We start from the raw sequence: 121,499 nt of genomic DNA on the forward strand, positions 1-121,499 counted from the left end.
GTTTGCATGATCTTTTTGAGCACACACAATAAGGCACGATGCCTGCACTCACCTATAAAGTCGTGAATGAGGTCCTTGATGAGGTGCCCAACAATGGCGTACGCCACCGCCACCACCACTAGGGCTGCCATGAGGAGGTAGAGGACAGCCTTGGGCAGAGGGATGGCATCACGAGGAGGGGGTTTGTACTCCTTGTACAGCTGGTCATTGTCAGAGTAAGAGTACTGAAACAAGTGGTCTAGGCCAGCCGTGAAGTTGCTGGAATTCATGGGCTGGCTGTTAGCCAGGTAGCTGTCCTGTTCAGGGTCCTGCAGGACGCTCACCATTGAGCTGGTGGTGGCCTCCACTTGCTGCACCAAGTTCAGGGTCTTGTTCACGCTGGGGAGGATCTGGGAGAGGAAAGTGCTCCAATCTTTGATGGCACTGATGTTGCAAATGAGCATAGTTGCAATGAGGACAGAGATCTCCAAGCCCAAGAGATGTAAAATGGAGAGAAATAGGCAAAAATTGCTGTGCTTACACCAAACCATATACTTATGGCAGGGAAACTCTCACTGGGGTGGGTTTCTTGGTATCAGATTCTTACATGATCTGGTTGGGATGCATCCGTGGTGCCGCTGTCCTCACTGCTGGACATGCATGCAGCAAACCCCTACGGGCACGGAGTCCCTTGGGAAAAAGTAGATGCTGGGATGAATTGGAGCAACATCATTTCCATTCCTCCGCCTCCTCTCCCTGGTGCCACTTGCTGATGGAAAACAGAGAGCCACGATCCTGCCGGTATTTTCAGTCATCAGGAAAAGAAAGACCAATTGCCCTTCCCCAGCTCCTTACACAGGTGTCCGTCCTTGGCGAGAGAGGAGCCCCCCAGTGTCTCTCCGGCGCCGGGTGCTGCAGCGCTGGGTGTGCGGTGATGAGCTGTGATCGTCCCCAAAGTGTTTACAGAGGAGAAATGGATCTTCCCCAGTGCCAAAGTTCAGCTGCTCCCGGTGCGCTCGGGAGGTGCACAGCTCCCGGCCCCAGCAGCAGCAACAGCAATTTCTGCCCACATTTCCCGATCGATGCCTTTAAAAACAAAATCCCGGGGGAAAAAAAAAAAAAAAAAAAAAAAGAAAGAAATAAAAAATTAAAGCCAAGAACCCAGAGCCCTGTGCTGTCCGGAAGGCACCAAGCGTCGGCTTTTACCTTGGAGACTTCTGCGAGGGAGCGGCTACGCGATGCCCCGCCTGGCTTAATGCCGTGCTCCCTGCGGAGCTCCCTGATAGATCTGCGTGGGTGCCGCCGTCCCGCACGGCCCCGTGCTTCGCTGGAGTTAATCCCCAACGCTGCGCTCGTCTCGGGCTCCCGGCTGGAGGAGAAGACGCGGCGACGAGCAGCCCGAGGGCGCGCGTGGGTGCGGGTGCACGCGTGGGTGCGGAGCCGGCGGCAGCTGGGGGTGCCCCGGTGCCCCCCGGGCCGGGGCCGAGCCCCGCCACCCGCCCGCAGCCGGGGCTGAGAGCTGCCGGGAGGAGGGATCACATCACGGGCGCTGCCGGGAGGAGGGCAGCCGATCCCATCCCCATCCCTATCCCCATCCCCATCCCCATCCCCATCCTTATCCCCATCCCCATCCCTATCCCCATCCCTATCCCCATCCCCATCCCTATCCCCATCCCTATCCCCATCCTTATCCCCATCCCCATTCCTATCCCCATCCTTATCCCCATCCCCATCTCCGGCTGCAGTGCTCCCCCGCCGAGCCCCAGCCCAGGCAAGTTTTGGATGCCCGGCTTGAAGGAATTGAGCGCTCCCCACACTGTGAAAGCTGGTAAGAGCCACCTTGATGCTGGTTTTAAACCGGTTCAGAGTGCATCACCTTTATCCACTCTGGCAGTGGGATTTTGCTTGGGATGCTGTCTCCTTTGGGATATATTTAAAGGAGGAAGAAGGAACCTTAGAGAGGGGGAAATTGTCTTGCTATATTTGGAGGGGAAAATAAATCACAGCTCCATTTCTCACATCTACTTTTCTCTCTGTTTCTGCAGTTCCCCCATGTAAGAAATATCTCTTAAGAGGGCAAAGAAATCACCATGTTCGACTGAATGCAGACTAACAGATCTTCTGAGGAATTATTGCAATAGACTCACATTTTCTCTTGTGCCAGCAGCCAGCAGCAGCCCTGCCAGCTGCCTTTAGGATGGGAGGATAGTAAACAAATTGAAACATCTCACCCTTACAGTGGAATCCCCAGGGCTCACATAGGTGGTGGATGGACTGTCCAGCACCAGTAGCAAAGGAAATGTGGAGGAAAATGGTTTTCTGCCCCGTTCTTGCAGCATACATGGAGCACACCGCAGTGACTTGTCTGTTCATGAGGGAAAATGTGACAAGACTTATTTATTTTTAACAGATCTCTTCAATGCTAGGCAAGTTTTGAGCTCTTGCAGCGGCACTGTGGTGCAGCCTGGCTTTTCCCCATTCAGACACACAATATTCAGTGGGGTCCCCATGGGGAGAGAGTGACCCCAGGGTATTTCCATTGGTCTTGAGGGACTGCAGCTGCTCTGAAGCTGTGTGTTCACCAGTTGCCATGGCACCACCAGCGTCAACCCAAGGGAAAGGGAGAGCATCCTGCTGGGCTGAACCATCCCTGTGCTGCCTTCTGCCTGAGGCTGTGGGTGCCACTGTCCCGTGCCCAGGAGGGGATGGAGCAGAGTGATCTGGGGCAAAGTATTTGCATGGGGGTGTGTGCATAGAGAAGGCAGAGGGATGCTTAAGATCCTACACTTGTAAAGCTGGGTTGGAGTCCCAGATAGTTAAGGCAGGTGCTCTGCCCTGTGCTACATGGGGCAAAAAAACCCATGACACAATAAGCCATCAGTTTTTGGACATCCAGCCTTGGAGACAGCTGCAGTGGGACAGGGACCAGCCCCTGAAGCTTCCCAGATGTCATGGAACAGTTCTCCAAGGTCTGCTGCAGGCACTGAAGCCATTATTGGGATCAAAGTAACATCCACACCCTCTTCCTCTTGTATTTCCTTGCAGGAAGTGAAGTTGGCCTCTTTCATTTACACTAAGGCCCACACTGGCTCAAAGTGATAGAATAGATGCTTAACTGTTCATTTTACACCCTCTGCCAATCTCATCTGAAGGGGAGGCTTTATTTCCATCATTATCATTTCCATCCCATTACAGAGGGAGGGAGCAGAGAGAAATATAAAAGTGGAGGCTTTAATAACCTGATATTTCAAACTCCCTGTTACTAAAAAAAAAATGTTTGCTTTTGTGGTGATGGTGGGAAGATTAAAAGGATTGCTGTGGGTTCCACTTAGGGAACATTACTAATGATATCAATAAATCAGCTTAAATAAAAATCACAATCTCTACAATTCCACCCAAGTGCCATTTGGCAGAGGGGTTGATTATGGGAGCAAAATGAATTTCAGAATTAGCTGCTTGTCCTAATGCAATTGGAGAAATTGAATTTAGGGATACACACATACACGATGACACACGCATCTCATGCAGAAGAGAGGTGTTTTGGCCCCTGAGAACAAGAACAAATAACGTTTAAGAGGGTCAAGAAAAATGTTATGCCCTGTGATGGATGTTCAGTGTTTGTTTCAGCTATTTCCATGGTATTTTTACTTTATGGCTTACTCTCAATGTAACTACAGTCATAGAATGGTGTTTTATTTGCATGCAGGTAGAATCACACTAAAGCATCAATGATGTTGCTGTGTCCATGTAGAGTTTTATTACATCTCTCTTGTGCTGGCTGCCAACGGCGAATCATGGAACTATTAAGGTTGGAAAAGACCACTGAGATCATCCTCTTCAGCCATCAACTCACCATCACCATGCCCACTCACAGAATCATTAAGGTCAGAAAAGACCTCTAAGATCATCCAGTCTAACTGCCAACACATCACCACCATGCCCTGATCCTCACCAAAGCTGCCACCTGCTTGAAGCAAGCAAACAAACACGGAGCAATAGCAGATTTAACAAGATGAATCAGAACGAGCTATCTTTATCTAGATACAAAAATACCTTTTAGTTTATTATTGTGTTTTTTTTTAATGCTGTGTTTTTCATGCTGCCAAAGCTGAAGCCATCCAGATTTGAATAATAAATGCCAAAATGAACATACCATTGCAGTGCCTGGGAAAGGGCTTCCCTATCTGCTGTCTCTGATAAACAAAGTAAGGTTTTAACTGCATGTGGCACTGTATCATGGCCAGCTTGGCTTATTCTACAGCACTTCCCCACCTTAGAACATGCCACTGGATTTGGAGGCTGAGGACAAGCACAGAAATACCTGGTGTGAAAAGAGTCGCAAAGGAAAGAGAAACATTCACCAAGTGAACAGACCTGAGGTGATGGTGGAGGTGAAGGTGGGAGGAGTGAGATATGTGTTCTTTTCGCAGACCAAGAAAGCACTGCTTGGCCACAGCACAGATAAAAATAGCTGGAAATTATTTGCAGGGCCTATTTATGGGTAAATCTGATACCCAGAGGCAGCAGAACAGACAGGCTCCATCACAGTAGGTGAAAGAGCAATGGGTTTTCCATGAACTCTCCCACTCTGCTCACAGCTTCACCATTCCTTAGAAAGTCTTTGCTCCTGTGTTCTCCTCCAAGAGCAAAACCTGCTTCTGTGCTGGCACCTTCTAACACACGTTCCAAGTGTGGAGGAAGATCTCAGTGGGGTGAACTGCAGCTGAGATGCCAGACAGGTTGCAAACACCCTCCATGACTTGTGATCAATCTGCTGCTGCATCTGAGAGGTGATGCAGTGCTCTCTTCTGCATTGCAGATGGTGCCCTTTCCCCATCGCTTTCCATAACCCTGACCTGCTGCTTCCCAGTGCAGTACCTTGTAGGTGCCAGGCATGCTCACATTACAAGAGCTGATGGTGGAGGGAGGGGGCTGTAGCTTTACCCTATGCTCATCTTCTAGTGGGCACCACACGACATAAAATCATAGAATGTATTGAGTTGAAAGGGACTCATAACTGAGTTCAACTTGTGCTCCAAGGCAATGAGTACAAATAGATCATGGTGAGAGCATCCACTGGCAATAGCTAGGTGGACCTGGAACCCAAGGAAGATGTGAACACAGCTCTTCTGGAGGAAAGGTTGGGATGGGATGGCAATACCCCATTTCTTCATGCAGGCCAGGCAGCTGCAGCAGCCCCAGACTGAGTGACAGCAGCGTGACAGAGCTTCAGACTGGACTGAGCTCTGCAGTCTCAGCAGGGACGTTGCCTGGAGCACCCCGTGGTGCTTCACCTCTATCAGCAATGTTTCTCTTGTCAGCAGCAGACAGCTGTGATTGGCAGTGGTAGCAAAACGCCTGATGACTTTAGGATAGAACAAACTCAGGAGCAGACCCAGCAGAAGACAAAAATGTGTACTTAACAAGCATTGAAACAGCTTTCAGCCCATCTGCAGCCAGAGGTGGGATTGCACCCCTTCTGCCTTATTTTGTGACTACAGTGCTGTGTGTTGTATTTTCCAGTCTGCCTGACTGATACCACCAAATGAATGTTTCCCTACAGGAGCTGAAACCCCAGAAGAGAGCTAAATTAGGAGTAAAACTGAAATTCATCATGAACAAGGCACTGTTTTGTTTAGTAGGCTGTTAACCATACAGAGACATAGAATCATAGAATCACAGAACAACCCAAGTTGGAAGGGACCCATAGAGATTACTGAGTCCAACTACTGGCAACTCCTGACACCCCTTGTGCTCCTGCTTGCTATTGCTGGAGGGCATTCATCATCCTCTAATGTTGTTAATAGCTCACCAAGATACCTTGGCCATGAGGTACCATACATAGATCTATATAGGTCTACAGGTCTGTAGCTCCCATCCTACACAGTACCTGCAGTCTCTGTTACCTGTATGGGGTGCAGACAGCTATCACCTCCCAACGCCAGCAAAGATGAACTCTTCTCTCAAACACACTCTGCTTCCCTGCATGTCTCATTCTGCTCCCAGCTCTGTTCTCCTGCCCCAGGGCATGCTGCAGACTGACTCTGTGGCCTCAGAATTGTTTTGCTGTCGTGTTCTGCCTGCACCAGCCTCCAGGCAGGGAGCAGCACGCAGCCCTTCATACACAGCTCTTCTGATTTATCACTCTGTCAAAAGCCCCAGGGCTCCCTGTCACTCTATGGGTTAACAGTTGCCACCTAGGGAAGACCTTGCAATTTTAGGCTTGCTTGAACAGGTGTCCAACAAGCACCCAAAATGTAAGTAGCTTTGACTGTACTTCTGTGTGGCTCATTCCAAGGTCAAAGGGAAGAACAATACAGGTGAGCCACTGTAAAACATGCAAAGCCTTCTGCAAACATCCACTCAGGGCTCTGCAGCATAAGAACACTTTTATTTTCCCATTAATAGACAGAAACCAGAACAGCATCCCCTTGCTACAGATGGGGAAACTGAGGCATGTGGCAACTGAGCAGCAGGTTCCAACCTTATACAAAACAGGGACTGGTTCCTCCTTGGCTTCATTGGGCTTTAATTTGGTCTCATAAATGCAGGTGAACTGCTCAGATCATCTATTTTCTAAGCAAAACCTTCTCTACCAAAAGAGAGAAGCAGCACTAGATGGAAGGAAGTGTGGATTCCAAGGGGAGGGGGAAGGGGAAAATAGAGAGATCTCATGTCTGAGACCCCAGCATTAATTCGTATGTTGATGAATGCCATAAATTAGACTGCAATCAGCCTGCATTCTCCAGGGACCTATTCCCTGTAACGAGGCAGAGCCGAGGCTGTTCGAAATCCAGAGGAATTCTGGAGACTCCGAGCATGGTTCCTTCCTTCCCTACCCTCAATAAATAAATAACGTTTGAAAAGAGGAAGACATTAGCTGTGAATGGATTTTAATTGAAGCAATGGCAAATTCGTTTCATAATCTTTAATTAGTAGGGGTAGTTGCTGGTAATGTAATTTACAAGAAATGCGCTCTTTCAGTTCCAAGTCCCCGGAAGGTCCAGGAAATGGGATTTAGAAGGATGCTTTTTCACCACAGGGCACATCCTCTCTTTGGGAAGAGAATCACACAAGTCATGAGGGATCCTGAGAAATTCTGGGAGCAGACTGAGCCACTGGACTGGAGACACCCAAAGGTCCCCTCCAGCCAACGTGCCTGTGGGGCTCTGGACCTAATTGGAACTGGAAACCTAAGCTATGAGTGGAGATAAAGGGTAGATATGGGTGTAGAAACCCAGAGTCAAATCACAGCTCTTCTCTGCTCATCTTCGCTGTACATGCTCCACTTCTTGTCTGCTTACACTAGGATAAAAGCAAGCTCCTTTCATCTCAGTTCCTAGCAAATCTAGAGTTATCCCAGCAAAGGGAATGTGAGCTGGTTCTGCTCCTGAAGTCTACTGACACATTGCTAAAAAAAAACCACAACATTTGCTAGGAGAGGAGGAAGAAAAAGGTGATTCTGTCTTTTCACGGTGAAAACTGTGGAATGTCATGTGGACATGGTTAGTGGGCATGGTGGTGATGCCCACATGGGTTGATGGTTGAACTGGATGATCTGAGTGGCCTTTTCCAACCTTAATGATTCTATAGCTCTGTTTTGATTTGTTGTGACCTTTGAGCATCCCTCAGGGATGGGGTGCTATGGGGATGGATAGGTTCAGCCTTCCTCACTTCCAGAAATAAGGAGAACAAACTAAAAACAGAGCTGAAAAGAGAAGCCTTTCTGGACACAGCAGGGAGCTCCTGTTTTATTTCCCCTTCATTAAGTACTGTGCTTTCCTCTAATGAAGGGGCCATCCAAAGCAATAATGAGACTCTTCTTGTATCTCACTGTTTCAGATGCCACTTCCCCTTTATGTGCAGAGAGAAATCCAGGCTTTGTCGGCTCTGAGGGTGGGTACCTCACTGCCACCTCACTGTTTCTCTATCAAAATAAAAGGGAAATTATTTCCCCAACAAGAATCATAAAGCATCTGCACAGGAGGCTTCTTTCTTCATCCTTTCACCCCCTGCATCAGTGATGCATTAATTTCCTTCCCACTGAGCTCTGCCACGCGCTGCCTCACCGAAGAGGGTGTTTCAGGAGGCAAATGTGGCAGGCATCCCATCAGCTCCAGATGTCTGCCACTGGGATCTTGTTGATTTTGCTCAGGATGTTGCTGGGAGGGTGGTGGAGGTGGCAGCAGCTCCAGAGCGGCTGCACAGACACAGCGGATGGCCTGTAAGCATCTCCTCATCCATCATCAACATGAAGTTCAATTACAGCCTATTGGGGTTTTCTCGATTTGCCAGTTAATTAATAAAATCTGCATCACAGATGAGTTCTATTTACATAAGAGCTGAAGGAGGCAAGCCTTCATCTTATTTAATAGCAGTGAATATTCAGATGCTAGATTAACTCATTGCTCTTGGTGCCAACTTATTATTTACTTGGTTGTGTTTTACAGATACTCTGAATTTTCACTTTTTTATTGTGAAGCAGTAATGGGAACGTTGCTTTCCTGAGTTCTGGCTGTTTTATTAAAACAACTTCCAATGAGCTGCAAAATCATTTCTGTATCATTTCTGACTCCCTGGCTAGAACAAACAGTGCCTAAAGGGGCAATGACAGAGATCTACCATAGTATATCATATCTGAGAGGGAAGTATCACTGTCTTTCCTCATAACTAGATGTTTCTGAAAGCAAACAAGCAGTAGCCTTGACATAGACACAAGTAAGTTGCTTTTTCCATGAAGTGCAATTGAATTGCCCAGACTATTGCCACAGGATATTGTGGTGTCTGGTGTGAGTTCAGGGAGGGATTAGACAGGACTGTGGTGGCTGTAAAACTTCAAGAGATGAATGCATCTTCTGGTGGAAGCCCTGTCCTTGGAGACATTCAAGAACAGTCTGCACAGGGCTCTGAGCACCTGATGGAGCTGTGGGTGTCCCTGTTCATTGCAGGGGAGTTGAACCAGATGACCCTTAAGTGACCCTTCCAACTCAAATGATCCTATGATCCTATGATTCTAATGAAGCTCCAAACCATACACCACCAAAGCTGAGAAGTTTGTGTCAAGACCACTTCATGTCTCCCTGTTTCTGTTGCTTTTTATGTACCTGTTGTATCCACAGAACTGGGTGGGCCATTGATCTAATCTCATAAAGCCATTCCTGTGGCAGTTTGACTGACAATTTGGAGAGGAGGCAACACGGGTCCCTTTGCTTTCAGATCTAGTGAGAACCAAATAGACATGTATGTGAAGGTCTGAAAGGGAGAGCTCTGCTGGGACATAAGGAATTCCTGAGCGGCGCTGGATTTTGTAACACTTTAAGGTCAAGATGCCACAAGCCAATCTGCCATCTGGAGTAATCTAGCATGGGAGAGAGCTTCCCTTAGGATACTGTTCACATCTGACCTTTGTCTGCTGGTACCTCAGCATTGTCCTTGCCTGATGAGCATCTTGGAGGACTGAAGAATTAAGAGGCTGTGGAAGTGCCAAAAGAAATTAGGGAATGTGATTGGGAAGGAAACCTGGGAAATGAACCTTGCTTTTTAATCAACGTACCATGCAAAGCTGGGCTAATCAGCATTAATCAAGTAGAGTACTGCTGTTAGATGGAGGCCCTGATTTAGAACATGGTGCTCTAATAATGGCCCAGCAAATGCAGGGGAGTTTTTCCAGCTAGAATTCCCTTGCCCAAGACAGTGATTGATCTGCCAAAGATGCATCGATCCGCTTTCCCAACTGCACAGCAGCTCGGCTCCACCGTTGTTTCTCCTGTTTCTGCAACAGAAATGCTGGGTGAGCTCCTCTGAAAGAGAGTCCCATGGCAGCAGCCACAAGCCAAGCAATAAAAACAACATCCAGCAGGAGCCAGGCATTTTTGTTTTCATCATGCAGCCAGCCCGTGGGCGTGCATGGCTCTGCCCTAGCAGCAGCTGTCATCCTGCAGGCAGATCTGCACAGGCTGCTTGAGCAGGAATTCCCTTGGAGAGCAGCCATTGCTCCACAGAAATGCCCAGCACGTGATGCTGGGAGGATGCTGAAACCAAGGTCCTGTGAGATGCCTCCAGCACTACAGTAGAGGACAAGAGCATTAGCTTAGATCCTCAGAGGCAGTGTTATGTGACCACTTTCCAGCACCAGGACTGCTTTATTTCCATAGCTTGATGAGCTCGAGGGGCTGTTGTGTTGGATATCTTCCTTCATAGAGGGAGGCTCAAGAAGACTTGCATTGGAACATGGGTTAGATAAAAGGAATGGATGGAGAAGCTGAGGCACAAACCAAAGGAGCTGCCTGGGGTCAGTAGCAAAGGTAGGAGCTCTTTTTCTCTTGGAGATTCCAGGTCTCTCTCCATGCCCAGCATCACACTCTGCTTTCCAGACAAGGCTGATTTATTTTTTGGAGCCCTTGCTTCATTTGAGTAACCAAATCCTCTCCCTGCCTTTACCATCCCCGATGTTTGAAGTGTCAGACATAAAAGCAAAGGCAAGTCAATCAGATGTGTGGAGGGTTATTGGAGATAATTGGCAGGCTGGGCTGGAGAGTGTTATGAAAGTGATGCCACCAGCTTCCTTCTGATCTTTTCTTCCCCCTGAGCAGAAGTGGGCTGTGAAACGGCATTTGAGGATGGCATGGAAATTCTCATGTTACTTTCCAGAAACCATTCCAGAAAGGCTCTCTGAAGGCCTTTTGCCTTTCTTTAGGCCTTGGTTTGGTGGGCAATATTGGTGGTAAGTGACTACTTGGACTGGATCTTAGAGGCCTTTCCCAATCTTACTGATTTTATGATTCTATGATAATTTCTCTTCCAGATTTTGTGTGGAATTGTGCTTGTTATGGCAGCCCTGGAAACCCCTTCCTTGCTGTGCTCTTGTCATCATTGAGCAGCCAGTTCTGGTGTTTCATTCTGCCATGCTGCTTCTGAGCTCTCCAGCTTCTTTCCTGAGTGAACGTCTATCTGCTGTTCACTCAGGGAGCTGACTATGCTCCTTGCAATAACTCAGGTGTTGAAGCATCATTTGTTGAAATGGTCTTAGGCCACGTTTTGTACTTTGCTACAGCAATAAAAACAGTGCTGAGGAGTTTTCTTCCACACACTTCTCATTCCAGCCACAACCAAGCTGCCCAGGTAGGGCAATCACAGACCGTGCTGGAGTAGGCACCTGGATCAGCAGCTCAAATGAAGAAGGGATGTTCACCATCTCTATGATATAGTCCCATTAATCTCCTAAGAAGTTAATGTGGATTGCACGTAATGCCTGGAGATGAAATTTGGGCTGCAGTTTTCAAGGCATTAACAAAATCCCGGTGAAAGCTAATAGCAAAATCCAGTGAGAGATCCAGGACTCATCTGATAGTTTCAAACCTTTGATGTTATGCTGACTTAGGGAGTGTCCTTGAGTGTGACCTTGGATCCCCACCAGCTTTGGACATGACTGAGCCAGCAAGGACAGCCAGGCATTTCTCTGTTGGTGTCAGAAGTGGAGCAGATTCATTGAAGCTGAAACTTTCAGAGGGCAAAAAGAGAACAGCCTCGACAAATGGCTCAGATAAAAGAAAAACAGCCCTGAAATTCTTGAAAGGTCCCACTTTAACAATCAAGATTGCAATTTGAAACACCCTTGTTCCACCATTTAGGCTGATTATTAACAGCATGTTCAGAGACTACTGAAACAAAACATTTTAATTGACCCCAACCAGCTGGTTTTGTTTTAATTTTGTTTCATTTTTCAATTCACAGCAGCCTGAGATTTTACCTTTCATCTTCAGCTGGAACAGGAGGGGAAAGAAGAAATCTCCAGAAGCTTTGTGAAGTCATACCCAGAAGAAAGGCTTGTCTCTGTGCCACTGAGCTCCCTAAGCCTCTCTCTCCTCCAGATAAATAAGAATTGCAGCTCTCAGCTGGATGTCCTCCTGCAAGGAAGCACACATTGCTGTTAGCTGGGGAGGATGAGGTATGGGCACGTGTCCTGGTTGACTGCTGTTGTCACAAGGCTAGGGACACATCCCAGAGCAGAAGGTGGGTTGGTCAGGGCAACACTGAAAGGTCCCTAATCTGGATTCCTATGTTGCTTATTGCGCTCAGAACACACATGTTCAGACTCTCTGCGGTGCTCATGTGTGGGGATTGCTGAACACAGGAGCTGCCAGCAGCACTCCCTGTGAAGAAGCAGCAGACAACCTTTGGCTGGTCTCGCCCCAGTGTGTGCAGAGCAGCTCTCCAAGCAAACACGACAGCTGTAAATAAGCAGCTCATTTGAATGCTGAGCCTTCCTCGAAGAAGAAAAAGCGCTGGAGTGTGTTAAGGGGCAGCTATTTGTTTTCCTCAGCTCCCATTGAGCTTTCCAATTAGCTAGAGAATGCATGCATGATGGCAGGAGCTTCTGTTGAAGCAATCATACACGCTCCCTGCTGTTGCATACCTACCTGCTATGGGATGAGAAGAGAAGCAGCTCTCTGCAGAGTGGGGAGTTTCCTCCAAACCTTTGGGATTCCTCTGTGTGGAGGCACCTCATGGCCGTGCTTTCAGGCCCTTGACATTCCCAGTGGGGCCTCAGTCCCCAGAAGTTTCCAAACCTGATGATAGGTGCTAACAGCACCTTGAGTATCTCCACACTTAGAGAAGAAATGTGGCCAAGCCCAGAGGACAGAGATGAAGTGCTTAGCACAAGCTTGACATCATTTAAGCTGTGAGATTATTTGGGATGAAGGATGATGGATGGCAAAGGTGAGCATCAAAGCAGGAGTGAGGAGGGGCAAGAGGATGCGTGCTGGACAAGGAGTCCCACCAGTTCCTTGTGTTGCTGGGGGCTCCTTGCTCCTGCTCTCTGAAGCAGCAAGCAGGTCAGCATCCCCACTGTGCGTGACTCAGGGTATTTTTTATCCCCACTCCTTAATCCCAGCTATTAGGACCTCTGCCTGACACAGATGATTATTGCCAGGGAGCGCAGTCATTTGGAAAGGAACAAAATATTTTCATCAAGCAAAGAAATTCTCCGGAGAGAACAACAAGCGGTGAAACAAACTGGGTGGGTTGAAATGAGGAGCAAGGAACTGTTGGGCACAGAGGGTGTGCAGGAGCTTTGCTGCTGTGCTTCACGCCTGGATACCTGGCTCATGTAGAAACCCTCCTGCTCATGGCATTGCTCCTGCAGCCTGCGTGATGCTGGTGCAAAGCTCTGAGGATGGGAAAAACTGTGCCATATTTTAAGATGTTTTTAAATGATGGGCACAAGACGCAGTGTTGTTAGCAGCATGGTCAGGAAAGCCATCTTTTTCACTTGAAAATTGATCGTGTTTGATCTGAGCTCTGGTGCGAGACAGTAACCGTGGCCCTCTGCAGTGTTGTTATTAAAAGGATCATCAAGTCAGAAGCTCACTTTCATGTCATTTCTAGTACATTTTCGCACAGGCAGCAGGCTGGAAATCCATCCTGAACCCATCCAGAGCAGCTGGAGCTAATCTGCTTTGAATGGCTCCTGAGGGTGTGCCAGCCCCAGGGTTCAAAGGGGACCTAGAATCATAGAGATTCTATAATCATTTCAGTTGGAAGGGACCATTAAAGATCATCCAGTCCAACTCCCCTGCAATGAACAAGGACACCTACAGCCCCAGCAGGAGCTCAGAGCCTTTTAAGGTACTGGCCATATCCAGATGTTGCTTTGTGTTTACGATGAAGGATGAAAGCCATCCCTCCTTGAAGATCTGGGCTGGTCTTTGTGACTTTGGACTGAGGAAATCTTATGGGATGCTATAAATAAGGAAGAAATTCAAGTGTGACTATGCAGAAGCAGATGGCACCAGGTTACGGGAGGGACACTGAGTGTAGGGATGTGCACCCAGGCTGTGTGATGTTCTGCCAGCTCTGGGGACCATCAGTCATGTTGTGAGTGGATGAATGGGGTCATAATACAAAGAATGAGGCAAGTGGAGGCCTGAGGAGTGGGAGGCAAAGTGGGGGGATCAGCAGGTGAGAGATACTGGTCATCTCTCCCACCACCTATTAGTAGTATGGAAAAGGAACATGAAAAGGGGTGTTTATTTGGCTCCAATGAGCCTGTTTATAGCCTCAGAAGTAATCTTTTCCCTTTCATCCTGCTGCTCACCCAGCATGTCTCTGCAGAGCTGCATTAGCAGGAAAACTCTAGGTCTGCAGGATACACCACAGTAATTTTTCTTTACTTGCTGATTTTCCTTTGAAACAGTTTTGGTTGGTTTGTTGTTTTGTTTTTTTTTTTCTCCTTTATTTCTCTGTAGTTCAAATTTCTCCCCCCAGATGCTGAGGTCTGCAGCATTGCCTTAATGCTGGTCAATGGGTGGGCAGGTGGGGGTAGGACCAAGATGATCTCCATCAGGTTGGTTGTCCCTTCCAACCCCTATGATTCTCTGATGCTGTGACTTCATAGTACTGCACTTTCAAGAGCCATCTATATTTTTTCCTGAGTGTCTCAGAGGACAAGAGATTAAGCTCAGAAGAGAATTCCCCCATAGTACTCATGTTGCTAATTAGTTTTCTAAACACATAACAAGGTGGCACAGCTGTAGTATGAATCCTGTTGACCTTTCAGGTTGTAAAGCATACTTACCAAATGCCAAGCTGCCTGAAAAGCACACAGAGTGTGGTATTCTTGGATCTTCTTTGTTATGTGGGTTTTTTGAGGGATGGAGGTGAAGGGGACATCTCACCAGAGTATATAGACAGTCACAAATATAGAGAGGTCTGATAGAGCATCTGTCCCACAGTAAAATCAAGCTTGGAAAGATCATTAGGCAAGACCAGGGCCCTAAGCCTGTGTGATTCCAAGAGATTTGCAGAAACCATGGCTATGGGCCAGCAATGCTCTGCAGCAGGATGGAGCAGCAGTGAAGAGGCCAGCAGGCCAGCCAAGTCCACAAAGCCCCAATGCGGCTTAGTGATGCGATCCCAAAATAGCTTGTCCAGCAAGAGAAACTCTAATTCAGCCTGTGTGTTTATTTAGGGAGACAGTCATTTCCTCCAGTCCAGCTTCCCCGCTCCTTTACCCTGCTAATCACCTGCCAAGTGGCTGGAGGTGACAGACCAAAGGAGGGAGCACAAAGCAATGAGAAATCATTTCTGTGGGTGATTTTTAATATCCGAGAGACAGTGGCAGACAGCAGAATGATGGAAGTGTGGATGCTGGCAGCTCATCTGCCAAGAGCTGCCTGTCCACTGGCAAACAGATGGGCCTTTCAGCATACGTTCAGCAGGGGAGAAACCTGCAGAATTACATGAAAGGGGAGAAATGTGCCAAAGAGTGAAGGCTCAGGGAGGGCAGCATCCCTACAGCAAGCTTTTGCTCCTAGGGAATTCACCTGTCTCCTTTAGCTCTTCTGCACAACATCCTCCCTCCCCTACAGGCATCCAGGGAGAGACATCCAGGTTTCAGCTGAGTGTATTTTGGACATGGATTTTCTATTTCATTACCCCACCTAACACCTCTGAGAAGAAATGGTCAGAAAGTTAATTCTTCCCTCCTTTCCATTGCTAGACAGCAATAAAGTGCTAACAGAAAGGGACGTGGAAGCTCCTCTTGCTAATTTAGATTTACTTTTACTGGTCCCTCTAATGGACTCTGGCTGCTTCTTGAGGACCTGCTTTCTAGTCCTAATTGCTTTCCCTGTGAAACAAATCCCCCTTGTGCATGAAGAAGCTTTAATGGCCCTGAGCAGCTTCAGGTGGGACCCCATCCACCCAGACTCCTTCTGCACATTGGTCTGGGGGTTCTATTTAAGGTCTGGCCCTGGTGCTCCAGCTGGACTTCTATTTTTCTCTTTTTGGAATGATTTTCTTTCTAATTTTGTTTCTGACCTGTTCCCTTGATGCTACTTGGACTTATGTTGTGAGTAGCTTGCCCCTGATCCTGCTGGGGCTCCCTGGGTGTATGCTGGGCCTGATTGATCACCTTGCCTCTGCTGGAACTGTCAATGGACCTGCTATTCCTCCTCTACTCAACTTGTCCAGCTCAGCTCTTGCTGTTCCTTGATACATAACCTGTTTGTTTTCAGTTGAATTGTGATGTGCAAATACATAGGTGTAAGTGCTAGCTTGAGCGTTTACTGAAGGAATCAAATGCCCTTTCACTTCCCCTATTTGGATTCTTCCTATCCCATTGCCTGAATCTAAGCCCCTCTACTGGGCCCTGCCTATAGCAGGGGGTTAGAACTGGATGGGCTTTAAGGTCCCTTCCAACCAAGTTATTCTATGACATGATTGCAACCTGTTTTCTGACTTAGGGATCAATTTGCTGTGGATTTGCTTATGACCCCTGGAATGGCAGGAGGAAGCTCCTGCCTGACTCCAGAAGGATTTGTTTTACTACTGTCAGTTTCTCTTTACATATCTCTGAGTCCTGCTGCCTATAATAGGAACTGGCCAAGGGGAAGATGTCCTGATCCAGCAGCAGAGCACACGTTCCTCCCCAAAGTCCTTGCCTTTCTTTTGTGTCTATTTCTGTCCTGCAGTGTCCTTTGATCTCTACTTCTAGAGGATGCTGCAGCTCCTTTGCTCTCCCTTTCTTCTTGATGTTAAGTAGCTCAAGTGAGGAGGGGGTGGGGAGGAAGGGTGAACAGAAAGGTTAAACCAGTGACCCTCAAATAGGGAGGAACTCACTCCCTATCCATACTGGGGTGTGCATTGTTTTGACAGTTGGATTCAGGTTATGTCTCTTCCTCCTATTAGATGTTGTGTTGTGGATGATTCTGCACAGCTTCACTCTGGTGCCTGTCTCATAAGGTCCTTCTTAGCTCCTAGCTGCAGCGTGACAGCAGAGGCTGAGCACTGAGTCACCATGTCCTGGCCCTTTCTGCTGATGTTTGCCTCTAATATGGGAAGAGGGATTCCATCCAAAGCACTGCTCCTGTACACAAACCTAGCTCTAGGCAGGCTCAGGAGGCTATAAGAGCGCTATAAGGCAGGCTCTCTGCATCTCTATTTGCAGCCAGTTGAGTTTGCTGCTGACAGGCTCTCTGGTCTGAGCCTCCTCTCTGATTTTCCTTTTGGTCCCCCCTGCTGGGGGTGCTTCCCAGTGCCTCCCCAGCTCACTCTATAATCAGATCAACTCCCCGCAGAGATCTGCAGAGGGACACTCATTCTCGATGTCTAACTGATTGGGTTTGTTTCAACACAGGCTGATTGTGAAGAGTTTTTGTCAGGACTGTGTGGTGGCTCTGCCTTTGGAAATGGAGATGCCCTGCTATTTCAGCAGTTAATCATAGCCTAGTGCTGATGAGCTCTGGCTGGGCTTTGCACAGAGGTTTCTCTTTGGAGGTTTTTTCAGGTGATGGATTCCTCTTCTGTTTGAAGTAGACTGCAAGAGGAAACCAGCAGCTAAGTATCTGTGGTCAGGCTCTTCCTCTGGGACAATGTACCCTTGGGGTGACATACTGTTGTCTTGGTTTGCATTTTTAAATGATTCGGGTTTGGATTGGAATGGATTACTTTCATGATCCTGGCTCTGGCTTCCTCAGGGCCCCCACCAGTTTGTCACTGGTTTCTTTCATCTAGCTGCATCCCAAATCTGGTCCTCCTTAGCTCCAGGAAGATGGACTTACTATTGTTGGAAGTGTTCAAGAACAGTGGAGATATGGCACTGAGGGACACAGTTAGCGGGCATGGTGGGGGGTTGTTTGGTCTAATGATCTTGGAGGTCTTTTCCAAACGTAATGATTCCATGAATCTACTAGGTGGCCAAACCTCACTTTAGATGCATGTGTCTCTTTGCAATACTTATTTAGTGGACTTTCTCACCCTCCAGAAGACAGAAAAGCTTCAAGTACTGCAGAAATTCAGTTTTCTAAAGAGCAGAATGTGTTCGTCACAACACTGTACTCTGCACTCAGACTCCAGCCAGATGTATTCCCCTGTTGGGCTTTTCTATTGTTTAAGCCAATAGAGCCCAGGCCTTCTCCCAGCGAGCTCAATCTCTTATCTGTTGTTTCTATAGCAACCTCTTAGCCTAAAAGAGGCTGAAATCCCTTTGTAAACACAGCTTGAGGATATGCCCACAAACCCAAGTGGGAAGGAGGACAGCAGGTGCCCTAATGCTCAGAGGGGCACCCAGTGGACAGCCAGGAGTCCTCCTGCACTACTTGGGCTTTGCAGGATGATTTGAGAGGCTGATTTCTGCCAGCCCAGCTGGTGTTTTAATAGAGATTCTGCTGCTCTGCAGAGCCAGAAGACTTGTGCCTGCAGGTGGCTGTGGCTTCAGGTCACCACTGCTTCAGTCTTCTTACTTCCCTGGCATTCTGTTGGCAGCCTTGCATCCAAAGAAGCCTTGATCCAGCATCCCTGGATAACAATGAAGGCATTCCCTTGAGTGTAATGACATGGATCATGTACGAACAAGTCCGCATCTGCTTTCTCTGCAAGACTGTGAATGATAGGATGGCCTTAAAGCCCATCCTGTACCAAACCCCTGCCATGGGCTGTGTGCCCCTGCAGGTCAGGCTGCACAGGTCTCCATCCAAACTGATCATGGGAACCTCCAGGGACAGGGCACCCACAGTGAAGTATGACAGTGAACTCTGATATGGCCACATATTTATTGTGGTCCATAAATACTTGGAGCTCTCTCAGTTAAATCCAGCATGGGCTAGAATTGTTCTGAATGCAGCTTAGTGACAACACAACCATTCCATAGGGATCCTGATAACCTTTTTCTGGATGACACTGAGTCACTAGTGCACGCTGGATGCATTTAATATTTATTATTCTTTGTTTTGATGATGGTAGTGCATGCTGGCCATATGGACAGCTGCTCATAGACAAGTCTGCTTTCAGGAACATAGAAATCTCACCTCTTTGGCCATGTATACCCAGTGCCAACTGATGTTTATAGGCTCCTCAGAGGATTTTGGGGATCTAACTACACAGTTATTTTTCTGTACTTACCTGTGGATGCTGACACAAACTCAGAGGAAATCTCACTGTGAAGAACATACAAAAGTTGTGCTGAAATTATTTCCTGTGTGATCCAGGAAACTGTCACCTTCAGCCTCTTCTTGGTTCAGTAGGTCCTGATAAACTTGCAGACAGTGTTCTTTCAGGTGTGTGTGCTTTCTGAGGATGTAGGAGTTCTTTTAGTTAGTGGTTAGGTAGTGTGCTACTGATCCCCTTGGTGGGGCTGGTTGGCTTAGGAGAGCACAGCCCCTGGTGTAGGAACATTAAACAATTGGCAGGAAATTATGCTGATTACTCATGTATTAATTGGAAGAAAGAAAAGCTCTGGAGGAGGCTCAGACTGCTAATTTCCCTCCTGACACAGGCATGGAATGGTCTCCAAGCAAAATCAACTCCCTGGGGAGCTTTTCTTTGGCATAGCTGTGACTACTGCGATAACAAACCCAGGGAACTCATCCTGTCACCAGTTAGGCAGGGTGATGTGACAGTGTCTTGCATGCCTATGTTTCACCTTCTGTCCCAAGGTGATGCCTGGGTTGTTCAGAGCTGCTTTCATGGCTCCTGGGGTCAGCCCTGGGAAAACACCTCCTCCCCCAAAGCTCTCAGACCCCTTCCTCTGGGCTGGAAGCCCACCAAGAGCCATTTCTTCTGCAGGTGGAGAGCTTGTCCTGGTGTTAGGCTGAAGCATTTCATTTCCAAGGCAGAGCTGACTATGGGGAGCTTTGCTTCCTGGTGAGATCTCTGCCAGCTGTGAGATGTGGAAGGGAAGCAAGGTGGAGGAGATGCAGTGGTTGCTGGGAGATGGGGAACAGCAATAGCTGAGTTCCCCCCCCTGTTTCTTCTCACAAGCTGTCTGTACTTGTGAAAAATGGACTCTGAATCCAATGCACAGGAGGTGGAGGTGTGAAAATCCCAACCTTGGTGATGCTGGAAGTGTGACTGCTGTGGTGACTTCATTTATTTTGCTGCTTTGCTTTAAGGATTTGATGCTGTCCAGTGCAAACACTGGCCAGAAGTTAAGTCCAGTTCTGAGCCTTTTTGGTGTAGATTGATTTTTGAGATCCTACTTCTTTTCTTGATGCCTGTCTGAGCAGTCTGGTGCTGGGCCATGCCCCACCCTGGGGGTGATGTGAGTGTTTGGATTCTTACCAGAAGGAAATGTCAATCTGTGCACACCACTGTTTTGCCACAGCAAACAGCAGTTTGATATGGGCCAGGGATTAAATTGCTGAACAGGGTGAAATCATCGCTTCCTGCTGCCAGCAAGGGGAAAAAAGGCTAATTCATGGCAGTAATAACAAATGACAAATTCCCTGCTGTCCCACTGTGCTGGCAAGTGACATCCCTGGTGAAGGAGATGGATGGCCCTGACCTTCCCAGAGCAGAGCTACCCTGCTTCCCTGAGCAGCCCATGAGAACACCAGCACTTCTTGGAGGGGGGGAACTAACAGAATAGTACACAAGGATGGAATTAAAGACTTCCAGTGCTAGTGCCCAGTCAGGTCTTTCTGGGAATGGTGGTGTTAGCAATGAGGCTGAGTTGTGTGTGAGGCTTGAGGAAATGCCTTGAAAACAGTTGAGTACAGGGTTCCTGGGCAGGAGATGTGGGTTAGGGTCATTCCCTTGTTGGGGCTCTGTCCTATTCCACTGTTCCAGAAGCACACAAACAGTGTTCTGGCACCTTCCACCTTCAGAGACATTTGGGTTGAAAGCAGCTGACCAGTTCCCAAGCAGAGTGTGAAATGAATGACACACAGGCAGTTACATGTGGTGTGCTGTTGTTTCTCTAGAAAACCTGGTTGATAATAGTAATAAACCCAGCAGCTTTATGGCCCTGGTGATGTATCAGCATGCTGTCACACTCTGATGGCAAAACACTTCAATCCAAGCAAGCAGAAAGTGATGGGCCTGCAGAGAGACATATGTTCCTGCTCTATTATTTTTATTGTTGTTAATGGCAGGGTTTTTGAAAACCCTTCATTTCCTGATCACACCTGTAAGTGACAAGAGCCAGTCCCATAAGATGCGAGGGCAGGGAGGATCGTACAATGACAGAATGGAATGGGTTGAAAAGGACCTTAAAGCCCATCCGTTTCCAACCCTTGCTGTGGTTGGTTCACTCCATCTCCAGCCAAGACCCAGCTCAGAAATCCTCAGACACTGCCACATCTGAGCCCTTTGGAGAGATCAGGAGCAGCCTGTAGCTTCTGTGCACAGACCTGTGGCATGACAGCTGCTGTTTGTAAGCATTAGAGGAAAGTGTCATCCTGTAATGGCAGCAGAGTGTACCTGGGCTAATGATGAATTGCAAATTACTGGTGTGTTTTGTAACAGGGCAGCTTCTCCCTCTTCTCTCTGTTCCATCTCTTCTGGAGAGCAAAATGAACTGTACTAAGGGCTCAAGCAGATGAGCCCGTCTGCTCGGGGACCTCTGTAAATGGCACCCCTATAATCCTGGGAGAAGGGGAGTGGAGATGCATGTGGATCTGCTCTTCATTTCCCTAACCAAAAAGAGAAGCAAAGTGAGGAGGGCTGGAGACAGAGTTCAGGAGAGAGCTTTGTGCGTGGGTGGAAGCGCTGACAAGCAGGAAACCTCCTGTCTAATAGAAAATGCAACGTGATGGATGTGTGCAGTGCAGGAGAGAGATGGAGCTTCAATGCCTGGCAGTCCAATGAGGGGGAGACGATGAGGACTAGAGGACTCTCATCTTTGCAGTTCTTGTATGCATGTGAAAACAGGGCATGACTGGGGGCCTAGAGCCAGGCTGGTGCTGGAGTGAGCTAAGCTGGCTACTGTAGGTAAGGGAGATGGCCCAGTATCCCCCAGCAGTGCTTCCCTCCCACCATGGTAACCTTAGGAAGCTCCCTCTGCGATGTGCTGGTGTCAGTGTTCCTGTCCTGTTGCAGTTCATCCCGATCTGTACTCAGCCCTGGGCCAGACCTGAGTCAAGCACTCAGCACGGTGTGTGTGACCTCTCCAGTCTTTCACCAGTCCAAGTCCAGCATTTGGCTCCAGGTTCCCCCTGGTCAGCATGAAAATAGGGCATCCTTTGTTCTGTAAAATGCTTAGAGCACCATTGGGAAGTGCTGAAGGAAGAAAGAAACTAGCTCTGCCTGAATGGAGGGAGGGTAAAAGGGAGCAAACTGAAAAGATCCATCCCTGCAAATCCATGGGCTAGGCTGGTTTCGGTGATCAAAGATGACATCAGAGCAGTGCTGGGAGAGGAGCAGTTTTAAATAAGTGGGTTTCATTTTAATTGTGTCTCTCTAAAGCCAGTGTGGCTGCTGTGGGAGGAAGCCTTGATGCCAGAGCCTGACTGATAGGATGATGAAGGAAGAAAAGGACAGCCATGCCCCAAGAGCAAGTAAGGAGGCTGATGTAGAGCTGTCCCATCCATGGGCGTGCAGGCTGGAGGTGGCATTCTTTGGGGGGGGAGGGGGAAAAGGCAAAGTGGGAACCATGGGGACCAGACACTGAGGTGTCCACATCTAAGTGTGGGGTTTGTAGGGGATGTTTGGTGTCAAATTGTCTGTAAGTGATGGATATGAGGGGAGACAGGAGTGATGAGACTTCCTTGTGCTGCCTTCCTTGCATCCCTTAGGCTGGGACCCACCACCCTGCACAGGACTTGGGTGCACCAGGCTGGAGGAAGGAGGGATGCTGCATCCCCCTGGTACATTGGCCCATAGATGGGATGCTGGTGGAGATGTCTGCTCAGGCAGGAGGTGGCTGTGTCCTGATGCCAGGGACAGTTGCATAAGCCATACACCCTCCTCCAGCTCCCGCATAGGCATTCATGCTGCACAGCCCCTATTATTGGGCTTGCAAATGACACTAATTTCCCTTCCCAAACCCTCCCTATAATTTAGCAGCAATGTCCTGTACTCAGATATTATTAGCTGTCTTACGTGAATGGTTGCCCTCTTTCTGTTAGTATGGGGAGATAATGAATTTGATAGGGACAGCAGCCCCGGACCAAACGCCTCTGTCTTTATTTTTTAATTGACTGGGCTGGCTGGAGTGGGAATGGCATTACACAGGCTCTATTTCCTCCTCAGCTGTCACCATCAGCTCAGAGGGGTTCCCCAGCTCCCTGCATTGCAGGAGCAGGGTGTTGCAGGGAGCAGGCTGTAAAGGCAGCTGACAAAGGGCTGTTTGAGATCTAGGTAGCCGTGATGTTTGCGGACCTGTCATTCCTCAGGGCTCAGAGCCACCCAGATCTTTTGTTACACCCCATTCCTTTAAGGTTATGTTGTTCTGAGCTGAATATAAGGTGACCTTGGACTTGAAGAATACTGCACACCCCAACCAGTATGTGTTTTGTCAAGAGCAGAAAGAAAAATGAATGGTGTGCAAATACATGGACCTGCCCCAGACTTTGTTCTGTGAGCAGCCCAGCCCATACCATTCTGTCTTCCTCTATGAGTCTTATCACCCAACAAAGGCACCATTTCCAGCCCAGCACAGGATGTCATACGGGAGATTCCTGCTTGCTCCAAAACCATTCAGCAAGGCTTGGCTTCCAGTTCCTTGGGCTCCCTGCCATAGTTCAAATATATCCCAGTAACCATGTGCAGATGGTGTCCCTGCTTTCTAGCTGACACTTGTGCTTGCCACAATGGGCACAAAGGTGGAATTGTGAGTGTTCCTCTCCAATGGGGAGTGGTCACTGGGATGCTTCTCGAATCCATGATAATGAAGAAAACCTCCAGCCAGCAGGTGAGAGAACCATAGAATAATTAAGGTTGGAAAAGACCTCCAAGATCATTCAGTCCAACTATCAACACATCACCACCACATCCCTCAGTGCTGCATCTATGGTTCTTTGTGTGGGCAAGTGCAGGACTGAGCTGAGGGGCTCAGGAGTGAGAGCAAAGCTGCAAGGTTCTGGATGAGACCCCTTGGTAAGAGCTGGAGAATGCTGCTGGAAACATGGTGCCATGTATCCCAGGCACCAGAGGGAGAATGTTTTCTTTCTCCCACGTAGTCACCAGGAGTCTCTTACTGGTGCTCAACAAAGGACTGATGCTCCCATTTTGTTTATTTTCTGTGCTTGCTTTTACTCTTGGCATCAGTCTGTACAGAAAGACTGAGGAGATCGTCTTGTGTTGACCCTTCCCTCCCTGATTACCAGCCTTCCCCTGAGCAGGTGCTCAGCTCCCCAGCAGGGATCACAGATGTTGGCTTTTTCTCAGCTCAGTTTCTGCAGAAGTGTAGAAATCCTGCTGGTAATTAAAGCTGAAACCTTGGCTTTGCTACAAGCCACCTTCGCTGGCTACCCAGGAACATAATCTGAAGCTTAGCAAAGGCTGCATTAATATAAAAGCTGAAGGGCCATGGGGCTGGGCTCAGTGAGAAAGGGGGGGACCTCCAGTTAGACTGAATTAGAGCAGCTCATGCTGCTGTCTCTTCTAGCTTTGATTCACTTCTACTGGGAATTCACCCAGCTGGGCCCCACTCCTCTCTCTATCACCCTGGGCTGCTCTACCAGCTGGCTTCAAAGTGCCAGAGTTTGGCAGAGAGCTCTTTGAAACACCCTGCGTTCACTGAGATTGCAGAAATAAAAGGAGGGGAAGAAAGAAAGCTAAGAGAAGAAAAACTGTGGGTTTTTGGGAATGCCTGGTGGGCACGACCCATGCCAGCTCTGTGCTGGATTGCAGCACATGTGCTGGAGGCTTTGGGATGATGTGCCCACCTGCTCTTGGAAGCGTTCAGGCTGGGAGAGGGCATGGAGAGGGAAGCCCTGGTGACTCCAGGGCTGGAGAGGCCATCCAAGCTGGAGGCTTTGTTTATCCCATTTATGCTCTGCTAAGGCCAGTCATTTGAGACCAGCTAGAGTATCTCTTCCAGCATAAATGCAAACAATAGCATCTGCCTGTGATCTGAAACCATCAGAAACTGGAGACCCTGCTGCTCTGCTGGGCAGCTTGCTCACATTTGTGTTTCTCTGACTTTCAATGCAGCCCTGACAGCTCTTTCTCTGCTGGACTCAGGGAAGGTAGAGACTGACAACTGTGCCTGCGGCAGGGTGTTAGAACTAGACATCTTTGATGTCTCTTCCAACAAAAGCCATTCTCTGATTCAAGGTATCTGCATGGGACATGCAGGTCCCCTCACTTTGCTTATCGGGGTGACTATTTGGGTACAGGAGCTGGATGAAGATGAGGAACAGCAAGCAGGTGACTGTGATGCCTGGGGGAACCTCCCTGCGCTATCAAAGCTGTTGATCTCTATATTGTCTGTCTAGAAGGATGTGGTAGTGGTGACAGCTCATCAGTCCTGGCCAAGATCCTTGGATTAGCACCAGTTCCCCCATCTCTTGGTGTATTAAGAAACCTTCAAAACAAACAAATGAGCTATTGGAGGAGTTGAGCTCACGTTAGTGATTATCACTGCTCTGATCAGTGACACTCTGTAATTGCATTGTCTTTTCTGGAGATGATGAGCTGCTCTTTATCGCTACTGAGATAAACGTCCTGCGAACAGGACACTGTCACTGCAGAAGGTGGAAGTGGCCACTGGGCAAACAAAGTTGGCAGGTGAGGTGTTGTTACAGATCCTATTTGAGAGAACAAAGCTCCCAGTATGGGGTGGCCTGTGGGCAGAGACAAGCAGAAACGTGCCACATTCAACCCATGTTTTTCCCTTTATTTTTTCCCTTCTGGTAAGAAAAATCTCTCTGACATCCTCCTAATCTCACATCAAATGTATCTTGATTGAGCATAACAAGGAGAAAATGCAAAGTGAATAGCCTGGGGCTGATAGAAAATTTCTGTCTTGCTCTTTCTCAGCAACGTGGTTCTCCTACCCTGCCCAGCACTGAGCTATACACTTAGGTAAGAGATGGTGTCAGCTCTGCTCTGCCCACAGTGCATATGGACAGCCCTGCGGTCTCTACTCTCTGCCGGTCAGGAGGAGATGACTGCTCTCCCAGTTTGCAGCCAGAGCGTTGCAGGCGCTGGAGGCCAATTACCTGACACGTCGAGCAATTTGGGAGTGATTTCACGCTTCCTGGGTGTACCAAAGCTGTGCTCGGAGAGCCCATCCTTTCAGAGCACAAATGCTAAACATCAAACAGGACTTAAGTTTTCAGTGTTTAATTTCCCATTTAGCTAAGGCAATTAAAAGCATCACCATGTAACACGGCTGATTTTCGTCTGCATTTTTATTTGCTTGTGTCCTTAAAGAGAGTGGCTGAGAAGCAATCGTATCTATCCCGCAGCATGTTCTACTGCAGCATGAACAACCTGTCTGCTTGCTGCACCAAGGACATCTGAATGTCTCCTTGCACAGCCCTGAGAGTCCCAGCTCTCAGAATATTCCCTAGCCTACTTGGAGAAGCACATTGCAGGCACATGACCGTATGAGAGGACTGTTCTGGTGCTGATGAGGCTAATAGTTCATGGAAATGAATGGCTGATGAGAGGAAATGGCCTCAGGTTGCACTAGGGCAGGTCCAGGTTGTGCATTAGAAATAATTTCTTCTCCTCAAGAGTGGTGATGCACTGGTACAGGCTGACCAGGGAAGTGGTGGGGTCACCGTGCCTGGAGGTGTTCAGGAACTGTGAGGATGTGGCACTGAGGGACGTGGTTAATGGGAATGGGATGGGGGTTGGTCTGGATGATCTTAGAAGTCCTTTTCAACCATTATGACTCTACAAAAATGAATGCTATGTGCAATCGCTAATTGGGCAGTATTGTAGAGAAGACAGAGCCAGGCTGTTCTTGGAGATGCCAAATGAAAGGAAGAGAACAATGGACGCAAGCTGTGACAAGTTTCCAGTTAAAAGTTAGGGAAAAAATCACCCTGAGAATGGTCAGACGATGGCACAGGGATCCAGGGAGGTGGGGGAGTCTCGAAATAAGAACTTGGCTGGATGAAGTCCTGTGCAGCCTAACCTGAGAGGTCTTGCTTTGAGGGTTGTTGGATCAGAGACTTGCTGAGACTTGCAGCTGCATCATTCCATTTGCTCCCCAGCAGCCGATGGGTTTTTAACCAAGTAATTAATGGTTGGCTTCACTCATACCTGAGATCCTACCAGTGAGGCAGAGATAAGGTAATAGCAACACAGCGGGTTCTCTGCTATTATTCTGGCTATGAATTAATCGCAGGCGCTACAGCACTACGAATAAGTGCATTGATCATTCGCTACGACAGTAAGAATTTCAGCCAGTTATGCTCTCCTCCCCATAAAAGCTTTGGAGACCGCAGACTTAATGAATACAAACGCAGGCTCTTTCCAGAACACTAATAGCATCCTTTAAAAAGAAATAAAACTACAAAACCAAAGCCCAGCCCTTTTTCTTTTGTTATGCTTGCTAAAAAGCCTCTTGCTGTTATCTGCCCAGTTTTGGGTGCTGCTGATGGAGACACAGCTCTGCAGTTTGCAGGAGGATTCCAGATGTTCCCTGATGTTTGGAAGCAGGTGGAAGCCAACCAGGCTGGTCCAGTGAAGGAGACCTGAAGTGAGAAAATTCAAGATGAACTATTAATTTACCTAGAGCTCATGTTTTGGTTTAGAAAATTAATATTATTAAAATTATTAACGTACGGTTTTTTTTTGTTTTTTTTTTTAAGGCTTTGGGATTTATTTATTATCCACTTATTAAAACAAGACTAATAATCATTGGTCTGTGCATTTAGAACTCTTCCATCTGAAGATTATCTTCTAGTTTGCTTGGCTGGGAATTGATGGTCTTGTTTTCAGATGGAAACTCTGCACATGCTGTTTTGCAAAGTACAGTAAGGAAAATTTCCATACGTCCCTAATGACTCAGGCAGGACTGTTCATGCCACCCGGACAAATACAGGAAGCAGCTGTCACAACCAACGTACCTTTCAAGAGCTGACAAATCTTTCCTTGGAAATCCAAACATTGACTTTAGTCGCACCCCCAAATTATTTCACTCCCAGAGTGGCTCAAGCAATGTGTTTCCTTTAGATACTCAGATGTTTTATTTTCTTTTTCACTCGTTAACCTTCACTTGAACCGACATTGTGTAAATTAAATTGATTCAATTAAAAAGATTAAATGTTTAAATTAAATATTGATGTACAAGGCTGGATTATTTTATTTTTAGAATCATATTAAAAAAAAAGAATGTGGGCTGAATCAGAATGTTTTTCCATGTGTTTTTCTGTTTGAGTCAGGATATCTGCCTTTAGTTGGCTTTGGCAAACATTCTGCAGGGTGACCCAATTTCAGCCTACTTTTCCCACCCATGGAACCTCACTGCACCAGGGAAGGTTTGGGTTGTGTGTTAGGAAAAAATTAATCTCAGGAAGAGCAGTGCTGCAGTGGCACAGCTGTCCATGGAGGTGGTGGGATCAATGTCCCTGGAGGTGTCCAAGAACTGTGGAGATGTGGCACTGAGTGACATGGTCAGTGGGCATGGTGGTGGTGGGTTTGGACTGGACTGGATGATCCTAGAGGTCTTTTTCACCCTTTGTGATCCTATGATTCTGACAGCCCATAGAGCATATGAATGAATGAATGAAGACAGGTTCAGTTGCTGTAGAATTTATCCAATTGCTAGTAAGCGCCCATCACTGCTATGAAACTATTGCCACATCTTAACAATGGCTTTAACTTGATGCTGAATAAACTATCTTATTTGCCAGAAGTGCAATCCAGGATATTCTTTCACATGCAAGTGATAAATATTTAAATACCTGTTTCACCAGGAAACAACCTCAGAGCCAAAAAGGGCCTGCTTGGTTTATTTGTTAGAACTTTTCCTTAACTGAACGCAGCTGTACAAAGAAAAAGGAGAAAACGTGGCAGTAAGAGGTAGTTGTGTGGTCATTGCTGGAGGATCCAGGCATAGAAACTCTTTATCATCAAACAGGAGGAATTCAGATGAGAAACATAGAAATTAGGGGTTGTGCTTTCTGTCTCTTCTTCCAGAGAGGCACCCAGAGGCACTGAGAACCATTCTCCTTGAGACTGCTCTTCTCATTTATCTCTCTCTCTGCTAAAGATATGTGCCTTATGTCTTATTTGCATTTGTCTGACTTCATCTCTCAGCCATTGGTTCTTGTTATGGCTTTCTCTGATAGATTAAAAAGCTCTTTAGAAACTGGTGTTTTCTTCCGCTGACGACTCTTATGCACTGTAATCAAATCACCTCTTGACCTCCTTTCTGATAAGCTAAATAGACACTTTCCTTTGCTCTGAGATTATTTGTAAGTTCTTTCCCGCAGCACTCAGCCTAGGAAGCAGCAGGGATGAAGGGGGAAATGGGTACTTAAAGAAATTGGAAGAGTTATTTCATGGCTGAGGCTTTGGCTGAGGGTTTGATCTCACTGCTGGGGCTGTGCACTTCAAGAACACCGTGTCTTCCTCTCTTCTCCACCATTCACTACTCTACCCCCCTTGCTGACCTGAATCCCTTCTTGGGCCACAACAGCAGCATCCTTGCTTCAGAGCTATCCTCCATAGGCGTCTTCTTCCCTCCTTCAGACTCTTTCTTTGCAGCAGCTCTCCCAGGATGACCAAGCATCATCTCTGCAGCATAACAATAGTTGTTGGGATGTAGAAGACTCTTCTTTCCCCAGCCAGATGTTATATCATCCTTTAGTTTCTAGCTTGTTATAAGAGACTCCTCTACTGCTCCCATAGCATCTGTGTTTTTTTCAGCAATGAAGGAAGCAGCCCCAGTCTTGAAGCAGTCCCTCAGTCTGCCACACTTGGAATGGCTCCACTGCTTTTCCCCACAGCTCAGAGGCATTCAAAAGGTATTTAATTAAACCCACATCAGAAAGCTGTTAGCAAGTGTTCTCCAATTAGCAAGGTGGAGAGCACTGCATGTCACGGGGGGAAATGAGCAGACATGAAACGTTTTTGTTGCCTGAGCCTTCCTCAGTGTCAGATTAATTGGCACTTTTCTTCCAATTTATGGCAGAGCTCTGGACACAGAGGTCACAGCACCACAGTGCAGTCCCATTCAATTTTCTCATTTCCTCAATCTTTCTTCAAAATATGATCAAAAATTTCCTTAGAATCTGAATTGAGTTTAGCTCCGTCTATTGGAGCAAATAAAGGAGAATCAGTGACACTCCAATTGCTTCTAGGTATTCTTCTAGGATCTCCATTCTACTCTTCCCTAGCTACTCTGTGAGGTGTGGGTCTGTGGCTTGGGTTACAGGGAGCCACATGTCAGACAGAGCCGGCTGAATAACCAAGTACTGCTCCTTGTCTATGCTACATGGGCAACAACACAGCACAGCCAGACATTGTGCTTTGGCCCCATAGGAAGGAGAGGGAAAGAGATGCTCACTCTGGAGGATTCAACAACAAATTTAACAGCTCTTTCCTTTGGCTCTGAGAATTGAAGTCAAAAGCAGACTATGTTTTTATCCTTGGAAATCCTTACAGGAGTGTGCTAGGGGTGCTAACAATCAGCTTCATTTTTTTTTTTCTCCCACATTCAAATGCAGTTACAATTCTAACAACACAGCAAATCTTCCCCTAATAAAGCAGGTGATCGGGTTTTGTTTATTATTTGCAAACTGCTGAGCAGCACATACAAAGAAGAAGCCCTACCTCAGTGTGAGAGCCAGCGATGGGGACACGCTGCTATGACAACAACATGAGGCTGAATCATCCAGACAGACAAGACACACATAATTGTGTGATCACCTGTTCCCGCTTGTTCAAAGGAAATTTTATTAGCACCACTGAAAGTACATTAGAGAACAAATCATAAAGCATCCACACATCAGTCAGGGCTATGCTAATCAATGCAAGCACCGCCTGAGCCCACTGCCTTGCTGATTGGACATTCAGCACTTCACAGACTTCAGGACAGCATTTAGAGAAACTTGTGTCTGCATGTGAAAGACCCAGAAAAACTCTAATTCTATTGAATCAAAACATTTATGGACCTGGGGTCTTGTTGAGAATACCAGGATTTTGACTGTGGGTTGTTTGCGGCCAATGGAAGGTCAGGCTAGATCAAGGATGATGGTTAAGGAATAGTCACAACTGATGGCAAACATGTCTTTCTTAGCATAAACAAAAATAACAAATTAAGAAGGGCAAAAGGGAGAGTTGGCCTATCGTGTTACAGATAATTGCAGATATGCAGGGCCTCCCTTCACTTAGCCCTAAGTATAAATCTAGGTGCTGGGTAGGTGCATCCATTTCCAGCGTGTGGGAGAGGTTTCCAGTTGGTTTCCTCACTCCCTCCTTTCTCCTAACATAAGGGCAACAAAACCATGACTCTGATTTCAAGACAGCTTCAAACATCCATTTCTTTCAGTGATGTAATCCCTGTCCTTTCTGAAAATATTCTCGGTTTTGTTCCCCAAGTCTGTCAGACCTTAATTTCATATCTTAAGATTCCAGCAGGTATGAAGCACTCTTCAAGTGGAAAGACATCCTTTGCAATTATTAATCTGGTCAAAATATTCCACAAGACATTTTTTTTCCCAAGCATTTTGTCAGGATTTCAGCAGTCGGTGACAAAAAAGAGCAGCCTCAATAGAGCATTGACAGCATTTGAAGACTTACCAGAAGCAGCAATGGCATTTTCACTTAGAGAGTTTTCCACCAATGCTGCTTTCTGCCCCTGCCTAAATAAATATCCCATTACGAGTTCATCCAGAAGCTGACAGGCAACATTGCAGGCAGCAGCAATAAGATCTGAGATGTTTTCCCCCCACAGATGTTGCATATGCATGAATGTCTCACTGAGAGCATTTCCATCTGCTCCATGAGCATTCTACGAGAGCCATGCTGAGACCTCTCAGTCGAATGCTGTTAAAGGCAGCCCCAGAGTAATCTGAAAACAAGAGGTTCGGATTCACAGACGTGAGACGCTGACGAATGAGCCTGTACTACAAGCCAGGGCTATTCCCTCCAGTGACAGCAAATCATGAAATCAACATCTCTCCTGGCTTTCCTTCGCATGTGGCACCAAGGTTCAGCCAGGTGCAAATACAGAATGACTGGAAGTCAGCTTCAAAAGAAAGGAAAAAGATACCAAACAACAAACCCAAGAGGAAAAACAGTGAAGGATGACAATGGATTTGCAGATTAAAGCAAGATCTCTCAAATGCTGGACATGAGCAGAATAAGTTACTGTGAAGACTGGCTGAATGTCCATGCCTTGGGGTTGGTGGTCAATAGTATGAGGTTTGATTAGAGAACAGTATCTAGCAGTGTGCCCCAGGGTCAATACTGGCCACAGTCATGTTCAACGCCTTTAGAAATGACATGGGTTTTATACCATCAGCAAGTGTGATGATGCTAAGGTTCAGATCTGGCAGCTGTGTTTGTGATCTTCAAGATCAGATGGTGCTATAAGATTTCTGCTGAAGAATGGGTGAAATTTTGATTGCTTTCCCGGTATTTAATTCAACAGAGAACTGGAAAAAAACCTTTACCCTCCTGATTTTGAATCTCCTCAGCATCTAGAGGCTGTACATCCCTCTTCTTGGGACTCAGAGCTCTGCCTCCAGCCAGAAGATCACAGCCTCACTCCATGGCTGCACATGGAAGTCCTGTGGGCACGGCTGTCACCTCTCTGCACTTTCTTAGCTTTACAGATCCTAGTTAGAGAGACAAATTTAAAGCATGAACCTCAGAGGCTCAAGAATGACATAAAAAAGGTAGTCCTATGACCTTGCACAGCTTAAAAACCTATGGGTGCCTTTTAATGGGGTCGCTTTGCCATAGGTGAGGAAACCTCATGCATTAGCCTTTAAACTCAGTTTCCTTCCACAATTTGTCAGCCAGATTTTGTGATTTGGAAAGACCTGACCGAGCTGCAGAGAACAGATCTGCCTCAGATCTCCTCCTTGAACTTTTCCCCCCAGGAAACAGAGCCTGTGAGGATGGAGGTGATGGACACTGTGTGAAGTGTGGGGGTAGCTGTCATTCTACTGTCACATGTTATCAGTCACCTCCTCTCACCAGCAGTGTGACTGAGGAAGGATGGGCTCCTCTCTACCTGTCTCAGTGAATAAAGAGAGGGGAGCACACGCACAGCAGAGAACAAAAATAAACTAACCTGGCTGAAAGCAGACACTGTCACACCTTCAAGGGGAAAATTGATACAGATGCTTTCTTCTGTTTCAGAATCAATTTCAAGCCCATTCCATGAAAGAAATGGCATAAAGGGCATTAGGTCTTGCAACAGAGCCTGCTATCCCTGGGATGATGGATGGAAGATGAGTACAATTACCTGGAAGCTGAGAGCTGGGACACAGCCTTTTTTTGTTCAGCAGGCTCCGGCTGTCCTTCCCCGTCAGCACGAAGATCAAAACAAACTCTGCAGAGACTCTGACAGTGCTGGACTTGTTTCTGCTCCAGCTGTCCTGGAGAACAGAACAAGGAGCAGTGATCACAGCTGCTCAGAAAGGACTGTATGTGCTGTTGTATTGAGGATGCTCAGCAACACAGCATGCAGGGGAACCTCTCAGGCACAGGCAGCTCAGTGCCATGCCCTCTCTCCTCTATGGTGAAGTGTCATGTCCCAAGCTGTAGTCCCATACATGGGCAGCACTCACTGCAGCTGCAGCACAGCATCCCTAAAAATGAGCTGCCACCTCCTAGATGCAGCTTAAGCTGCTGTACCCCAGCCTTTGTCCCAGTGGTGTTGGTGCTAATGGCATCAGCTACAAGCTCTCCACTGGGTTATCGACCAAAAGACCAAAAACATGGGGCTGTGCTTACAGTGGTTGCAAGAGGTGATGTTCAGTTGTCCCCACATCAGCCAAGTGTTGACTAATTCTTTGAACCCAATGCTGTGGAGATGCCTTGCTCATCCCCAAGGCTTGGGAACACCAACACCCCAAAGGGACTTGCAGCACAGGCAGTCAGCCACAGATCCCTAATGCTGTCATCTCATCACTCCCAGACTCAAAGCAAAGGAGAAAACACGAGACCATTTCCTTCACATGCCCTGCAAATGACATTTTGTTTCTCTTGGAGCTGGCACAGACAATGGGGCCATCAAATTCTCACTGGGTAGAGATGCTGAGGTCCTGGTACCACTCACATAACCCCTGCTCAGGAGGCCAGCCATGGGATGGCAGAATGAGGACACACACCCACACTTGTGTGGGGCTTGTGCGATGCCCACAGAGACAGGAGAACCCCACAGCCTGTAAAAGACCTGGATAAAACATCTGTACACCTGCAACCCCTGGACTTAGCTTCTATGGGATGTGGTGATTGCTGGGTTCCTCTCTGGCTGCACATGGCTTTCTGCTCACTCTCCAGCTCTGCTTTCCTTTGGAGGCCAGTTGCAAGAATCAGAAAGTGGCGATCCAGAAGCTGTGACCAACCGTTGTCTGTGGCTTTCCTCAGCCCACAAAAGGACAGACATCCACAGCCAGCTGCAGGATTGACGGGGACCGCTGCATCTCATGCTGTGTGGTGAAACTAATGAAATAGAGCCTTTTTTTTTTCTTCTCACACAAATTGAAATGCTTTGGGAAAACTTCATCCTCTGTCTCGTGGCTGCAGGCAGCTCTCCTGAATAAGCTATTGTCAGGCCTCTGAGACGTGAGTCAGAGCATCTTTAATCTCTGGGCGGGAGCGTTCTCCATCGCTTTCATGCTTTGGAATAAATCTTCAGAGACGTTCCCAAATTAAGCACGATTATTTTCTAATCTCCTTGCACTTCTTCCTCTCCCCATTTTATCAGCCAGGCTCAAACGCATTCAGCATGGCCTACTTCGAAGCAAACTGATTAATGCAATCGCTTCAGGTTTTAGGAGGGATCAGTGCTTACAGCAGGAGAAAGAGCTCCTACTGTTGCTGGCTGCCCTGGCTCTGTACTGGGAGGCTCATAGGGAGCTGACAGCAGGACCTGGCATCTCACAATCATGTGGGTATCCCATGGTTGGGGGCTTGAACTGGACTTTTAAGGTCCCTTCCAACCCAACCCATTGTCAGCTCATTTTTGAGGACTGTATCAAAATAGGACATCAGTTATTGAATGGGGAAGCTCATGGAGCTTGTGGGCAACAGTGGACGCTGACAGTGGAGGGGAATGAGGAGCACAATTAAATGAAAAAAGCCTTGACAGACATAGACTCCCAAAGCCCCTGGTTCCCTTGCTCACTAAAAGCGTCTGTGCCTTTGCCTGTTTGAGCAGTGTCACAAGCAGCCCTGCCAGCTTCTGCCTTTGCAGCCTTGTCCATAGGTCTACAGTCTGCCTTTTTCTCTTGACTGACCAAAGTAGAGGGTGCTCTGGCTGTACTGAGTGTATAAGCCTGACCTGATATATTTTGAAGCTTTGGAATTGCTATGCTTTCTAATTACTTCTTCCCACCTGCTCAAAAGAGCACCTTTTGCTTTCAGATTAACTTCTTGCTGTCTCTTTGAACTTGTGCCTTTGTACTGCAAGCACCCTAGGTTTTGTGAGATCAAGGCAGGCTTGGTTAAAGCAAAAAGCAAATAGTGATTGAGTTTTGTTTTGAGTTTTTTTTATCTCTTTTCTACAGGAACGTGCCGAGTTTGCTGATTAGACCTTTTGTGGCAGCATCAGTTGACTCAGGGTCCTTGTGCCTTCAAAGCAGACTCTCTAAGACAAATAAGGATGACTTTGTAAAGGAAAATCCTTCTCAGTGTTCAGAGGGGCATCAGAACTACCCAGAACATGCGTGTATCTAGGCATGAATTTAGTCATGGAACCTGCACCCTCTTTATAGCTTAGAGCAATGAGAAAGGGGTTGTCATGAGCTTTACACAGCACCATGCACACAGGGGAATCTGACACACTTGGCTTCTTCTCTTCTAAGGTTAAAATCCTGCTGTGTGGGAACTACTAGGTCATGGCCTGAACCACTGATTGAGCGCCTGGAGAAAAGACCCCATCAGCCCTGGAAGCACAGGTGAAGGCAGTTCACCTGTGTGACCAGGAGCCAGGCTTCACCCCCCTTAGACCTCATTTTAAGGGCTGATGCCACTAAGAGTGGATCTCTCATTGGAAATCCTTCCTTTGCATTGTTTGTCTGTGAGCTTGCATCTTCAGGTATGGGTGAGCAATTTTCTTTATTCATTTAGTCATAGTCATACAGATATGTTATGCATATCTGGGACTGATTCTGCTGCCTTTACAACTGCTCATCTAATTAAGACAGTACACAAACCTGCCAGTGGTCTCCTCAGTGACAGTTGCTGCCTTATGGAAATGTGGACATTGGGTTGGTAATTAGAAATTATGCCATGAAAGAGGTTCAGGGGTCACCTCCATCCAAAGTTTGGCCCTAGATGCAGAGTGCATTGCCCTAAAAACTGCAAAAATTGGATGCCCTCCCTGCCCGGATGGGATTATTTTTCCTGTTGGCGAGGTTTTCCTTAATTTCTAACTCATATTTCATGGTTACAACTGAAATCTGCCACTGCTTTTCCTACTCATAGTGATGAAGGGGAAGTCCTTTTTCACAAGGACTTTCTGCAGATTTGCTGATTGCTTTCATATTTCCCCTTTTCTAAGACTAAACAATCATGTAATTTCCCAGTTTATTTCTATATTTCTCAGTGCTTTTTGCCTTCTAAAACTGGATATTCAGAAGCAGACACAGTATTGCAGCTGTGTGGAGGAGGACTATGTCTTAGTGCATCTGAGGTCTCATGGTGTAACACAGGACATAGCAGAGTTCTTCAGCAGCTGCACGCAGGGTGTCTCAAGCTGTTCATTGCTGAAAAAGCCCTGAGTGCAAATTCCTTCCACGCTACAAATCAGCTCCTTACTCCTGCTTGCACATAAGCTTGTTTCAGCATTGCTCAGAGCAAGCTGCAAAGCCCTGCCATGAAGCAGAACAACTCGCATGGGACTCAGCCAGGTTGAACTTGTGCATCCCACAGAGTAATTCTAGAGGCTAGGTTCTGCTTGGAAGATGGGATGTTTAATGTGACTGTCAACGGGAGGTGCTTCGTGCCAGCAGAGTTTTTCTCTTTTTTCCCTAGCTGCTTATTTACTCCAGTACCTCTGTGAAAAATCAGTGTGAGCAGCCAAAGGATTTAAAAGTTATTAGGAAGGAAAAGAGGAGAAAAAAAAATGGCATAATTCTGCTTCCTTCAGAAATGAAGCTTGAAAAAGATAAAAGGTATTTGCCTCAACTCTCTGCAGGCTCCACCTCGGCAGCTGGCTGGAGAGGCTTTGGGAAAAGCCTGAAGCTCTTAGCATCAGTAAGAGCTGCCGCTGGGACAGCAGAGCCATCTCACTGTAATGTGCTCTTCTTCCTGGCAGCTCCAATCTCCTTCTAGCAGTTTTTGGAGCTGAAGATCCCCTGGTAGTTTCATCCACTCCCTGCGCAAGGTAAACCAGATGGCACGTGGCAAGTGATTGCCCACACATGTCAGGCAGATTTCTTGCTTGGCAGGCTATGGCTGTGCAGTTCTGCCTTTTTGTTTTACTGCTTACTATCAATAAGCAATCCCTGTGCCTTCAGAAATGCAACTGTTAACATTGAAAGGAGGAAAACCAAACAAGGGTGAGAAACCAGGTATGACAGTTTTGGAGTACAGCTTAAGTGCTGCCCTGTGTCGATCCTTAGAGATCCTCAAAGCTCAGTCAGGCAAAGCCCAGTGCAAACTTAACTTCTGACAATGGCAGTGTTATGAGCATGGGGCTGGACCAGAGGGTTCCAGAGGTCCCTCCTCACTCAGGTCCCAGACGAGTCTGTGATTGCAGGCACTATTTTCTGGTCCTGAGGTCTCCACCTCCAGAAGGAGGAAAACTCACCTTCTAAATTCTGCATTATCCAGGCAGCCAAAATCATAAAGCAAGGAGTCAAAAAATGATAATAATAAAAAAACACCCAATCCCTTTCACCAAGGTTGGGGAGGCTGTTGTGCTTGTCAGATGTTTCATTTTTTATGACATTTTTGCTGATTTTTTTTCTTCTTGAAAATGTTATTGCTTTTTAGCTTGGCTGAAAAGCTGCTTTCAGAGAGGAGAAATTCTCAGTAGCCATCATGTTAAACGCTTTCTATTTGTTGCTGTGGTCTGTTTGTTTTTAATATATGTGTTTAAAATCACTCATTAGCAGAGTTGAGAATCCCTCATGGTCTGCCTGTTTTGAACCCTGCAAAATGACAACAACAGATATTTCACAAAATAGATTCCCCCCTTTATTTTTTAAGTCCTTCCATTCAGGCTCTAAGCTTTTCAGGGCAGAAATTGCTTCTCTAACAATGTCACTTTACAGCTTCCACTTCATCCAGGTTTTCAATTTGGATGGGAGCTCTAAGTCAGATAATCATTCAAGACCACAATGTCTCCAGTTTAAAGCAAAGCCGATCATTTTAAGTCACAACTCCAAACTAAGACTTTCAGTTTATTAAAGAGCTGAGTTTTTGCAGGCTTTTCTTTTCCCAGTAGATGAGTTTATTTGTGCCTTGATTGTTTTGTAAACTAGTATAGAAAATGTTTTGGTTTTGTTTTTATCCAGGAAGGTGCTGTAAGTTCTCTGCATTTCCTGAATTGCAGTCATCAGATATAGTTATCCCAGTGCCTAACAGATCTGTCATATCTGCCCCTTCCCTTTATGCTTACAAACACTCGTCATGTTGATGAATTTAGATGGTCATTTAAAGGCAAATTGCTTGTCCTACTTTTGGGTTCTTATTGATTGTCATGTAATTAACTGATTCATTTTGTTAATGTAATCCAGAGTGTCTGCAACCCACTTAATCAGGAGAGCCTGATCAGAAGACTAGGGTTTAATTAGCGTGCGCTAATTGCCCCAATGAAATGCTGTTTCCTCCGTCCTGAGCCATTACTTACAGAAGCCAGATTTTTTATTTCTGCTGAGATTTAATCAAGGGGCAGAGAGAATAACATTTTGTCTCTTACTAGGGGAAGGACTCTTCCAAGCCATTGCACAGCAGCTGGGGTGACACATCCCTTCCCAGCAAAGCAGTCCCTAGCAAAGCAATGCGATGCTGTTTGTCATGTAAAACTTGCAGAGTTTCAGGCTGCATGATTTATGTTGTGATCATTCAGCTGGCTCCAGAGCTCACTGGGGGAAACTGTGTGAACTTTAAAAGGTATCTTTCCAGAGGCGCAACTCCACCAGGCATCAAGATGATTTCCTCCAGGTAACCAATATGGTGCTGGGTGTAGAAAGAATCTCTGCTGCTGGCCAGCCTTGCTTCTAGCCCTTGGAGCTGTATGCATCACAGAAGTGATACACAGAGACCAAATTCTTCTGCCAAGGGGGGAAAAGGGCCTGTGATCAGGGACTGTTCCTGGTTCACAAGGCTGAGATTTGCACTTGGATTTTTTTTCCTGTGGCTGAGTGCTCTGTAAATGTCTGAGCTTGGCAAAATAGCATCTGATTGTGAATTTCTTGCAGAAAAGGACATTCAAAAGGGCTAAACCAATTTGCAAAATCAAGAGCTGAATTTGAGAAGTCATTTCACCCTCACCAGCTCCTCTTGAAAACTGAGGGATGTGTTTTTGGAAGTGCTAATACAGTTGGAGTCTAACCTTTCTTAAATCCAGCCTTTGTAACGTTTGCATGTTGTGTTATTGACTTGCCTGTGCTCATAAAGGTGAAGCAGATAAGAGTGGTTAATTAGCTTGTAAACAAAATAGAATAGAAATTCTTTAGGCTGATTCAAATCCTGAGACAGACTCATGCACATTTTTTGGGGGGTGGGGGGGGGTGGGGGGAATAAATAAAAATCACTCTTCAGACGGTATCACGAGCCTGGAAAAAATAGGCTGCTTTGTGTCATATTAGTGACAGAGCTGTGATCAGTGCTTGATGCAGCAACAATACAGAAGGAGAAAGCCTGAGGCTTTGAGCCAGGCCCCCTTGTCCCCTGAGGAGGCTGCTGCTTTACCTGAAGACTCATAGACTCATAGTGGTAGAGAATACAGCATTTCTGGGGCTCAAATCTTGCTGGAGAAGCATCTTGGAGGTTTCTCAGCCTCAGATCCCCCTGCTCCTTCTGTCTTTGCTGCTTTGAGAAATAGAGTTGGTTTCTGTTTTTTGTTTTTAAGTATATAAACAAGATTAGCAGAGATTTCTCCTCAAGAAGCAGTAATAGGGATTAGGTACCACTTGGGCCAAAAGGACAGCAGTCACAAATGAATCAGAAGACACCATGAAATCTCATGCAGGGTTGCCAAGAGCTCTGAGACTGAAGCAAGCAGCAGCCATGTCCCCATGCTGGGTGACACCAGGGTCACCCTGTGGTGCGCCCACCTGCACAATGGGTGCTGTGCAGCAGCTGTAAGCTCACTGCTGGGATGTGAACTGTATCAGCTGCACAACCTGAACCCAGCTGGGCTCATGATTCAGTTTTCTTTTGGGTGATACTTATGTAAATGTGCCAAAAGCAGCTGCAACATTGAGTCCTTGCTGCTGAACCTCTGCCTACATCCTGCACACAGCATGCAGCCTGCCTGCGTGTGAGTGGCGTCCGACCTCAGGGAAGGAAAAAGGATATATATATATATATATTTCCCCCTTGAATTAAATATATTTTTAAAGCACTTAGCATTTCCTCTCTCACAGTAAGTGGCTTTGGCGGAAGGGCATTTGAGCTGCCTCTGACAGTGATGAAAGGGGATTACAACTCCTGCTGACAGCAATTTGGTGTGGCTGTACTCAGTTTCCCTCTTGTGGTTTCTGCAGGAACTAACTGGAAGGAGATTTAACTAATGACCTTCCCATCTCAATATGTCCCAGTTAAACTGGTGGGGCTGAGGTCTTGATCCTGCAGTCCTGGTCCCTTCAGAGCTTGGCTAGGAAGATCTGCATGGCACTGCTCAATCAGGCCTGAGGTTTGCATCCATCAGGAGACATTTTGTCACATTACCTCTCCATCATGCTGTTTTCTGCCTGCTGCTGAGGTCACAAGCTCCACAGAGAGGACAGGAGGCTGGGAAGGGGTGAAGAATAAAAGAGGATTCCACAGATTGGGAAATCACTGCATCCACCAAAGAATGGGATAGGAACAGGAGAGACAAAGATAACAGGCTGATCCTGTGGAGTTCCCAGGGAAGATGTTTGCTATCTCTCCTTGCTTGTACCGAAGGGACTCAGCACCCTGCAGAGACAGCAAGGGAAATGACAGGGTTATTCCCTGTGGTGATTATCTTATGATCTCTCTGGGTTGGATAAATGGGAGCTGATTGCATCCAGAGGAGGAGTAAATTGTGTAATTAGACAGGGAGAGGGGAGGATGGTTTAACCTCTGCCTGAAGGTGATAGTTTGGAGAGGAGGGTTGGAGGTGTGTGCAGTGTTGGGATCTTCTTCCACTGAGATCTTCTTGCTGTAGAAGAGATGTCTACACAAAGCGAGGAAGATCATTCTGCCTTCCCTTCTTGTTATCAATTCAGCCTCCATAGGCCAGAAGATGTGTCAGCTCCCATAGCAGGCAAAAAGCACAGAGCAGGACTGCTCTCTAAGCCAGAGTGAAGGAGGCAATTAATGTATTACTCATGCCAGGAAAAATAGCCAATTACCTCCCTCTGGAGCTTTGCTCTGCCCAGTGAGCCGATCACTGCAGCGTCTGCCATTCATCACTGAGCTCTCACAGTAAAATATTGGCAAATGGGTTTGGGCTGTGGAGAAAAAGATGAGGAAATAAAGCTGAGGGATGTTGAGTTCCCAAATGGCAGCAGGCAGCCTGTGCCCCCTATACCTCCATGTTCTGCTGTGGGGAAGTGGCTTTGGTCTGCTCTGCTTTATGGTTGTACTTTGAAGGGGCATAAATGTACTTTGAAGGGGCATAAATGCATTAATATAAGGGTTAATGTGCTGAATATGGTGTGAGGAGGGGGTACAGCCGGAGGGGCTTCTTGTGTTTCTCATTAATGTGAGGCGTGGGGGGGAGTTTCCTGCCCTATCCACCAGCGACTGGAGCCTGAGGAACTGGGTTCAGGAGTATAATAATAATAATAATAATAATAAATGTTTTATTTCAAGAAGTCAAACATCAGCCACGATTCTGGGATAACCCAGAGCGAATCGATGCGGTTCGATGCGAACGCTTGGCCACGTCTGGCGCTGTACCTGAGGGGCGGAGCTTCCCGCGCTTTTCGCGCCCTCGTAGCGGCCGGTCGCTCCCGTTCCCGTGTTTACCACACGCAGCCCCTCCGTGAGGCCATGGTGAGTGAGTGAGTGCGGGCCGTGATGGCGGCTGAGCCCTCCGCTCTAATCGCCCCCCTCACACAGTGTGCTGTGCCCTTATTACAGCGCAGGAGCCTGGCCCCCAGTCAGCTGGCCAAGAGGAAGGCGGGCGGTGAGGAGGAGGACGGCGAGTGGAGGCCGCCGGTGGTGAGTGAGGGGTTGTGGGGCGTTGGGCCTCGTTGTGTCGGGGGGTGATGGGTGGTAGATGAGGTGAGCGATGGTTGGGGCTGCCCCGCGATGCTCAGCTGTGTCTGGGTGCTCACTGACCGTGACAGCGATCTGGTCACGGGCTTTGCACTCCTTGTTTTTCAGACTCAGAAGAGGCAGAAGGCCGGCAGCGAGGCGGAAAGTGGGGACTGCTACAGGTCGCCGTTCAGGAAGCCCTTGACCCAACTGACCAACAGGCCTCTCTGCCTGGACAGCAGCCAGCATGTGAGTGGGCATCGTGGTGGTGGGTGAGGAGAGTCCATTCGCTTCTGTGGGCCCATTTATCCGTGGTATTACAGAAGGGTCACACGTAGTTCCTTGGAAGGACCTTTACTTGCTCCAGCTGTTGTGAAGGGAGTCCTTGAGTGAACAACTGTGTTGACAGATGTGGTATCTCTCCACACCGATGGCTCAAGTGTTGTCTGCTTGTTCTCTGAGCTTCCAAAGAAGCCCAGTGAAGGTAGAGATGAGGTTGTGTGAGGGCTTGTTGGGATGTACTGTACTTTGGGGCTAACTCTTTTACAGGAGAGAACTGCCAGACTGAATCACTTAAGGCTAAAGAGGAAGTAGCTGCATTTAAAGAAGTGAATGCTGTCAGTGGATTTAAGTAGATGGAGTTATGAAAATAAATTTCACACGTTAGAAAACGTAAGCAAAAACAGTTTTGGAAAGTAGAGTAGAGTTCGGGAGCTGTTTTGTTGCTTTCTTCCTTTTGCACATAGAAAATAGCTGGGGTTGGATGGAGCTCCAACAGTTTGAATAGAGGAACTCTCATCACTAGGCAAAAATGAGTACTTAAAATGTATTTTAAGCTTGTTGTCTTGAGCAAACTCTGACTTCAAACTTCTGAACATGTGTTTTTGTTTTCTTATTTCTGAATTCTTAGGAGGCTTTTATCCGCAGCATTTTGTCCAAACCTTTCAAAGTCCCCATTCCAAATTATAAAGGTAAGATGATGAGGTTTAACAATTATCTGTGCCGTCTGACTCGGGGAAGACGTGATGCTTTGGCCTGTCAAATGGACCTGTGGGGATTATTGTTGGTTTTTGGAGTGATGCATGTGTTCCAGAAATCCTGACTTAATTCCAATAGAAAAATACCAACGTATTAGCAAAATCTTCATGTTTCCTTTTAGTATTTTGTTTGGATAATCCTACATTTCAGAACTGGGTTTTGTGTTCTTGTACTTGATGTAGTGTTACATCACAAATATAGAAGCAAGATGAGTTCTAGGCTATGGAAGCATATCATCTAAATATCATCTTTCTATGTTTATCTCCTTTCCAAAACTGTGACATCAAAGTGTAACACAAGGAAGAGAGGCTCGTCCTTTTCAGAGTGGTTGGCTCCTATGCCACATATCTGCTATTGCTCAGCAGAGAGTGAATAATTCTCTGGACTAGGTAATGGCAGTGTGATTCTGACTGTGATACTGTAGAACTCATTAGTTTTACAGGCCTCTTTCTAATATTATATAAAAGGTGGAATTATTGCGAAGCCTGGGTTAGATGATCCAAAAAGAGGATTTGACCCAGTATGTACAATATACATGGTAGTACATTTATTGAGCTGCCAAAGTGTATATCCTTGAACCTTGCCTGTCCTTCAGAAAAGTAAAACAGCCACTGGTAGTAGAACAAGTAGTGGGAGCAGCTGTAGTGCCTGAGGGTAGCTGAGGGGAGCATTGTGTCTTGGATCTAGCGTGATATAGAATCATAGAATCCTTAGATTTGGAAGGAAGCATTAGAGGTCATCTTGTCCAACTCTCCTGCAGTGAACAGGTACACCCACAACTAGATCAAGTTGCCCACAGCCTGATCAATCACCCTGCCAGTTAGCTTATATTCCTATATGCCAGCATTTCTGGCATCTGCTACATTTAGTTGTTCCCACTTTGCTACATCCGAGATGATGGGCAGTGCCGTTGCTCTCCACATTGCTATCCACTGTGTGCTGACAACGCAGTCTGCAGTGGTTGTCTTCTCCACTTCAGTGCTGTATGCAATTAATTCAGCAATTAATTCAGCATTTCTAAGCCTAATCAGATGCTTCTGCAAGTCTCTGCTTTCTTCCAGGAGTTGTACTTTCGTTTGCTTTCAGGGCCAACGGGCTTACGGGCACTGGGTATTAAACGGGCAGGGCTGAGGAGTCCACTCCATGATCCTTTTGAGGAAGGAGCTCTGGTTCTGTACGAGCCCCCACTGCTGAGTGCCCACGAGCAGCTGAAAATAGACAAGTGAGTCATTACCTGGCGCAAATGCTTCAGCTCTGACCTTCTTGTATGTGTATTGTGTGCTTTCTTCCCACATGTGTTTGAGCTGGGATCTGAACATCAAGGGAAGCTTGGTTCTGAATATTCTGCCACTGAATTGTTTCAGGTGTGGTAATGATTAAAGGAAAGTGTGCACCCATGCCAGATTGTTTACTTTCTTCCACAGGTTGTTTAGTCTTCCACTCATAAAAAATTTAAACCTGATGCACAGAATAAGGATGCATGCACGGATAAGCTGTTTAGGAAATGTTATGGATCAGTTTTAAGTCAGGATACGTCAGCATCTAGAGACAGGCAGAAGGAGATGACTGACAGTCAAATGCTAATCTGCCTAATAGTTTTTATTGTTAAATAGTTTATTCTGTGCTGTCTTTTTTTTTTTTTTTTTTAACTGAAAGGGACTGGTAGCTGGATCTTAGATGAAAGAGGTGTTCCTTGATTTGTCCTCTTCATTGATGCAATTACACTGATGTTATTGAGACTAAGAAAATACTGGCTTTTAAAATGCCTCTCTAAAAGATCTTCTGCCCTTGTTTTAACCACAACACGTCTACTGGTTTCACTGACATTTCAGATTGTACTTCAGGCCTGTGTAACTCCATTCTCAGAATTGAATTAATCCTTTTTTTCACTTTCATTGGTAGTTGATTCTCTTACTCCACAGAGAAGTCCTAAGAATAGCAGTGAGATCAAAAAAACAAGCAAAACCCCTCAACTAAGCGTATGCTGGGCTGAGTGCATTAATCATTCCTTTCTCTTTACTACCTCCTGCAGGGATAAAGTACCTGTCCATGTTGTGGTGGATCCTGTCCTCAGTCGTGTTTTACGGCCTCATCAGAGAGAAGTAAGTGTTCTGCTGGAACATGAGGCTATGGTTGGAGAACCTGATGCATTTCAGAAAGGTGCAGTCCTCTGCTGGAATTGCAACCCATTAACTGAGGTCTGCATTGACAGTCCAGCAGACTAGCACGTTGCAAATGTAAGGTGAACATTTGTTCTAACCATGATCTTAGGAGGCCTGAATGCTGCAAATATTCTCTGTCCTGTGCTAAGCAAGAGGGTGCTTTAAAAACGCGGGAATTTATTGCTTTCTAGTGGGTAACAACTTCTTTCCTCTTTTCTTGCCTCTGATCTAGCAGAGTCAGAGCATTCCCAGCCTACACATTATACTGCTTAATGCAGAAGTTTGTTCTCTGCAGGCTTGTAGGGCAGATCAGCGTATAGTGGCAATCTGGGAATGTGTGGGCATTTGTGCACTGGTTGCATAGGTCTTGTGAAGCATGTGGTCTTGCTTTTATGTCACCGCTTATACCCTAGGAAGTTACTAGATTCTGCAGAGAGATGGGATTTTACAGTGTAAGAGTTAAAAGTCCAGACTTCACTTGAAATCTCTTCTGACTGGAGCTCTGTGTGAAAGCTGATGGGATGTAGCTGCAGTAGCTTTTCTTGAGGCTTTATCTTTCATTGGGCAGGGCAGATTGTTCAGCACTGTTTTCATGATCACCAGAATCAGCTGAACCTGCAATGTGTACCTTGGTACACAGTGAAGTTCTCTCTGGTACCGTAGTTCCCAATGTGGTGTCCTACTTCAGTGTGTTTTATTTAGAGAATACCTTTTCTAGTTGAAAACTGTTAAGTGACCTATGTAGACATGGAGTTTACCAGTGGAGTGTGCTTAAAAATGTTTTCTGTCATAAAACAGAACATCACAATACAGAAGCAGTTGGAACTAATCCACAAATGTCTAGTGTGGGTATCTGCAGAGTTTTAAGTTTGTCACAGATGCAGTATATTATCATGTAAGCCTCGAGGCAGCGCAGGTAAAAGCTGTTGTTGCTGATCTTTGAGCTAAGCAGGTCAAGCTGTATGTATTGCTATATGGCAGATCTTCAGGTGGCACTTCAGCAGCCTGTGGAACTCTCCTGGTTTATGCTTTTATCTCAGAGTTGATACTTAACCTGTGAGCCATTATAATGCTGGCCTCAGGCTACATAGCTGGAGGGACTCTGTTTTGTATAAGATAGTGCCTGCTGGCATTTTGTCAAGTAATGATAGTTACGTTGGTGTCCTAGGCATGTTGTTTTTTGACAGCTAGATATCTAAAACAGCAGTCTCTGTTCTAGTGTCACTGGTCAGTCCTTTTGCTTGCTGAGATTCCTGTGCTGTTTTTTTTCTTTTGGTTGATGCTCTCAGGCTGTTGTACGGCCTTGTTCTTTGTTATGCCACTGGGAGGATACTGAACTAGATCCCCAGCCAAATTCTTTTTTTTTTTAAGTTAGGAATATATTTGATGATTGTTCAGCTGGCTTAAATGAATGAGCCTAAGAAAGGAAATGACTTGGAATCTTCTAGTCTTGTATAGTGCAACATAAAGGGTATGTTTGGGCTGTGTCTGTCACTCCTAGTTTGGCTCACAGTATGGGGATCTCATCCATTGCCAGGACAGTGCCCCAGGTTTTCTTTGACTCTATCATCACATGATGGAACACTTCGCAGTCTTTTTTTCTACTTTTGTCTATCTTGGTGATGTTGTGAGAGCCTGGCAGCCAGGCTGAGCGCCTCCGCCATGCGATGAGCAATAACCTCAGCCCTGTTTCTTCTCTGAAGTTGAATCTGGTTTGGTCTTTGAGTCCTCAGGTGAGTCACGGTGGTTCTCTGCTTCTAGGTGGAAACAATGAGAGCTGCTGAGGGTTTGCTGGGGGTTAATCAAGGTGTAGAAATGAGTCTGAATATTCCATTGGGTGTTTCTAAGATGCTTAACATGCTTGCACTGACTGACGCAGGTTAGCTAATGGCTTCAGCCTAACTAAATTAGTTAGGGTAGAAATTCCTGGGAATTTTAAGTCAGGAAGCTAGTTAGAACAGTACGGTTAATACATAGTATGGTTTTTCTATGTGTTTTGAAGCATATGTCATCACCAGCAATGTTTTTCCAGACCAGATGTGGCCATATTTTAGCTGTGTCTTGGGTGATTTCCCTCTGTCTCATTAGAATGTTGCATGTCTCTTGGGATGTGCTATACAAATTTGCTGTTTGTTGAAATATCGGTTCTGTGCACCGCAGTAATAAAGCTCTAATGAAGTTGTCATTCTGTGAATGTTCCCATCCTGCTATAAGAGAACAATTTTTTGGCAGGGAGTGAAATTCCTCTGGGACTGCGTGACAAGCCGGCGTATTCCTGGGAGTCACGGCTGTATCATGGCAGATGAGATGGGGCTGGGCAAAACCCTGCAGTGCATCACTCTGATGTGGACGCTTCTCCGGCAGAGTCCAGACTGCAAGCCTGAAATCGAGAAAGCCATGGTGGTGTCTCCTTCCAGCCTGGTGAGAAACTGGTACAACGAAGTAGAGAAATGGCTGGGGGGAAGGATTCAGCCACTGGCCATTGATGGAGGCTCCAAAGAAGAGATTGACCGGAAACTAGGTACAGAAATGTTTGCAAATGGTGTGGTTGGCTGGTTTAGGGTGACACCTCACATTGGAAGAAGCTTGCAGCAGCTGAAGTGAATGTTTCCTAGTGGTTGTTAGAGCTCTAGAAGCTGACAAGACTGAAATTCTCTTTTCTAATATGCTTAGATCAGACCATTGCATTTTTGGTAATAGTTGCTCTTTTGGAATAATCCAAGTCCAATTGTGCCCTTAAGTCAGGGCAGTTTCTATGTGTCATCTTTCTCCCAAACAGAAGCTAGAGTAGGAGTGGGCAAAAGTAGGAGGGGGATGGAAATGGGAACAGCTGTGGGGAGCAGAGCACGGACATATTTGGAATTTCTTAATAGAGAAATCAGCTTTTGTCAGCAACCAACAGCACTGAAACAAATGGAAAGGTCTTCCTGGATGCTTAGAAGACCATTTTTACTGCAGAGTTTGGACCCTTTTCTGTTACTGTTTTCATCATCCTTTTCCTACTTTCCATCCACAGTTGGCTTTATGAACCAGCGTGGCCTGCGAGTGCCTTCACCTATCCTGATCATCTCCTATGAGACCTTCCGACTTCATGCTGAGGCACTACAGAAGGGCAGTGTTGGGCTGGTCATATGTGATGAGGTATGGTTAAATCTCTAAGGAGAATATATTTCTGATGTTTTCTTGAAATAATGGAGCTGGAGGCCTCAGCCAACTATGGCTCTTTAGAAGAAATTTGTTAGAAAGTGGTGCCATCCAGTGGTTTGGTTCTTTATGCGCTGATGTAGCACTGAGAGGGGCTTGAGTGATCATCTTCAGGAGTGCGATGGCTTCCATTCACTATTTATGCTCTAAGTCTGTGGCTGTCTATACTTCTCAGTGCCCCTGGGACCAGACCAGCAGCTGGAGGTGCTGAGAGCACAGGTACTTGGCTCTGCATCTTCCCTATGTTTCAGCTCCGAGGTGGTGTGGCACTTGCAATAAGCATCTCACCACTTATACTTCATCCTGTAGCATAAAAATAAGAGCAACTTTTTCCCAGGTAATGTTTTGCAGCATTTCAGGGAGTTTTGTTTGTCATCCTTTAGGAATCAGAGGTTTCAGTGGTCCCAAGTATTTATATATGGAGCATCAATATAACAGTTTCCCTTTGGAAAATAAAGCAGATTTTAAATGTTCTTCTCTTACTTTTGTTTCATTCTTGTTTGTGGGGTTGGCATCTTGTTTGTTGCCTTTGAGTAGGAAACAGTTCTTCTAGTTAGAACTTGTGATTGTCGTTGTTTTGATGGCAGGTTCTTTTCCTTGGGTGTGACTCATGTGTTCCTAGTCTGGGAAGCTTCTAATGGAAATGGTATTTCTCCTCACATAATTGCCCCAGGATTCCCACCAATTTCTTGCCTTTAAAGGAAGTCACCACACCTGAATACAGGAAAAGCACTTATTATTTTATGAGGAAATGGAAAGCTGTCAGGTGCTTTGTGACAAATACAATATGTGTTGATGGTGTCCAAGCTGCTTCCTATCAAGGCCACTGGATTTTCAGCTTATGTTCTTTTTTTTCTTTTTCAAAGGGACATAGACTGAAGAACTCTGAAAATCAAACATATCAGGCTCTCAACAGCTTAAATACACCCCGAAGGGTCCTTATTTCGGGTACACCCATTCAGAATGACTTGCTTGAATATTTCAGCCTGGTGCACTTCGTCAATTCTGGCATCCTAGGTAAGAAAAATGAATGTGTGAGGCATGAGAAAGGGGGAATTAATGGCAAGGCTTCCTCTGGTTACCAGTGCTAGTGAAATGAGCAAACAAGAAGTTAAAGAAAGGAAAGACTGTGTGCAGATTGGAGACTTAATCTCCTTCAGAGAGTCCAGGAGGTCTAGGTCATGGTCTCCTGTTCTAGAGGCTGTACAGAATTGGAGCTCAGATTCAATTTAAAGTATGCATGTCAAACGTGTTTTAAGAGTGTTAATAATTTAAGATAAGATGAACATGTGGTCCTGAGTGCAGTATGGTTGATCTCCTTATGTAGCTATACTGGTCAACCAGAACGTGTGGGGCTAGGAGTGTCTCTGATAACATGCACTTTGAGGTACTGCAGGAGTTGCTGAGCAGGAAGATCGAGCTGAAAATTGTACTCCCCACAACACTTACAGCTTATAGTAAACTCAGAAATCTAAGCTGAAGGGACGCTGATTAGTGTGAGTTTTCAGGGGAGTCGCATCTAGATGATCTTTAAGATCCCTTCCAACCCAAGCAATTCTATGATTCAGGATCAAACACCTTCTACAGTTGCAGGTAGCTGACTAGAATATTCTGTCTTTGTTTCCTAAGGTCTGTTTCTTCTTGAAAAGCAGAGTAGCTTTTGCATTCTCTCCTACATCTTTGGGTTAGGAGCAGGTCTGCTGCTTTCCAATGTGAAGCAGCTTGTCTTTTGTTGAGAAGTAATTTTTCTGTCAAGGAATGTAAATAAACTGACCTGCAAATCATTTATTTGCTGCATCTTGTCACCCACCTTTGTGTCAGACTTGGGAATCCTGTCAAAAAGGCTTCTCATTAATTCTAGTGCATGTACAACTCTCGTTAAACACCTAGTTGTCAGATTCTTAGCTTTGAAAGCAACACTTGGACTGTTTCTCAAGGGAAGGGTGAGATGCAGTGGTACATGTTCTGCATCTGCTTTTTCCTTATTTTCAGCTTTTTTCCTTATTTGATGTGACTTTTTTCTCTTGACCTGTGCTTTGGGCGCAGATTAGCTTCCCTGTACTTTGCAATTCTTTCTCTCTGAGATGACAGTAATACTACAAATACTTCTACCAGAGCCGTGTGCATGCAGTGGTTGCTTTTTCTCTCAGCCTGTGACCAGTAATAAGCAAGTGATCAGAGATTGTTTTGGAACAGGCACATAATTTCCACGCTGTTGCTGAAAAGGATACAAATTCTGAGAGTAAAACTGTAACTGGAATGAAAGCAAAAACAATACATACCTGATAAGACTCAGGTTTAACTAAAAGTTAGATGACCTTTGGCAGTGCAGCATTGTTAGAATTTAAAATAATCTCCTGTTGTACAGATTTGCCAGCCTTGTTTATGTCTTCCCTGGCTAGAAAGAAAACCAAATCCTACTGATGGAGCAAGAGTTTGTATTATCTGCTGGGCCTCTTGCTTATGGTTTGGTAGCTGGGGCTGTGGGGATGTTGATCGAAGGTTATTTGGTAGTAGCTGTCACTTTTTCATTTTTCATTTCTGTTTGTGCAGGGACTGCACAAGAATTTAAAAGACATTTTGAACTGCCTATCTTGAAAGGCAGAGATGCAGACGCGAGTGAAGCTGAACGACAAAAAGGAGAAGAGAGGCTTAAAGAGCTGATCAGCATCGTGAACAGGTGAACTTCATCCCTCTTCTCTTTGAAGAGCTTTTGCATAAACCCTTGATGCATGAACGTCTTCCAAAATTCAGGTTAAAGCTGTAGCAAATATCTTGCCAGTTAAGTCTGTTCAGCAAGTGATTGTGCAAATGTTTATTGCTTTAAGAAATCTACGTAGTATGTAGCCTTAGTCTGAAAGGTAGCATATTAAAATGGCACAGTTAGTTGCAGTCACTCCCAAGCAGATGTGCTCAGATGTGAATCACTGTTTGGCTCTTATGTTTGTTTTCTTTCAGCGTCTAATAGTCAGGTAGCATTCTTTTATTTGTGTTAACATAACTGCAGTGTGTAGACTGGGTTGGACTGCAGATCCATTCAGTCCAGGTGTGAGCAGCAAAGGATGAGGTGTGCTGCTCAGCTCATTGATGATATCCAGGTCACAAAAGAGTCCAGTTTATACTTTCACAGCTGTGTTGGCTTTGTAGGGCTAATGGGATTATAATCCTAGCATCAGAAATGTGACTTCTTAACAGCAACTCTGTTAAGTAAAATGTCATCTACCTTCTCTGATTTTTGATATTTGCTTAATTATGTTTTGTTTTCTGTCGATTAATAGAACCAGTGCATCCACATCTGCTGACAATCACTGACCCCAAAGAACTCTTAGTAGAAACTCCTTTGAGTTCTTAGCATTGTGGGTGACAGCATTTCTTTTTCTTCCCTTTTTTTCTTTTAATTGAATCTGAGCTTTTGCAACCATCACAAATACAATCCAGCAGTTCATAGTCATGGTAAATTGAATTTCACATTAAGTATAGCCTGTCTGTAGAGATAGCCATAACCTTGACTCATATTGGTTTGTGAAACTCTTGTGACAAAAAACAGTTTTGGAGAAGAGGTTATTCTTTTTTGAGGCAGGTTATTTCTTTAGTTTATCAAACAAGGGTGTAAAAGTATGTTCAGGAGTGCTTGTACCTGACTGTTGAGGTCTGTGTCCTTTTCTTTACTCTCCTACAATCTTAGTGTACAAATAGAGAAGATGAATCACACTGGCAATATCAAGAGAATTGGCAGAAGCTAAGAGGGGCTTTCAAGTGAGATAGTGATCCAAAGATATGTGGAATCATAGGTGTGGGGCTGAAAGGCTCTGGATAAGGCACATAATCTTGATGTATTGAAGTAGAGGATGTTAGACCTAAAGCATCTGTTTGCGTAATCCCCACAGAGCGCTGGAGACCTCATAAGTGCTCAGGACACCTTTTTCAGGGCATCACTGTCTGCGTTTAGAAAATGCTCTTAATATGTAAACTAAATCTTCCTTACTGCAGTATAAGTCTGTGTCTTTTCATCCTACTGCTTATGGGTTTGGAGACCAGATTATTCATTTCTTTAACAACCTTTGACAGTTTTGGGGGCTGTCATACATCCCTGGTGACTTCTGTGGATTTTGTAACCTCATGTATTTGATGTCTCCTGGCAGAACTGGGTCTTCGCATCTTTTTCTTATTTGGTTGCTCTTTCTTTTTTTTTTTTTTCCCCCTAGACCTTTTCATATTTTTTGAAGTATGGTAGAACTATTCTGCAGGGCACCTTTGGAGCCCTAAAGGATGTGCCCTGAGCTGAAATCTTGGACCAGAATGAATCTATCTTGATAGAAGGTGGCTGCTAAGTTACTTGGGAATCTGACTGCTTGTACTGTGTGCTGAGTGCATTGTGTGTGATGGCTAAATCCTTTCCCTGTTTGCTGTCCACACCACTGGTCTGGTGTTGCTCAACAGTTAAGAATACTACTGGTAGTTTGAGGAAGAGCTGAATTTCTCTGCTAAAGGAACTGGACTTCGATAGCTGTGATCATTCTTTACCCCTCCAAATCTCATGAATTAGATGTCAAAACTTTGTGTTAAGAATAAATAACATTGATTAAATGGAGTTTTGATGTCATTTAAGCATCTGATTTTTCATTTTCCTCCTTGTAGGTGTTTAATCCGAAGAACTTCAGACATTCTCTCCAAATACCTGCCAGTGAAGATAGAGCAGGTGGTCTGCTGCAGGTACTGGAAAGCATGTGTCCCTGCCTGAGAGAGGGAAAGAACAACTAAACAGCTGTAAAAAGCCCCAAGCTCTATGCTTGTGGTGACCATTTCGCTCTAGGAATGAGACTGTAACCATCGGCATTATGTTGCTTTTCCTCCTGAAGTAGAGGTGGGCAACTCAGAGCTGATGGTTTTACCAAGTGACTGGGATGCTTCATGCAGCTGAGGGGGAACAAATCCCTGGGCTGTGCAGAGTATCTGTGAACTTTTCTTCCAGCTCTGGGCTGAAATAACAACACTGATTGCGCCATCAATCATGGAGGCAGTTTTTAGGTTGTCTGGGGATGTAGCTAAAAAAAAAAATTGTGTGCTCCAGATAAAAATGAAACCACAGTATGGAGGAGGAGAGATGGTGTTGATCTGGTGATAGAGTGATTGCAGGGCTTTTACTCTTTTTCAGACTGACACCCTTGCAGGCTGAGCTCTACAAGAACTTCCTGAAGCAAGCCAAACCAGTGGAGGAGCTGAAGGAGGGCAAGATCAATGTGTCATCTCTGTCTTCCATCACTTCCCTGAAGAAGCTCTGCAATCGTGAGTTGTTCCACTCGTACGAAGGGTTTGGTTTTTATGCTATTGGTGGATTTTTGGGTCTTCAATGTGCACTCCACAGACTCTGAGTTGTTTGTTCTACAGACCCTGCTCTTATTTATGATAAGTGTGTGGAAGAAGAAGAAGGTTTTATGGGAGCCCTGGATTTGTTCCCTGCTGGCTACAGTACCAAATCTGTGGAGCCCCAGCTTTCAGGTACTGTGGAGCTCAGTAGTAGAGATGTTCTGCCTAATAGGCAATCATGAGAGTATGCTTAGTATACTGTTAAGTGACCCTTCCAAGGTCAGGAATTTGGGAATGTCTATTCTAGCTTGCTTTTCTTCTTCCCTTTTTATCTAGGAAAGATGCTGGTTTTGGACTACATCCTTGCTGTTACAAAAAGCACCAGTAACGACAAGGTGGTTTTAGTGTCTAACTACACTCAGACGCTGGACCTATTTGAAAAGCTCTGCAGGAGCAGAAGGTTTGTCTTTGGGCTTTATTTGTCTAATCTTGCAAGACTGTACTTGCAGCCTACACTGCAAAAGAAAATGGCTATTTTTAAAGTTTTTTGTCAGCAGGAACTTTTGACCTGTAATGTACCTCAGATGTTCCTGAATTGGAATTAACGTGGCTTGTGCTCTGGCTACTGAGATCACTTGGCAGAAAAGTTCTGGCCTTGTGCAAAAGCTCCTAAAGCTTTGTTGCAAGGCAGTTTGTGGAAGGCTTTTTTTCTCTTATGAGTAGGATGCTTTAAAGGTCAGAGCAGTCAGATTGTACTAAGTGTTGTATATTCTAGGTATTTATATGTCCGGCTGGATGGTACCATGTCCATTAAGAAGAGAGCAAAGGTTGTGGAGCGATTTAACAGCCCCTCGGTAAGTAGAACCTAACAGATATGGGCAGTTTTCCTGCCTCTTCTTGGAGCGTGACTAAAAGTGTTGGATACCTCTGTTGTTTAATCCAAGCCTGCTTTTCTCCACAGAGCCCTGAGTTTATCTTCATGTTAAGCAGCAAAGCAGGTGGCTGTGGTTTGAATTTGATTGGGGCTAACAGACTGGTTATGTTTGACCCAGACTGGAATCCAGCTAATGACGAACAGGCCATGGCTCGTGTGTGGCGGGATGGCCAGAAGAAGACCTGTTACATCTATCGATTGCTTTCAGTGAGTCTTTATCCTCTCCTCCTTTGCTTGGGGTTCTTGGCACTAGCTCAGGCAGCAGCAGATGCAATTGAGACCACAAGGGAGACAACCCTTTTGTGTCAGTGACAAAGACTGAGTGGAACTTGGTTGCTTCCTACCTTCAGATATATTACCATGGAAAACAATGAGATTTAAGCTGGAAGGTCATTATTTCAGGCCTTGATTTCTAATGATGGTTGGCTTCTGAGAAATAGAAACAATTGAGGCTTTCCAGATGTTTACTTTATTGAAATCACTCAGGCATCTGACTTCTTTAATTTCATGGGTTGTCTGATGCTGAAGTTTCTGTTTACAAGTCTGGCTGTGGTCTGTTATGGCTGGGTATGTATCTACTTAATAAAAAATGACCACATTACCAACTACAGAAGCTTTTGGAATGGGGCTACAAGTTAATAGATAGCTGCTTTGTAAGAAGAACAATGAAGATGACTAGTACTTTATCTTCCCTTTTCAGTTCACTGTAACTTCACCTCATTAAGGATGACTTTTTTTGTTTAAACTTGTGATCCTTGATAAATTGTTATTTCACTTTGACAAAACATCCAAATCTCAGTTGGATTCACTCCTGTGGCCACAGTGAAAGACAAGAGAAGCAGTGTTGGTTTAGATCAGTACTGAAAAGGGAAGTGATCAGAGTACAGCTAGTAGCACTTGCCTCTTATCTGTACTGGTCTGATAAGACACTCCATGGTCTGGCTGCTGCTTGATGCTTTCCTAGTATAGTGCTTTCCTAGTATAGTGCTCTGCGCTGGCATCCCAACTGTGTTTCAGCTCTGACCTTCTCTTCTGTAGACAGGGACCATAGAGGAGAAAATATTTCAACGCCAGACCCACAAGAAGGCACTCAGCAGTTGTGTGGTGGATGAAGAGCAGGATGTAGAAAGACACTTCTCACTCGGGGAGCTCAAGGAGTTGTTTGCATTGAATGAAAGCACCACGAGTGACACCCATGATAAGTGAGTATATGATATGGTAATAGATGGAGTCAGCAAAGAACTCCAAGCTTGGTTTACTGAGGTTCCTTAGTTAGCAGGAGGAAGTTCAAGAGAGAGGGCCTCAAGTGTCTCTGCTTCTGAAGCTGTTAATCATTTTAAGATTAGCACTTCCTTGCTGTCTTCCTTTTTTGTTGTGTTAGAAAAGCTGCTCTGGCTGAACAAGTGAGCAAGGCACCTTGTTGGCTGTTTGTGCTTGGAGGCTGTGAAATAGTGCAGTTAATGAACAGCTCTAAGCAAATCCTCCCTTCGAGTTGGTGGAGTTCCTTGCCAGTACCGCTCCTGGTAGTGTGACTGGCTTCCAGATGCCAAGGTGCTGAGCTGCTTGTATGGCCAGGGCGATTCCATCTTCTACAAACTGGTGAGACCAACTCAGGAACTTCTCTGGAGACTCAAATCCTAGACTCTGTTGTTTGCCCTTCTGTGCTCCCCAGCCTCCTAGACCAGAAAGAGGACAGAGAGTGCAAGAAAACACTTCACTGAGAAGGTTACTAAGACTCTTAATTCAAGAAGTGACAAAGATTAGTTTTAAGCTGACTCAAAGCTTAGGTCTGTTCAAGTCTGTGTGGCAGCAAGCCTTACCGGCAGGACTGCTGCTATTCCTGCTCTCCTTGCACAGCTGCTCAGCAGGGCGTCTGCTAGACAGTCTGAGCACAACTCAGTGGCTACAGCAGGAGTCAGGATGGAGCATTTTGGAGCACAGCACTCTTTTGAGCTCAGGAAGCTGATACAGTGCTGAGGTTATATGTGTTAGTGTTCTTCACTTTAAAGATAACTCATCCTGAACTTACTTTGGGCCTTTTCCTACTCTGCTAGAAGTAGTGGGGAATGCAATTAGTAGAAACAAAATGGGGGTTTTTAAAATGTTTTTGTTTTCTCCTATCTGTCAGATGTGCCAGAGAGAGGCTGTGTGTTTAAGGAAAGTGTGGTAGCAGTTCAGCCTGTCTGAAAATCCAGTTAGCAGTGATGTAGGTGACAGGGAGTCAATCCAGATGTTATTTGGCTTTATTTTTAACACTTAAGCAGAGAAGAAACCTTGCACTGACTCTGTTCCAGGATCAAGTGTCGTCGCTGTGTGAATGGCCACCAAGTACGGCCACCTCCTGAAGGGTCTGACTGCACCTCTGACCTCTCCCAGTGGAACCACTGTGCTGATAAGCGGGGCCTGCAGGACTCTGTGCTGAAGGCTGCATGGGATGCTGCCGTCACCTTCACTTTTCATCACCACTCCCATGAGGAGCAGCGAGGGATTCCCTAACAGGTTACTGTCCCCTATGGGGGCAAGGGCAGGCTGCTGTGGCAGTCTTTATAATCCCTTTCAAGGAAAGGCAGTGGATAGCAGAACATGCTGGATTGGTTGTGTGGCTGTGGGGTAGCAGAACAGCATGGCTCCTAAGAGGCTGGAAGGCCCTTAACATTGGTCAGTATCTGCTGCAACAGCGGTGAGTTCATCACTTTGTCTCTGCTGCTGTGTCTTATACCCAAGAAACAACATCTTGGGAATAATGAGATCTTGTGTGCTTGATCAGATTCAGTGCTGGTTCCCATGCTGTGCCTTCTACTCAGCAAAATTCTGCCTTCAGGTTTATGTTAAGCCTGCAGTTCTAAAGCACTTGATATGCTGTCACGTTTTTTATTGGTAGCTTCATTTGAAAATGTGCAGGTTCCATTTCTGTCACAAAATATAAACCTTGGTTCGTTATTCAGGATCATGAGAATCTGTGCCAAAAACTTCCTCTTATTTTATGTTGGGCTTCTCACCTTAAAGAACATGTAGACAGTGGGGAAATGAGGCTCCATTTTGGTCACTACTTTATTATGGGTAGGATCTCCATGTCTGGCAAAGTGTTTTAATTAGATCACGTTAAAACCCATTAATAAAATACACATTTCAGTAGGTTCTCTTAATTCTGTTTTTATTATAAAAATATGACAAAAAAAACCCAACTCTTCAAAGCCTCTGGAAAAAAAAGATGCAGACAGTGGATGGGGGCAGGACCAGTCATTTTCCCAGATAACTTGATCAGTGATTGCTAACAAACAGCATGTTGTATTGAATGCAGCTTTTTTTATAAGGTAAACAAAAGGTCAAAAAGGGGGGGAGCTTTATTTAGTTGGGTTTTTTTCCCTACTCATTTTAAGTGGAAGGAGAAGTTCTTATTTAAAGGATCACAGACTATAACAGAATGGCTGAGGTTGAAAGGGACCTCTGGATGCCATCCTCTTCAACCCTGCTGCTCAAAAACTGCATCACTTAGGTGTGCTTGTCAGGGTCTATTTTCAGGCAGCTTTCAAGTTTCTCTAAGGGTGGAGATATTTATTTATATGATATTTGGTAAACCAACATGAAATCTGTATAAAAACCCCGGTCGAGATCTGCAGGATATCATAGAAGCTTATTTAATATGTCTGTTCCACTTTAACTGGAAATACAGCTGTTGACCCAAATGGTCACTATATCACTTCACTGTTCAAAGGAACAGAAAAGTGACAAGAACTGTCTCCTGCTTGAACCAGAGGAAGAAAACCTCCATCTGTGCTAAGTTTTAGTGGCCATGGACTGGAGTGTTTTAGTTCATGCTGATCAGCTTTCTCCTGCCCTGTGTCCTTTACATGACACTGATGTAATCAGCGAAAGCCTGAGAAGAGTCCCATGAGTCATTGACCACACTGCACACTGCTCTGAGACGCCGAAGTGCTTCTTGAGCTGTCTCAGCATCCTGATCCAGCCAATTTTGGAAGAGGCGTAAGTGGGTGAATTGAATCTTCCCCCCTCTCTGCTGGATGTAGCCTTCCAGCTTCTTTGTGAATTCCAGGAGCCCATCAGGTTTGATGCAATTTGAGCTGCTCAGAAAAAGGAGGGCAAAAAAAGTCACTAAGAATCTAGGCTGTAATTTGAGCAGTTACTGCTCCATCTAATAACCACCTATGTGGGGATGTTTCAATGCAAACTTCCCTCAGCAATACAGAGTATGAATGAACCATTAATTTAAACTGGGGGAAAAAAAAACCCAACAGCTCCTGAAACACAATGGCATTAAGGGCTGAAAGCTTTTATAAACCAACTATGGGAAGAAACCATAAAACTTGCTCTCCTGGCCTCCTAATGAATAACTGCACTAGTCTTCACTATGACCTTAAAATCCTGTTGGACTCAAGCTTCTGTCAGCACCCTTCAGTCTTATAGCAGCTCACTGGACCCAAGGGTCTTGACCCAGTCCACAGCTCTCAATGCAGCCCTCAGCAATAAGGGATCATTTCTTTCTTAGAAAGCGTTGAGAGGAGATGTCAGATCCCCGTATTTCTAGATTAAAAGATCATTTCTCTTGCACAGATGCATAAATGGATAGAAAGTTTCACAAGACTAAGTCTCAGCACATAATAGCCAAGTGGAGATGACAATTTCAGGATGCCAGACTGCTGAAAGAATGGCTATGGTTAGATTCTCATGCCTGTGTACTCGCAGTAAGCTGAGCCATTAGGATGTAAATGGGATTAAAATCAAGTAAAACAATATTGCAGAAATGCCACCTTCCACCTGCTTTGTGAACATAACACAGTGCCTGTGTTTATGGCTGTTGAGGCTCAATAAATAAATAAAGCAGCAGTGGTTCAGGTTGAAAACCAAAGAAGATGAAAGGGATACAGAGGCATTCGCAGGATCTGATGGGGAATGACAGTGTTCTCCCTGTGCTGGAGCAGTGGGAACAGAGCTGTTCACGCTGGTGGCTATGAATAAGTGTAGATAGATACATTAGTTCTAGCCTTAAGAGCAAGGAAGGTGTGCAGTAGCCTTGCAGGGGAGCACAAAATGAAAGCTGCTTTTAAGACGGAACTTTGATTCATTTATAAATGTGACAGTGCAGCACCTCAGGGAGCATGGCCTGGCCTTAGTCACTGGAGTTCCCTAAGGTTTTTAAGTGCTCACTGCAGCATTCTCTAAACTTTTCTTGTCCATGTGTTCCCTTAAGTAAAGAAAAAATCTGTACTCAGGCTTTCATTGCTATTCTGAGCCTAGCTGAGCTCTGGACATCCTGAAACAAATTCAGTGTCTTTAGAACAACAGAATACCTGACATCCAGCTGGCAAAGAGAAGAGGAGGAATCTTCAGAGAAAATGTCTGCCAGGGCAACCAGCCTGTGATTCCCTAAGAGGGGAGAAATGCAGCTGTTATTTCCCAGCTTGCAACTATCTTAAATATCTGAATGGCAAAGGGGCTGAGATTAATATCATGTAGAAGGGATTACGTAGATATTATGTAGAAGGGAGACTGAAAGCATGCATGCCCAGCATAAACAACTCATTTTCAGTTTGTCCACAGAGATAAGCAACTGTAGTGCTCATGCAGCACTCTTAGTACATTGTTGAATGCAACTGAAATTCTTCCTGTAAAAAAATTACCTCAGGCCCCCCTCATTTGGTGAACTAAGTGACAAAATTGATGCTGTTCATGTAATACATTAAGTTCAACACTAAGATCTTGGGCCATCAATGGTCTTAACTACAACTCTGAAGCTACCCCCTGCAAAGCTGGTCTGAAGTCAAGGCTGACATCTATGGTACACACCAAGGCGATTCCCAGGCAGTTTGAGGCTCTTCAAAGATGAATTTCTCTTTACTGTGTTGATTATTTCTGACAAGAACTCAGTAGTGCAGCTTTCAAACAGCCGGCAGAAAGAGAACGTTATTTCTATGGAAGAAATGAATTGTCAGTACATGTTAGTTCACTCCCTTTGTGCTTAATTATTCCACAATTACATCCTTCAGACAGCTCCAGACTTTAATCCATTTGCAAGAACAAAGCTTCCCTGGCAGTAGACCATGTATGAGAGCACTGCTCTTCCATCAGTATAAAGATGACAATCCTCACACCAGGGAGGTGACTTTGCCAGCTGACCCAGTTCAAGGCTGATCTGCTCTGCTGGTTAAAAAATCTTTGTTTTACAGCCAAGTTGATAGACTCTCCTATGAAACATGTGCTGACTGCAGCTGATCCTCTCTGCCCTGCTAGCAGAGAGCCAGACAGTCTCACTCTTCCAGCATCTACAAATCTATCCCTGAGACACCTGACTTTTTGTTCAACGTTGCACATCCAAATACCAGCTCCCAACCATCAACCGGCCAGTCAAACACAGCCACCTGCAGCACCTTTCTAGGCACGTGTGCCCAGGAGTTTGCTGTACCTTGCAGCATGGGATCCTGAAGCAAAAGCAGAACTTCTTTCTGATGGTCAGCCAGGTTCACATCGTGAAAGCTCAGCTTCTTCAGATTTGGATTGCATTCTAAAAGCAAAACAAGTTCTCAGGTAAAGTACTGTCTGGCCTTACCATAAAAAAACAAATAACTGTTGCAACTAACAGCTAACACCGAGAAACTGTACTGGACCGTGGATAAACTGCTGGATTGTGGGCAATTAAAAAAAAACCATTCTTTTATACAGGATCATCCACATGTTCAACAGAAAAACTAGGATGGCTGGCACCTATCTTCTTTTCTCAGTTAATTCCAAGGATTTCTGCACTGAAAGAACAGACCCATCCAAGCTGCTTCCAAACTAAAAAGACATGGATGTGGCAAGAGCTCAGAGTGTAGATGCAGGAGGCTCAGGTACCTGAGCAACTAATGGCAGATGTGCCCCAGCAGCTTGTGTGGTAGAAGCACTTCCAGACTAAAGCTGGGCACAGCAGAATTGCCAATGAGGGCTAAATCAGGCCTTGGCAGAGTCCAAGGTAACTGACAAGCAGTGATGCTGCAGGGATGGGAGACTGCAGCAAGGAAGTCATTCCATGTATCAAAGTGACACTACCTACATGTTAGCAGAGTACCTTTGAGTGCCTGCAAAAGGAGCCCAAGCTCCTGAGACGAAGGCAGCGTGGCGCTGTCGAGGGACAACTGCTGAAGGGACTTTGATGCCTTAAGCACTGGAAGCAGGAATGTGGTGTGCAGAGGCTCCCTGGGGAATCGGATCTCCAGCTGCTCCAGGCAGCACTCTAAGGCAAGAGAAAAAAACATAACAGTGAAAGAGATTGGTCTGGAGTACCTGTCTTCAGCATAGCTACATTGTGGAGCAACCAAAAATCTGTGCACCTTTCTATCATTTAGATTGCTAAGAAGGGCAGAAGCTCCTAAGCAATTTAAAGACCTAGTGAGTATGTTCCCTATGGGTTACATGGATAGTCATGGCTAGCAGTTCAGGCTCAGCCTTGTACAAAGCTGTCCTGTATCAGGTTGGCATGCAGCAAGTAAGATGCTTTGTCATGGACTGGGAATGACAGAGTGCATCACCATCTCAATCAGAAAGGGGTGGCTATAATCACTTAATTACACACCACTGTGACAATACAGAGTTCAGCTCTCATTTACGTGCCACATCCCACTCATTGCTCAGAATCATTTCCTACCTGGGATTTCTGAATCACTGCAGCTTGAATTCCCCTCTGGCCTGTTTCCCTCCAGTTGGTTTTTGAGGTCAAAGCTGACCGAGAGTGTTCGGAGCTGGGGAAAGACACTCAGGATGCAGCGCACAAGCTCCATGCAGGGCATGTGGGAAAACACATCGCTCACACGCAGCACACGGAGGCAGCAGCCTGAGTGCTGGGAGAGGGCCTGGAGCCCAGAGAGGATGCAGAAGATGTTAGCACCCAGGCCTGGAATAGCATTTATAGAGAAAGGAGTTAGATGTGTCTGTACAGACACCAGTGCACGTGCAACAGTGGAACTTCCAGCCCAGTGCCAAGCAATGGTGTCAAAGGCTAAATTCACAGGTTCCCCCTAGGTACTTTATCTATACATGCTTAAGTGACAGGACTGACTAGACACAGAAGATGGAGATCTAGTTCTTTCCTTCTCCCTCTCTGGCCAGTCTTTCAGCACAAGGCTGTAGGCTGTTCTCAGACAGATGAGGTCCATTCTCTCTTGCTAGAATGGACTGTAATATCTCCAAGGATATAGAACTATGCAGTTAACATTTGACTAATGTATTACTAATTGTATTTTGCTTTGGTCTTCTGCACAGATCAACACTTAGAGATACAAAACCAGTAAGTGTCAGATTTGTTTCCAGACCAACAAGACACATAAAATTATCACAGGCCTATTTTCCCCAGCTCAATACCCACAGAACTTCCTATGCTTCATTCTCTGTATATCCACTGTCCATTATCACTCATTCATCCTGTCACTCACCCAAATGGGTCCATGCAACCACACAGCAGATTCCTTTGAACATTCCTGGACAAACCTGCAGGCTCAGGCCCTGCCACAGTTCCCCACAAAGGAGGAGCCAGCAGCTGACCAGGGTTTGTTTTGTCACCTGTTTTGTCTCTGCGCCACCCCACCTGTCCTTGTCATCCTACTGGGCTTCCATTACATTTCTCCACCTCCGATTTGCTGTGCTTTTGCAGCTTCATGTTTTCATCTCAGCACCATTTCAGACATAGAGATTCCTCTCATATTCCTGACTGTCTTCTAGCATTCAAGCAAGTTCTCGCTCTCATTGAACATCTCTGCCAGTACCATTCTCAAGATCAGGAATACTCTTACAATGTTTCTTTCAGTGAACAAATAAATCATTCAGACCAAATCACAGCTGAAAGGAAACGTCCTGCTCACACCACTAACCATTGTAAGACAGAACCAGGTTTTCTAAAGACACCCAGGAACTTAGCAGGTTACTCAGAGTCCGACACATGTCACCAGTCAAAGGAATGGAGAACAGTTCCAGCGTGGACACACTTCGGAAGCGGTGAGAAGCTTTTAGAGAAAAGATCCCACTGGATCCTCCTCTTCTTTTACAACCAGCATGGCCACAGCACAGAGATCCTGTGGAGGAGCTGCTCAAGTTCTCAGCATTTTCTCCCTCTGTTGTGGTGTTTTGGTCAATTGACACTGAGCTGTCCTCTCTAGCAACAGTAAAAACAAAATCATACAGGTCATCCAGGTCAGCACAAAGCGCCCTGCTTCGTCTGAGGCAGCGGCGTTTCTTCCCTACTGCAGATTTCACCCGTCTGCGTGACTTTCGAAGAGCAGAGCGATGGGGCGGCTGTTCTGAGAAGCAGGAAGATCCTTGTCTGCTTGTGTGATTGCAGGACACCTTGATGTCTGCCTCCTCACACGCTTGGTTCTCCAAAGGAAAGCAATTCAGTCCAGAGAGGGCAGTGTTCTGGCCAGTGTCAGCCACCCGTCCATTCACCTCTGCTCGCCTATCAGCCTGCTCCAGAGCACGAGGAGATTCCTTCTGGTGTATGCCATCAGTCCACTCCTCACTGCAGCAGCCCTTCTCAGATGGCTCTTGTGTTGTCTTCTGGCTTTGAGTATCTCCCTCCTCTCTGCAAAGGCCACACGGGCTGCTGTGATACGTAAGAGCATTTCCTGAGCGCCAAAACCCAGCACTCATACTCAAAATGAGAACAAGAAGAACCGTGTCAGGTACAGGCCAGGCACACATGGACACGTGGCTGACAGAGCCATGGTGAATCAGCCGGTGAAGGAGTAAAACCAGCGAATGCCTGATGGACTGGTCAGAGGAGAGGAGGTGCTGGAACTTCAGGATCCGCAATGAGCTGGCCAAGTTCTCAAGCACTTTTTGGTTGCGCTCCGCAACGAGCTCCACCGCACCCTGCAGCATGTTACACAGAGTAAGCTGGCTCACATGGGGTGAGCTGTGGAGCAGCGGGGAGAAATGATGGTCATTGAGGCGCCAGTCAGAGGAAACATCCAAGACACCATGAAGAACGTTTGAGAAGAACGTTTCAAAGAACTTCTTCTTCCAGCAGCGGATATTCTGCAATTAAACCATCTTAGAGTCAACCGGGATTAAAAAGTGGAAGTAAAGGCTGTGCTAACAAAGAGTCAGCCACCATCTTTGAATCAAATTACCACACAGGTATCCAACACGTGACTTCAGCACACGGAGGTTTAACCCTGATACAAGATATTGTTTTTACCTTCTGTTCCCCTAAAGAAATGCATCTGTAAAGCCAGTTTTCTTCTTTCAGCACACTTAATGACGTGATATCAAGGCTGTGTACAGCTCATCCCTCACAACAGATGCTTATTTCCCATAGTCAAACTTACACAAGAGCCATGCGTTGGTCTCAAGCTCTACAAGTGCCCAGCAGCAGTGTGACATTGAGTAAAAGCAGAACCCATGTGTGTCAATGCAGTTTCCTCACCTCTGAGTTGGGGGGTCTGGTTTTCATCACATCATCCCACAGCTGGCGCCAGATGGGCTGCGTGGACAGCCCTGGAAAAGAAAAGAAACCAGGTGCTGCTCTCAGCCTTTCTTCCTCAGCTGGAAGCCCCGCTCGGTGCTCCCACAGCGGGCAATGGAAGGAGAGGGGGTGCAGGGTCAGACTGGGACAAGGAACGTGCTCAGAGTGCGATGAAGTAAATGGGTTCATCTCTCAGTTACTAAGATCGCCCCCTTTCTTACCTGCTCTCCTCGCGGCGGCCTCGGCTCTCTCCAGCCGGAACACGGACAGCAGCGGCAGCAGCCCCCGCAGGAGGTGTCCGGGCAGCGCTGAGGAGAGCGAGAAGGAGACGGCAGCAACGTGCAGGCACCCGACACCCCGCACCACCACCCCGCGCCTTACCCCACACGTCGGGCTCTAAGGCCGCCATACTGCGGCTCACGGCCGCCGCGCTCAGCGCCTGCAGCGTGTCAGGCCGCTCCGCCGACATCACCCCGCTCGGCGCCGCCATGTTGGGAGGACCCGGCCCCGCCTCCTCGCTCCCACCGCCATTGGGGTGAGGGGGAAGAGCAGGCGGCCATCTTGAGATCTGCGCTTCCGGAGCGTAGAGCGGCACTTCCGTCGAGTGACCCTGGTGAGTCCTGGTGCCGCCATGGGGCTGCGGGACGCGGTTGTTCACGCCGGAGAACCCGAGGTGAGCGGAGCCGGGCGGGGCTGAGCGAGGGGACGGGACGAGGCCTGGGGTCAGAGCGAGCGGTAACGGCTGTGCTGTGCTTTGTCCGCAGGAGGAAGAGGAGGAGGAGCTGGTGGTGAGTCGGGGCGTGAGGGCCTGTGGGCACGGGGTGGGTCCGGGCTGCTAGCTGGGCCTTTAAAACGAAGGAACCTGTGTTAAACCGCCGCCTTTCGGGCTGTCTGTGCTTATATCGCGTCCATAGGACCCGCTGACCACTGTGAGGGAGCACTGCGAGCAGACCGAGAAGTGCGTGAAGGCCCGGGAGCGGCTGGAGCTGTGCGATGCACGGGTGTCCTCGCGGTCCCACACGGAGGAGCAGTGCACCGAGGAGCTCTTCGACTTCCTGCACGCCCGGGACCACTGTGTGAGTGCTGCACTGCTGGGTGCATCCCTATAGGAGCTGAGAGGCTCTTGTTGTGCTCCTGAGCTTAAAGCGTCTCCTCTTCCAGGTTGCCCACAAACTCTTCAGCAAGCTGAAGTGAATGAAGGAGTGATCATCCATCTGCTTCCACAGTCCAAACGAAGAGCCTCGTTGGTTCGCAGTTCTGCCTCTTTATCGCCAACGTGAAGTATAAACCAAGTGGCTTCTTGGCACCGACCGAGCACCAGAATGTCATTGTGTCTGTTCTCATTGCAGCTGCACATCTTCATAAAAAACATATGGATGTTCTGTAATTTTCCATATTAAACATACAAAGTTCCTGTGGAAGTGCCCTTGGTTTATTTCGTAGTCCTTGCAGCGCTCATTTGTACTGGTATGGAGTTAGGATGAAAGCAGTGAGGCTCAGAGCCCACCCCACCTGCTTGGATCCACACACTTCACCCCTGTGAGGTGAAGCCATTCCTGTTTATTGTGCTGCCCTTATTGCTAATGGAGCTTCTGTTGTCACCTCTGCGTTGTGACCCAGAGCAGCTGTCCATGGGGCTGCATGTGGGCACGGTGGTGGTGCCATCCGAGTCTGAGTGCTGCTCTGCTGTAGCACCACAGTGAGCAGTAGCAGCAATACAATCCTTATACTGGGGATTCTCAAGCTCAATCCCTATCGGCTCCAAACAGTTCTATTCGTGCAGCTTGCAAAGCCCTGCATCTGAGCGGCACCGCAACGTTACCGCGTGTCCCCGGCCGCCTCCAACCAGGGGCGGGCTGTGAGCTCCGGTCCCGCCCCGGAAGGCGCTGCTGAGCGCAGCCATGGCGGCACCGGGCGGCCGGGCTGTGCTGCTGCGGAGGGTTCGTGTGCTGGGGCTGAGCCCCGTGTCCCGGCGGTACCTCTACAAGAAGAAGTGGGTGAGAACCGGGGCAGCTCCGCGCTTTTCTTCCCTCTGATCTGTCCGTCCCCTCGCTGTGCCTCCCCCATCGCACCTCCTTTTTCTGTCTTTCATCCCCTTTACCACCCCCCTTCCCCCAGCACTGTTGCTAATGCACTCTTTCCCCCCCTCCCCATTACACCCATCGCGGCTCTCATTGCACCCTCCTACACTCCTTCCTTTATCCCATCTTACACCCCATACACCTCTCCCTGAGTCCACCTGCCTTTCCCCTCCCACATACCAGCCCCCAGCTCCGTCTTTTGGTCTCCCAGTCCCTTCACCCATTGGATCTCTCTTTCCAAAGGCCACCACCTCCCCTCGCATCCCGGCCACCCGCCTGGCGCTGCATCACTTTGACACCACGTACAGTCTGCAGCTGCAGGAGCTCTGGCCGGCCGTGCGAGCAGCAATGCTGTGCGAGCAGAAATACGGCGCCCTGCTCAACAACTTCACCTCTGCCGACCTCGTCGCCCAGCAGCTGGAGCTGCTCGGTGCCACCGATTTTGTTTCTGAAGCTGCCAGAAGGGATCAGTGTTGGCAGGAAAGTGCAGGGGTAGAAGCAGAGAAGAGGAAAACCCTGGAGGGGTCTGGTGGAGATGGGCCAGCAGTGCCAGCAGAGACGTCACCGCTGCTTCGTGCCTCTGTCAGCTCCAACATCAAGTGCTACACCTTCCCCAGGGGCGACATCTCACGCTTCCGTCCTGCGTGGTGAGATGGTTCGCCTGCTATTGACATTGAATAGTGCCGACCTATATCCAGCCAGGCTTCTATAGTGCTGTATTAACTGCCCCACATCAGGGGCCCTAGACAGTCAGAGCTGGTAGGGGGGCACCCAGCCCACAGCAGGGGTTGGAGCTGGTTGATAGATCCATAAGGTTCCTTTCAACTCAGCTATGCTATGATTCCACGAGTCTGTGTTTCTATAACTATTCCTGCTATGAACCAACATTGCTAGTTGTAATACTGTAATCTATAATGTGATAGTAGCGGGGCGGCACAGTCTTAGGCTTCAGCAAATGAGAACAAGCCCAAATACAGAAACAAAGGAAGAAAAAAAAAAGCTTCTTACCTTAGAAGTTCTCCAGAGAGACACCCTCACCTCCACTGCCAGCCTTTAAATGAGGGCTGTAAAGGAGTAGATCCTGGCTCCAACCCTCCCAGTCACTCACCTGGTGTGAGTGCATTGCACGCACCTGAGCTCCCCTGGGTTGGCCCTGCCTTCCCACCAGGTGCCCCATCACTGCTTCAAGCTGTGACTTAGCATTCCTGCTACACCAGCATCAAGCTGTTAGCACCAGCTCCTTTTGGTTATACCCATCGTAGCTTCCAACTATATATTTTTCTTTGTTTTCTATATGCAAAATGGTGGTTTCCAGGCCAGACTCTCTTGGGATCCTCAGCTACTATCTCATGGATGCAGCATCCCTCCTGCCCGTTTTGGCCCTCAATGTGAAGCCAGATGACCTCGTCCTGGACCTCTGTGCAGCTCCAGGTGGCAAGACGCTGGCTCTGCTGCAGACTGGGGCTTGTGGTAAGTGGAGGGGAGTTAGTAAAGCTGAGACTGAGAGTGCAGGGTACATGGCGATACCTTTCTGTTCATCTTTTCTGCTTATAGGAGTTGGTGTGGTTTTGTTTTCCAGGGTGAATTTCTCAGCATGCTGTTTCCCATCTCTCACCTCAGGGTATCTGGCAGCCAATGATGTCTCCATTTCCCGAACAAAGAGGTTGTATCACATTCTCAATAGCTACATTCCCAAGAAGGTCAGGGAGGCTGTGAGCGTTACATCGCATGATGGAAGGGACTGGGGGGAGCTGCAACGTACAACTTTTCATAAGGTGAGTGACTGGAAACTAGTGAAGGGAATCATATAAATGTTGGGTTGTAAGGGACCTCAAAGCCCATCCAGTTCCAGTCCCTGCTGTGGGCTGGTTGCCCCACCACTTTAGGCTACCCAGGTCCCCATCCGACCTGGGGCACCCCCAGGGACGGGGCACACACAGCTCTCTCTCTATGTCAGCACCTCACATCTAGCTTAGTTTTTTCCTGTTTCAAAGTGAGACAGCAGCTTACCCAACAGTGTGATCGTGTAGTTTTACATAGCCTGATACGCTGAACAAGAGCTAAAGCTAAGCCAATGATAGAGCAGTATTTCATCTAGCTATACCATTCCTCCAGGACCTGAGAGTATGGGCATTCTGAGTTGTACTTTTATCTGGTGGCATAAGCTAGGCAACGTACAGAGGGCTACATTTGTGTGGTGTGGTGGAAGCATTGGGTGAAGTGATGGTGGGGGATTTCTGAGACAGACCAGGGCCCAAAGCTGATGTGGGATCTGTGCTGCTCCAGGTCCTTGTGGATGTGCCCTGCACAACAGACAGACACTCTGTCATGGAGGAGGAGAACAACATCTTCCACAAAATAAGAACCAAGGAGCGTCAGATGTTGCCAATGCTGCAGTTACAGCTGCTGATGTGAGTGAGCTTGAAGCTGTTTTGTTGCTGTATGTATTAGCACTGAAACCTCTTCTTACTTCACATGTGCCTAGTCAAGAGCTCTCCCCACTCCATATGGGTTATGTACTGGCACACACAGTTATTATAGTGCTGTTATCCCATGCTTTCTTCTTCCTCCCCTGGTGGTATGTTTGTTTTATCTTGTCCATAGGGCTGGGATCCTTGCTGCCAAACCAGAAGGAGAGGTGGTGTACTCCACGTGCTCCCTCTCTCCGCTGCAGAATGAACATGTGGTTGAGAGAGCGATAGACATCGCAGAAACTCAGTTCAACATCACTGTCCACGTTGAGGACCTGAGCCACTTCCGAATGCTCTTCCAGGACACGTTTTGTTTCTTCTCAGGTTGCCGGCTGGGGGAGCTCGTTCTTCCTCACCTCACAGCCAACTTTGGGCCTATGTATTTCTGCAAGTTACGCCGAGAATAAGGGATGAAAGGTCTGGGTTTGGGGCAGCTCAGCTTTCCTCACTGTACATCTCTGGGCTGTCGTGTTTGGAACTGATGTTGTTTCCCTTTTGCTGGTTATCATGACATACCCTGAATGTCCAGAGAAAGCATATTTAAAGGATATTTATTTTTCTTTTTAAAACATATTAAATGGGCTAAATTGTTTTCATCTTATGCGAACAGGTTCAGGATAATAAAACAGGTTCAGGAGGCTGCGTAGATGGAAATGAAAGTGACCGCCCATCCATATCCATCCTTCCAGGAAGGTGCAGTTCATGGGTTGCTGATCATTTGAGTTCAGCATAAGCCAGTCCTGCCCAATGCATCACAGCTCTGACAAGTGTTAGTGTGGCTGCACAGTGTGCTGATGGGGAACGCTGCGTAGTTATTAATGCAGCAACAGTGACTGGTTGTTTTCAGCCTCTGGTGCAAGGAGGGGGAAAAGGGGAATGAGAAGCAGAGGAGTGGGGGACAGGTAAGGTGTGGAGAGCTGCAATGTCCTGGTGGAGTCTTTGGGTATTATCTTTCTTCAAAGGAAGACTGTGATGTTAAAGATTCCCTCTAACAAAGAAGTTTGGTTCTGTGAAGTCTTCATCATTGTGATGAAGTGCTGCAGTCTTTATGCTGATGTTTTGGTCTCTGCCTCAGCTGCTGCACTATTTAGAGGCAAGTCCAGCAGTGTCTCAGCCAAGACAGGATAAGAAGGCAGACATACAGCCCTTGTAAAGGCTACTGAGGAAATGGCTGTGTCCTTTAACAGGATCAGTGCTTGTCAGCAAGAAGAGAGGCAGGAAATAGCTTTTCTTTCTTCCTTCCCTCCTTACTGTAATTCTGTGTCCTTCAGATTGCAAAAGGGAGAAGTGATGCAGAGCTGTCCCCACCCTGCTGAGGAGGGACTGGAGGGGCTACGCTGCTCTCTTCGCTCGGCTGAGGGTCTCTACCTCCTTCATGAACCGGAGGCACATCTCCTCCTGCCATGGCAAAGCCACACATTGCACGGCCACGGGCAGCCCCACAGCTCCTTCCACAGCCTGCAATGGGGACACAGATGGTGAGGGGATGTTTAGGAGCTGCTGTTTTCAGTGACACCCTCGCTCTGAACATCCAGCACTTCCATGCCACATACCTGCTTCAGTGTCCTGTCCCAGAGGTCATCACAGCATCCTCGGTAAATCTTCAGCTCTTCTTCATCAGCCTCTGTCACTGTGCTGACGGGTACAACCCCAGCAGGGAAGTTGAGGACGTTGTACAGCATTGTGGAGGAGATGGCAGCTGAGAGAAGCAAAACAGACAATACATGTGGCCACAGGCTCGGGTTCCTTCAATTATATGTGCTTTTAAAGGCCCTGAGAAGCAGCTGCTGCTTGGAGATGAGACTGCATAGGGCTGATCATCTGTGAGTCCCAGTCCTGTTACAAGGCCAGCCCTCTCCCCTCCTATGGCTCACTTACAGAGGAGTTTCCCAGGGAACCCTATGGTGAAGGCTGGCCCCAGCACAGGGCACAGCATGACATCCAGCTGGAGTTCCCTCCATTGGGTGATGAACTCAGAGCGGTACACCTGTGGGGGGAAAGGGGAGACATGCCAGGAGCATTTCAGTTTCTTTGGCATATGCATGGTGGGGGAACACATGCTAGGTCACAGTGCTGCCATGAAAGATAGAGGTCACTACTGACCCAGTCCTAAAGTCCCACTCCATGGATCCAGCTCTTGCAGTCTCTTAGTGCCGATATCCCCAAAGGGAGCTATGCACTAAAATCCAGTGTATAAGCATCTGTCTCCACAGCACACGGACAAAATACGGACGGGAATTGGAAAGGCTGCACTGGGACAACTGAGCACTGGCTTTGGGCACTGACCACTGTGCAGCCAGTGAAGTCTTGGCTTCACTTAAGCCTCAACTCTTAACATGATGCTGGAGAGAAAAACCCTCAGAACATACCTCTATTTGGTGCTGATGATCCCACATCTCCTTCACTGACCTGCGAGTGGAAACCACAGCAACTTCTTACAGCCATTTTAAAGCATTTCAATGAGGAAGAGAAAGTGCTCGAGCAATTCACCAAGGTTTATCAACCTGGAGATTTTAGCCATTACATAAAGTGATCTCCAATTTCCCCAAAGTTTCCTTTGGCATTTGGCCATGCAATTAAACAACAAATGTTTGGAAGTGATAGAAGATTTCTATAGTGACCCCACCCAAGTCTCCTAATCCTTCTGGTATAACACTGGGGACGGTGTAATACCCGAGGAGCAGGGAAACAAGCTCTTGGAATCTAAAGTGTCCAGGGCAGAAGAACAGGTCCTGCATAAAGTGGGTCAGAACCTGTTGTGAACCCAGCACCCTCCACCCCACTGCAGACAGAGGAGAAGGTAAAGTTCATTTCCATAGACATTCCTGCAGAGGATGCTGTCTTACCTCATGCCACACAAGGCGTTCAGATAGTCGGCCATGCGGGGAAACTGGAAAGGAGAAGGGGTTGCTTGAGGAGGGCTGTGACAGTGCTTAAAAAATGCTCCACGTGGCTCTTGTTTTGCTTTGCTTCTAACCTAGGAATAGTGCTTCAAGTGTGACCCCCCCTGACATGGTATCCCAATACATGAATCTGTAGGAATCCTGGCACCACTAGATCTAGCATTTGGAGAACTGCTTGCTGTGGGCTCTGCACACTAAGAGCTTTCACAGCTCTTAGTTGGTCTTGTTCTTATTTTTCTTTGCACTGGATAAACCCCAGTATGATCCTAGAAAAGACCTTCCCAAATCACAGCATGTGCCTCACCCTGAAGTCCCAGTGTTCCTAGTTGGAGGTGTATGCCAATACTATCACACTTTCAAGGATCTCAAGGCTTGCTGACACCTCTCAGCTTTGAGAATGAAGCCAGGAACTCACCAGAGGTTTAAGAATCAGAGCCAGAATCTTCTTCCCAAGCCTTGGGATCCTGCAGAAATTCACCTGGGGTTTTAAGCTTGGATCTACAATATTTCCTGTACTGAGAGATGACAAGAGGAGGAGATCATGCCAGAGAAGCTGTTGCCCCTTTCTCAGAAAGCTGAGTATCTCCTGTTTGGGTTGTGAAAAGAGCTTGTTTTGCTGTGAGTTGTGTTCATGGGCATGGGGAACGCTTCTACTTACAACACATCCAACCAAGCACGGCCTCCGTCAGCAAAAAATGTCTTCAAAAACAGTTCAGTCATGACACGGTGGATGTGAAGTGGAGAAAAGAGCACCAGCTGCATCAAAACATAAGATCATGTGGCAGCTGGATGCGAATAATTTGCATGGCCTGACTGTGAGTTACTTACAGGCCTCTGGAATAGAAGCATCCTTGGGCTCCTCGTGCTGCTGGGCAGTTCCTTTGCCATCCCAACCATCTCCCCTCCCACCACCATAGTGGTGCTCACCTGGTGCCCAGCTGCCTGAAGAGCCTCCTTGGTTTCATGCACTGCCCTCCGCATGCAAGGAGGCAGTGGGAAGTAACCATCTGTGTCGTAGTATCCGATCCGCAGGGGAGCAGAGCTTGAATACACCTGGAACAAAGGACACACCAGTCTGCTGCTGCCTTCCCCCCATGCTGGGGAGTCTCAGGCTGATAAACCACAAACCACACCAGTACTGTCAAGGTAACTGAGCCCTTGAGGCATGCAGGACCTTGGGGACCAGGCTCACCTCCTCATTGAAGGGGATGGGAGGCACGGTGGGATCCAGCTGGAACATCTCCTCGCAGAGCAGTGCCTTCATGCAGAGGGCCAGGCTGTCCACATCCCTTGCCATTGGACCCAGTGCATATGGAACTAGCATGGGATGAGAGAAAATGTCTGTGGTAAACAAAGGGATGTGCCAAGCACTGGTCTGCCATCATGCAAGGAACCATTGGGCAATGAAGTGGGATGTTCTAGATGGGCCCCCACATGAATCTTGGCTGTCTCAGGCCTGGAGGATGACAGAACTTAGAAATGACATAGCCTCACTGAAGTGACACCAGGGAGCCATGGCAATCTGCATCTGGGCTTCCTGAACCCAGATCAGTGTCCTACAAAGCAGATAGAAGCAAACCTCAGCCTCTACCACATTCCACTCTCCCTGCTCTTCACAGCATCTGGAGAAAAGCAATCTGAAATTCACATACCTGACACAATGCCATCGACTGGGCCATTAATTCCAGACAGACTGCAGGGAAAGAAAAAAAGTACATTGATATTTCACTAACAGCTAAATATTCCCAATATGTCTGAATAGATCATTAGAGTTTTCAGTTCAGGTCCCAAAATAGAATAAAATTGAGCTGAGTAAAACAGAAAATCTTGATCAAAATGATAACAAAAAAATCCCAAACCCCAACAAATCCTTATTTAACCAAAAACTGCTCAATTTTGGAGCTTTCAGAGATGGAAGGACTCAATCTGAATTCCCATTCCCTCACCAAGGACACCCTACATGACCAGGCAGCAGATCCATCTGCTTGCTGACCCCCCCTCCCTGAACATGGCAGGTAGGTGCACAAGGTGGGTGTGAGCTATGAGTCTCCTAGCAGAGTGAGAAGCACAGACCCCAGCAACCTACCTGAGCCTTTGGGCTGTGGGTTTGAGCCCACACAGCCCACAGAAGCTGGATGGAAGACGGATGCTACCACCGACATCTGAGCCAATACCCAGAAGGGAGCCTCCCCCTGCAATCAGAGCTCCCTCCCCTCCTGAGGAGCCCCCGGGGGTCTTCTGGTGGTTGAGGGGGTTCAGCGTCTGGCCAAAAATGAGATTGCTGCAGTCATAGCTGTGGAGCAAACCAGCAAATAGGCTGTAAGAAGCAGCCAAGCCCCTTGAGTTAGTTGTCCCTTGCAGTGGACTCACATGGCATAACCAACCCCTCCTTCTACCCTGTAAATCCTTCAGATGTGGCTCATTCCCATTAAGCCACCTCCCATACACATGTGCACTTGATTTCTGTTATGCCATGGTGGGATTATTCCCCCTTAATCTTGTTGGAAAGCCATTTTCAGTTGAACTGAGGTTGTTGGTAACAAATGGAAGACAGATTTGTCTGGGAACATCTCAGGAGACAGGAAGAACCCACCCTACAGGCTGGGTTTTAGGTTCAGGAAAAGGGAGATTTCTAATGATGTATGTTACTTGAAGAGGGATTGTGGCACATTGGTCTTAGCGAATGGGATGGCCCCTTGTCTCTTCAGAACCTTGACTAGGACACTGTCCTCCTGCTCTGGAGTGCCAAGGAACTTCACGAGCCCACAGGTTGATAGATGCCCCTGCAGAAAGGAGAGGTGACAGCAGACAGTGTCAGCACAGTTTCCCTGCTGTTTCGGATGGAATATCATAATCATAGAACCATAACATGGTTGGGTTGGAAGGGGCCTTAAAGCCTAGCTCCTAACTGCCTGGGTTGCAGATGCAATGAGATGTGGGGTCACAGCCCCAAGCCTGGCCAGATTCCTGTTTTCCTCCACCTCACCACCCAGCCCAGCTCATGATGGGATGTTTCATGGGCACTAAGGGAAGCACCTTGTGACCAATGTGATCCTTGATGCTGACAGGAATGCCATAGAGAAGCCCTTTCTCCCTCTGCTGTTGTATTTCCTGGAGCTGCTCTTCACATTCTGGGATAAAATACTGCACGCAGTTTGTCTGCTGGGTCACTTCCAGGGCCTTTTCCAGACAGATAGAAGAGTGTTAATTAAGAGCAATGAAATGACGTGGCTTCATCCATTAGCTATCTGGATCTTCAAAGTGAGAAGCTTGCTTTGAATGCTAACCCCCTCCCCAGAACATCTGAAAGGGCTCAAACAATCTGAAAGAGTTCTTTGGTGATGGGTATGACCCATTAGATAGAGATATCCCCATCCTTCTGTATCTTTCTTCTATCTGCTATATTAAAGATGTGCCATAATCAGCAGTTCTAGCAAGTCACCACCCCACACATCACAGCATGGATAGCACAAGCAGTTTGTCCTTCAGGATGCACATAGGCACTCACCTTCTGTATGTAAGTATAAAGGACAGTTCTGGGGGACAGGGACCCTTCCTGCAGCCTCCCAGCAAGTTCCAGCAAGGGCAGGGAAAGGATGGCATCTGTCTTGTCACTGGAGACCTGCAACAGAAAGATGAAGAAGAAAGTTTTAATAATACATACTTGTAGCTGGTATGCTTTATCTCCAGGTATATTACTGCTGTAAATGTTGAGTTGATTGAGCTGGAACACATGGAAAAGTAAATAGGGTAGGAATGAAGGGGGTTAGAAATGAGTACTGCAGATTTCAGGGCCACATCCATGCTGGCTGGGTGGTTGCCTGTCTCATTCACACACTTGTCACCTCCTTGTGACACTGAGTACCCCGTGTTTCATTAGTTAAGTCAGGTTCTGGGCAGTCTGAGAGGCCTCAGTTGCTGGCAACCCTGGTTAAATTTCTTTTGAAGGCACTCCAAGAGCAACTCAGAACTCAGGTTTTACAGCCAAGGATATAGTCATGTGGACAGATGTGTTACCTTAGACTCAGGAAGAGTTTTTGCTTCTACCCATATAGGCAAGAGACATTTTCATACCCATAAAGATATACAGGATTTGGACCAAGTGCTGATTGCCTTCATTGGTAAAGACCTTCATTGGTCCAAATCCTCTAGGTCTTCAAAAGCTTCAACATCTTCGTCCCAAATCTCTTCCAAGTGTAATTTGCATCTCCCTGGCTGTAGGCTTCCACCACATCTCATCCTGCTTTAGATGTGATCTCCCTTCCTCCTAGGGCAGCCTTTCCCCTTGCTGAAGCCTGCCAGCACATCTCCCCTGGAATCCTTGTTATAAAGGCTATGGATTGGTAAGCTAGGAGGAGGAGCTGAAGAACATGAGCAGACACCCCAGTGGGTCTTAGCTCCCCACGAGGATGGGTTACCTGCTCCCTGAACTGTTGGACAGCTTTTGCCATTTTCTTCACACCTTCATCCCGGGTCCTCCGAGCCTCTTCCATCTTCTTCTGGATGTGCCTTTTGCCCAGCCATTTCCAGACCACTACAGCTGCTGCTGAACTGCAGAGAAGGGCAAGAGCAGCAGCAGGAGCCAGCTCTGTCTCTGATAGGAACTGTCTCATGGCTTTGTGCAACTCTGGTCTCTGAGGATGGGTTGAGAATGAGAAGCAAGACAGGTGGGAGTGTCTCCCCAGATCAGTTTCTCTTCCCAGAACCACTGCTGCAGCTCAGCAAATAGCTTATAAACCCAAAGCTGACCTCTGCAGAGGTGCCTTCATTGGGGCATGAAGTGGAGAATGATTGACTGAAAAGTGCAACAGGTTAAGCATGCAGAGCTAGTGAACCCTGGCTGTATCAGGTTTATGCAGGCTGTCTGCTCTGCAGGAAGTTCTCCGCTGGGGAGGAAGAGCTGTGGGATCTGCTGAACAAAAGAAGCAAGGAAACAGCTTTGCTCCTGTTTCCTGCATAGCCTAGGAAGACAATGGAAGAAAGGGGGGAAAAAGCAATTTGAAAGCACAAGATTTCCCTGCACAGAGGATGGTATGATGAGAGGATATACGTCTGTGGGGTACTTACTCATCCACCAGGCTCCTTAAACACTCCCACTCCCATAGCTGTCAGAGGCTGCTTCAAGAGCTCTATCAAAGAATCACAGAAGCAATAAGGTTGGAAAAAAAACAGTAAGATCACCCAGTCCAACCCCAACCCAGCCCACCATGCCCACATCCCTTGGTGCTACACCCCAATGGTTCTTAAACATCTCCAGGGTTGGTGACTCCATCCCAGTCTGTGCTGCAGCATCACCATACTTTCAGAAAAGAAGTTTTTCCTAATATCCAACCTGAACTTCCCCTGGTGCTCTCATCCTGTGAGACAGGGTTAAGCACTGTCACAAATGCCTGCATGCACCAGAACAGGTGGGTCAATGCCATGACAGAACACACAGATATTGTAGTAAATCTCACATAGTTGCAGCCCAGAAGCAAAATATTCCCGACAGGCACAGATACCTCTTGCCACAAGCCCACAAGAGCATCTCTGTGCTCTGAAATGAAGTCAAGAACTCAGCCAACATCAGCCCCTGTGAAAAACATTGACTTTGGCATCTAAAAAATAGAGTGGAGTGGACAGAGATTAACCAAACTATAACAAACTAAGCTGGTTATCTACCATGCTCTTTTTCAGTGGCGCCCTTGCTTAGTGGGCGTGGTGGTGATGGGTTGATGGTTGGACTGGATGATCTTAGCAGTCTTGTCCAACCTTAATGGTCCTATGATTCTGTGAATACCCAAACCTCCTCCCAGTCTCTTGGGATCTGTGCAGAGTATCCCTAAAGAAGAGGTGTGCTCTTTGCATGTCACACAACCCCTGCACTGGGCTGAGAGGATGTGGGAGTTTATTCCCCATGCTGAGAGGCATCAGGGCATTGGGTTCTCACATCCGTTCAATGCTCTGGGTCCCGTGCTCTGATCCTGCCCTTTAGACGCTGCAAATGTTTAACAGAGACAAAGCCAGCTGTGTCCAAACCAACTCGGTGTTTCAAAGGGCAGTTTTATTAGTGAGAACAGCTGCACTTCCAGATGGCCGGATGCTGCTGAGGAAGCCCTTTTCCTATCAGTGGACAAACGCTTTCACCTCCCTTGTAAATTGGAGGCACATCTCTTCCACTTTCCTCTTCTGAAATGAGAATCCCTAACAAGGAGAGTTGCAGCTACATAGAGGCAGATCAGCTGAGCTTTATGTGGATTCAAAAGCAAAAGGGATCAAGGGGACCTTGGAAGTCTGATGAGAAAGAGACCTCTATCCCTGTGGGGAAGATGAGGCAGGGAATGTCCCAGATCAAATCTCAAGTCCCTGGCGGAGGAGTCAGCCTGTCTAACTCACAGTTTAGACTTTATTGCTGAAGATAAACAATCAAGGCCAAGGGCAGCACTTTTGCAATGATGTTATCACTTGACTCAATCCAGGTCTAAGGTCACAACGTCAAAGTAATTGTGACTGTGCTGACATGGGATTCAAGGCAATACTACAGGTTTGTGCTTCACTTATTGCTAAGTATCTCTCCTAGGCTTTAACAGGAGCTTCAGGATCACTGCTGAGACACTATTATAATGACCAATTGAGGAAAATCATAAATAGTGATTGTTCAAGGGCATCTACCTGGCTCGTTTTTGGACATTCTCCTAATTCAAGTTCCAGGTGCATCAGCTTATAAGAGGCAAAGCTGATCCAGGCCCAGCACAAAGACCCCAGATACATCTACAGTTATTTTATAAATGACACGCTTCCTATCATGCTTGGTGGTGGTGATGTAGAAGAGACAAGTTTTAAATAATCACCCAATTGACTTTTTCTTTGCTGTCCGTTCAGTGGTTTCCTCTTTTTGCTGTTCTCCTGGTGCTGGAGATAGAAATAAAAATGCTTACCTGGTTACATGTGGGGCTTTCAGATGTTGAGCAATGCAGGGAGAATAAGAGGAAGTACACTGAAGTGGGTCATAGGACAGAGCCAAAAAAGAAATGGAAGAATCCCTACTGCCTTGGTACTCATCTGATCCCTGAGGCAGACAGCACTGTTATTGCTTCCCCTATTTCTGCAGACCTCCTTTACTATGCCTCACACAGAAAAAGACAGCAGACCAACACAGGCAGTCTGCTCCTGTTCCCATCAAGGCTGCATCATCTCTGCTTGAAGAAGCACTAGAAGCAATAATAACATACTGTCATCAACCTCCACCCAACACCTGCAGCTCTCAAGCATGCTGCTTTTCATTAGAACCTTTAGATAAACAACCCTGCCTTCAATTTGGTTATTTATTTCTTTCTTTTTAAAAAGTCAGATCAGCTTAGAATCCATTTTGATCAAAAAGACAAAGAATTAACCCTGAGAACTGTATCCCATATTCAAGATTTTTGGATCCATACATTCTGCTGTGCTTTTCCAAAATGAAATATGTTGACTGTGTTGTCCTGAAACAGCTTTAAAGGCATTTCAGAAGCTGCTGAGGTCATGGTGAAATGGGCTGGTCTCTTCTAGAACTGTTCCATTTGACTCAAGAGGGCTGAATAAATATTTTCTGGGAACTCTCCAGTTAGTGACTCATTTCAGCCTGGAATATCTATTGGAATCATCGCACTTTCATCAAAACACATGCTTTAATTCCAGTCAATATCCAACAGCAGTTGCAGAATAACATCAGCCAACAGGCACATAATGAAACAGCCTGTCAGAAACTTCCCATTACCATAAATGGGTTGTATGGATCCTGCTCACAACTCCTCCAGCTATACAGCCCCTGTCAGCCAAGGTGATGCAGAGATTTATTAGTTCTTCAGTCCACAGCATTCCTATGTCCTCTATCAGGCCATCGTGCACAGGTCTGACCCTACTGAACGAATGATTTCAGACACTTCAGCAGTGTGATGGAGAATGATGAGGTTGTGCCCAGGTGCTTTCAGTTACTTCCTCACTTGAGCATTGGCCCTCATGTCTCTAATATCTCCTGCCATGTTCTGTTACACCAGGCAGTCCTACCTATGTCAGATACTGTAAGAGAACAGTGAGCCGTCCTAACAACGTATGTATGTCCTGCTAGTACCAGTTCTTCTGGAGAGCTTTATATGCTTCCACTATTGTGACAAGACAAAGTATAGCCTGCAAAAGCGAAGAGAAAGTAAGCAGATATAAGTCCTTGTTAAAATTCTCCTGAATGATCAAAGCAAAGCCTACAGCCAGGATATTGTGCTGGGCATAAGAGGAACAGGAAACCTGGAGTGCAATGGTTAGGTCGAGGACAGCATACAATATTCACAGTCAAGCTGGAAGTACCAAAACTGATCCATAGAAACGTTTGAACTCAGGTTTGCCTTGATTACAGGCAACGAGAAACCAAACAAAATAGCAAACTTATTTTCTCACTGCTTAACTAGAAGAAACAATGAGGAACAGGACTGAAGGCAGATTATTGATCATTTCAGGCAGCATATGCTCAAACAGTGAAAACAACGCTTTCCATTACTTGCTGCCCAATTAAACTGTAGAGCTCACTGCCATTGGATAGTATGGAGACCAAAAGAACATCAGAAATCAAGAAGAGGATGAACTGGCTATGAAATTATTCATGGCCAGTTACTGATGGGCTAACTGCAACTTTTTGCCAACTAATGGTACAGCCAAAGAATCCTGCCAGGTTGTATTCTCCCATAAACATCTGCTACTGCCACTGTTGGAAATAAAATATAGAGGTAATCAGCTCTTCAGCATTATATTATACACCAAATATTGTTTCACGATGGTTTTCAGACACCTCTGGTGCAACATGAACTCTCTTGCCTTTTTTTTAATTTTCTCATAGAACCAAGGAGTGGCTTGGATTGGAAGGGACCTCAAAGATCATCCAATTCCAACTCCCTGCTATGGGCAGGGTTGCCAGGCACTAGATCAAGCACTAGATCAGGTTTTATTTCAGTTTAATGAAGGAGAAAGTTTGGACAGAGAATAGATTTGCCAACTGCTTTCAAGCAGCATTTACTGCCATCTTATTGAAATGACATTTGGAGTCTGCAGATTGCTACCTGCATTACACACTAGAAGGTGACTGGAGTGATGAGCAGGGTATTAAAAGTCAACATAAGGAAGGCAGATCCTGGGAAATCACGCATTTCTCCTGATGCCACGGGACAGGTTCTCCACCTCCTTCATGAACCGAAGGCACAGCTCCTCCTGCCATGGCAAAGCCACACATTGCACAGCTACAGGCAGCCCCACAGCTCCTTCCACAGCCTGAAAAAATGAAGTTTGACGTTGAGTTAGAGCCCACAGTGGGTAATGACAGTACAGAAAGTCAAAGATAAATATACAAGGAGACAGATGTCATCACGAGATGGAGAAAAGACAATATGCCAGGGGTGCCACTGTGTTAGTCATGGCCTTCTGCTAAGAGTTTCTGTGCTCACCTCTTTCAGTCTCTTATCCCAAGGGTCCCCATAGTACCCTTGGTAATGCTTCAGTTCTTCTTCATCAGCTCTTGTGACAGTGCTGACCGGCACCACTCCAGCAGGGAAGTTTAAGACATTGTATAAGTTGGTATAGGAGGTCGCAGCTGGAAAAGATCACACAGTGCACGAAAATTGGCAAAATGTAAGTGTGCCAGGCCAGCAAAGACTTTCAGACTATTCAGTTTGAAGGAATTTTGGACTGGAGTTGCTGGATCTAAAGAGACCATGGGATTTTCGGTGGGGAAGTTTGAAGGCCACATGGCGGATATTAGCTCTGCTTTGAGAGAGACAGGTATGAGTATTTGATCTGATGTAGAAGAAGTCTGAACGTGTCTTTTACACATCAGGGTAAAATCTTGGTATCCAGGTCTGTAATATCATTTAGGGCATTTTAGATTGCAGAGGGCTGATGTTGGAGGAATGGAAGACTCATGGTGTTTCAAATTGCCTCTTTCTGCAAGTGAAAGACAATTTTTCATGTCTGCTCCTTGCAAAGTCTCAGGAAACATAAGATGGGCACATTCACAAGAGTTTTTCTTGAGCTATGGACTGCCACCACTCTAGCAGCAATCCTCACAAGCACTTTCTGAAGGTCAGATGACACAGGGGAAGCTCACCCAATAACTACTGGGACTGATGTATCACTAACCCTCCTTATAATAATCCAAACATCTGCAGCTCAGATGAAGTGGGAGTGTGAGGAGACACACTGGAGACACTCCCTGTGCTAACTTCCTCAGAGAGAAGAGCAGGCACTACACACAGTCTGAGGAACGTACAAGAGACCAAAACATCTTGCTGCTGCTCTGCCCACAAAAAATACCATGGATGCCTCCAGAGATGTCTCAATGGAGATTACCAAATAGCTTCCCAGCGTAGCCATGGTTAAAGGCTGGACCAAGTACGGGACAAAGAATCACATCCAGTTTTTGCTTCCTCCATTTAGCAATGAATTCAGTGCGGTAAACCTAGAGGGAAAGACAGAGTAGATGACAACCTATGCCTATAGGACAGCAGAGGCAGATTGATGTCTACAGTATGGAAAATGGGGGAAAAAAGCAGGCTTAGATAAAAGTGAAAAATGAATAAAATCTGAGCTGTGCTTTGAAAGAGCCATCAGGCTTTGTTTTTCCATTCCCAGGCCCATCCTACCTAGACATAGGCACTGATGCCAGGTTTCAGAGCTGACAGCTTTGCATGTTAACCCACTCCTTATGCACAGTTTTGTCTTTGCATTTGCCTGAGTGGAGATCAACAGTAATTCAAAGAAAAGTCCATTTCCTAAAAGCTTTGCTATTTTGGTAGAAGAATCTACAGTCTACTGGTCATCAGGCAATGAATGAATCCATCCCCAAAGTGCTGCTCCACTTTCTCTTAGTAAATCAATATGGATGGACCATATGGCTACTTGAGCAGCCTCAGTGGTACTGGGGGACATGGGCACAGTGGGGCTGGGTTGGGATTGGACTAGATGACCTTTGAGGTATTTTCCAACCTCAGTTATTCTATTTTTCATCTGTTTTCAAATTCCATATGGAGACTGAGATCCTTCTGCTGAAAGTCTGACAAAAGAGAGGGTTTCCAGGAAACACAGTGCAAGTAGTCTCATGTTTTCCTGAGAGGAAAGCTGATAGAGCTAGCCAAAGATTTTGGATCAGCGCTTGTTTGTAATAAATGAAGACCGTGAATAATGCTTTGCTGAAGAAAAAAGAAATCCAAAATATCTTTGAGGTTACCAAATCTTTTTAGAGTGTTTTTTGGTCTTTTTTTTTTTTTTGTTTTGGCAGGAAATAGGTTGGGAGTAGGGGAAGAATGATCTGTTTTCAGTCAATCAGACCTGCTGCAGTGAGCACACACTTCCATCTCATGACTGACACTGACAGAGGCTGAATGGTGGAGGTTGGGGGCATGTTTGTTCTCAGGGATGATTGTAAGTGTGTCCCAAGGAACACAAATCCTTGTGAGGAGACACAAAAATAGCTCTACTCCTTCATCCCTGCAAAACACCAGCTAAAAGGGGATACAGCTGCTGACTATAAATAGAGTGGGGATGAGTGGAAAATACCAGAGAGGAGAGGTGTTATTTAAACTCAGGAGTGGAATAAAATGAGAACAAACTGCAAGTGAATGAACAACAAAGGTAATATGAAGGCTTCCAAACATCAGATCAGAGAGGAGAAGAGATGGCCAATAAAAATAAGTGCAAATGCAAAACCCAGCTTGTTTTGAAAAGGAACCTGATTGGTTTGTGAGCAGCAATGGGCTCAGTTGTCCATGACAATACTTCCTGTCCCACATTGCTGAACCAAAATGAGTTCATACGAAATACATCTGAGCCAGAGTTTGCAACCACAGATTGTTACTCTGTCCTAGTTTGGGCTGGGTAAAGTAAGTAATAGAGACCTCCACATTAACATCGATTGTCTTGAGCTCTTATTACTTTTTGCAAAGACTGACTTTCAAAGAAAAGCCCAGCTGCTTTATTTCAGGTGACCCAACACCAGGCCCATCACAGAACTGAAACCAATGATAGGAACCCCTCACTGTATTTAGTAAGGAAGATAAATCATCCTACCGCCACAGCTGCGTGCTGATCCCAAAGGTTTTTGGCAGACCTGAAAGAGTAAAAAAAGATTAATCAGAACTGGGACTGTGGCAACAGAAAACAGTGATAATAATAAAAGTGCTAATAGCCCATTGTTAGGGAAACTGCCTGACCACTCTGAAAACAAGTCATAGCATCACTTAGATGATTCCACGGGGTTCACATGTACTTGTACATACATCAAAAGAGCCTACTGCCATGATTCCATTTATTCTGGCACCTAGACAAAAATCACAGCAGTCTTTTAAATTCGGCTGTTCTCAGTTAGTTTGTTTTTGTCTCTCAGAGGGGTCTGTACTTCACATCATACTGCATCCAATGTGCTGCCTTGGCACATTGCCTACTGCGTACCAGAATGCACCTGACAATGAGGAAAGCTGCCTTTATCTGTGTGAGCTGAGATATACTAGCCCTGCCACAATGAGTAACTTAAGGCCCTTAATCTCTAGTACCTAACCTTAGATCACAATATGCTGAGCCACGGTGGCTTTGCACAGCAAGCTGGCATCTACTTGCATGAACACAGTGGACACATTCATGTGAATCCCTTCCTCTACTTTAGTGCCACTTACCCCACTCCACAGAGAGCGCTGAGATCCCGAGCAATTCGTGGGTACTTTGGGAGGGAAGAGGAAAATAGAATTATAGAATCATTAAGGTTGGAAAAGACAATTAACATCACCTAGTCCAACTGTCAGCCCATCACCGCCATGCTCACTAAGCCATGTCACTCATTGCAATACCTATTCTTTTCTTGAAAGCCACTTGAAAGCCATCACCTCTCATCCTCTCTCTGTTACCTGGGAGAAGAGGCTGATCATTTCACTACAACCTGCTTTCAGGGCACTGCAGAGAGCAATAAGGTCACCTCTGAGCCTCCTCTTCTTTAGACTGAACAATCCCAGTTCCCTCAGCCACTTCCATTGTCTCCATACTTACAATGGGCTTCAAAATGATAGCCAGGATCCTCTTCACAAAAGCAGGAAGCCTGTAAGTATTGAACTGGGACTTCAGATTGGGATCCACGATGTCTCCTTTGCTAGAAGGACAGTGAACAAAGGGGTACTCAGGACAAGAAACATGTGCCAGAGGGTACAATCCTATTTGGAGGTGGCCAACCATACCCCAGAGTCAAGTCCAGAGCTGGTTTCAGCTTGACTGCCCCAAGCTGAGTCTGCTTTGCCTGTGATGACGATCAGCAAGAAATCTGTCTTTATCTTGACCCATGATCTTTCTTATCCTATTTTCCCTCTCATAAGGAGGGGCAGTGAGCAATCAGCTAGATGGGTGTTGGGCTGCACACCAGGGCTGACCCTCTGCAGCTCTGAGGGAAGTTACACAGCCTGTGGTGCTCCCCATGGACGAATCACGTGCAAAAAAAACCATTCACCACAGCATTGCTGACACAGGACGTGCTGTTACCCTACAGGGGTACCCATGCATGTGACCTACAGTTGTGAGCTAGTTACTGTCCATGATGAATTCACCCTTCCAGAAATCACTCCTCTGCTGCCCTCCCTTTAGAATCATAAAGTCACTAAGGTTGGAAAAGACCTCTAAAATCATCTAGTCCAACAATCCACCTACCACCACGTTCATAAAAGCATGCATCCACAGGAACGAAAGCACATTGGATGCATCCACTGGCCACACCGTGTCAAGTTGCAGGGTTTGCACTGAAAGTAATGAGTTTTACTCACCAAGAGTCCACCAGGTGAGCAGCACCGTCAGAGAAAATCCCTCTGGTAAATAGCTCATCTACCATGTAGTTGATCTTAGGTGGCTCAAAGGGAATGATCTGCAGGAAAACCATTCTTGTTCGAGAGGCAAGAAAGACAAATGATTGACAAAGCCCTGCATAGACCTCCCTCTGTGTTCAAAGAGTCCTGGGCTGGTACCATCTGCCCTTCATCCTTTCCAGATTCCAAGGCACTAGAGCACAATGACATCACTTTGCATAGGCTCCTTAGAGAAGCATTAGAGGCCAAGTATTCAAAACACCAAATATTCTTAATTTATACTTATCATTGGAACAGCACTCATAAAGATAATACTACTAGTAGAACCACATCATAATTTAGGCTAGAAGTGATCACTGGGAGCTCAACTGTTCCAAACCTGTGCTCCACCTGAAAATCTATAAACTGGATTGAGCAGATGCAGGATTCAGTAGATGCAGAATCATGGAAGCTGCTGCAAGTTTGATGTTTATGGAGATGCAAAACATGATGGAAAAAACATTGCCCCATGCTATGCTTTATAAAAGAGAGATGTGAAATGACTTGTCCAGACTCCGTAAGGAGCAGGATGACAGCTCCCAGTAACCACAGGCATGAAAACTTACTGTATGCCCTGCTTCCTGGAGGAGCTTTCTGGTCTGCTGGACAGCCCGTTTCATGCTGGGTGAGGGCTGGAAGTAGCCATCTTCTTCATAATATCCAATCCGAAGTGGTTTTGAACTGGTGTAAACCTGTGAAAAGAACCACTGCTTGGACACATGTACCGGATCAGACCATCCCTAGGATTTAGGAAGGCAGTCTCTCAGGCTGGAGGTATAACAGGGAGTTTGGGCTGGTGGAAAGAGCCACATATCAGGAGTAAATGTTTGTATAGCAGAGACAATCAAAAGATCCTAAGACCTCAGCCAGAAAGCAGAACCAGAGAGATAATAGTAAAGTGCAAGGATTTTTTAGGTAAATGGCTTTTAAATCAGGCTCTTTTTAAATATGCGAGGGGTGAATTTCTCTGATCAGGAAAAATGAACTCCTTTAGGAAGCCAACAAGATCTCTCTCCAGTGGTAGGCAAATAGAGGCATGGGATGCTCAATGCTTCTGAGCCTCACCTCCTCATTGAAGGGGATGGGGGGCACGGTGGGATCCAGCCGGAACATCTCCTCGCAGAGCAGTGCCTTCATGCAGAGGGCCAGGCTGTCCACATCCCTTGCCATTGGACCCAGCATACCTATCACTGCAAGCACAAAAATCCCATTATTTCAGGCAGCTGGGCCTGATGCTCCCTTATAGTAGCTGGTAGTGACCCAGAGGAGAGGAAGAAGAGGAATGGGGAATGAATGTGCAAGAAATGAGCAAGGAAGCCCACCAGGGACAGTCCCAAAGTCTCAGAGCAGAGGTAGGATGTCATCTACCGAGGTGGACCTTCTGGGCCAGCCTTCTGCAGGCATTAAGTCCCACTCAAGAGGAACAAGGACTGCAGCCATGCTACCAACAGCAGAGAAGGTTTGGCAGTAGTAATATATTGTCTGGATGAACTTACCTGAGCTCATTCCTGTGATAGGAGAAATCACACCCAATTTGCTAGAAACAGAATGGGAGGAGCAGATTAAATATCTAAGGTATTAGGTTCTAAGGTATGTCTCCATGCTTTGTTGCAGACTTCCCATTTGCCCCAGTGACCACCTAGGAGAACCAAAGGCCCTGCAGATGCTCCCCCCCCTTCTAGATTAGGAAGACTCCCAGTAGCATTAAGTTGCTAGAGATGTTTTTTATCATATCCTTTCCCTGGTGCATATGCAGTTCCTCATCTGGGAATAAACAATCTCTGGTAAACAGAAATTTATTGTGTAATTTGGTGTACTGCAGGGAAAACTTTTCAGCCTCTACATTAGCTGGAAGGGGACAGTTGTTGGGGCATACCTGATCCTGAAGCCTGTGGGTTTGAGCCCACATAGCCCACAGAAGCTGGATGGCAGGCGGATGCTGCCAGCTACATCTGAGCCAATGCCCAGAAGGGAGCCTCCCCCTGCAATCAGAGCTCCCTCCCCTCCTGAGGAGCCCCCGGAGGTCTTCTGGTGGTTGAGGGGGTTCAGAGTCTGGCCGAAAATGAGATTGCTGCAGTCATAGCTGTGGAGAAGAACAGCAGGTGAGTGAGGTACTTCTGCCTCCACAAATCATAAAGACAAAATACAGAGCATCTGTGCAGGGATTAGTGCAGAATTAATGCCAGAATCACTGTGAAGCAGATACGTTGGTTAGTTTAGGAAAAAAGAGACATCAGAAAGAAATACTGCTAGATTGAAATGGGGAAAAATAGATTGAAATGAGGAGGCAATGAATTCAGCGTGTATGATTCGTTTGGAAGAGGGTGGGAGCTTGTGCATGTGGGCCTGCTTTCTTTCAGCTCACAAGACTTGCATGACATAGTGTTTTGATGAAGGTGAACATGAGATTACTTTATCATTGTCTGTGGGATGTTGGTTTTCACGAAGGGGATTGCCCCCTGGCTCTTCAGAACCTGGACAATGACACTGTCTTCTTCCTTCACTTGGCCCAGAAACTTCACCAGCCCACCAGAGGAGATATGGCCCTTGGGAATAGGAAGCAAAGCTCTCTAGGTACCAGTAAAGATGCTGTTCAGAGCTGTAACAACTACAGAAATAACATATATGGTCCAAAGCATCCTTGTCTGAGGGCACCCTTGGCTAGTTGTGATAAGATAAAAAGGATAAAGTTGGATTTCATATACAGGGGTAGAGACATCCTGGAAACCCTTGTCTGTTTCCAGCCCAAGGCCAAGGGGAGTGGGTATTAGGAATGTACCTTGCAGTCAATGTGGTCCTTGATGCTGACAGGAATGCCATAGAGCAGCCCCTTCTCCTTCTGCTTCTTCAGTTTCTGGAGCTGATCCTCACAGCCATGGATGAAGTCTATTACACAGTTCACCTCCCGATTCACCTCCAGAGCCTTTCCAGAGAGGTTGGATAGAGTAGTAAGACAAATGAATAGAAGGAAGGAAAGAAACAGCACTTTGGGTTTTCAAGCTGAGAATTCAGTCTCCTCAAACCTCCAGCATTCTTCAGCACTCATTATTCAGACTTCACTTATGAATTTTACATACTTATTTTAGGGATGATTTTCTGCCCTGGATCTCTGGATTCAGCCATAAGCCACCCTTCATCCATCACAGCACTGACAAATTGTGATCCCTTGCATTGCCACTCCCTCACAAAATAGGCTGGTTGCAAGCCTCAACAGAGGGGCCCTGTAGCATTTCTCCACGTTGGAGACAACACTCACTTTGCCCATGTAGGAGTAGAGAACGCTCTCTGGGGACAGGGATCCCTCCTTCAGCTTCTCCGCCAGCTCCACCATGGTCAGTGAGAGGATGTGTGCAGTCTGGGTGTCTGGGTTCTGCAAAGGGGAAGAAATTTGGTGCAGGAGGAGGAAGATGACAGCAAAGGCTGGTGTTGAGGTTGTGAATTGAATTGCCTGGCAATGACCCTGAACTGATGTCACAGTTCAGGCCAGTTTCCATGACAAGGATCTGTTATACGGCACTTGAACCAGCTAAAGTTTTACAAAAATGTATCATTAACTTGGAGGAAAAAAAAGGTTCATAAATTGTTTGCGGCCCCCCACTGCTCCTTTCCAATCAACTGGTGCTCATTTTAGGTTCAAGACCAATCCTGAATCCAAGGACTGAACCTTCTGAAACCTACATACTCTTTGATCTAGGAGCATGCAGGAAGAAATGGCTTTTGGTCACTGATGTGCAGATGTTAGAGGGACCTGTACACTGAGGACAAGCTGGTGGATATTGGAAGTTATTGCCCCAGGCTGCCCAGGGAGGTGGTGGAGTCACCAACCCTGGATTTTCAAGAAGAGAGTAAATGTTCACTGAGTGACAAGGTCTCGTCACAGATGTGGGCTGATGGTTGGACAAAATGTTCGTCTTGATCTTTCCAATCTTAATGATACTATGATTATGTAGGATGTTGGGATGGTAGAGGTGGGGAGGACAGGAGCAGAAAGCCCTGGCAGGATGAATAGATGAGTGGTGACATGGTTCATACTCCATGACTCACACTCAGGATTCCCACAGTGTAATCTGTCTTACAAAATATCTCTTTTAGGCTGCATTTTCAGCTTGAGATTTTTGGTAACAATAGAGGCGATGACCCTTAAAAAATGTTGGTAATGATCCAAAACATGCATATTTCTGCCTTTGCCCTAACAATCCATCAGGAATTCCCTGTTTCTTCAGTCACCCAAAATACAATCCCATCCTTCCACACACGCTTTCCCCCAAATTACCTCTTGTTTAAACCTGCGAGCTGCCTTTTCCATTCGCTCCAGAGCCAGGTCCCGTGCTCTTCTTGCTTCTTCCATCTTCTGCTGGATCCTCCTATGACCCAGCCGTTTCAGCAGCACAATGGCTGCAGCTGAACCACAAAACAAGGCTGAGAGAATGCGAGGGTCAGCCCACAAGGGATCTAGGATCTGCCACAGTCGCTCCTGGGTCATGATTTTTCTCCTGGCCTGGCGTAGTTATACAGACACTTGGGTCTCCCACGCTCTCCTAAGGAGAGTTGATGTATGCAGACTATTCAGTTGCCTTCTGGGCAAGATCAGCTCTGAGGCAAAGTTGCGTTAACAAAGTCCAGGAATGGACTTTTTAGACTGTGGACTTTGAAATGGTCTGCCTGCCCAAGGAACACCATGGATTGGGCTGCAAGCTGTGCGCTCAGATCACACGGGGTCTGGAGGAGATTTCCCCAAAGGTTGTGGCCCTCCAAGCCACTACTTGCTGCTAGAAATAGCTGGTTAACAGAGCCAAGTGTCTGAAAAAGACAGGTCTGGGTTATGCCCACATCTAATAATTAATTAGCAGTTAAGTCCATTAACTAGAAGCACCCAACTGTCATCTCTCTTCCCCTAGCAACAGCATGCACAGCCTTTAGCACTGTGCGGGACAGCCTTGTTTACCATGGGGAAGTTGCATTTATTGGAGAGGAGGGAGTTCAGGATAACAAAAGACTCGCAGTGAAGATTAAGCACAAGCAGGAAATGAGTCTGGAAAGGCAGACTGGAAGGACCTGTCTGAAGCTGCCTCCAAGGAGTATGACTGTTCTGTCATTCTCAATCCAAGCCTCCTTAAAAAGCGTTTTGGCAGTCCATATCAGGGAAATCTCCTCTGGTGGCTTCAGCATCCCATCTAGTCCCAGTAGGGTAGCAGAGCTTGTAAGGAGACTGGGTATTGGGAAGTCATCACTCTCTGATGGAGAGGTCTTCCTTGGGGGCTGAAAGCCAGTGCTTGTGTTGCTGTTGTATTACCTTGCTTGTTACACACACATCCTATAGGATTATTACTGTGGCAGCAGGAAGGGAACTACAGGGAAGAAGCACTGAGAAACTGATTGCTAACTGGAAAGGAGGTCCTTCTTGTCCATCCACGATGGAGAGCAAAAACCAGCCAACTCAGTGTGCACATCTCGAATCTCTTCTCACTGCCCATGGGGAGGTGAACCTCATCCCAGCTTTAATTTCAGGGCCAACATTCATACTGCCCACTCTCTGGCTGCTCTGGGCTGGGAGCTGGCCAGTTTTGGCCACCTGAGGTCCCCAAAACCACACAGTAACCCCGGCTTGTTGGATGCCTTTACTCCGGGCTCCCAGAACAGCACTTACTGGTTCAGGTCCACTGTCATCTCCACCCACAGGACTCCTGCACCCCGCCTACCTCCTTGCTAATGAGAAACTGGTTAATGAAACTGGTTAAACTAACAAGGCAACACAGCTTCTGGCTGGGCAGTGAGCTGCACCCTGCCAGCTCAGGCCAACACGTGGGCATTTCTCCTCCTGGGACCATCTCCTCCCAGCTTGAACTTTGAAGTGTAAACAGAAAATCACAGACCAACATTTTCCATGTAGGAAGTGATTGCCTGCAAGTGGTGAAAAAAACAGTCCAAGCTTCTCTAGAGCTGCTTGTTACATAGCATTCAGTCCTGGGATGCCTGGGAAGTTCCCCTCCCTTCCTCTTGTACTCCTTTTTTAAAGCCCTATGATAAAGAATCAGAGCTCTGTGGCTGCTATCTGACAGGCTGGGCTAAACCCTCTGCCCAGCTCCTGAAGAAAACCTATCATTTCTATGACTCTGGTTTAAACAATAATAATGCCTTTAAAACCAAAACACCCATAATCTGCTCCTGTCAAAGCTTTGTTTTGATCTATCTGCGAGCAGTTGCATCAGGAAAACGTATTGTGGAATTCCTGACACCCACAGATTCCTTTTGGGAGCAGACACTGCTGCCAGTCGCAGTGTGGGTGCCTGCCAGCAGCTTCGAGACCTGGCTGAAAACCTGGCCTGGCTCCCTCTGCAAATGGGAGGCACGAACGTGCAGCAGAGCAGGGCTCTGACACTGGCATGCTGCTGTGTTTGTGGAAGACAGTGAGCTGCAGCTGCTTATACCTCTGATCTGGAGAAAGCAGGTGTACCTAAGGGATGTGGGGGTTGCTAATCATTCTTTCCCCTTTATGATCAACCAAGCCAGTGGGGTGAAAGCAGCCCTACCATATGGGAAGTGGTCCAGCTCTCTCCCTGCTTATCAGGTTTAGTTTTGACCTTTGATTGCTGGTGCACAACAGGGAAAACATTCTTTCTCCCTCAATAATGCAACTTCTATAGGGCCGACAACTGAAGGCACAAACCCTTCCTATGGCACTGAAAGGAGGAAACTGAACATCTTAGATAACACATCCAAAAAAAAAAACAAACACAAAAAACACCAAACCTCCCCACAAAAACACACTTGAAACAGACTTGCCACTAGCAAAAATCACTTTACTGGGACAGTTGGTGTAAACACTTGACCTCATCTCACTTTTCCAGTCACCTCAAGGCTGGCAGCCACCCAATCCAACAGTGCATCATCATGAACAGGAATGCCAGTCCTGCAGGCAGGTGGGGCATGAGGGCAGCCTGCACCACTCTTTGCTCAAATCCTGCTCTGGGTGAGGACTCAGACAATCATGTTTTTCTTCGTGACAAGCGTCTCCACCTCCTTCATGAACCGGAGGCACAGCTCCTCCTGCCATGGCAATGCCACACACTGCACGGCCACCGGCATCCCCTCAGCACTGCTAAAAGCCTATGGCAAAAAGAGAAGGGAGAGGGTAGGGGATATGGCAGAGATGGGATGGGGACACCTGTACCGCCCCAAGAGGACCTGGCACAACTCACCTTTGCCAGGGTCCGGTCCCACCAGTCCTGGAAATAGCCCCGGTAGTTCTTCAGCTCCTCTTCATCCTCATCTGTTACCAGTGTGACAGGGACAACGCCAACCGGGAAGTCCAAGGAGTTGTAGAGCATGGTGTAGCTGACTGCCACTGGGGGAGAAAGGGAGCTCACAGCAACAGGAAAAGCTTTCACTCCCTCTGTATGTGACCTCAGCATATAAGAATGTCCAACACCACTTCCACCTAACAGGCGTTAGTGCTGGGAACTCAGTGGCTGCAGGATGGAAGCCTGCCCCTTGGCTCCTGCACACACCAGGGTGGTTGTCCAGAAGCCCAGCTGCCCAAGAGCTGAGCTCTTCCCACTGCTACCCAGTGCCTTGGAAAGCATGGGGAGGAGGAAGAATGCTTTCCATTTACACTGTCAGGGAGGCTATGGCTTGGGGTCAACCAAGCAGTCCTACCTGAGAGCTTTGCTGGGTAGCCGATAAGGAGAGCTGGGCCCAGCATGGGACAAAGCATCACATCCAGATTCAGCTTTTTCCACTGGGCGATGAACTGGTGGCAAGACTCCTGAGGGGCAAACACACCAGTGGTCAGTGGGGTGGATGTGCTGTCCCGTGGTTGAGGCTCTCCCTCACTATGGCTGGCTCCATCCACTATGGGGTGAACTGTATCAGGCCTGATCCCAAAATCCAGTGACACTCTGGGAGCCATGGCAGCTCTTCTCTACTGAAAATCAAGGCCCAGCATAGCCAGATGGCATAAGCTACTGATGGCAATGGGTTGGTAACAAAGAGAGACATAAAAGTAATAAGAGATGATGCAATTGCTGCCAGCAACATGTGATGAAATATCATTGCATCACACATCAAGAAAGTCTACATGCAAAAGCTTTGAAGATGGATAATGTCATGCAGATTGTCATCAAAGCTTTAACTTCATCGAGTCCAAGGGACTGGCTCATTGCTAGTTCAGGAGTTTCTTAAGGGCATTGATGCTGGTTATGGGGACATCATTCACTCTTCTGAAGGAAGGTGGCTGAATTGGGGTGAAATGCTAAACAGATTCTATGATTTGTGAAATGAAATCAAATCCTTTACCAAAGGAGAATCTGTGCCAGAATGAGATTAAAATGGTTCACAGAGTTATTTTGGGGGGGATGTCACTGCTCATATAAATGAGTTACACATCTGTCTTCCTGGTGAAAATCAACTTATCTATGCTGTGTTTCAACCCATAACAGCGTTCAATATGAAACTTAAATTATGGCCAGCTCAAGTTACTGCAAATAACCGTATGCATTTTGATACACCTTGTGAAGGCTGAAAGGTTGGGATACCCATGCTTTACCTCAATTTCATGATGAAGACTCCAGAGTTCTTCCACCGTGCTAAAAAAGGAAGCAAAACCAATGCAAGTTAGTGAAAGGTACTGCACAGAGCAGCTTTGTGCACAGAGAAAAGCATCAAATAGCAGATGGGCACTGGTTAGATCTGCTTCTGGAGCTGCAGCCAAAGGAGGACTTTGGCAAAGCTCTAGCATTCCCCTGATTGCATGACAGATGCATTAACCAGTACCAAAGCAGCCAGCATATTTCACTCCTGCAAACTTGATCCAGTTCATAAGCAAGAGGCTGCAAGTACCCGCCCTTATTTCCATCCTCAGTTTTAAAAGAGTTGGCAAAACTCTGCAGTGCAAGTTATGACACTGAAATAAACTGTTCTCAGTTTGCTCCCTCCCTTGTATTTCCTGCCTTGTATTTTCTCAGATGCATGCAGCTGGGGAAGCATCCCTAACATAGAAAACAGTGTTGCCCTCCAGAAGAGAAACCCAAACCCCCATGTTTGGCATTTACTCACTTTGCTCTCATACTTCTTATGACATTTGACAATCGAGGCACCTGACAAAGAGAAAGTAATAAAGAAAATAGCTTACATTAATCCCAGCTCTGTTCTCTCAGACGTCTCCATCACAAATGCAAGCCAATGACTTAGTGCTCAGGTAGGACTTGTGGCTTTTCCCCAGTATGGGGAGATGGGGACAGAAACAGCATCACTCCAGTTTGGAGGAGATGTGTCTAAGCACAGCCAGGAGGCAAAGCCTGGAGATTTCCCTCTAGTAAAGTCCTACTGCAACAGGAGACACCTATTGCTTGGCTTCATCTAAGCTAGGAAGTAGTGCACCTTACAAAGGGTTTGGTAATCCAGGACAGCAGAGTTTTTATCCAGTTTGGTGTCTTCGCCAACCACAAGAATACCCCCAAGCTGCCTTTCTCCAGCTCCCCTTCACTGAAAGAGAAGAAGAGTGTTTAGCTGAACAGTATTAGGAAGCAATTACAGCAGATCAACTTGCACAGGACCAGCTCCTCTAAAAAGCAAATCTAAGTGATAAGAAGGTTCTCTTTTTTCCTCTGTGCCCCCCCATTTCCCATGGGTTTTATTGGCTCTACACCCAGTTTCCTTTGATCTGCCAAGGTTGGTAGCAGTCTTAAACAGAGCCAAAGTTCACCTTAATCTCTTGACTATAAGCTGCCCAGTCAATCCCTCTGCAGATCAGCCACCACCCATACCCAGCAGGTCTGCTGCCTAAGACCAGATGCTGGCCAGACCCCCAGGTCATAGACAGGCACCAACCACACAAGGGATTCTGGGTTATACTTACAAATTCTTGAGAAAGGTGGCACCTCCATCTGCAAACATTCCCCTCAAGCATAAGTTATAAACTGAATAGTCCACGTTTGTAAGTTCAAAGGGCACCAGCTGGAAGGACAATGGATGAGGCATCAGTGGCACAGGCACAACCAAGCTGCATGGGAGAAGCCATCAAGAGCTAGCACAGGCCCAAGTCGGGCTCCTTCTGACATCCTTCCAGGAAGGGCTCAACCATTTGATGTCCAACCACCCTTGGGCACAAAGAACCCTCCAGAACCAGCAGCAAAGGACAGAGAGCACAAGGACCACTTGGCTACAGATGAGCTGCCACCTGCATCTTCCCCTTTATTTCCTCCATGGGTCCTGGTTTCCAGATACAAAACCAGTATGTGGCTTTCCAAGCATGCAACATGCAGTACACCCGTGGAACTGCTTGCCAGATGACATCAGACAGAAGAGGTGAAATGGGTTTATTTATGAATGTACATAGAATCCTACAATTGTTAAGGTTGGGATAGACCACCATCTAGTCCAACCATCTACCTACCACCAATACGACCCACTTACCATGTCCCTAAGTACAACATCCACTCTTTCCTTAAACACCTCTGGGGCAGTGACTCCACCACTTCCCCTGGCAGCCTTTTCCAATGCACCATCACACTTTCTGAGATGAAATTCTTCCTAATATCCAACCTGAAATGTTGCGGGAAGTTGAATGGACTGAAGGCCCCTTCCCCAACAAATGTGCTTTATGGTCACTCCTGGATCCTGAAGCCAAAAGGAAGCACAGCTGAAGCCTAACTGCTGGGTTCATGCAACACCCTACCGTGTGGCCAGCCTCCTCCAAGAGCTGCTTCGTCTCCCGAACAGCACGTCTCATTGCAGGACTTGGCATGGTGAAGAAATCTGTTTCATAATAGCCTATGCGGAGGGGCTGTGTGCTGGAATACACCTGTAGAACAAGGAAGAGCTCTGGCTAAAAGACTGTCAGAAACAAACAGCACACACACGATGCAGGGCAGGGCACCTATCTCATCATCATACCAAACCACATTACATCGTAGGTTGGCACACCACTGGCACTTTGCCTAAGAAAGAACAGCTTTTCTCACAGCCCTGCATCCCCTGCCAGGTCCCTTACCTCTTCATTGAAGGGAAGGGGAGGAACAGTGCTGTCCAAACTGAACATGTCCTCACACAGCAGTGCTCGCATGCACAGTGCCAGGCTCTCCACATCTTTTGCCATTGGCCCCACAGCTGCAGTCACTAGGGGAAACCAGGAGAGAGCAATTATGGCAGAGGGTCTTTCAAGGGACACGTCCTCCTCTTAGCATCATTCTGACTTAGATTAGTGTTAGCAGCAGTTCCTTTTATAAACAGGACTGGGGGTGCCTATAGGTCCCTTCCCATCAACAACCCCATGGCTACAGATCCAGAGTTGTTATCCAACAATCTCTCTCCATTGCACAGCTTACAGAGTAAAACAAAATCTTCATGGATCACAACTAAGGGCATCCTTCCAATCACTAACCCCACCTCCCACAAAGCTGTGGCAGACATCACAGCAAGCTGGAGGGTTAGAGACTGTATCCCGGTTTGTGCAACAAACAACACATGCATATTCCAGCATGCTTCTTTAGAGCTGGGTATGCAGGTGGCTCTCTGAAAGAGTCCCTGGAAAGGAAGCTGCTTTTCTGTCTAAACACGCTGTAGAAACTAACCCTAGATAGCTCAGAGTCCTTCCAAACCCTGCTTTTCTCCCCTCTCTGCAAGGCAACTGTCAGTTCCTACCTGACTTCTGCCCAGAGATACCAGAAATGACTCCTTTCTTGCTGCAAAGAGAAACAAAAGACAGCCACTGAATTTTCAGAGAAAGGAACACAGCGCCCGCCCTTCCTTTGCAGATGCTGAGGTTGGCTAAAGGGGAAACCCAAGAAACACCCAACATAGGCCAGAACGGTTGATATCTGACCCACCAGCAACAGTTATACACTCCTAGTGTGCAGGTGTAGAATCTTCCACTGTCTCTGTAGTGAGGGAACTGATGCTTCCCTCCCCAAGAAAACATATGGGCAGGAGAGAGAAGTGAGCCCTTCCTGGTACCTTCCATATTTCCTCTTGCCCACAGAAGCAGGAGCATCCCAGCACAACAAAGCAGGTGGTGGTGGGTGTCACCCTGAGAGATTACAGCTTGTAGTTGGCAATGCTGCCCGCAGTGGGGGGTTTGGATGATCTTTAGGGTCCCTTCCAATCCATAGCATTGTATGACTCTATGATTACTTGTAGTACCTGAGTCTGTTCCCGGTGGGTTTGAGCGCACAGATCCCACAGAAGGCAGCAGGGAAACGCAGGCTCCCTCCTACGTCAGTGCCAAAGCCCAGGATGGACCCACCTCCTCCTATGAGTGCCCCTTCTCCACCGGAGGAGCCTCCAGGAGTTCTGGTGTAGAGCAGAGGGTTGCACGTCTGACCGAAGATTAAGTTACTGCAATCGTAGCTAGAGAGACAAAGAGCATGTACATGAGGGCAGCACAGACAGCTGCTGATACAGAACCTGGTCGCTCCTTCCCTCCCCTTGCAGGCAGGATGTGACAAGCTGTCCCCAGAAATGCATTACCAGAGGTGACTTGGCAGGGCAGAGGGACATGTGCAGGACAGTACACCTGACCTCACCCCATATCAATAACATTGTGAGAGGTCTTGGCAGACACAACAGCAGGTTTGGGGGCAGGATAATTTAAGGTTAACTAGCTAATGAGCCTCTTCTTCCATAAATGTGTTTGCACTGGCCCTGCTGAGCCTGCTGCTGAGGGGTTAATTAGATTAAAAGAAAAAAGTGATTTCAAAACACCCAGCATAGGAAAGAAGGGCAGCCTTTTTTCTCCTCTTCTCTTGCCCTCCTGTGTCTTCATTTCATGTGAAACTAGAATGAATTTTCATTCCAAGTGGCTTTAAAATGTAGTGACACCAAAGATCTCGTGCTTGGTCTGGTGGTTGGCAACTGTGCCCACAGCAGTGGGGTTGGAACTAGATGATCTTTGAGTTCCCTTCTAACCCAACCCAAACCATGCTGTGATGGGGTCATTATTAAAAAAGAAGTGAGAAGTGAGAAAAGGACTTGATAGAAACCCAGCCCCAGGGCTGCTCATATACCTGATGAGGGACTGGGGAACATTGGTTTTCACAAATGGAATTGCCCCTTGTCTCTTGAGCACCTGCACCAGCACGCTGTCCTCTGCCACAGGCTTATCGATGTTTTTCACAAACCCCAACATGGAGTCATGGCCCTGGGAGCAGAGTACAACCAGGTTTCCAAATGCAGGATTGCACTTTCCCCCACGCCCTGTATTTTTATCTAAATCTAAAAACATGTGTACACACCATCCAGAACGCACACATCGTGCAGTGTATTGCTAACAAAATCCAACCAGCCTTCTCCATTGGCTTGTGTGGGAGATGGGCAGCAAATCCTATCATCCACCACAGCAGGGGCATTCTGCATCAGCTCTGACATGAGACTGAGGTTAAACCTCTCCCCGCTACCCAGTCTCAAACCTCGATCACATCACATCTGTGGTACCTGGCAGTTGATGGAGTCCTTGATGCTGACAGGCACCCCATAGAGCAAACCCTTCTTCTCCCCAGGCTTTGTGTGCTGGAGCTGGGTCTCACTTTCCTCCATGTACTCCGTGATGCAGTTTGTTTCTCTAGCGATCTGGAGGGCCTTGGGAAAGGAGACAAAGCCCACACGTGAGACACAGCCTGCGGTGTTAGACAACCACTTTCCATTCTAAAAAGCACACTTGCCTCTTCCTGCTTCCCCACCTCCCCATCTGGCATCAGGAAGCCCTTTTTGTTCCTCGCCAAGAAGCTTTCATGCCAAACCCCAACACCCACCCTTGGGAAGGTGTGGGCTACACAGGTGCTGTGCCTGCCTCTCCTCATTGCTCCAAACCATGCCCAGGGCCATGACACCAGGCTCCTTGTCCTCACCTTGCCTAGGTAGGCATAGAAGACGTGCTCTGGAGGGAGGGAACCATCCTGGATTTTCTTGGAGAGCTCCGGCAAAGACAGAGAGAGGATGGAGACCATGTTCACCGAGGGATGCTATAGGAAAGGTTGGACACAGTTAGAGTTAGCAGATGGGATCCTCCTCTTCCCCTGGCCTTCAATGTGTCCCAGCCTAAAACTACATGCTGTTCAGTGGTCAGATGTAATATTTGCTCCTGGTAATGGAATGAAACCCACAGGGTCAGCTGAAACCCACAACTTCTGCAGACCTGTCTGAGCCAGTCTGGCTGGGTCTTCTGCTGTGTTCAGTCAAGTCTCAGCTGGGCCCTGGGGCAGATGCTCTGTGACATGTGTTTAGCTGAACTACGGCAGGGGGGAACTGGCCACATCCTTAGATATTGCTCTAGCAAAGAATGAAAGCAGCACAGTGCCAGGGCTGCTGGCATCACCAAGGGAGCACACAAACCGGCTGAATGCAGGGAGTTCACCTGGGGCCAGCAGAAATCTCCCTACCAGGGATAAGCACCAGACTCATCCCTCATGCTGGGCTCTGAACCACAAGCTGGGCGGCTGGATGCGACCGCAGGGCACGGCACGGAGCCGGCTTTGTGGCGAGCAGCCCCTACAGCCTGCCAGCCGTCCTTGGGTCACGCCGTACCGCTGTACTTTAACCTCTGCTAGAAAATACGGCCTCTCCCATTTCCTACGGCTCTTTAACGAGCAGTGGGCTGAGCGTAAAACCATGGCGGATGAGGCCAAGAGGCAGAAATAGCGCTTTCAAACGTGGCGCTGGGATTTTCCTCCTCTTGCTGCTGCGAGCTGCTTTTTGCTGTCTTCTGCACTCATTCCCCGCCGTGCGGGCAGCTCTTCCCTCCCGTCCCACCACGCTCATCAGCGGGGCTCCAGCCACATCACCGCAGGGTGCGGGCACACAGCATTTCAAAGAATAACTGCAGATAAGGACCCAGCATGGTCATAATCAGGCACCTGCCCACAAACTGCAGGCACTGCTGCATGTGAGCCTGAAGGAAGGAAGCCCCGTGCTCCCCCTGTCCTCAACACACGTGGGGTCAGGGGAACTCATCCACCCGAACCCTGCTTGGAACGCAGCTTCCTGCACCCACCTGCTGCCGAAAGGAGCGCGCAGCCTTATCCATCTGCTCCAAGCCTCTCTCCTGCCTCTCCCGAGCCTCCTTCACCTTCCTCCACAGCCCCCTCCAGCGCCGCCATCGCAGGAGCAGCAGCAGCAGCCCGGCCGAGCCGCACAGCACGGCAGGCACCGAAGGCACGGCCGCCCGCATGCCGCTCCCCGCCCCGCCGGCTCCGGGCTGCCCGAGGAGATGGGGAGGAGGGAGGAAAACCCGGGGAGGACCGCCTGGCAGGGCGGGCGGAACGAGGTTAACCGCTTCGGTGCTTGGGTGCAGGGTAAGGCAGCGGGGAGTGCTCCGGATAGAGCCCTGCTGTTGTCCTGCTGATAAGGTGTGCTGCTTTTGCTTTGTGCTGGGGAGGATGTGTGTCTAACCGCCTCGCTGCGACTTATCAGCTGTCTGGCTGTAACCTTAGCTGAGCACACCGGGGGTGGGGAATCAATACAAGAAAAAGAGGGGGGTGGAAAAACAGCGAACGTGCCAGCCATCTGCTTTAGGGCAGGCACAGCATGGTGCGGTGCTGTGCTTTGCTCGTTGCAGCAGCCTCCAGCAGAAAGCAGTGTCTCACTGAGGCCCTATGCTTGGGTTCGAGGGGAGCTCCAACACCTCTACCTCCTCACTGGCCTTCCTTGGGTCTGCCTTTAAAACAAAACAGAACAACCCCTCACTGTTTGCAGAAGTTCATACCCAAATATTTCAGTTTGGAAAACCTGCTGGGAAGGGTTTGGATTATCTTTTCCCTCCCACTGTCTCCCAGCAGCTCTGGCAGATGCAGTGCTGAGCTACAGAATGCCATGGGGGGTTCCACATCCCCAGCCCCGGCTTCATGCTGTTGTGGTTCAGGCCACCTGCTTTCCCTCAGCCTTCCGGCTGTCAGGGCAGCCCTGGCACAGCTGCCCTGGGCTGAAATACAGCTCCATGCACAGAGAGTCCTGGCACCGGCTTTGCTGACGGCAATATCCAGCCTTGGGAATATTCAGCTCTATTAACTCATTGCTTACAGCTTCTTGCTCTCTGTCTGAGGACAAGCAGCTCCTTGTTTATCTGGGTCAAGCATATTACATGCAAGAATAGCCTTTGTTTCCTAGACCCTGTGGTTTTTTTCCCCTCATTCTTTTCCTTTTCTCCTCTCCACCCTTTCAGACCGTGGGGCTCAGATGATCACACAGCAGTGTGAGCTCCCCAGGGCACTGCGCTCCCATGCAGACCAAGGGCAGTAGGGTGGCAAGGTCCTGCTTTTATATTAATGCACATTAACAAAGCTCAAACTTTGGGATGATGGATATTAGGATGGATCCTGCTCCTGTATCTCCCACATTGCCTTGGGGGTCACCACGCCCCAGCACTGCCATAGAGCTGTGTTTACCGTGGGAGGGTCAGAAATATACAGCACACACTGTTGGTAGGACTGGTTGGTCTGACAGCAGCTGACAGCAGACCCCAAGGGCACGGTAAGCACACAGGAATGTTTTCCAGCGCCATCTCCTGGCGCCTGGGGATGTCTGGCTTCTCAAGTTATAGTGACAAATAGCTGTGTGCATGTGTAAATAGATGTTTCTTGGGTGAGGCAATGCAACTCCGGCATTCACAGCGCCCTGCAGCAGGAGAGCCACAGCGTATCCACACGCTACAGGAAGCAGCATCTCCTGTTTGCTGTCCTTGGCTGTTTGCACTTGCTGCCCTTTTTGTCTGAAGAAGCAATGAGCGATAGTTCTCTCTTACCAGTAACACACACATTACTGTTCTCCTATTTCACCCTATTGCTTACAGGCTGTTAACCACCCTCCAACACTGCCAGTCTCCCTTCCCAGGGCCTGTCCCTCTGCAGTCAGATCCAAGCTACATTTACAGTGGACCGTCTTCTTCTTTTCTCCTCTCTCTGCAAGCAAACTGCATGTTTCAACCAAACGATCCACTTGGTGACACCCTTGGCATTCGCTGTGTAGGCAGCTTTACCTGTAGAAGGAATCTCTACCAGTAGAAGATGATCTTTTGCTCCTTGGGCACTTGCTTCTTACACACAGGGGGCAGGGTGGGGATCACTAACTGGCTCACTACTTAGTTAGCTCACCATCTTGGGAGAGTAAAAGGATCCCATCAACATTACGGATGATATAGTATGCAAGATATTTTCTCTTGTCTCCTTATTCCCATCCCAGGTGATTTTCAGGTGGGAAACACAACAAATAGGTGTAGGTGCATCCATTTGCTATGCTAAATTATGAAGCTTTTTGGCTAGAAAGGGACATGGGATATTGGGAAATGGTTATCATGTCCAGTCAGCTGTTCTGTATCGAGTATGGTGCTGCTATTGCATGGTGCCTTGGAGGTATGGAACAAAGAGATGAACAAATCCCAGCAATGAGGTCCCCAGGGTCAGGGATGTCCTTTGACAGTTGGACTAGATGATCTTAGTGGTCTTTCCAACCTTAATGATTCAATGATTGGGGGATCTCTGGGGTTGTTTGAAACCCATTGAGCAAACAGTGCACCTTGAAAGCCCTGGGATCAGGCTCTGGAAACCTCCTCCCTATACAAATGAAGGAGTGAGGACTCATTTCTAGCAGTGTCCATGTTACAACAGCCCAAATCCAAACAGCATTGCACGTGAGCATGTGAACATTAAAAACTAAAGAGGTGGGGGGGAAAAAGAGGAGCAAGAGAGAGAGAAAAATATTTAAGCATCTAAAATTATTCCAGTAGTTGCTTTACACAGCTGAATGAAGATAATTGTGTTGGCAATTGTGAGTGATTACAGTATTATCTGCCATCAAAAAAGTTATTTTTTTGAATACTAAAGGAATTAATGATACATAAAACTGTGTTTAGATTGAGTGCATTCATCAGCAGAAATTCTTGGTGCTGGCACTGCTACACTGTAATTACTCCAGCAGCTCGGAGGGAGGAGGAAAGCAGGAGATATGGGGCTATTGCGGATATACTGCTACAGATTTACATACGTTTATGCACTGAGCACCTCTCGTGATTTGGGAGGGGGAGCAGAGCCAGAGCAGAAGAGTTTGGCCCCTTCTTTATGTTACAGAGTAAAGCATAAGGGGTCACCGCTGTGTTGAACACAATACTGGGGGATGCTTAGACAGGGTCAGCCCAGGAAAGGCTGTTGGATGGGTGGTGAGGCAAGTGGCAAATCTCAAAACCTTTAGTGGTCTCCATCTCTTTTGAAGTATATCTTAAGGTAAATTAATAAAGAAAAGAGAGCACAAACTCCAGCCCATGGGGAAACACGGTGCTCAGGAAGATAGCTCTGTTGGATGCAGTTGGCCTTTCAGATGTGAGCCACCAGAGAGCAGGATTGAGCTGCTGGCCCGGTGGAAATCGGCCTCTCTAAAAGTCTTTTGCTCTCTAAAAACTCACTTTGTGCCTTCAGTTTGCAAGGAGCACTGAATGATGCACAAGGCTCTTTTCTGAGTTGTGTGTTGATGGGACAGCCCAAGTTTTCATGGGAGAAACACTTGGATTTCAGGCGATTTGAAGTGCTCATATAAAATGATGGAAGGTTGGCTCTTGCTTCATCCAAACCTGGACATTTTTGCTAGGCAGGACATCTCTGCAAGGTTTGGTCCTGCAAATGGACCTGAGCACTGTGACTATGAGGACTTACTGTCATGCATAGGACCGTGCCTTGAATACAGTACAGTGCCTGCAAAAATATCTCTGCCACCCATCTGACTGCGTATCGCAGAGAAATGGATAAAATTGTTCCCATGTGAAACCAGGTTTTAAGTCTAGCAGGAGCAGCCTCCCATTTAATCCTGAAAGTCTTCCTCCAGATAAATGTTATTACATAGTTTGGGATCAAAATTTAAACAGGGTCCTAAGTTGTGAGCGTGGTCCTGGTGCATCTCTGAGTGTAGCTGAGCTGAGACCAGACCTCCTTGATCACCAGTATCATGGTTTTCCTTGCATTGAAAACACAGACCACACATTTATCTCTCCTCAACCCTCCCTTTTTATTTCTTCATTCTGAGCTCTGCTTTCTGAGCAGGCCAGGAGAGGGAGACAGCCAGCCAGTTACTGCACTGGCTGGATATCCAGCTCTCCTTGTGAGCAGTAGGATGAGTGCAAACACACTTAAAAATTCACACCGATTTTCCCAGAAGTCCTGCAGAGGAGATTTGATTGTGCAGACCTGCAAATGTTCTGCACTTCGCATTACGCAGATAGGATGGTCATAGAGCAGGAGGGGAAGCTGAGGTGCACAGTAGCGCCGTGCCTTGCTGGAACAGGTTGGTGGCATCCTTCTTCTTGGAGATGCTCTGAGTCCAGTTATGGCCTATGATTATCCTGCACCAATTGGCTGTGGTTGCTCTGGGTGTGGGGTGGGCCCACCAGGTGGGTGCAGAGGGACCATGTTGACACCCCAGATGTCACCCCTATATAGACACACAACTCATACAGCACCACTCCGCTGCATCCAGGCTGAGCATTGGTGCCAGCACAACCAGAGGCCCAGTTCACACCACTGATGGTGAAGCACTTCAGACCCCCAATAGGAGGGAGCAGTCAGTGGTATGCAGACACAGGGAGTGCTGGAGGAGCCATCTTCCCAGTGACCAGCAAAGTGCAGAGCAGTAAGGCTTCTTCACAATGAAGAAGCTGATCAATCAGTTGGTCCTTCATGTTCCTCCGCATTGTCCTTTCCCCTCATCTCTTCTGGACTGGTGAGATCACCCCTGCGTTGAGAAGAAATAAATAAATAACCAAATAAAAACGCTGACGTGGAGAAGTCAATCAGCTTTGTGTGGCCTTGTAATATCTCATTTTATCCGCGCCACGCTTTATTAAATTCTCATAAACCTGTCAATGAGGACAGATACCATTTCAGTTTACCCCATTAGTTCTACACAATGACATTGGGGAAAGGGAGACTGGGAGGAGGGGGAGGCACTCAGTGCAGAGAAAAGAGGAATGAATTAAGAAAAGAGAGAAACTCAGCTTCGTGACAATAATGTAATAGCATCAGCGCCCAGGGAAAGTAATTGAATTAAGTGGCTTTTGTTAATGGTTTTAAGATTTAGAAATGTAAATAATAGTTAGGACTCTTTAATGGGACTCTGGTTTTAGGTAACTGCAGCCCTGAGAATAAGAAATGCTTTGCTGTTTAATATGATGTCAGATAGTTTTGTTACTGCTCCGGTTTCATGCCTGCAAAGCATATTTTGCAGTTTTAAAGCCGGGTGTGTTTATCATCTTCCCTTTCTCACTTCAGACGGAGCTTAATTCGGGAGTATTTGCATGAACCCTTCTTAGCCGGTCCCTATCAGTTATTTGCACGGCCAGGAATAAAGTATTATTTCTCCGAGCTGCTTTGGAGAACTTCCTGACGGGAGGGTCACCCTGGCTAGAAGCCTCCCATCTATTTACATGTTCATTAAAGCAGTGGAGCGGGTGCTGTCCTGGTGGGGCCAGATTCGGCACAGGGGAGTAGGGCTGGGAGTCGTGCTGTTGCACCCAGCTTAGCGCAGTGGGGATGGAGGATCCAGCCGACAGGTAGGATGAGCCGGGCGATTTAGAAATGACTTTCATGGGAACTCGTTCTGCTTAAAATATTATTGGATTTTCATTTAGGAACCTATCAAAGTGCAAGAATAAAGTCTGAGCTGCCTAACCCACATAGGTCTAAACAAACAGCCTCCCTTCTGCTGCAGGATCTGGCGGCTCGAGGATTGGAGAGGATCCTTCATCCAAGCTGAGTCTCAGGGAAACACACAGTGTTGGGTAGAATAGGGGACTTTGGCTTCCCTCTCACCTTCAGAAAGGGCAGAAGAGTCCCAGGTTCAACCCTGACCTGATCCAGCTCATGCAGGCAGAGGAGAGCGATGTCAGGCAGTAAATGCAGAAAGAAAAGGTTTGAGTTGCACATCTGCCCCACGGGATTTCTTAAGTAGGTTGTCTGCAGAAGAAAAGAAATAGTCCACTTCTTCCTGGAGAATCTGAGAACAAGTTTCTAGCTGCTGACCATTGCTGTACCCTAAAGCAAACCTGGGGTAGAGTAGAAGTGCTTGTTTCCTCCTGTGTAAAATGAAATCAGAATGAGAATAACTCTACAATTAAACCAAGAAATCTCTCACTATTTTCCCTGCGTTAGAAAAGAAAACCCAACCACCTTTATTAATGACTGAATTCTTAAAACCAGCCCCTGCTCCAGCAGGATAGCAGCTGGGAAGGGATTAGCACAGCCCTATAGACAGGTGAGGACTGTTTAAATGCTTGGAGAGCTGTTAGAGAGTTTGCCATAAGACCCAGGCGATGCTATTTGCTGCAGATAAAAAGCAGGTTATTTTTCATGAGCTGCAGAAAGGCTGAAACTTGCCACTGGGTCTGTGGCTGTACATGATGTGAACGGATAGGAACAATATCCTCACCCCAAATAATTGAAATCCACTGAACACAGCTGGAAGGGAGCTCACATTCTGCCAAAGCTGTGTGTGGATGAGAGTCCTGCCCTTGCTGCAGCACTGTGGCCATGGAGGATCACATCAAAGGACCAGACTAGTGGCTGGCAACCCAGCCCATGGCAGGGGGGTTAGAATCAGATGATCTGTAGGGCCCCCTCCAACCTAAGCCATTCTGTGATTGGTGGCACTGTCCTGGGACAGGGACTGTCTCTTCTGACAAGTTCCCTGCTCAGCCAGGAGCCTGTCAGAAGCAGACGATGGAAGAATGGCTCTGCGAACCAAAGAAACCAGACTTCAGATGATTTACATGGAGCATGAGGGGCACCAGAAGGGCAGCCAGCCCAGAAAATGAGATTATAGGCTATCATCCCCTGTTACACGCTGGGACGTGGCTACAGGGTGGCCCTCTGGAATCATTCAGGGAGGTGAAAGCAGAGGGCTTTTGTCTTCTCCAATTGGAAAATCCTCCATCTGAGAACTCCCTGAGAACACACTGGGGTTTCTGCCACCTTCCAGACTCGCGTGCACTGCCTGATACCACTGGAGGGATAGGGATGTCCTGACTGGTCCCTGCTGTCCTATGACACTGTCTGAGCCAGCCTTCCCACTGAGTTGCCTGGTGGCTCTCCTGATCACCTAAGGGCTGAAAAGGTGATACAGGAGCCCCAGTGTGAGTGCCCAGGATACAGGAGCTCCAGTGTGAGTGCCCCGAGCTGCTTACACTTGGTATAGTGTTCAAGCAAGGTCAGTGACACATTTGAGCCGAGAAAATGCAAAGTAGCCCATCTGCTATGTAAGTATGAGACATGCTGATGGAAGGTTTTAGTGCTCTTCACCTCTGCAGTGTGAACCAGTAGGAGTGGGAAAGACACACAGACAGGAGTCCTCAGAAGAGACAGAGGCTGGTGTTTAATCTGCTCTGGCATGGAGGTGGTTAATAAGATAATCTCCGGGCCCTCTAACACAAAGGAAAAGTGAGTTTTCTGATCCATAAAGGATCAGTCTGCAGGAAGCCCCATCAGACTCCTCAGCGTGAAATTACACCACAGCAGGGGGGTACAGTCCTGCTACTGTACAACATTAAAGAGATGAATTAGGACTTGACATTCATGTGCTTAATATGCCTATTCCTGGCATTATCCCACAAGGACCAGCCACCACCAAGGACTTACGGTCATTGGGTCTAGGGAGGTATTTAGAGTTGTTCATTTGCTTGCTTCCAAAGCCAGGCTATCTGGCTTCCCTATCTAATCTCCCAGCGTTAGGAGCAGGGAGGGATGCAGCCAAGCTTGTCCCTCTTGTGGCAGTCTGGTCGGGTGAAGAAATGCTGTATGTGCTGCTGTTGCTTGAATAAATCACATAGACCCTCTGGGCTGATTCTTGGTGAGAAAAGGGAAAACAATGTGCAGAAAATCATAACTTGGACATCTAGGGGGCTCACCAAGGAGGGGGGAAGGGGGAAATATCCTGCCCTGGAAGTATGTCCGTCAGATAGTTGCTGCTATTTCTTGGAAAGGGAAGCTTCAGCAGATCTATATTGGAAATCATTAGAAGTGGGTTAGCCTGCCTGGTGTTAAGCTGGTTGGAGGTGTGCCTCTGAGCTACTTGGGTGAACCAGCTTTGCCAAGAAGCCGGAGTGTTTCCAAGCCCCAGGTCTGGGCTGTGTGAAAATCCCCATGTGTTTGAACTCGGAGCCAGGGCAGAGTGCTTTTGGTTTGCTTTTCCTCCATGAAATATTTCGAGGAGAATGAAATTTTTGGGGGAGGAGAAGAATCTGCTCTGAATTCTGGAAGAAATAAAAAGGAAAATGTTGGCTACGGGGACACATAGTTCTGGGTTTTTGGTGTTGTTTTTTTTTGAGCTGATTATTTTCCAAGAGAAAATCCAAACTTCTTACACTGTAGTGGCCGTCCTTCAGGAAATTCCTGATTACACGGGTGTGCCGCACTTCTAGCAAGAGCATTTTTGATCAAACTGATTGAGAAGGCAGTTAATTGGAACTGTTTTAAGAACTGTCTGAAATTTGGCAGGGTTAATGAGGGAAGCACTGACAGGACCAGGAGAAATAAATGAGAAGCAGAGTCCTCCCAAAAGCTGATTTTGCAATGGCACGGTGTGGAGAAAGGCTGGGAGCCTCCCAGTGCAAGGACATCCTTGCAGCTCTGATCACACTGTGGGGCATATGGGTGCTTTGCAGCTCTCAGCTCCTGCTTCTGACCATCCTGTTTGGAGATCCAGGCTCTGAATTAAGAGGAGCAGGCATATACTGGGATACTGAGACTCATCCAGACATGGGTGTGTTGTAAACGGTGCCTGAACATGTAGAATGAGTCCTAAGCCTGGCCAAACAAAAGCATCCCTCAAGTCTGACCAATTGAATGCCCCAATTTGTAACCTGTTTTTTAGCACACTGAACACTGTGCAGTCTATTTTGCCTTACTTGATAAAGAGAATAACAGAAAGTTCATTCTGTAAATTCATGAGAAAAAGGTACGTTGTGACTCTTAAACAGAAAGCTGTGTGGTCACTGTGAGGACTGTACAACCAATGCTGCTTCTCAGGGTTCTTCTGGTCTTTATTAAGCTCCTCACCCATATTGTGCTTTTTATTCTGTTTCTACATTCTGTTTCTACATTCTGTTTCTACATTCGGGGCTTCCTGATGTTACACCAACCTCAATAGAATAGCTGTAAGCAACAAGGACATAAATCTTTGTACACGCCAGGAACATGAGGTTAAGAACTTCTAGAGACCACTTTATTCCATAGGCTTAGATCTGGTGGAAACATTTTTGTGCTTAAGTCAGAGATAACACTGTTGTGGATGAAATCAAATAGCAATTTGTATCTGGATGTTTTACTCTTTCCTGTGTGACAGATGTTTTGGTGCTGGGATCATAAACCCTGAAACCAAACTAAGCCAAGCATGGAGTTGCTGCTTGGATGTATAGAGCGGTCTCTGGTGGATGCATCTTCCAAATGAAATATGACAAATGGAGTTAATGACTGAGGTGGCTGAACATGCCACGTCTATGGACAGTGCCCTTTCCAGGAGCTCACTGCCTAGAAGCCCCGTCTCAAATAGGTGATGTGTGATGATGACCCAGTTTGGTGGAGTCCTTTGCAGTGAAGCTTGAGGAATAATATTTCTGGATAAAAAGACAACTTTATCTCAGATAGATGCCACCAGGAAGGGCAGACTGAGGCTCAGTTGTCCCTGGACAGCTAGAGGTGATCCATCATTCACAGCTTGTGGGGTGAGCCGTGATCTGAATGGCTGCTGCGAACTCATCCCTGGAGACAAGTGCACCTTGTACCACTGGCCTTTCTATCTCCCAGATCTTCCCCAATTCAGGCCTCAAGTCAAAATAAACACTGACAGAATGAGACAAGAAAAGAGCCTTGGATCCTGAAAGCTGACCACCTTTTTGGTTGTCCCATCATCCAGACAGGTCAGACACAAAGTGTTCCCAAACCCATTCTGCTGATTTAAAATAAATCCCTAGAACAACAACAAATCCACAGCCCTAAATGAAGCAATGGGTGAAGGATGATGGAGCACTTCACACCTGAATGATAAATCCCCGTTCTCCAAGCCAGTGACATTTTTTTTTTCCTTCTCAACGTGCTTGGCTTTTGTCTCCTATGAAATTAGAAGTCTCCCACTGAGGGCTGGGTTTCATGTTTGGGTCACAGTTTCTACAGAAAAGAATTTTCATTATGGTCTTGGAAACACTTAAGCCTCCCTGTGCAACTGATCTAGCTGAGCTTTTTATAATCAGGAAGGACAATGGATTCCATCAGCAATCAAGGGTGAAATCTCAAGCAACTCGAGAAGGAGGTATGAGCCTTAGGATGAGACAGGATCTCATAGAGAGATTAACATGGACTAGGAGAGCAATTAACCACAGTAACTGAAGGTGAGATGGGGAAAGTTTGTCCTTGTTGGCAGGCTTAAAGGGGAGAATAGATTCCCTGTTTCAAAAGGGAATTAATTCACTGAAGTCCTTTGGCTTGTGATGTGCAGGGTGACAGACTAGATTATGAAGCTGGAAACAGAGATTTGGGAACAGTCTAGTAATATCTGAGTCTTCAGGCCACACAAAGTGCAAGAAGTAAATAGCTATTCCCAACATATCAAATAACATGGCATATTCCAAACAGATATGAGACCTAGGAAATTCTCACAGGGCATAAAAGCCTCCACAAACGAATTCTGATTGCAAAATTTGAAGAATAAATTCCTTAGCATGGGACGTGTTCTGGTTTCTTCATTCATTCTTTAACAGCCTGCTCTTCACGTAGATGGAGGAGGAATATGTCTGATGTTCTATATGCTTTTCTCTCTACAGGTAAAACAACATCAATATTCATATTTTTTCTTTATGGATAACGTTTCCCTTTTACTCACATTATTTTTCTCTGGGTTCTCTCTGCTTAGTACACACATTCCTTAAAACAGTATTCAAAATCAGAAATGCTTTCCCATTTAAGATCTAACCAGAGATGAGCAGAGGGATGATGCATCCCCATGTCAGGGCTGTAAAAGTGCCACATGGTTATCATATGGCTTAAATCAAGCAGTTACGCTGAAAATCTGTGACAGAAGTTGCGTAGGCTGAAAAAGGCACACTCCTTTGTGATTTCCCCCCTCTTGTTGTTGGACGTGATGAATATGTGGAATGCCTCCTCTCTCCACGTGCCTTTCTCTAGAGAGGCGAGATGCCAAAACCACAACATGTGTTAAAAGGAAGTAAAACAACTGTTATAAGGTGGCCCTCCTCGTCAGTGCCCTACATTCAGAGGTTTTGTGCACTGACCAAAACGAGTTTTGACATGCAGTTGGATGAAAGAAGAACTGGAAAGTCTATGCCATGGTGCATACCCTGATCATGGGTGACAATGAGTTGTGATCCAGCTGGATTCCCGAGGCTTGCGGTTGATGAGCTGTGAATCTAAGGCATTAATGAGTGTACAAGGATTTTCAGTCTCTTTTGACAAACAGGAAAGCCAGAACCAAGAAGCCTTTTTTCAAACCACATGTAATGGGGCACTGAATACAACAGAAGTAAGATTTCTTGTTGCTCAGGATTGAAGCTGCCCCATTTCTTAGTAGAAAATTCATCTTTTCATGCGGGTGGTGGGAGATCTGGGTTAGGTCTCTATTCTTTTATAGATGGTCTGATTTTTATCTCCTGGGACTCACTACGCAGTCTCACAGTGCTCTTCATGTTCTGTCCTTCTCCCACCTCCACCTTCCCCATCTCCTCTCTGTTGGGGAAAGAGACATTTTTACACGTAATCATAGAATTGTTTGAGTTGGAAGGAACCCTTAAAGGCCATCCAGTCCAATTCCCCTGCAATGAACAGGGACACCTACAGCTCCAAAAGGTTGCTTAGAGCACTGTCCAGCCTGACCTTGAATGCCTCCAAGGATGGGGCATCTACCACCTCCCTGGCTATGCAAAACATTTTGCACAGCTGAGCCCTCATCCAAAAAGCAACAACAACAAAAAACCTCAAGAAGAATGAAAATAAGTACTACAAGCAGGTCTGTGGGGCCACTCTGTGGAGATAGCGAGGCAGCCTTTAGGAATGCAACCAGAAAGGGATGGAGGGCAACGGGAAAGGCAGCCCTTTCCACTGACCCCCACCTGCCCCTCTTTCCCCTACTGTGTGAACCTACTGTAGATTTCTTGAATTCCCTTTGATGTTTATCTCCCCCAGTAATTCTATTTGGGGGATTTGCTAAAGCGGCGGTTAGAAGAATACAGCCTGGAATAAGGAGGCCGAATGGCAAAAGAATGTTAGAAACAGGATTAAGATCATATTCTACAAGCGGTTGTCAGCTGCTGAATAGGGCTAAAGTTTCTTATCGGGCCGGGGTGCCAGAGCTCCTTTGGATTCTTCTCCCCTCTTTCCCTCCCCTCTGCACAGGGCTTTCAGTGCAGCGGTGAGAGCACAATCGTTGTCCTGAATGGGGAGATGGGCGCTTGGGAGCGTCACCCCACAGCACAAGAGCTGGGAGAGGGGTCAGGGGATGGCTGTGAGCGGGCAGCCCATCTGTAAGTGGATGGAAAAGTAGAATAAAGCCATGGCAGGTAGCGCTGAAGTGCCCAGCAGATTTTAAGGTAAATATATATCTAAGAGATTTTGCTTTATTTATTTATTTAGCATGTGATTTCATGACTTTCTTTGGGCATTCAATTGTTTTTCTCTCTTTCTTTTTCTTTTTTTTTTTTTTTTCTTCTGTTTATTCTTACACTCTTTTTATAGGTTAAAGCCCTGATAGCACCTTTGTGGCTCTGAGTGATGTATGGGCTGGTGGTTGGACTGGATGATTCTTATAGTCTTTTCCAACCTTAATGATTCTATGATAATAAAGGGAAATTGTGAAGGTGGCAGTGCTCTTGCCTTCTCCAAACTGAGACACAACAGCTGGGCCCATGTTATTCTCTCTAACATGTGTGGTCCACCAGAAACCTGATTGAAAAGATTATGATATTGGACTCCAATCAGGGTTTTGTTTGGGTAATATATTTAGACTGTGTGGGTGTGGACACAAAGCAAAGAGAAGCTCTGCCATTGCTTCTTGTTTATGTTGGAAAAGGAAGCTGTGCAGGTAATATCATTTCTGAGCTGATCAAAGCATCTAGGGAAAGGAGCAAATCAGTTTGGTTTTTTAATGTCATGACTACAGGTAACTGTTCTATAATGAGTTATTTTGTTGTTGCATTTCTTTTTCCACCATCCTTCCTTGCTTGAAAGTGTCAGGAAAACTTTTGCTGAAGTGACTTACAAAGTGCTCAGAAGAAACATCAGTAGTTGTTCTTGCTGGTTCTCTTCCTCTGAGTTCCCAGTATTTGGGCAATCAGGGAGATGAAGAACAAAGGTGCTTAAACCCAGCTCCTGAAGTCCTGTGAATGTGGGGCAATCTTGGCTTTTAAATGAGTTTCTCCCTTGTGTTTTACAGGTATTTGACAGCTGAATACTGAAGTCAAAATGTCCTTTATCTAAATGACAAAATCTCTCTAGTTATTTTAGGGATTTGAGAATAACTTCTTTGATGTTCCCGGCTGGCAGTGATGTGAAACAGAGAATGAACGATGCTGCTGTGTCCAAAAAGCAATGAGATTCAATAAAGTTAAACAGCCCACACAAAATGATGTAAAATAAATTAGATTTTAAAAATTCTTCCATTTTTCATAGCTGTTAACAAATAATGCTTTCAAGTCAAACTACCAGGCTACGTTCTGTAGTTCTTATTGATTTCAGTTGGAACTCTACCTAAATAAAATGTGCCCACTTTTATTTTGACTCTTTAAATCCATCATTCTTTGCTGCTATTCCTACACTTTGTCACATTGCTCCCTATGCTGGTCAGTCCTCGTTGTGTGAGCACAATGTGGCGTTAGAGCTCCTACTCCAAGGAGATGACAAACGGTGGTATTTTCACATTTAAAACTTATGCTTTCAATAATCCTCATTTAAAGTATTAGAATGTGAAGATTGCTCCTCATGCAAGGTGAGCACAAGAAGCACCAGTGCTTCCATTTTGTGCAAGGGCAGCACTACAGAACCATAACATTATAGGATGGTTTGGGTTGGAAGGGAAATGTGAAACCATCCAGTCCCAACCTCCTGCAATGGGTGGTGTTGTCATCTGCTAGACCAGGTTGCCTAAAGCCTCATCCAACCCAGTCCTGAGTGCTTCCAGGGATGAGGCATCCACTGCTTCTCTGGGCAACTCATTCCAGCACATTCCAGCATGTCCAATCCCATGCTGTGACTCAAGCAGTTAAAGCAATATCAAGTGTTTATAACACCCAGTGATGTGTATAATCTCTTCGGTACTCTACACCTCCTTTCTCCTTTTAACTGAGGTTGAGACATCATAAAACGTGAGATGGTACATTTGAAAGCCATTTCAACGATCACTGGGACCCATAAAATGGAATAAGAACAGTGGGAGATTTGCTTCCACCTCATAAATTAATGACAAAACTGCCTGCTACTACCTCCTAGTTGGTCTGGTGCTGCCAGTGTGCTACAACATGCTGGCCACTGCATCACTCAGAGGCAACCCCAAGAGTCACCTGAATAGAAGGAAGCTCAAATATTGAGTTTGTTTCCATGATATTGGTCTGAACTGTTGCTGGCACAGGGTGATAGGGTGACAGCTGTGAGCTTGCAAGGGGTACAGGCGACTAAACACATGCTTAAACACGGTGCTATTTGCCCAATAATCAGTAACATCAAGAGGGCAACATTAAACAAAATAATAAATTGTGTGCTGAGCTTCAAATTGGATCCCTTTTTTATTTGATTTGCTAGGATTTATTCCATTTGACAAACCATGCTGTTTAGAATACAATAGTGGCATAATCACAGCCCGAGGCCCTCATTCTTCAAGATAATGGGATACTTATTCATCTAAGGCAGGTACAAGTCTGTCCTTGGCTTTCATTTTACAAGATTACTTGTATTTCTGTCTCGTTTGCAATAGGTGATATCTGTCAGAAAGCAATTTTCACCCAATTTGGGGTTCTTAATATTTTGTCTTTAAACTGGCTTTGTTGTTGATTTTTCTTTCCCCACTGCTTGACATGCATTTGGCAAGCAACCTGCAGACAAGTCGCTTTTCTTTTCACACAAATAAATAAATAACCAGCATCCTGGCCCTGTTTACATAGCTCAACGATTTATTAGTTAAGCGTGACAGCACAGGAATTTTTCAATGTACAAGGCTGGTGTGTTCCACTTCATCCTTAAGAAAAGAGAGCCGTGCTCACTTTTGTTGGCCCTGACCATCTGAAGGTTCACCAGATAACAACCCCTTGTCCTCTCCAAGATATGCCAAAAAGCAATGCCAACCGAAGTAGCCAAACAGAGGTTCTCATTCAGCAACATGCTCCGAGGGCTTAGCTTCAACATTTTGTTCAGTGAGGGCAAATAGAAAGAGGTTTTTTTGTTGTGGTTTTTTGGCAGGAGTGGAGATGGTTTTTTTTAGATGCTGTTGGAAAAGGGGGAAAAGTTGGTCCACCAGCAAGGTTCTGCTTAATGCTAAAATGAAACATTTGGATTGAAACACATCTTCAGTTAAAAAACAAAACAAAACAAAACTGAGTTGTAATGGGGAAAAATGTACTAATCTGCTCGGACCTAGAAAGTATTTCAATAAAACTCTCACTGTTTGGGATATCAGTCTTTCCACATTCCCTGTGCAAAACATTCTGTGGGATGGAGCTGGGTAAATCCACAGCTCAGTGAGGTGCTCAGCCCTTGTTGACCAGTGGTTGGCCATCCCACCATTACTCTGACAACTCAGACAACTTTATTTTCTATTTGGGTATCTCCAAGGACTAATTCACTCCCTCTGCTCCATCAGCTTTCCCTTCCACTGTTCCCCACCAATGTAATTCTTTTCTGTTTTACTTCAGAAACATTCCTGCCTGAGCAATAGTCTCCAGCATGAAGAGCAGAGAGAGGAAATTAAGACGTTCCTGAGGGCTGAGAAATATCTCATGTTTCAGAGTGGATCGGGAGGAGGTTTTTCTTCCTTTAAAATGCCTGTTATGGGGAGGTTGGGCAAACGTGTCAGGTGGCTTATCTGGGGGAGAGGGCTGGGGTGGAGCAGGGTGGGTGTTCAGGGAGCCGGAATGCTTCGATCTTCAATAAATGTGTCCTTAATTCCTCAAGTGGGTCCATCAGCAGCAGGTAATCTGGAGGGAAGAGTTTCATCTTTGGTGGTCTCCACAGGGCAATCACAAGGAGTTCTACTAAATGGATAAAAGTTCCCAGTTTAACTTGGAGAATGGAGGAGGTTGGGTGAGTGTCAGTTGAGATCTTTTGTTCTTTTTTTTTTTTTTTTTTGCATATCTGAACATGACTTTTGAGTGACATTTTTTTTCCTTGAACAACCACAAGCTGAAGGGAGCTGAGCCACTTCCACCTGGATATTGATTTCTCTTCTTATAGGAAAGTTTATTTTTCAGCTAAAGAGCAAGAAGTCTGTACACATGGAAACCCATCAGCAATGTTTTATACTAAGGATTTCACTTTTTCCTATATCTTTCCCTGAACAGATGTGGACATCTATTAAACTGGCTCCTATATTGCTTTGTTTCTATCTGCTTCTTTTCATGGAGACCTTGGAGAAATGGTCTCCTGTACCTGGCAGCCACACAGGCTGGAGCCTCCAAGCCGTGGAGATGGCCATTGGCTCAATTCATTCAGTCTTTGTGGCATCTGTCACCTTTGAAATGACACCATAAGAAAGGGAGAACAGATGAGTTTCTCAGGTGAAGATGCACGTTGTGAAATGGCTCATTCTTTGTTCAGCAGGTGTTGTAGAGACCTTAGGTTTGTTCATTGGACCCCCAATTGTTCCCAGTGCAAAGGGCGCAACCCCATGGTTCTGAGGTCTGCAGGCCATGGGCAAGCTGGGTAGTCATGGTGGGTGGTGGGCTGGAAATCAGCCCTGCACAGATGGTGTCACCAATGCAGAGTACTTTGTGTTCATTTATATTGTTTTGTGCTGGCTGTTTTAAGCATACCCAGATTCCTCAGTCATGTTCTAGAGCAGTGCAGTCATTCCATGATGTGTTTTTCCGTTATGATCCCCCCTGAAAAACATAAGGAGCAAGTTTGATCTCCAAGGAGATGAAAAATCCTACCATCGTCATCTTTTGCTGGACCTTCTGCTGTGTTTATTGAAAAAACCTCACACTGCTGTTTATCAGTTCTCCCATGTGTTTTCATGTGGATACGGTGCAATCCAACGCTGTGATATTTTGCTTTTCTAATGCAGAGAGAATGTGTTTGAAAGGAGTCCAAACTGCGGGAAATCCCTACCTTTCTGGTGGATGGGGTGTGCTGTCTGCTGCTGGCTGTTGGTGGATGAATTCCTGCATTCTCTGCTTGGAACTTGTTGGGAAGATTTGCAAGAGGAGCATTGCAGAGAGGACCCTGTAGAGATGCTGCTGCTGCAGGCAGGGGCACAAAGGTCTGCAGGCACAGCCACCAATTTGGTACCTCCTAGGAGAAGTGAAGTTGGGAAACAGGCTTGTCTTGCCTCAAGTCTGTGGAAGCCAAAAAGCTAAATGCCTTTTATGCTCTGCGTCCAACCTGGCATGCCTGGGATAGCCAAGATGCATTCATACTGCATCTCCGCTTGGATGCTACCCAAAGAATAGAGAAATTAAAGTATTTTCCTCCTTTGGCTTCAACAGGCACAGACTGAGCTGTCTGATGGTGAGGAGGCTGGGCTTCAGCCTCATGGGGTCATGTTCACCTGGGGACACCAGGCTACCTGTAGTGCCAGTGGGACAGAACTGGGCAATGAAGCTGAAGAATTTCCCAGGGCTGCACAGAAAGCCATCCTTCATCAGAAAAGAGCCTACAAATCCTGAAGACACCAAGAAAAATGTATGCAAAAGCCTCAAGTGATAGACGGACAAAAGTTGCAGGTATTTAAGTCACTTAGGCATTTTTAATATTTGTGTTGTCAAAGGCAAAATAGGTTTCTCTGACATGTGCCTTGCAGCAGGTTGGAATAAAAGACCAGCGTGGTCCCTTCTGGACTTGCAGCTTCTGAAAACAGAGACAGCCCCAGTGTGTAATAGGATCTTCACTGCTATGCCACGGCTTGAATAACATTATGGTGACTTTGCATAGATTTTTGCCCTTAATGCAAATAGGGAAATGATTTTTTAATCAGGTAAGATAAGGCTGAAACATGATAGATAGAGTTGAGGTTATTAATGAAATACAAAGAAGTAGCCTGTAGGCCCATAAACTGTTCTTAAAAATAATGCAGTAGTAAAAAAAAATGGGTTACTTGGGGTAATAACAACGTGAGAGACCCTTGATGCAAATCTTTGTAATGAGTGCATTTCGATGAGTGTTTGAAAAATATATATGTATTTATTTGCATTGATATGTTTATATGGCTTTACATATCAACTTAGTCAGGAAAAATTGAATAAAACGTCTCAGGTCTGGGAAATGAGAAGAGATTATGAAAAGCAGATTTAATACAGCACCGTTTTTTGATGTTTGTGGCACATTTCATCACATTGCCAGAGACACCCAATTACACAGCTTGCAGAGTAATCAGCAAATGGAGGATCCGAAGGAGAATATTAACTGTGGTCTTTTTTCCCCTTCCTCCTCCTCCTTCTTTAGCAAATATTATGTTATGCTTTATGGAAATGGATCAAAATGCCACATGTGCAGTTAATACTGAGCTCTGGAGCTCTTTCAAATCTTATTTTTCCCCTCACATTGTATTTTTCTGGAACAAACTTTCAGACATGGCTCTTAGGGCCAAAATATCACCTTGAACTTCCTGGAAGTTTGGCTTCCAGTTTTAGCAGGTGGCAGAATTTACCTTGTCGACCCTGTGCCACAGGCAAAATCAAGTCATACTCATAATTGCATAGAACCATGGTGATGCCTGTAGATAGTGAGCACGATACTTGACAGCCCTGTCGCTTCCTTGCTCTCTTTCCCAAAAGGTTTTTAATACTCAAAGCAAAACTGTAACAGCAGTCGAAAAGGAAATCTGTTGATTAATAAAGCGATGTGACCCATCCTCTCATTGTGGGCACAAACAGAAATAGTTGTAATCTGAGGCAATGGTGGATGACTGACATTTTGGGTGCATGTGATCAAATGATCCACAAAGGCGCTGATAGAAATGGGTCAGAGAAATCAACTAAAAATACTGCAGGCAGGTTGTTCTCAGACTGTGTTCATATTCCCACTGTTCCTGGCTCTCTGCCTGGTCTAAGAGAAAATCACTTTTCTTGAGAATGTCAGAAAAGACATTAATCACGATTACAAATGAACTTGCTTTACTTTCCCAATTATTTTTTTCCCTACTGCATTTTTTCCACTAACGTGTTTCTGCACTTGGGAAAAGAATCTAGGAAGTCATATTGGTCAAGTTTATGCAGAAGACACTCTGATTAGTTTCTTTTTCAAGTGCTTCAATAACAGATCAGTAAAATCTCAATAATTTCAGGAAACACTTTTTTTCACCATCAGCTCCATAAAGCATCAAATTAGATCTGTAGCTGAGGTGAAAAATCGTTGATATCATCACCAGGTTCTTACCCAAACAGAAGCTTCTCCATCTCTGTGATGTTCTGACTAAATCAGAGAGTAGCACTATAAAGGAATGAGTTATGCTATATTGTCAAGCACAGCCAGTCCTGGCTTTCTTGACCTAGAAAAGGCAACAGATCTTCCATTAAAATACTAGAAAAATCCCCAAACTATAGGAAAGCCCCAACCATTTGAGAACAGTCAGGTTTAACCTTTAAACCTAGCTCTCAGTTTGGTCACGTCTCTCCCACCAGCACCCCATCAGACATGACTTTGTCTCTTGGTTTGTGCTGGAAAATGCCTGGCAAGCAGACCCATTGTGCCTTCCCTTTCAGTAGCATCTGTGTCCTGCAGCCA

General features: G+C 46.6%; 8 protein-coding genes and 2 long non-coding RNA genes across 14 annotated transcripts in view; 4 read left to right on the forward strand and 6 right to left on the reverse strand.

Moving 5' to 3' along the window:
- LOC107317619 overlaps positions 1–1,562 on the reverse strand; it is a 7,796-nt gene extending 6,234 nt beyond the window's left edge. Inside the window, exons 1-2 of one of the 2 annotated variants that reach the window (XM_032446162.1) lie at positions 1,186–1,562; positions 53–1,065 (exon numbers count right to left, since the gene is read on the reverse strand). In XM_032446162.1, the coding sequence (XP_032302053.1) occupies positions 53–530 (478 nt within the window). In that variant the 5' untranslated portion in view covers positions 531–1,065; positions 1,186–1,562. Of the gene's footprint in view, positions 1–52 lie in introns of both variants that reach the window. The other variant, XM_015870516.2, reaches the window with a different exon arrangement.
- An 86-nt stretch (positions 1,563–1,648) lies between these two features.
- LOC116653778 lies at positions 1,649–4,127 on the forward strand. The gene is made up of 2 exons (XR_004308214.1): positions 1,649–1,807; positions 2,025–4,127. It is a non-coding gene; the product is annotated as an uncharacterized LOC116653778 (long non-coding RNA).
- Positions 4,128–26,462: 22,335 nt separating this feature from the next.
- Positions 26,463–33,617, reverse strand: LOC116653782. Its single transcript, XR_004308227.1, has 3 exons — positions 33,083–33,617; positions 32,283–32,447; positions 26,463–27,353 (listed from the first exon to the last, which is right to left on the reverse strand). It is a non-coding gene; the product is annotated as an uncharacterized LOC116653782 (long non-coding RNA).
- Positions 33,618–41,829: 8,212 nt separating this feature from the next.
- RAD54L (RAD54 like) lies at positions 41,830–57,966 on the forward strand. Of its 2 annotated transcripts, XM_015870473.2 has the most exons (18): positions 41,830–41,982; positions 42,070–42,150; positions 42,316–42,435; positions 43,097–43,157; positions 44,311–44,446; positions 45,257–45,326; positions 47,619–47,907; positions 48,403–48,527; positions 49,457–49,607; positions 51,144–51,270; positions 53,229–53,303; positions 53,746–53,876; positions 53,979–54,089; positions 54,234–54,357; positions 54,673–54,751; positions 54,859–55,038; positions 55,870–56,033; positions 57,126–57,966. In XM_015870473.2, the coding sequence occupies exons 1-18, from the start codon at positions 41,845–41,847 to the stop codon at positions 57,325–57,327; spliced, it is 2,364 nt and encodes a 787-aa protein (XP_015725959.1). In that variant the 5' UTR covers positions 41,830–41,844; the 3' UTR covers positions 57,328–57,966. The 2 variants fall into 2 exon arrangements, with proteins under 2 accessions (XP_015725959.1, XP_032301966.1); XM_032446075.1 differs by lacking the exons at positions 41,830–41,982; positions 42,070–42,150; positions 42,316–42,435 and adding an exon at positions 42,573–42,858.
- A 2-nt stretch (positions 57,967–57,968) lies between these two features.
- LRRC41 (leucine rich repeat containing 41) lies at positions 57,969–65,795 on the reverse strand. The gene is made up of 10 exons (XM_015870472.2): positions 65,663–65,795; positions 65,503–65,589; positions 65,243–65,313; positions 63,690–64,851; positions 62,471–62,716; positions 61,895–62,059; positions 61,253–61,351; positions 60,637–60,759; positions 60,141–60,216; positions 57,969–58,913 (listed from the first exon to the last, which is right to left on the reverse strand). Exons 1-10 carry the CDS (start codon positions 65,769–65,771, stop codon positions 58,679–58,681), a joined length of 2,373 nt encoding a protein of 790 aa, XP_015725958.1. The 5' UTR covers positions 65,772–65,795; the 3' UTR covers positions 57,969–58,678.
- Positions 65,796–65,825: 30 nt separating this feature from the next.
- LOC107317598 (cytochrome b-c1 complex subunit 6, mitochondrial) lies at positions 65,826–66,702 on the forward strand. Its single transcript, XM_015870481.2, has 4 exons — positions 65,826–65,954; positions 66,046–66,069; positions 66,196–66,357; positions 66,443–66,702. The coding sequence occupies exons 1-4, from the start codon at positions 65,913–65,915 to the stop codon at positions 66,473–66,475; spliced, it is 261 nt and encodes an 86-aa protein (XP_015725967.1). The 5' UTR covers positions 65,826–65,912; the 3' UTR covers positions 66,476–66,702.
- A 112-nt stretch (positions 66,703–66,814) lies between these two features.
- NSUN4 (NOP2/Sun RNA methyltransferase 4) lies at positions 66,815–70,482 on the forward strand. Its single transcript, XM_015870479.2, has 6 exons — positions 66,815–67,278; positions 67,606–68,009; positions 68,678–68,832; positions 68,983–69,137; positions 69,649–69,773; positions 69,967–70,482. The coding sequence occupies exons 1-6, from the start codon at positions 67,183–67,185 to the stop codon at positions 70,238–70,240; spliced, it is 1,209 nt and encodes a 402-aa protein (XP_015725965.1). The 5' UTR covers positions 66,815–67,182; the 3' UTR covers positions 70,241–70,482.
- Positions 70,483–70,860: 378 nt separating this feature from the next.
- LOC107317595 (vitamin D3 hydroxylase-associated protein-like) lies at positions 70,861–81,626 on the reverse strand. Of its 2 annotated transcripts, XM_015870475.2 has the most exons (15): positions 77,155–81,626; positions 76,245–76,358; positions 75,773–75,916; positions 75,386–75,519; positions 74,823–75,029; positions 74,389–74,429; positions 73,929–74,053; positions 73,664–73,789; positions 73,395–73,492; positions 73,152–73,251; positions 72,680–72,723; positions 72,203–72,242; positions 71,712–71,820; positions 71,387–71,532; positions 70,861–71,291 (listed from the first exon to the last, which is right to left on the reverse strand). In XM_015870475.2, exons 1-15 carry the CDS (start codon positions 77,347–77,349, stop codon positions 71,166–71,168), a joined length of 1,749 nt encoding a protein of 582 aa, XP_015725961.1. In that variant the 5' UTR covers positions 77,350–81,626; the 3' UTR covers positions 70,861–71,165. The 2 variants fall into 2 exon arrangements, with proteins under 2 accessions (XP_015725961.1, XP_015725962.1); XM_015870476.2 differs by lacking the exon at positions 75,773–75,916.
- Positions 81,627–81,679: 53 nt separating this feature from the next.
- Positions 81,680–91,226, reverse strand: LOC107317594 (vitamin D3 hydroxylase-associated protein). The gene is made up of 15 exons (XM_015870474.2): positions 90,881–91,226; positions 89,864–89,977; positions 89,387–89,530; positions 89,020–89,153; positions 88,484–88,690; positions 88,104–88,144; positions 87,673–87,797; positions 87,174–87,299; positions 86,530–86,627; positions 85,769–85,868; positions 85,402–85,445; positions 84,800–84,839; positions 83,084–83,192; positions 82,183–82,328; positions 81,680–82,009 (listed from the first exon to the last, which is right to left on the reverse strand). The coding sequence occupies exons 1-15, from the start codon at positions 91,088–91,090 to the stop codon at positions 81,881–81,883; spliced, it is 1,767 nt and encodes a 588-aa protein (XP_015725960.1). The 5' UTR covers positions 91,091–91,226; the 3' UTR covers positions 81,680–81,880.
- Positions 91,227–93,386: 2,160 nt separating this feature from the next.
- LOC107317596 (fatty-acid amide hydrolase 1-like) lies at positions 93,387–102,013 on the reverse strand. Of its 2 annotated transcripts, XM_015870478.1 has the most exons (15): positions 101,591–102,013; positions 100,449–100,562; positions 100,036–100,179; positions 99,609–99,742; positions 98,746–98,952; positions 98,248–98,288; positions 97,598–97,722; positions 97,283–97,408; positions 96,464–96,561; positions 95,991–96,090; positions 95,662–95,702; positions 95,153–95,192; positions 94,264–94,372; positions 93,807–93,952; positions 93,387–93,714 (listed from the first exon to the last, which is right to left on the reverse strand). In XM_015870478.1, the coding sequence occupies exons 1-15, from the start codon at positions 101,765–101,767 to the stop codon at positions 93,586–93,588; spliced, it is 1,731 nt and encodes a 576-aa protein (XP_015725964.1). In that variant the 5' UTR covers positions 101,768–102,013; the 3' UTR covers positions 93,387–93,585. The 2 variants fall into 2 exon arrangements, with proteins under 2 accessions (XP_015725964.1, XP_032301967.1); XM_032446076.1 differs by lacking the exons at positions 100,449–100,562; positions 101,591–102,013 and adding an exon at positions 99,837–99,962 and having other exon boundaries at positions 100,036–100,143.
- Positions 102,014–121,499: the final 19,486 nt, after the last annotated feature.

The sequence above is a fragment of the Coturnix japonica genome, chromosome 8, assembly GCF_001577835.2.
Source record: "Coturnix japonica isolate 7356 chromosome 8, Coturnix japonica 2.1, whole genome shotgun sequence".
NCBI lineage: Eukaryota > Metazoa > Chordata > Aves > Galliformes > Phasianidae > Coturnix > Coturnix japonica.

Coding starts and splice junctions, on each gene's coding strand:
- LOC107317595 (XM_015870475.2), bottom strand. CDS start 77,349: ATGAGACAGTTCCTATCAGAGACAGAGCTGGCTCCTGCTGCTGCTCTT. Junction 76,359..77,154: donor TCCAACAGTTCAGGGAGCAG/GTAACCCATCCT, acceptor TTTCTGTTGCAG/GTCTCCAGTGACAAGACAGA. Junction 73,790..73,928: donor CCATCCCCTTCAATGAGGAG/GTGAGCCTGGTC, acceptor CCTTTGTTCCAG/GTGTATTCAAGCTCTGCTCC.
- RAD54L (XM_015870473.2), top strand. CDS start 41,845: ATGCGGTTCGATGCGAACGCTTGGCCACGTCTGGCGCTGTACCTGAGG. Junction 41,983..42,069: donor AGCCCCTCCGTGAGGCCATG/GTGAGTGAGTGA, acceptor CCCTTATTACAG/CGCAGGAGCCTGGCCCCCAG. Junction 45,327..47,618: donor TACGGCCTCATCAGAGAGAA/GTAAGTGTTCTG, acceptor ATTTTTTGGCAG/GGAGTGAAATTCCTCTGGGA.
- NSUN4 (XM_015870479.2), top strand. CDS start 67,183: ATGGCGGCACCGGGCGGCCGGGCTGTGCTGCTGCGGAGGGTTCGTGTG. Junction 69,138..69,648: donor AACGTACAACTTTTCATAAG/GTGAGTGACTGG, acceptor GTGCTGCTCCAG/GTCCTTGTGGATGTGCCCTG. Junction 69,774..69,966: donor CTGCAGTTACAGCTGCTGAT/GTGAGTGAGCTT, acceptor TCTTGTCCATAG/GGCTGGGATCCTTGCTGCCA.
- LOC107317594 (XM_015870474.2), bottom strand. CDS start 91,090: ATGACCCAGGAGCGACTGTGGCAGATCCTAGATCCCTTGTGGGCTGAC. Junction 88,691..89,019: donor ATCCCACAGACAATGATAAA/GTAATCTCATGT, acceptor TCTTCTCCACAG/CTATGACTGCAGCAATCTCA. Junction 85,869..86,529: donor GCTCACCTGGTGGACTCTTG/GTGAGTAAAACT, acceptor CTGTCCTTCTAG/CAAAGGAGACATCGTGGATC.
- LOC107317598 (XM_015870481.2), top strand. CDS start 65,913: ATGGGGCTGCGGGACGCGGTTGTTCACGCCGGAGAACCCGAG. Junction 65,955..66,045: donor TTCACGCCGGAGAACCCGAG/GTGAGCGGAGCC, acceptor CTTTGTCCGCAG/GAGGAAGAGGAGGAGGAGCT. Junction 66,070..66,195: donor AAGAGGAGGAGGAGCTGGTG/GTGAGTCGGGGC, acceptor TCGCGTCCATAG/GACCCGCTGACCACTGTGAG.
- LRRC41 (XM_015870472.2), bottom strand. CDS start 65,771: ATGGCGGCGCCGAGCGGGGTGATGTCGGCGGAGCGGCCTGACACGCTG. Junction 64,852..65,242: donor CCAGACCCCCCAACTCAGAG/GTGAGGAAACTG, acceptor GTTTAATTGCAG/AATATCCGCTGCTGGAAGAA. Junction 62,717..63,689: donor CCTGGTTCTGTCTTACAATG/GTTAGTGGTGTG, acceptor ATGCTATTCCAG/GCCTGGGTGCTAACATCTTC.
- LOC107317596 (XM_015870478.1), bottom strand. CDS start 101,767: ATGCGGGCGGCCGTGCCTTCGGTGCCTGCCGTGCTGTGCGGCTCGGCC. Junction 100,180..100,448: donor TCTATGCCTACCTAGGCAAG/GTGAGGACAAGG, acceptor TCCTTTCCCAAG/GCCCTCCAGATCGCTAGAGA. Junction 95,703..95,990: donor CCTGGATTACCAAACCCTTT/GTAAGGTGCACT, acceptor TCTCTTTGTCAG/GTGCCTCGATTGTCAAATGT.